Source organism: Mesoplodon densirostris, chromosome 8, assembly GCF_025265405.1.
Source record: "Mesoplodon densirostris isolate mMesDen1 chromosome 8, mMesDen1 primary haplotype, whole genome shotgun sequence".
Taxonomy (NCBI): Eukaryota; Metazoa; Chordata; class Mammalia; order Artiodactyla; family Ziphiidae; genus Mesoplodon; species Mesoplodon densirostris.
The window spans coordinates 70289719-70433897 of NC_082668.1; the positions used below are offsets into that span (position 1 = coordinate 70289719).

At 38.1% G+C, this 144179-nt stretch overlaps 1 protein-coding gene and 1 long non-coding RNA gene across 3 annotated transcripts; one reads left to right on the forward strand and one right to left on the reverse strand.

The window, feature by feature from the left end:
- Positions 1 to 6494: 6494 nt before the first annotated feature.
- Positions 6495 to 25812, reverse strand: MMADHC (metabolism of cobalamin associated D). Of its 2 annotated transcripts, none has more exons than XM_060106374.1 (8): positions 25721 to 25812; positions 25155 to 25214; positions 21398 to 21542; positions 15978 to 16195; positions 13298 to 13403; positions 12564 to 12673; positions 7942 to 8028; positions 6495 to 7013 (listed from the first exon to the last, which is right to left on the reverse strand). In XM_060106374.1, the coding sequence occupies exons 2-8, from the start codon at positions 25161 to 25163 to the stop codon at positions 6816 to 6818; spliced, it is 873 nt and encodes a 290-aa protein (XP_059962357.1). In that variant the 5' UTR covers positions 25164 to 25214; positions 25721 to 25812; the 3' UTR covers positions 6495 to 6815. The 2 variants fall into 2 exon arrangements, with proteins under 2 accessions (XP_059962357.1, XP_059962356.1); XM_060106373.1 differs by having other exon boundaries at positions 12564 to 12694.
- Positions 25813 to 25973: 161 nt separating this feature from the next.
- On the forward strand, positions 25974 to 113772 carry LOC132495442 (uncharacterized). Its single transcript, XR_009533240.1, has 3 exons — positions 25974 to 26049; positions 29143 to 29366; positions 113675 to 113772. It is a non-coding gene; the product is annotated as an uncharacterized LOC132495442 (long non-coding RNA).
- Positions 113773 to 144179: the final 30407 nt, after the last annotated feature.

The following is a 144179-nucleotide window of genomic DNA, read 5'->3' on the forward strand; positions in this document are numbered from 1 at the left end:
TAAAGTCCCTCTACTATCTCACCATTAAAAATAACTATTTTTTGATAGCAATGTTGTCATTCACATAGAGTAAAAATAGAGGATACTCAGATAAATGTGAATTTCAGAAAAAAAGCAAGTAACTTTTTAGTATAAATATGTACCATGCAATACTGGGGAGGTGGGCAGTATATTCATTAAATACACTTCCAATTGCACGGAAATTGTAAAACAGATTGAGTTAATCTGAAACTAATTGGAGGATCTCTCGATACAAGGTTTTTCAATGAAAATGGACACAGAGTTCCAGTTTGACCCCATCAAATCTGGATTACTGTTCTGAACCATCATTAAATTAGTCAGCATCTATTTTACAATATCTATTACAGAACATCTGTGTGCAACGCACTGTGCGGAAGCATTCTTCCAGTAACAAAACTGGACCTTTGGCGGGCACTTTTTCATGAAGTTTGTGACAAGGATGGTGGCATTTTACTATTCAAAAACTATTGAAAATTCAATTTACAGCAGAATGGCCTAGACTATGAGTACAAAACAGTGTTTAAAAAGCTTAATACCTATTTTTGTAACATTAAATTGCTATTCATTTTAAATATAGGAACATTGCTCCTTTAGACTAGGATGTGTTAGAAGTTGTAACTTAAATACAATCTTACACAAAACAAAATTAGCAATTAGAGCCTCTATTTTTACTTAGGACAATAAGATCAACGCAGAATATAGCATTGCAACTTTATCTGTTTAGTCTGTTTTAATTTTAAGGAAGCAAATTTAATGACTATGGCATTGCATGTAAATATACTATAGTAAAATTGTAAATATGACAGAAATTAAACATTTCATGAAATAATCAAATATGATGAAACAACTGTTAGATCAATTAATAGAGAAAATCTACAAGGATGACTCAGTGTTAGGAACTCCTAAAAGAGAATGATTAACTATCCAAGGATTAAGATGTTCTTGGAAAACTCTCTAAGCTCTTTGCAAAATTGATCATGTTATAAAAAATATAAAGTGTCTAATATAATAGTATAAGAAAGGTTAAATGGTTGAAAACGTGATTCTTTGTTTAATCTAGAAATTAATGTACAGTTGAAATTATACCTAAATATTTAAAAAGAAAACCCATAATTTTGTTTCAAAATTTCTCAGGGTTAACTATAAATTTTAATTCTTTTCTTTAAAAGTGGATTCAATTTTCAGGGTCTTTTTATGGTATCACTTTAAATAGGTTTTACCAGTACTCTACGAGTGGATTTGGTTGTATTTTAAAAAACTTTTAATTTAAGTATAATATGCATACAAAAAAGTGCACGTAACTGTACAACTCAAGTTTGTACAATTAAATTACCCATGCAGTCAGCACCCAAATTAAAAACACAAAGAATATTACCAACCCCCACAGAAGTCCCTCTTTTCTTCCTTCCTGTCACTACCCTTCCCCTCACCCTGACTTCTAGCAGCAGTTTTGCTTTTGTACTTCATATTAGTGGGATTATACAGTATATACTCTTTGGCGTCTGGCTTCTTTCACACATTATTAGTGTCATCACTTTGTTGCAAGTAGTCATAAAACATTCATTTTCATTATTGTATAGCATTTCACTATGTGAATATGCCACAATTAATATATCCATTCCAGTGCTTTTGGGCATTTGAGCAGTATCCTATATATAGGATATGCATGATTTGGGGGGAACAGACGTGTGCATTTCTGTTGGATCTATATCTCAGAGTGGAATTGCTAGGTCCTAGGTGTAGGGTATGTTAAGCTTTAGAACTACCAAACAGTTTTTTCAAGTGTTCATACTATTACATTTTCCATCAATAATAGTTGTAGTTGCTCTACGTCTCTGCCACTTGGTATCTTCCTTTTCATTTTAGCCATTCTGGGACATGTAGTGGTGTGGTATTGTGGGTTTAATTTGCATTTCTGATGCTTAATGCAGCAGAGCACCTTTTCATGTTTATAGCTCATTCGGGTGGCTTTTTTGGTGAACGTTTAAGTCTTTTATTTTTCTGTTGGTTTTTTTGCGACTGATTTTAGGAGTTCTTTATATATATTTTGGAAATAAGTCCTTTGTCGGATATAAATCTGGATTGTTGGATATATATATCTCTTCAATTCTATTGGTTGCCTTCTCCTTCACGATGTCTTTTGATGAATTAAAAAGTTCTTAATTCTAATATTCTATAATCAATTTTCTCCCCTTGTATGGTTAGTGTTGTGTCCTGTTTTAAAAAAATCCTTGCCTACTCCAACGTGACATAGATCTTTTTTGCCCCTAAAAGTTTCATTTAATCTTGCAGATTTGCAACACATTTGGAAGTGATTTTTGTGTATGGTGTAACGTAAAAGCAAAAATACATTCTTTTCCTATGTGACTATCCAATTGACCCAGCAATATTAATTGAAAAGATCACTTTTTTTTTTTTTTTTTTTGCGGTATGCGGGCCTCTCACTGCTGTGGCCTCTCCCGTTGCGGAGCACAGGCTTCGGATGCGCAGGCCCAGAGGCCATGGCTCACGGGCCCAGCCGCTCCGCGGCATGTGGGATCCTCCCAGACCGGGGCACGAACCCGTGTCCCCTGCATCGGCAGGCGGACTCTCAACCACTGCGCCACCAGGGAGGCCCAAGATCACTTTTCTTACTGCACTGCAGTGTCACCTTTGTCATAAATCAAGTGACCACTCGTGCAGGTCTGTTTCTTGGACTTCTTTTTCTCTTCATTGGTCAGTTTGTCTATCCTTGTGTCAATATCACTTTGTCTTAATGACAATAGCTTTATAGTAGCAAGATGGTTTTAAGTGATTATAACTTCCAATAATATGACTAGAAAGCAAATGCTCAAAGCCTGAATTTGAATCTTCTGGATAATGAAGTTATAGCTTACATATATCCTGTTGACACAAAGAAGGGAGGGCAAAGAAAACTTATCCAACAGTTGAAAACATCCTGGGTAGTAAAGAGATTAGAATAAAGATTATTACTGGGTGTACTGCAATGCTTATTAGGGAACTGGATGCCTACTTTCCAGGTACAGGAGGAAAAAAGACAAAAAATACAAAAGAATTATGTACAAGTAGCAAGTGCAAAATGGTGTGGTGTAAACCAAGTGCTATACAAATGAAAGGAAAAGAAAGATCAATGAGGGATGGAGTAGTTAGGAAAGGCTTCATAGAGAAAGAACCCTTGAATTTATTTGAGCCTGATTAGGTCACTCTTAATGCAGAACATTAGAGATTTCATTTGTTTCCTGTATCTCCTTAGTGCATTAAATCAGTTATCATATCCTGCCCTTATTTCTTTAGACACCTCTTTAATCTCTGAGTTTCAAAACCAACTAATGGTTTTAATCCTGACTGTACATCTGAATCATCTGGGAAACTTTTAAAAAATGATGATGCCCAAGGCTCTTCACACTAATAAAACAATCTGTGAGTGTGGAGGCCAAATTATCAATGTTTCAGTGCACTCCCACTTGATTCAAATGTACAGCTGAAGTTGAGGACTGCTGAGTTAGAAGGTACATTCAATCAGTGGTTTTCAACTGGTGATATGATACTGTCAGATAACATACAGGACACTTGGTTAAATTTTTTCAGATAAACATTTGGCTTCCCAGGGGAAATTTGGCAATTTTTGGAGATATTTTTTTGTCATGACCAGGGGTTGCTGCATCTGGAGGATGGAGGCCAAGGATGCTGCTCAACATCCTATAATGTACATGACATCCTCCAGAACAGAGAATTATCTGGTTCAAAATGTCAACAGCACAGAGGTAGATAAATTCTGCTTTGGAGCAACAAGAGAACCAGTCATAAGAACAAGAAATAGAGTTGGAACTAAAAGCAGAATTTTGTTCAAATGTAAGGATTATACTGATGTTAGGAGTGACAGAAGCCCAAGAAAGAAATGTTTTATTTACTTATTTATAATGAGGGCACTTTCTTCCTTCCTTCCTTTCTTTCCTTCTTTATGGCTGTGTTGGGTCTTCGTTGCTGTGCATGGGCTTTCTCTAGTTTCAGTGACCGGGGCTACTCTTCCTCATGGTGCGCAGGCTTCTCACTGCGGTGGCTTCTTGTTGTGCAGCAGGGACTCTAGGTGCGCGGCTTTAGTAGTTGCAGTGCGTGGGCTCAGCAGTTGTGGTGCATGGACTCAGTAGCTGTGGCGCACACGCTTAGTTGACCTGCAGCATGTGGGACCTTCCTGGACCAGGGATTGAACCCGTGTCCCCTGCGTTGGCAGGCAAATTCTTAACCACTGCGCCACCAGGGAAGTCAAAGAAATTAGTTTTAATCTTGAAGTCAGAGAATTACTGTGTGAAGTGTAGGATCTATAACTGAATTTTTAGATACGTTTCAGTAAAATTTCAAAGAAATTCAGAGCATGTAGAGTTCAATGGAATGAACTCAAGTTTATTTATGAAATGTGGTAGCACTATTAGTTAATCTGAAACAAATTCTGCAACTCTTTGGTATTTTTAATCACTATAAACTTCTTGATAATGACTATGCACTGGGTCTTAACACTAGCTGTGTGACCTGATGCATGCTCCTGTTTCCCATTTTGTCTATTGTAAAAAGAGGGAGGTGGGTCAGATGATCTGAAATACCCCTTCTAGCATTTATCTTCTATACAATAGTTCCTAAGTTCTTGTCAAAATACAAATTTTACAACAAAAAGGCGTTTTTCAGTGACAGGTCTAAAATTAATTTCAATGGCTCAGGCTTACTTTAAAAGGTAGCAAATTTATGTTTAAGATAATTTTACCAATTCTTTCTTAATGGGGTCCTAATCAAATGAATATGATGAAACTGATAACTGCAATGTTTTCTTACTGCAGTATGTAATAGTTAACTATTTTCTACTACTATTAGTAAGAATCCCTTGGATTATATATCCCAAACCTAAATCTGGCCATTCCTACTTTTCAAGGAAAAAAAAATTTAACTGGCAGTTACTGCTTCTCATACTTTGTTTCTGCAAATCCTGTTAGAAAGCGAGATGATAAAAGGAGTCCCAACATTGTGTATCCTACCCGCTAATAGAGTATGTAACCATAGCCACCTATAAGGAGGAAGTATCCTTTTCAACCAGTAGATGGCACTTCAGAATTGTTAAAGCAAATGGTGAAATTTCAAGGAACATGGCTCAAAGAATGATGCAAAGTAGGAAAGGCCTGAATAAGCAATACGCATACAAGAAATGAGTGGACCACATACTTTTTTTGTGGGAACTCTCCTTTGCATTGTAGGATGTTTAGTAGCATCTCTGGCCTGTAACTACTAGATGCCTATAGCACTCTCCCACCCCAAGTTGTATCAATCAAAAAATATCTCCACATTGCCACATTTCCTCTGAGGGGCAAAATTGTCCCAATTCACTGAGAAGGCAAATGCTATGCAAACAGGTGATCTATAATTATGCACAGTAAGGGTGAATCTCACATTGCTGAGTGAAAGAAGCCAGAGTGAACCTAGTATATATGACTTCATATATGTAAAGCATCAAAACACACAAAACCAACTTATACTGTAGGAATTCAGGATAGTGATTGCTTGTGGGAGGGGCAAGTAAGGGGAGGAAGTGCCTGAAAGGGAGTCGGATGAGCCTCTGATGTACCACTAATGTTCTGTCTTGATCTGGGTGCTCCTTACATAGATGAAAATTTATTGAGCATATATACTTCAAAAATTTTTTTTCAAAATGTTTTGGAAGTCAAGACTTCACCTTTTTCATAATGAATGAAAACACTGTAGCTCTTATTCTTTGAATCATAAGCAACACTCATTAGCAAACTATCGATACATGTTAAATAAACAAACAGTATTAAATGAAGTTGTAAACTAAATTAAAAAGCTGGTCATCTCCATGTGATCATTTAAAAAACAGGCAGTTAGTTTAAAAAATACAGAAAAATCCATTTCAATTAATTCATTTGGTAGAAGTTACTTGTTCTCCTGAGATTTATCTATATTCCTAATGACAAAAGACAAATCAAAGATGAGTCTAAGTTTAAAATGCTGTAAAAACAACTCTGTCCCACATGAGACATTTCTGTAAACTACTGCAGTTTCCATCTATTGCTAAATTTGGAGAAATATGACTTAGCGGCTGAGGCACAGTTTTGTCTGCGAATAAACTACATTTATCTGTCTCAACCCAGGAGTTAAGAATTATTTTTCATTATGTATAAAGATGAGATTCATATTCTTTTATATGTAAAGTTTTAGTATTATCCTTATTCTTCTTTTCCTGTACATACATTATTTCAAAGTAATACTCAGATGGTACCAGGACATCTAACAAGTAATACAGTAAAAAGAAATTAAAAAAAAAGTTAAATCTACACTGAATCCAGATTTCTCAACTGCATTTATTAAAAAAAAAAACCAAAAAACAAACTTAAAGAAGATTAATACTGTAGTTTCTTAGGAATCTTTAAGAATTATATTTTGAAAATACTGCAATGAAAAAACACATATCATAACCAAATGTATGATTTATTTTTGGAGAAAAATAATTAAAACTGAGGTTTTTCCAATTAAGGAGAGAAATAACAATATGAGATCATACCCTGGTTACATGTTAGTTATCACATTCTATACAATGTGGATGTGCTCAAGATGAATTTAATGATATTATGAACAAACATTTGAAATTTAAAAATCACAAACCACTTGCCAATATAGTAAATTCATAAATGTTGAAATAAATACCTACAAGGAAGTAAATTTTTAAAACTGCAGCCTTTGACAGTGTATAGATCATCCCAAATGTTACAAATAGCAGAGCAAATACGTTGACATTACTGGTTTCCACTTAATTTCTTCATAATATGGCTCTCTGGTGTTGCATTAGTGAAGATACTTCCTACAACCACATGGGTACCCCAGAGACTGTGACGAATCACTTTACAGCAACCAAGATCATCAACAGAGAATCCTAAATGTCGATAGCGTTCATCTGTCTCAAAAAGAGTGTTGTTTGTATATGGTCCAAAAAACTGGAGGAAATAAAAAAAGTCATATTTTCATTAGCCAGAAAGATAATGAAGTAATAATTTTTATGCAAATATGAACACAGATCTATATAAATACTCTGAATATTTAAAAAATCAAATAAGAAATAAAAAGGTCACATGGAACACCTAACTGCCCTAATACCTCCTCTCCCCTCAATACCTGTGTATTCTGGAAATGTGAAATGAATGATCTAGCAGACTGCATGTTACCTAGAACCAAATGCATAATATTATATGACCTTTAGAGATGAAGTAAGCCTTAGGCAATCATCTATGGTTCACCTTTGTAATTTTTAAGATAAGAAAACTATCAGAGTAAGTTTTTCATTTCTAGTACTCACTAAATCTTGACTTTGAAAAGAAACAGTATATATTCCTATTTTAAGATTGAAAAAATTACTATTTGTAGCTGAAAGATATACACAGAATTTAAAATATGACCACAATAGTGGTTCAGTTATTTTCTTTAAAGTATAGCTTTACAAATGTTAATTTCCAAAAAGTTACTTTTCTAAATATTTCTTTACCATCCATATTTTCTTAATTCTAAAAATAAGTGTTTCTTCCTTAATGAAACTATTGGATACTAAGTTTTATTAACTAATGAACAGTAAACACACTAATTCAATGTAATTCAAGTAATGTCTATTAATGAGGATGGAAAATAAATTTAAAAATTATTTTTAATGAAAAAAATTTAAAGTGATGGAGAAGCTTAACTATGAGTGTCAGAGGTCCCTCAAAGTTGTGAATTCAACAGACTCTTGGTACCTCTTTGCATAAAATTGTGAGGTTTTCAAAGTCTTAAGTGGTCTTTTACCAAGGTTATAATTATAAACAATTTTATAATAAAAATAATTCCTACTTCAAATTATATAATCTGGCTTTCAAAATGTATTTAATTACTCACTGCCAAACCAGATGATGGGTCAATAAAGTCAGCCCAATAGCCTTCAGCTCGAAGGGCGTAGCAAATTTCTTTAGCACCGCTGATGAACTGCATAGAAAAAGGCACAAATTAATATGCTCAAAGCAGCAGCAGAGTGTTTTATTTCTCAATAAATAAAACACTTTTCAAGATAAATACTTTTTGCTTCAGATAGAGAACACAATAAGATTAATAAACAATTAAAACTAATGATAAATTAAGACTGTAAAGTCCTAAGATTATTTTCACCAGTCCAAAAGATTAATGGTTCATATAACATTTTCATTTCTTTTAAAAAGTCTAAATTGTATATTTTTTTCTTCTAAATTATTTCCTATTTTAGGAACTACTTCTAATCACTTCTGTGCTATTAACTCCCAAATTTGTCATGGATTATAACCTACAGTTGCTATTTTGTATCATTACAGAGATATTAGAAATAAGGTAAGAAAGGGAAAACAAAATATTCATAATGAAAAGATATGGACCATTCATTAATTTGAATGAAAGTTGGTTAAAAACATGTACTTGTTTGTGTGTCCTTCAAAAACACATCTATCCACTCACATAGTCATGAAATATTTCTGAAAAGGCACATAAAAATAATAAGATAAATGGATAGATTGGGTACAGGGCTGGACCGCATACTTCCTTTTCACTATACACCTCTCTATCTTTTGTATTGTGTATAAACATTACAGACCACGTGCATGTATTAAAATCCTGGTCTTACCATCCTAATTTATACGATGTCTTTATTAGCTTTATCAGAAGTCTAAGCAGTAAAAAGACTAGAAGCAAATATTAGAATCAGATTGGAATATTAAAAAAAAAAAAAGACAGACCATAAGTGTTTAAAGACAAGGGCACAGTTCCGCCCACAGCCATAACAAAGTAACAGTTATCAAACTTGCCACTTGCTGAAAAATATAAAACTGACCAAAATATATGAGGCAACTGTTTTTAGACACTGAACAATAGGCAGACAAAACTGCAGCGGAGTAGGGAAACAAATAAGGTGATCCCCATATATGCTCCAGGCTTCTGTCTGGGGACACTCTCTTGTTGCAGGGCAAAGAAGTGGAGCCTAAGCAAAGTGATAGTGTCACTGAGCTAAGGATGTAGAAAGCAAGAGTTCTGAACTGTTGAAGCATCTGGAATTTCTGGCGTAGGGTACTGGAGCAGAGGGAGATGCACAAATGGGGTTCCCATGTGGTCCGCAGAGCAATTTGCCCTGGTTCAGTAGCCAAGGGTTGAGCTGTGCAGATACAAGGTGAGATTCCTCAAGGTCTAGCAGAGAGTGCCAACTGCGAGGCTGAGAGCTGAATGGTGATATCAGGGGTCATGCACTACAGGGTAATGTGAATTTCTGGCCCACCTAGAGTGATGAGACCTTACTGAGCATCTCTGGCACTCACCTGAGATGCTCAGAAGTCCAAGCCTTAGGGGTTAGCAAGTGATAGCCCGAGGGCCAAACCTGGCTGGCTGCCCGCCTGTTTGTGTAAATACAGTTTTGCTGGAACGTAGCCATGCCTGTTCATTTATATATGGTCTGTGGTTGCTTTAACAATACATGGTAGAATTGAGTAGTTGAGAACCTATAATCTACAAAACCTAAAAATTTACCATCTGGCTCTTTACAGAAAAAGTTTGCTGATCCCTGCTATAGAGATATACAACTTTAACCTATTTTCTCCAAATACAGGCATATCTCATTTTTTGGGGCTTCACTTTATTGCACTTTGCAGATAAATTTTTTACAAATTGAAGGTTTGTGGTAACCCTGTGTCCAGAAAGCCTATTGGCAACGTTTTTCCAAAAGCATTTGCTCACGTCATGTGTCTGTGTGGCATTTCGGTAATTCTCTCAATATTTTAAACTTTTTCATCTATTATTATATTTGTTATGATGATCTGTAGTCTGTGATCTTTATTGATGTTTTACTACTATGACTCACTGAAGGTTCAGATGACGGTTAGCATTTTTTAGCAATAAAGTATTTTTAAATTACGGTATGTACTTTTTTTTAGACATAGTGCTATTGCACACTTAGACTACAGTACAGTATAAACATAACTTTTATATGCACTGGGAAAACAAAAAATCTGTGTGACTCACTTTATTGCGATATTTGCTTTATTATGGTGGTCTGGAACCTAACCTGCAATACTTCCAAGGTATGCCTGTACTTTCTTGTAAACTAATGAAAAACATTTAGATAATACTGTACTCTATAGGTTATTTTCATACTTAATATTTACACTTACTGCTGTATTTCATTAATCCTCATAATTCTTAAAAATAGGAAAACTGAGTATGGTTTAGGAAAGTCATTAGAATTATGTATCAATTTAATAAAAGATGTGCCATACACAAAAACTACAAGGTGAACAAAACGATGCATTTAAATGTTTGCAAAGGTTAACTAAAAGAATCCCAAATGATCACAAAAAGAACCAGTTTAAGTATTTTTCTTAAAGATTTCTGCTTGGGACTTGCCTGGTGGCGCAGTGGTTAAGAATCCGCCTGCTAATACAGGGAACATGGGTTCGATCCCTGGTCTGGGAAGATCCCACATGCTGTGGACCAACTAAGCCTGTGTGTCACAACTACTGAGCCTGTGCTGGGAGCCCGCGAGCCACAACTACTGAAGCCAGCACACCTACAGCCCATGCTCCACAACAAGAGAAGCCACCGCAATGAGAAGCCTGCGCACCGCAACAAAGAGTAGCCCCCGCTCGCCACAACTAGGGAAAGACCGTGTGCAGCAATGAAGACCCAACGCAGCCAAAAATAAATAAATTAATTTAAAAAAAAAGATTTCTGCTCATCAATAGCAAACACTGACATCTGCTGAAAAAAACTCGAAATAGAGTTAAACCATAAAACATACAATATTTACTTGGACAGTAAGCTATGTGTGGTTCTAAAATAACCACTAACATGTCTAAAATAAAAAATATTTTATTCATAAAAAAATAAAATAGCTTCAGTCATTATAAGTTTAAAATACCCATGATAAAGCGTGTTGCCATTTCAAAAGCTGGAAATTTTTTTTTTTTTTTTGGCTGCGTTGGGTCTTTGTTGCTGACTTACATCTATACTGGGGTCAGTATCAAATGAGGCTCAGAATCTTGAATGGTTCAAAAAGTACGACTTACTAATGCAATGCACTGTCAGAGCAAACTCTCTAGTGTCTAAATGGTAGTATACATTTACTAATCATTGTCTTAATATATAAATAGAAAATGTTTATTGAGTTATTATGTATTTAAATTTCACTTCTCCAAATTCAGATCTTTTAAAGATCAGAGAGAATGTCTTATGCCTCTCTGTAACTTCTTTGTTAGCTGGCATATATAACTTGCTCATGATTATTAATTACTACATGGAATTTATTAGTAAAGCTATATGTGGGACATTTAAGTATGAAGTCATTACCATAAAATACTCTATTGAGTATGTAAATAATATTTTTATAAATGAAGAGAACCATACATCCAACCCTAAAGAAAATATAAAATAATTCCAAATATTATCCTGTATGTAAATTAATAAAGAGAATTTTTTCAACTATAGTTAGCTGAGGTGTCCAAGTGAGCTAATCCCAACATGTCATACAGGCAAAGGAATATTCCTTTCTATCTTGTAGAGAAAGAAATTGATATAACTGAACATCAAACTCTTAGATAAATAATTCTATAGTTTTTAAATATAAGGCTTTAAGTTACTACTTATCATTTCTCAGTTTGGTAAAAATGAAAAGTAATGCTAATATCCAGGGTAAAGGTGAGAGCATATATACTAGGACAGGCTTTTTGGTGGGCAAATTGGCAGTATCTTTCAAAACTTAAAATGAATATACCCTCTGATTCAGCAATTCCCTATTTAGGAATATATAAGTATGTACAAAAAATATATGTACAAATATATTCACTGCCTGTAATAGCAAAAGTTTGATTTTCAACTTATAAATGACTAAAAAAATTTTTAAATAATTTAAAAAATTTACGGTTTGCCCATGCAATGTAATATTACACAGATTTCTACAAAGAATGAAATAAAATCTATGCGTAATGTTATGGAAAGGTGTCAAAACATATCTTCTAAGTTAAAAGCAAAGGATGGGAAAAAAATGTGGGTATATACCATTATTATATTATTATTGTACTGTACACTGTTCTTGTTTACTCCTTTAAGAAGGCTGAGGTATTTTCACTTTTTACTTGACACGCTTGAGAGAGAGAGAGAGAGAGAGAGAAAGAGACATGGAGGGGGAGAGAGGATCAGAGAGAAGGAGAGAGAGATGGGGATGAAGAGTTAATTTTACATTTTTGTTGTTTACTATATTCCCAAATTTCCTAAAACAGACATAAATTTTAAAAAAACTGAGGAAGTACTGGACAGAATCTAAGTTTTTCAAAGACACTAAAAAAAAAATTGTGGTATTTTTATTCTCAGAAAACATTTAAGTTTTTTAGTACTGGAATACATTAGCAGAGAATTAATAAAGGCTAGAAAAGATAGCCATCATTTTAAAACACTGGTTCATTGGTATTTAAATAAGATCATAAAATTAAATTGTCAGCAGCTGAAAGAATTACCTTTTCTAAGAGCATTTCTCTTTCATTTTCTACCTCCTCACTCCAAACAGTCATATCATTCTTAGTTTTCTGTGTTACAGTCAGAATCATTAGTTTGTTGGTGGCTACTTCTGGAAACAGTGATTCAAAATCTATAAGTGAAATAAGAATAAAACTCCAGAAAAAAATAAAATTTTTTAAAAAAGAAACAGTTCATAAAATACTTTAGAAAAATGATGATTAAGTTAAATTATTATGGTACCAAGTTAGGTTTTTAAATGCATATTCGTTTTGAAAAGGATGAAATGAATTTAGTTTCGGTTTACTTCTGCTCTTTTTGGATGAATGAAAATATATTGCCAACGATTCTGAAGAGTAAGTTGGGTTACATGTTGTTGGTCTTGTAATTTAAAAAAAAGTTTATTATTAAGATTTTTCTCAGTAGTACTAATGTATTAGCTCATGGAAATTATGGCTGTAATAATCCCCCAGGAGTGGGATGACTTTAGGGAAAGATTCAGGAAAAAAGTTATTAAAAATTCTACTATTCCTATCTAATGGCAGCATGAGGTCAGATGTCAGGGGACACTTGAAAGCCTTATCTTGGCCAGGCAATCATCATTTCCAGCTAGACATATTAAAATACTAAGTTATAAAGCATTACTATTCCTATGGAGTACATTATTCAACACATTAAAAAATTAGTGACATTATCTAACACACACTAGTGTAAAAATGAATAAAGCACAACATACCTCTTCGCAGCAATTCCGGACATGTTTGGATTGCACACTCTACTTTGGCACTTTCAAAGTAAGTTTCCGCACTGTTAATTTCTTGCTCAACAGGTACATCATTACCCTAAGGCGGAATAAGAAATATAAGTAAACAAAATCTGGAGTTCAAGTAAAATATCTTGCCTGTTATAAACCTATTTTCCCTAGAAAGTTTTTTCAGTAATCCTAACCTAGCTGGTGATGGGGTAATAGTCAGTGTTTTCTTACATACTCAAACTTTTCTCTATGATGAATGTAATATTTGAAAATTAAAAAAAAAATGTTGAATTAAAAAAAGGAACATATAAATACCCTGATATTCTGACTTAATACGAATAGAAGTTGGCTAAAAAACTAACTAAAACATGCCATGATTGTGTCTTACAGTGTTACCTCTTCTGATATTCTGTTATATCTAATTATCCTTCCTTTTGTTCTATAATCTGTAAAATGGGGATAAGAACACTAACTTACAAAGCAACATGATTAAATATATAGCTTCTCCAACAGGAAGCGCTTAGAGGCTTTTATTCAACAGAAATTTACTGGGTGCCTATTATACACTAGACGTTATAAACAGGAACAGGCACTACAATGGTAAAAAATCCAGCCTTCACTCTTAGGTATATAAGAGTTAGTAGAAGAAAAATGCATGAACAAATAAATGCAATCCATATCAGAAGTGCTATAGAGTTATAACGGAAGTCTTCTGGAGGTATAGATGGGGAAGAAACTTGCTTTGCTGGCAGAAATCAGGAAAAGGTTGAAATCACGTTTGAGTTACATATTAATTAACGTGTGTGTCTGACAGATAAAGAATAGACAGACTATAGGTTAAGAATTCAGGAGGAAAAAAACAGTCCAGCAAGAGATAATAACAGTGCAAAGGCATGCAATGGTCAAAGAGAATGGTACAATTAAAAAAAAATGAAAATATGCTGTGACTGGAGAACAGAAGGAATAGGAAGTAGTGGGAAGTAAGGTGAGAAAGATAAGGGATCAAAATTGTGGAAAGCCATTTATGCCACATTACAAAATTTTGAAAAAGCAATGAGGAATATCAAGATGCGATATAAAAAGCTAATGACAGTATTACTGTAGAGGATATATGGTAATGAGGAAGAGCAGGTGACAGACCAGTAACAGCCAACAATTACTGATCACTTAGTGTAATAAGTATTTTACATACATTTTCACGTTTAATCCTCATAGCAACTTTGTAGACCAGGGATTATTATTATCCTCATTTTACATATAAGGAAACAGAGGCTCAGAAAGGTGAAGTAACTTTCTCAAGGTCACAAAATTAAGTAAATGGCTGAGTTAATCTCTGAATACAGATTTATCCTATCTCCACAGTCCATCATACTATAATGCCTCTAAAAACTGAGGTAAGATAAGGAGGCGCTGAACTTTGGCAGTATTAGTGAGAACTGAAGGTACGCAAATAATGTAAGAGCTACTTTCAGAGACAGAAGCAATGTAATTCTGTCACTATTTATGGGGGTATGATGAAAAGAGGAGTCAAGGTTGGCACTATAATTTTTATTTTTGGGACAGTGGGAGGATGACTAAGTCACATACTACTGACAACATGGGAATAAGGACAAGTTTTGAGAGAAAAAAGGACTAATTCAGTAATAGACGTGTAAAATCTTGGGACTTCTGAGACATCCAGATAAAGATGTTTGGCAGGCAGATAGTAATATAGAACCAGAAATGTCAGAAACAGAAATAAGAAGCTAGGAAATATGAAAACACAGCCTGTGGAGAAAGCCAAGGACTTAAGTGACCAGGGAGCGAGTCAAATGAGAAAATGAATATCAGAGACATCTGGGAAATATCATGTAACTGGTAGACAGAGGAGGAGCCAAAAAGACTGTGAAGGAATATCTGAGATAAAAAGTCAGGGGAGGTCAACTGTGTCCCAGTGTTAGGTTATCTGATATCACCCATAATTGTGAGGGGTTGCTGCTTTTAATCATATGGCTTTGATCAAAATCTCAACCTGAAGCTATACAGAAATATGAAAAATGATAAGGATCGGGGTTTGAAAGAAACTCTGAAATGCATGTAACTTTCCATTTGAGTGAGCAATGATGCAATACTAGTTTTAAAATGCATTAAAAAAATTCATATGCAATACCAGTTTAAAAAACGCATTAAAAAAACCCCTCAGGAATTGTTTTTACAAAAGCTATTTAAAAATCCTCCTCTTCAGTCTACTGTATCCAGATTTTCAGAGTTCTCAAAATTTTCTTAAGTTTTTAAATGGCTAGAGGAATATAAAACTAGTTGGAATTTGGTCCATATATAAATTATAATTGCCATTAATAAAAGTGAAAAACAGGGAATATAAATTTCCAGTTATAGAATTAAGTTATTTATATTTGAAATAAACATTTATTAAAAAAAGATATTTTTGAAGAATTATTTAATTACCTAAAAGAGACTGCAATGTAGTTAAGTGAAAAAAATTATATAGCAAAGGCTATGTACAGGACAATGCCAAGGTTTTAAAAGCTATATATGTTGCTTCTCTTTATACTGGACTTAAATAGATTTTTTTTTTTTTTACTTTTTCAATGAAAGTAATATGTTCAGTTATCAGAAATTAATATAGCATTATTAGAAAAACAGAATGACCTTAACAACTTACCTGAAATTCATTCACATATTGTGCCATAACAAACTCATGTCTTTCGCTCGATAAAGGTTCTGCTAGAACATCAGGTAAAGTTTTATAAACCTGGCTTTTCTTCTGTGATGTAGTCCCATTGAGGTGACAATCAAAACCTATGTTCCCAGGAAGCTGGAATCTCTGATCCTGAGGTCCAAATGGTCCCATAGTTTCATCAGGCCAAACTGTTCGAGAGCCTAAAGAGGAACGACAAAATGAATCATTTTCTCCTTACTAGTTAAGTACATTGGTAGACTGAAAAAATGTTCTTCTTCCAATTAGGTATTTTTTTTAGTTAACCAATAGTTCTTTGAAGTTTGCTTTCCTGTGTATTTGTTTCATGTTATTCCAGAAGACTAATCAAAGCAACCAGGTGTCAGCTCATTGGTAATTCCATTACCAGGGAAAGAATTCAATAAAGTACTGTAATCCATACTATGTAATTCTTTTTTTTTTTTTTTTTTTGGCCATGCTGTGTGGCTTGTGGGATCTCAGTTCTCTGACAAGGGACTGAACCCAGGCCATGGCAGTGAAAGCCCGGAATCCTAACCACTAGGCGACCAGGGAACTCCCATACGATGTAATTCTTGACAGTCATTAAAAAGAATATGGTAAATCTTTACTGATAGTGAACGAAGTCCAGGACATATTACATTAAAAGAAAAAGCTAAGTCAAAGAACAGCATATATGACATTTATTTTTCATCCTTATATTTGTGTTTTTAAATACAGTAAAAAAACATCTGTAAGGAAAGACATAAGACTTAATGGTGGCTACCCTTGGGGAGGGGCATTCAACTGCTGTTACCTGGTGGCACAAAACATTAATGGACTGGAAAAAAATCTTGTACGAACCAATGTGACATAATGCCCTGTTTACCAGCTACATAAGTTAATATGGATTTAATACTTACAGAAGAATAGACATTACTTTATTCCTGTAAAACTTAAAAAAATCCTAACGTGAAAAATTCAAAAAGATCCAGAAAAGAATAAATTAGAAAATCAAATGAAGAAATACTCAGAGTAGGAATTTTGTTTAGGGAAAGGAAGGGACAACTGCTGCAGACTGTAGTTGGCAATAAAAATATTTATAAGTACTCTGCCAGAACTGAGTGACTAAAAACGGCCATGTCAATATGGCTGCCCCCATGTAACACCATATCTCTCTTCCATACCTATGACAGACATCACCCATCAATCACAGAACTTTTCCCTGCTGAACACAGACATTGTCACATGATTCTCAACCTAAACACTCTAGCCCAGTATGTCTCAAACTTTTAATTATTTAAGAATCATCTAAGATATTCTCAAAGTGCAGATTCTGATTTACTAGGTCTGCAGTGGGGCTAAAAATTCTTCATTTCTAAACAGTCCCAGATGATGCTGATGCTATGCCATGCTATGCTATGCTGGTCTGCCGATCACACTGAGTAACAAGGCTCTAGACAGCCACTAATGATTGACTGGAGTCAGTTCACAAACTTAAACTCACCAGCTATTTTGAAGAACATGGGTTCTACAGATTATTCAGATCTGTTTCTTTAAATAAATAGCCCATATTAACAGTGAATTTGAGCGTATTTTCAAATGTTTACCAGTCATTTAGGTTTTCTCCTACAGAAATAGCCTGTTCAAATCCATTTTTGAAATTTTTTGTTTGGTTTTCTACTGGGTTTTCTTTTTCCTATTGATCTACAAAAATTCTTTATATAGTTGTCCCTAGTTTTTCACAGGGGATTGCTCCCTGGACCCCCACAGATACCAAAATCTGCATATGCTCAAGTCCCTTATATAAAAGGGCATAGCTCTACTGACCTTTGAACAACTGAGGGGTTAGCTGTTCAAACCCTGCATGCAGTCAAAAATCTGAGTATAATTTATAGTCAGTTCTCTGTATAGTCGGTTCCACATCCTCAGATTCAATGAACCGAGAATTGTACCGTACTTATTTATTTTTGAAAAAAATCTGCGTATAAAGTGGACCTGAGCAGCTCAAAACCATGCTGTTCAAGAGTCAACTGCACGCACATATACTGTAACCTTCGTACATCACATCCTCCTGTATACTTTAAATCATCTCTAGATTACCTACAATATCGAATACAATGTAAATGATATGTAAATAGTTGCTGGTGTGTGGCAAATTCAAGTTTTGCTTTTTGGGACTTTCTGGAATTTTTTTCCCCAAATATTTTTAATCCTTGGTTGGTTGAATCTGAGGATGCAGAACCCATGGATAGGGAGGGTTGGCTGTATATTCACAATACAAACCCTTTACATATTCTGAGTGACAAATCTTTCATTTATGATAGATGTATATTTAGCCTTCAGATCATGAAAATTGAGGAGTAATCAGAGATGGAGTTAGAAAACTGGAGCAAGAAAACCAGGGGAGGCTTTGCATGCCCAAGTGAATTTATATTACACTGTAAGTAATGTGTTGCATGAAAAAGGATTCCATGGGCAATCCCTTTAGAATACATTAGGTAAAGTTTCTAAGAGCTCTCCCTGAATATTTTAGTGTGTATTATAAACCTCTAAGATAGGACTATGGTATAAAGCATTTCTCCAAGTTAACTAATCACAGAGTTTAAAAAAATTTTTTTCATCCTTGAACAATGATTCATAGCTTGGGAATAGTTTAGGCACTGCTACTGAAAGCACTGGGAGATAATCGAGGCTTATGAAGGAAGTGACATGATTTAAAGTATTTTAGAATGATTGATAGTGGTGCACAAGATGGATAAGAAAAAGCAGACTTTGATTTAATAAACACTCAAAGTGACAGCTACATTTAAGAAATTCAGCAAAGAATGGCAAGAAGTAGTAACATAGTTTAGTATGATCAAAAGAAGATTTGTTTCAGGGAGGACTGTGTGTTCAAAGATAATTAGAAAAACACTAAAGTTCAAGAAAATAAGTTTTAGAAACCAATATTCATCTTTTTTAAAAAAAATATTGTAACTTTCTGGTATAAATATTTAGGCAAGAGCTCTGATTTTATTTTCAAAGGGATAAACTCAACTTTAGAAAATCAGTAAAACCTCAAGAAGAAATACAGTAAGTCCCCTACACACGAATGAGTTCCATTCTGAGAGCGTGTTCGTAAGTCCAATAAAGTTAGCCTAGGTACCCGACTAACATAATCGGCTAGCATATAGTACTGTACTGTAATAGGTTTATAATACTTTTCACACAAGTAATACATAGAAAACAAACACAAAAAATAAAGACCTTTAAATCTTACAGTAGAGTACCTTGAAAAGTACAGTAGTCCAGTACAACAGCTGGCGTACAGGGCTGGCATTGGTGAACAGGCAAGAAGAGTTACTGACTGGAGGAGCAAGAGGAGGTGGGAGATGACAGAGCTGAAGGATCATCAGCAAGGAGATGGAGGGCAAGCTGCAATTTCACTGACGCCCGACGTGGATGGCACAGGCTCTGCTTCCTTGCTGGACTCAATTCTATCTACCGTCTTGAAAAAACAATCCAGTGATGTCTGGGTAGTAGGTCGTTTTTTCTCATCATAGATGACATGGTAGCAGTGGATTGCATTCTGAATGGCTGCTGCGACCTTCATGTACTGTTCTACATTTTGGTCCTGTGCCTCAAAAACTAACAGTGCCTTCTCAGATAAAGAAAACCCCCTTGCCACTTCCTGAATCATGAATCTCTTCGGTTCTTCAGTTACTTCTTCTTCCTCTCGTCTCTTTTTGTCCTCTCTTGCCCTCCAACTCCATCAGGTCTTCATTAGTAAGCTCCTCGTGTTGCACAGCAAGGATTTCAATAAAGTCGTCCTCTTGCAGATCTAGCTCCAGCTTCTCGCTGAGGGTCACTAAGTTGTTGAAGACCTCTTTGGACTCCTCATCCACCTTTCAAATCCACAAAAATTGTGAACAAGCTGCGGGCAAAGGTTCTTCCAAACCCCATTCATGGGGATGGCCATAACCTCATGCCAAGCAAAGTCAATGTTTTTTATGGCCTCGTGGATATTACAGTCCTTCCAAATTGTCAAATTAGGTTGTTCCTAATTCGTCACTTGCCTTTACTGCCTGATGAAAACTGTGACGTAAATAATATTTCTTGAAAGTTGCTGTAACTCCCTGGTTCATAGGTTGGATGAGAGACATGGTATTCAGTGGCAGATGCACTACTTTGATGTCGGGATGAAAGTTGTCCATGCATGCGGGGTGGCCCGGAGCATTGTCGAGCAGCAAAAGAATGTTGAATGGGATGTCCTTCTCCAAGCAATATTTCTCTACCTCTGGGATAAAGTTGTGGAAAAACCAGTCCTGGAAAATGGCCTGTGTGACCCAGGTTTTGGGGTTACTCTTCCACACAACAGGAAGAGAGCCCTGGCTATGTTTTTAACGGCTCCTGGGTTCTTTGAGTGATAAACTAAGAGAGGCTTCAGCTTCATATCGCTGGAAAGAAGCACTGCCACCAAACAACAGAGTTAGCCTATCCTTTGCTGCTTTATAGCCTGGCATCAACTTTTCCCCCTTACTGATGTAACTTTTCCTCTGGCACCCTCTTCTAGTACAGTCCTGTCTCATCCACATCAAAAACCTGCTCGGGTGAATACGTACCTTCATCAATAATTTCTCGAAGCATTTCAGGAAATTCCCGGTCAGCTACCATATCTGCACTTACTGCCCTGACACTTACTTTTACATTGTGAAGGTTGGCTCTAGCCCTGAACCAATGAAACCAGCCATGGTTGGCATTAAAAGATGCGCCCTCTGATTCTCTGCCGTGTTTCAAGTCTTCATAAAGGCTTTTAGCTTTCTCTTGAATCAGCATTAAGCTGAGAGGGACTTGAGGCTGATGCTGATCCTGCCCCCACATAATGAGAAGTTTCTCCAACTCCTTCATCACTTTTCTACGCTTCTTCGATATTGTCAACATCATCGGAACAGTTAATGTGTTCCATGATCTTGTCCTTGTTCTTTAGAATCATGCTGATGGTTGAACGATTCATGTTATAAGAATGAGCAACGTCTACCTTCTTTTCGCCTCATTCCACTCTCTCAATTATTTTCACTTTTGTTTCCATGGTTATTGCTTGGTGCTTCTTAGCAATACCAGCTATACGCTGCTTTTACGCTTGTTTCCGGACATCCTGGGCTTGAAATAAAGATACTGTACTACTGTACTCTATACAGTACCATAAAGTACACAAAAGCACAACCACTTGTAAAGAATGCATGCATGTGACAATGTACACCAGACACGTGAACTAACCTGCGTGATTGGTCATGCAAACTCATGTTCGCATCTTTGAAAGTTCACAACTTGAAGGTTCGTATGTAGGGGACTTACTGTATTACAGGAAACACAACTCAGAATGTTATGAAACAATTATAAGTAAAGCAATAATAACTTTTACATACAGATATCTGGAGGTGCAGTGGCCACATGAGACTCATCAGAACCTGAAGATCCTGCAGTTGAAAAGGCTCTGGGATTGACAACCCTTTTAACTAAAGAGCAAAATCCTGGGAGATAGGAAACCAGTCTGGCTCTGTTACAGAGCACCTAAGAAGGACACAAAAATCAAAATTATTCTGGATATAAATGCTACACTAACACAGACAATCTCTGGCAAATCCTCACATTGCAATATATCTTTTAAAACCAATGTTTATTCTACTATTATTGAGCAGCTACCATAGGATAAACATCATGTATATTTATAATTTTAGAAATAAATACAAATATTTAAAAAACAAGTAATAAGGGCTTCCCTGGTGGCGCAGTGGTTGAGAGTCCGCCTGCCGATGCAGGGGACACGGGTTCGTGCCCCGGTCTGGGAGGATCCCGCATGCCGCGGAGCGACTGGGCCCGTAGGCCATGGCCACTGAGCCTGTGCATCCGGAGCCCGTGCTCCGCAACGGGAGAGGCCACAACAGTGAGAGGCCCGCATACCACAAAACAACAACAAAAAAACAAACAAAAAAACAAGTAATAAGTTACTTTGGGTAAAAATATATGGCTTTCCCAAGGCCAGAATTAAGAGTGCCATACAGAAAGAATGGGAACCTCTAAAAGTTGCCCTACTTAGTGATGACACTAAAAAGGTAGCACAACTAATAAGATTCTATTCTCAAAATAAAGAACTTTCAAAACCTCTCCAGAAACAACACCTATTTACTTTCTAACTCTTCTCTTCTTTTACTGCTGTAAATTGTACTAATTATTTACCATACCATCTTTCCTCTTTTTTTTTATGGCAATGTCCACTTTCCTCCATTTTAGCACACACCTTTGTGATACATTTTCTGCTCTTATGTTCATTCCCTAGACTCTGAGGTCAGTTACAATGGATGAATGTGTAAACATCTTTCACGTATAAACTTTAATCAAAATACTTAAGTCAGAATAATTTAATGCAGGGGTTGGCAAACTATAGCTGAATATAGCCTTCTGTCTGTTTTGGTGAATAAAGTTTTATTGCCATACCCATTTATGTATAGTCTGTGGCTGCTTTCATGTCATAATGGCAGAGTTAAGTAGCTTCACAGAGACTCTACAGCCTACAAAGCCTAAAATATTTGCTATATGGCTCTTTGTATTAAAAAAGAAAAATCACTGACTCTTAGATTAGTGGAAAACATTTAAGAACAAATACCATATCATCTGTGAAATGCTATTAAAAGATTTGAACAATTAAGAGACCCTTGAGGACATAGGCAAAAAGTTTCATGGAGGACATACTTAGTTGTGAAGAAACAGAAATTTGATGAGGAAAGGGCATTTTAATGAGTGACTTTCAGGAACAAAGGGATGGAGTCATAAAGGATGTAGTCAGAAGAGTGACAAGTTCACTGAAGGTGGATATAAGGCAGTGCAGTAAAAAACAAGCTTGAAAGTTAACTTGTGGGCAACTATAAAAGGCTTTATACTTGACAGAGACAGGAAAGGGCCTGTTACATCAAGATAATAAATCAGAATTTTAACCTGTAGGCAGGGAGGAATAGAGTAAACTGATAAAAATAAAGGATGTTTTAAGGAATGTACCACTAAGGGCAGTGTAGAGAATGGAATAGGATTAGAGAGGTGGTATGAAAAATAGTTACCAGGATGTTGAAATAGTCTAGATACTGTAGAATCATTCTTTTTCCCTTTCACATAATATTCTGAAATCCAGCCCTGTGTTCTTTCTGACTTTCTCATCCTAAGTACAAGAATACATCCTAACTGGTCGTTCTACTTCTCTGACATAATTTATTACTCATTTTATCCCCCCTTCTCTTACTCCACTCTTTAGTCGCATAAAAATATCTACCCAACTTTTCCCATATTTCTCTGCCTTCTTTTATACTGCCACAAGATTTCTTCTGCTAAAATGCCCTTTTCCCTCTCCTCCTAGGCCTGACAAATTCCAACTCTTTCTATAAGATCCGGATAGACAGAACCTCCTTTGTATGTCTCCAAAATGCAAGGCCTGTCTCCAGAGCATTCTGCCCACCTGAAAATTTAAGCATCCTCCCCTGGGTGTGTACCCAACCTGCTCAGAGACACAAATGGTAATTCTCAGTGGTACAAGAAATTTGAATTGTATATCAACATTGAGCAATTGTGATATTTCACACAAAAGATCCAGACTTTCACCTGTTCTTACAAAGTCCAAAGATCTGGCAGAGCTGGATGCACATTCCCAGGTGACATTAGTTGGCAACACATCACTGTAGCTAAGGAAAGCCTGCTCCCTTTATATCAGAAATGAGTATTTCAGTTTGTACAAGTCCCCACCAAGGCTTCTTAATGAACCTGTTCAGCCTCTGAAGCATAGACATACCTGACCCATGCTATGTATGCAAACTAAATTGTTGAAGACATACAAATCTACTTCATGTTTCATTAGTAACATCCATTCAGCACTTAAAATGCACATAAACAAACACAAATTTTTAAACATATATTTGAATATTGTTTTATGTAAACTTCTTTCCAACAATAAAAGGATTTATAAAAGTATCCTTCAAAATACCTACTGGATTCATTTATTCATTGAAATCAAAATAAAGCCAGGTCAAATATTAGCATACCACTCTAACTAGTATCTTTCCTTTGAGAGTAGCACATGCTTCTTTTACAACATTCCCTTCCTATGATTATGGCTACGTATAAATTCACCTTAACACATGGGATACACTAGTGGTCTACTTTTACGACTTGGCCCTATAGTCTTACCGTTAGACTATTACTTAATATATCATATTTGACTACAGGAATACTCTCCTGGCTAACTGTTGCCATATTAGTCTTCCTAACACACAGCTCTAATTAAATCACCAAAATTTAAAGAATAAAGTCCAAATTACTGGGTTTGGCATTCAAGACTCTCTATTACTTGATCCCAAATCCACAATCCAACCTTATTTCTCACTAATCTCTTTCACACATCTTACATTCAAGAAGACAGAACTGACTTCCTGATTTTTGAAAGGGGGGGTGTCTTTGAATATACCTCCTGCTCTGCCCAACCAAACCTCAGATTATCTAATCCCACCCATCTTTCAAACCTCAAATGCTTCTCTGATTAAGTGAACACAAACCCCTACTTTTCCCTCTCCACAAAGCTCTGAATCTGCACTGTACCTTTGTGTAGCTTTTAAAATTAGTTTCTACTCTTATTGTAATTGTTTTAAAATATGTCTTGTGTTCCCCATGGCAGGACGCGTTTGAGTAATCGCTGCACAGTTACAGTGAATAAATCTCTCTGGCCTGTGAGAATAATATCTCCTGCGCCCACTTTGTAGTGTTTGGAAGGTGACTTCCTATACTGAAACTGCTACAAAACCTTCAGTTTACCTAACCAAAGAAACAGAAAACGGCTTAAAAATAATTCTAAATATTTACTGAAATAATGCCTTTTAAAACTACTGAAAGGGTGCTGGCACTGAATTTATTTCTAAAAACGAATTTATATAAATAAATAGACGTGTATTGAGAAATATGTTGTGTTCAAACTACCCGCAAAGCATATCAACCTAATTCACACCCCTTGCTTCCCTTGCCATTTCTGGTACACTAATTACGAGAAACATTATGCCATCAATGCCATTATCATTAAACCCGTCCTTCCTAACGAGTTCCCAAACTATTTTATTACTATACTGCTTCTTAAGAGGCTAATTTACTCACATTGGCCATTTCTGGCGGGAAGGGCAGGCGAAAAATATCTTCCCTTTTGTAAAGTTATTCCTGGGAAAGGACAAAACAAACAGGCCGGTGACGGATTAAGCTCTAACAACAGATCACTGGGGTAACGTCCACCACCGCCTACTGTGTGTCCCTCCACCGAGACAGGACCAAAGTCCAAGCTCTCCCCGAACCCCAAAATTCGCCCCCTCCCCCACAGGGCACAGCTCGCTGCCCAGAGGAGGGCATGAGGCTCTCAGCCCGCCCGGTTCGAGTCCGCGAACCGGACTCGACTCCGACAAGATCGGGGTGGCCAATGAGAAGCTCCACCGGGATGGAGTCCTGAGGCTCGAAGTAGGTATTTTAACACCGGTCAGGGCTGCCCGACGACAGAAGCAAAGGTGCCAGCAGAGATGAAGGATGAGGAAGCGAAAAGGATCCTAAAGACAGAGTGCCAGGACGACTGGGGACAGCGATAAGGACCCTGTGCGAATAGGGGCAACACCGAGAGCTGCAGCCCGAAGATGGGCGAATTTGGAGGGGCTAACGCGGGCGGAAACCATACGTACCAGTTAACGCCGCCGCCTCCAGGTGTTGGAGACCCGGACACTTCCCGTCTTCAAAATGGCGGCGCGACGGCAGAGTGGGTAGCGCAGAAGCTGGCAGTGCCCAGACTGAAGGAGTTGCTTCTGAGCACATCGATGGGAAGGATCGTCGAGCCGATGATGCGCATGCGCACAGGAGGCCCACGTAGAGCCGCCCTTCCATTGGATAGTGACCCGCCGCGCCGTGGGCGGAGATAAAGTGACGCGCGGGTTACCTGGGAGCTTGGAGGCTTGAGCTCTGGAGGTGGGTTTAGGCAGCCGTTTAATTTCGTGCATTAACTCACTGAACTGAGGTAATTGAAAACCTCCTCTCTCCCTAAGACTTTCTTATTGCCTCCAAGAGGTACAGTTTTCTGTTCTTTGTATGTAGTTTTTTTTTATTTTTCAAGAAATCACTGTTTTGGGGGACTTCCCTGGGGGCGCAGGCCGATGCAGGGGACACGGGTTCGTGCCCCGGTCCTGGAGGGTCCCACGTGCCGCGGAGCGGCTGGGCCCGTGAGCCATGGCCGCTGGGCCTGCGCGTCCGGAGCTTGTGCTCCGCAGCGGGAGAGGCCACAGCAGTGAGAGGCCTGCGTACCGCAAAAAAAAAAAAAAAAAAAAAGGAATCACTTTTTGAGAATAGGGCACTTAACGTTTTTCTTTATGTACCAGGCCTTTAATAGGCTCAATAAATATATATCCCCTTATTTATAAAGAGTATATAATTTTCATTTGTCAGTTACATTTAAAAAAAAATAACTGAAGTCCATACTTTATTCATACTGATATATTTAGTTGGGTCATGTTGGGCAAGTTAGTCTCTTTATTTTAGTTTCCTCACTTCTAAAATGGGAATAAGTGGATAAAGAAGATGTGGCATATGTATACAATGGAATATTACTCAGCCATAAAAAGAAACGAAATAGAGTTGTTTGTAGTGAGGTGGATGGACCTAGAGTCTGTCATACAGAGTGAAGTAAGTCAGAAAGAGAAAAATACCGTATGCTAACACATATATATGGAATCTAAAAAAAAAAAAGGTTCTGATGAATCTAGGGGCAGGACAGGAATAAAGATACAGACCTACTAGAGAATGGACTTGAGGACATGGGGAGGGGGAAGGGTAAGATGGGACGCAGTGAGAGAGTGGCATGGACTTATATACACTACCGAATGTAAAGTAGATAGCTAGTGGGAAGTAGCCGCATAGCACAGGGAGATCAGCTGGGTGCTTTGTGACCACCTAGAGGGGTGGGTTGGGGAGGGTGGGAGGGAAGCACAAGAGGGAGGAGATATGGGGATATATGTATGTGTATAACTGATTCACTTTGTTATAAAGCAGAAACTAACACAACATTGTAAAACAATTATACTCCAATTAAGATGTTAAAAAATAATAAAACGGGAATAATAATAGTGGCCAACTCATAGTTTGTGAAGATTAAATCAGTTGATATGTAGCTAACACATATAGCACCACACGTGCACACGCACAGCTCATGGCTTGGGAGTCACAGAGGCTTCTGAGTGTTGAAGTTACTTACAATTTGTTATTTCTTCATGACTCATAATTTCTCCTTCAAAGCGGTGTACTTGTCTAGGTTATATAACGAGGTTGAATGATGATCCTAAGCTTTTTGAGCCTGGGAAACCATATGTTATACATCTTTGCCAGGATAGAAAATCATCTGTCAGGTAGAGGTGGGAGATAAGAGGAGGAATGGCAGGAGGCTGTCAGGAATAACTTCATAGTGGAGATGATGCTTGATCAGTGTTTTGAAAGATGAGTAGTTGTTTGCCTGAATGCCAAGAAAAGACATTACAGGGGTGAGGGCATTTCAGTCAAAGGAAGCAGTTGGGACAGAGATACAGAATCCAAAACGCTATGGGCAGTTGAGGAGATCCCCAAATAATCAAGGGATTAAGTTGGAAGTAGACAGGGGCCAAATCATAGTCAGCCTGCAGTGCAGTACTAAGGTGGATGTAACCCTGGAAGCAACGAGAAGCAACTCGGCAGATTTAAGCAGTCGTGGCATTATCAGATTTGTGTCTTGGGAAGATTCTCGGGTTTCAGTATAGAGGATAGGTTGGAAGGATGTGGAATTGGAACCACTGGATCAAGTGCTTAGGGGACTATTGCTGTGTCCATGAGAAAGAACATGCGAGCCTGAATTAAGGGCCGCAGGGTGGGGGGGAGTTGAGGAATCAGTACTGCATAGCTATCCATTGGTTGCAGATGAGGAAAAGGATGAGTTGAAGGTAACTCCTAAATTTTCGACTTAGAATACTTGGTGAATGGAGTTGCTTTTTCTGAGATTTGGAATCCATTAATATTAATTTGTGGAATGTATGCTATGTGATGGCACCTGTCTAGAGATTTTCCCATTATTTATTTTAATTCTCATAACAATCCAGAAACTGGACGTATTATTATTCTCATGTTAATATGAAGAAATTAAAGCACATAGCTTACATATATTTATGAAGCTTCCAGGGCTGGAGTTAAATCTATGTCTGTTAGGTTTAAGAATAGTGTTTTCTTTCCCATAGGTGTTGTCTCCTAGGAGGAAAACAGACTTTAGGGGAAAGATAATGAATTTGATTTGGGATGTTTGAATTTTAAGATGTCAAGGGGCATTTGAAAGCAGGCCTGTTGCTCAGGAAAGTGATTTATGCTGGAGACAGAGATTTGAGGTCATTGACATATGAGTAACAGTTAAAGCCATAGGAACCCCTTAACCTGGAACTCAACAATGGGCTTTTAGGGAGGAAGGTCTGTGAGACTCCTGAAAATGTATGCAAATTTTTGTATATTTGTAAGCAGATCCATTCTTCCCCCGCTAGGGAGAGGGCACATAGCTTCTTCAGATTCTTAAAGGAGTTCATGACTCTGAAAAGATCAAGATCTACTAGTGTAGAGTATAAAAGAAAAAGAGCAAAAGTCAGAAGAGTAGGAAATATTAATTAAAGGGGTAACAGAAGAAGAAAAATCTAGCAATGGAGACTGAGAAATTTCAGTCAGAGGGTAAAAGGAAATCAGGAGAGAGTATTCTAGGCATGAAGAAGATAACTGCTTAGTTTTACTGGATGCTACAAAAAGGTGTTATTGAGGACCAAAACCAATCCATTGTATTTGATAACTAGGGCAATGGTGACTTTGCCAGAGGAGTTTCGGTGGAGTGGGGGTGGGAGGATGGAATTTTGATAACTGTGGATTCGAAGGATGAAACACAGCCTCTTAAGGGAAGAGACTTCACCTGTTTGTTCACTGTATTCCTGGGACTTCACTGTATTCCCGCCACAGCGAGGTGATCAATAGTATTTGTTGAAAGTTGAACAGATGAAGCAGTGGTGACCATTAATAACCAGGTACCATTAGTAACAGCTGCTTTTTCTTCTGTTTCCAGGCTCCATCCTTCAATAGCACTTATCTACCCAACAACCGGGCTGGGGGAGCAGTAGTGTCTCCATGGCATAAATGAAGAAGCTGTGACTCAGAGAGGCTGAGTAAACTGCTTGATGCTGTACAACTACATACAGTGATGAATGTGAGATTCAGACTTGGATTTGTCTGGCTCCAAAATCTCTGTTCCTTCCATGACAATAAAACAAAGGAGAAGAAGAGCGAGAGGTGAGTATGTGTCTCTCAACTGTTATTAAATTTTCCCTTATCTATTCGCCTTCTTCCTTTCACTCTCTCTTGGATTGTTCTTATTCTTCATAGACAAAGCAATGCCTTCACAGAACTATAAAGATTGATCAAAGTACCAGATTATGAGATTATTCAGAGGCCAATATGTAATCCTTGGGGCTTTCATTCTCATCTCACTCTCACAGCTGCCTGCATTAATACTCTCTGATAAACACATGGCTTCCTTTTTATTCTGGAAACCATAGATTCTCAATAACAAAGGATGCGTATTTAAGCAAACTGAGGAATATATAGTCATCACTGAATGCTCAACTTGGAAAGACTATTGTATTGCAGCTAGATCTTTCTGTAAAGAGAGTAGGATTATAAAACCAAAAGAGACAAGAGGGAATATTTTCTGCTCAACCAAGCATATCTAAAGCATATTAGAAGTTTGGAGACAATATTCTGTGTTATTTAAAAAAAAAAAAAATGTTGCGGGCTTCCCTGGTGGCGCAGTGGTTGAGAGTCCGCCTGCCAAGTTCGTGCCCCGGTCTGGGAAGATCCCACGTGCCGCGGAGCAGCTGGGCCCGTGAGCCATGGCCGCTGAGCCTGCGCGTCCGGAGCCTGTGCTCCACAACGGGAGAGGCCACAGCAGTAAGAGGCCCACATAACGCAAAAAAAAAAAAAATGTTGCATGGAACTATTACCTGGTTGTAAGAAAATAACATGTAAAAAAGGATAATGTTATGAATAAAAAGGGTATGGATAAAAGAAAAGATGTGTGTTGGGGGGCTTCCCTGGTGGCACAGTGGTTGAGAGTCTGCCTGCCAATGCAGGGGACACAGGTTCGTGCCCCGGTCCAGGAGGATTCCACATGCCGCGGAGCGGCTGGGCCCGTGAGCCATGGCCGCTGGGCCTGCACGTCCGGAGCCTGTGCTCCGCAACGGGAGAGGCCACAACAGTGAGAGGCCCGCATATCGCAAAAAAAAAAAAAAAAAAAAAGAAAAAAGAAAAGATGTGTGAACACTTGGTTTTTATTCTTTGACTTGGTCAGAGAACTCAGCCATTGAGAACACATCTTTTTAAGTTGCCTGCATCAGTGCTGTGATAGCTCTTTAGTGTTTGATACATTAAGCCAGGTATATGTTTTGGCCATTTCTAAAAACTCAAGATTTTCCTGGAAACCCCTTGTATGTTCTAGCCATCCATTGCTAGGTAGCAATATGTGGATGTTATAGAGAAATGTTACAGAGTGAATGTTATTTGCCTCTAGGACATAATGGAGGAGGAGGAGCCCACGATTTAATATTTTGATTTTTAGTTTGAATGTGATTCATACAGTCTGTCACTGGACTGTAATTGTGATATTAGATATAGCAGTTGCCTATCTGCTCTTCTTTCTGTCTTTCTCCTCGTTGTTATGATGAAGACAATGATATTACCTACTTCATAGATATATGAAGAAAATCCATGTAAAGAATTTAGCGCAGTGCGTGGCACTCAGCAAGTATGCAATAAATGTTAGCTGATATCGCCTTCCTCCTCTTCCTCCTCATCAGCTACATTATTGTCATCATCACTGAACTCCATTCTCATAGGGAAGTGATAATGTGGTAAGGAGCTTTGGTTCCCTTATATGTGCACAAGGCTTATCAGAGGTGATAATACTGCCACGACCTTCCTATCTCTTTGTTACTGGGACATTGTTTGGTCTAGAAAGGAACAGGCATGGGTTTATGTGGGACTCCCCTCAGGATGTTGGCCTGCTTTGTTTTGAGCTACTTTACCTTAAGGTGATTATGCCTGTATTTTAGAACGCAAAGCATGTAGACAGAGCAGAGAACAAGGATGAGGAGATTTAAGCAAAAACTGATTAACCACTGAGTGAGAAGCATCTATAAGTCACATTTGGTAAACTTAGCATTCAGGCTGTGGTGATCTGGCTCCATAAAGAAGTGGAAATACTTAGACTTGAAAGGAGGGTATAAAGCTACCTGGGAGCTTGTTAAAAATGCAAAATCTCTGGCTCCAATCCAAAACTACTGCCCCAGAATCTGTATTTTAAAAAAATCCATAGTGATTCATATGTACAATTAAATTCTCTTGAATGAGATTGACTAGGAAGTGAAAGAGAGATGGTAGCATTGGGCCTTGCATAATGTAAATTGCCCCATATATATATAGAATCAGAATATGTAAGGGGGGCTTCCCTGCTGGCGCCGTGGTTGAGAATCTGCCTGCCAATGCAGGGGACACGGGTTTGAGTCCTGGTCTGGGAAGATCCCACATGCCACGGAGCAACTGGGCCCGTGAGCCACAACTACTGAGCCTGCGCGTCTGGAGCTTGTGCTCTGCAACAAGAGAGGCCGTGACAGTGAGAGGCTCACGCACCACGATGAAGAGTGGCCCCCGCTCGCCGCAACTAGAGAAAGCGCTCGCACAGAAACGAAGACCCAACGCAGCCAAAAATATAAATAAATAAATAAATTAAAAAAAAAAGAATATGTAAGGGGCTAAGGAAGCTGCATTTTAAGAAACCCTTCAGGGAATTTTTATGAACACTAGAGTTCGAGGACCACAAGTAAAAGATAAATACTTTCCTGGGGAGAAGTGCAATATACACTATGAGCAGTAGATGTCACTGCTGTACAATTTGAAAATGACACCGTTAGCAGCCAAAAGAATTATTACAAGAACATTCTCTAAATTTGCAATGTAAAGATCTAGGGAAAATGAACTCTAATTTAAACAGAGTTGGATTTTCCTGTGATTTTATTAAAGATCTCTAGGACATATGAACAGTTTACAAAGAGTGGTTGGAGATTTAGAAATTTTGGGTACATGTAAGTAAACCTATTCTAAGGAATAACATCTCAGTGTACTTGGGGAAATAAAGTGAATGTTTTGTGGTTTAAAAAACAAAACTAGGGCCTCCCTGGTGGCGCAAGTGGTTAAGAGTCCGCCTGCCGATGCAGGGGATGCGGGTTCGTGCCCTGGTCTGGGAGGATCCCATATGCCGCGGAGCGGCTGGGCCCGTGAGCCATGGCCGCTGGGCCTGCGCATCTGGAGCCTGTGCTCCGCAACGGGAGAGGCCACAGCAGTGAGAGGCCCACATACCGCAAAAAGAAAAAAAAAACAAACAAACAAAAAAAAAAAACTAGATTCCACAGTCAAAGTATATAAGGCACTCAGTGACTCTTAGAATATCTTTTCCTCTTCCTGGCCTTATATCACACTGTTAATTTTATACTGGGTTTGCCAGATATTTAATTTTCATCTGCAGCTCAGGGGTTGAAGCCTTGTGTGCTGTCTATGTGAACATTGTCTTTATCTGTAGACACTGCAACATGCTGGGGGACTTGGATTCAAGTTCTGGCTTTTCTGTAAAGCTCCATGTGGATCACCACGACAATTCCTTAACGTCTTTGAGCCTTGAAACAGGCATAAAAAATGCCCACATAAGGGGTATCATGAGGAGAACCCAGATAATAAATGTGAAATACTTTATAAATTTTGAAGTGTTAAATAAATGCGAAGTATTATTTGAATGCTTATAGTGTTGGACCTTTGCTTTGATATTGGTCTTTGAAACCTCACCAAAGCACCCTTTCCATAAAAATGACTCTGGTTCTGCTAAGAACCTGGTTATTTTCCCCGACTACATCTTTTGTTCCGCATGTAAGGTTGACTGATAAAATGTAGGATACTCAGTTACAGTTGAGTTTCAGATAAACAATGAATAATTTTTTAGTGTAAGTATGGCTTAGATATTGCGTGGCAATCTGGCAAATCTAACTCAAAGGCAAACTAAGGAAGCTGTTCCGTGTTTATATTTCTGTACCCGAAGGTCATCTAATTGATCAAATCTTCTATTCTGCCTTGTATGGAAAAAGTCTGGCTCAAAAAATGCAGGTCTAAAAATGCTTTTGGAGAGTTATTGCTAACTGAAAGCTCACATCTTCAAAAATGTTTATACTTCCTGTCTAGAAATGGCTTGCTTGGGCTTATACACTAAAGACTGCTTGGAGGGAAATAGGGCCACTTAATCCTTGGAATTATTTTTCATTTCTATTATAGTCTGTTATTCTTTTGATTTTTGATTATTCATTAGCATGTCTTTCTCTCTCCCACTGTGTGGTTGTGGGACTAGAAGGAGGGAAAGCGTGAATCTCCAAAATGAAAGCCACTCAAATGTTGGTGTTATAAAAAAATCTGATGCATTTCTGGCACAGCCCTCTCTTCCCAATTATATTTCATGCAGCAAATGATGCTATTAAAGTGTATAGACTCTACATAGAGAGTCCACATCCCAATAATGGACAAGAGTAAGGAGAAGGAAAGGTGGGAGTGAGGTATATGCTAAGTGTTGAGAAAGAGTTATCCTGGGGAACAATTTGCAATTTCAAAGTACTTGAGGATAATACACAAAATGGGGGTTAACAAAATAAAATAAATCCAGAATTACACTTTCATGGGTATGCCCTGAAGTAGAATGAGGAATAACCCTAGGAATCCTGATGTACTGAACTGCCAAGTCTAACCGGAAGCCCTTGGAGGGGGACTGCAGAAAAATGGCACCTTTTGGCTCAGCTAATAGTAACATTAGCCTCTGGACACTAGGTGGCGATACAGGGCAACGTGAGGATTTTCGAATTGGTGGTGGAGATGCTGAACTAGCTGGGGAAGAGCTGTGAGATGAGCTTTGCTTTCCTGCTGTTAATACAGAGCCCTTCAATTTACGGTAGAATGTTCCTTCAACTGTGATCTTATGAAACTTCAATGGGGCAGGGATCGGGTCGGATCCACCTCTAGTGTTTTCCTTCCTTTTATTTTCTTCCATTTTAAGACTGGTTACTTCACACTTCTGCAAAGTACTTAGTCTCATCGGGCATCCAAACTTGATACCTGTGTCTAAATTTAGATACAGAGATGGCAAAGCTGTTTAATTGGTATTTGGGGCAATTAGAGGGAGCCAGGAGAGGAGAGCGACATTGCACTGAGGTGATTTGAGCCACCAATGAGGGTTCCTGGGCTGTGTGTTCCTGTCACTAAGAATATTTGCTAATCTGCTGACAAATTGCAATGGGAATATTTCCTGGACATGCTGAAAGCCCAGTGCCCTGTCATTTGAGTAGAGTAGGCTCTTCACCAGCCCACGGGAGTATCAATGATTAGCCTACGCTTTGGCATAAGGTTCCCGTTTTCTTTACAGTTTGATGATGTTGGTGGCATCAGTGATGCATGTTTGTTCATTGCTTAAAGAAGCTTTTGTCTTTAAAAAAATCTGTAAAAGCTTGGATCAAGTAAGCTTTTCTCTATTTTAATTTGTATTGATATTTCTGAGTTCCAAGGAAATTACATGCGTATCAAATGATCATTGAAACCTTTTTATCCATTGTTTTGGGAATTCCCTCTTGTATTTATGCCCTTTCTCCTGCCTAAGTAAAACAGAAGGGTTTAGTTAGAATTTGGGGATGAAATTTACAAAGCCTATATTCTCAACGAAAATTTGGGATTTAAGTTAATTTTCACGCACCAGTTTGTATCCCTCTTGCCCCCTTTACATGGTCAGTTTTGTCTTCAGCTATCTTCTAGCATTACCTATGGTTAGCTAAGCAAACTATACTTATTCCTACCTGAGTCTTTGTCATCCTGTTAATACCTGCTGGTATGCCCCTTCTCCCTCCTTTTCAGTATTCAGCTCCAAGGCGTCTCCTTTAAGAAGTTATTTCTGGGTAATTCATACTAATCTGCTTTCCTGAACTCATATAATATTACTAAGGTTAGCTCATGATTATAACCTAGGCTCAGTTCCTTTCTGATTGGTTTACACATGCACATGTGCACACACACACACACACACACACACACACACATAGCTAACTAGATTACAAGCTTTTTGAAGGTGAGGACTGCACCCCAGTGCCATCTGGCAGTATGGTATGTATTGAATATACATACTCAATAGATATCCATCTTTTATCCGTCTCTGTGATCCCAAAGCCTGAAACATAGTAGGTGTTCAATAAATGTTTGTTGAAAGAGCTGAAAAATTGATTTAAACTACTCTGCTGAAGCACTAGATCTCTGATAATATTAGATTGTGACATCTATTGTGAAAAACTTAGTAATCATCAGTGTAGACCTTACAAGAGCTAGTTCAAGCCTTATCTCCTCCATGAGAAATTTCCAAGGCCAGCACAATCCTGATTTCTCCTCCTGATTTCTCCTACTGATTCTAAAGTACTAAATTATCTTATCTACCGTCATCATATCTATGTTGGGCAAGTGCCTAAGGTTCATATCTGTAGTGTAGGGTTAATACTGGTGTCTACCTGTTACGGTTGTGATGATTAAATGACTTAATATATATAAAGTACTTAGAATTTTTCCTGGCATATAATAAGTGATTGATTGGTATTGTTTATTATTGTTACTGATATAAGATTGTTCTTTGTTTTATGTACTTAGAGCTTGTACTACCAACTAGATTATAAACTTTCAGGGGCAGGCATCTTCATTTTAATATCTTAGAGAATATAATTATGTCCCTTTTTCTTTTCCTTGTTAGTCTGACTAGAGATTTATCAATTTCATTGACTTTTCTCCTAGTAATAGTTTTTGGTTTCATTGTTTTTGTACAGCTTTTCTGTTTTCAATACCATTGATTTCTGCTCTTTATTATTTTCTTTCCCCTGCTTACTTTGGGTTTAGTTTTTCATTCTTTTTCTAGTTTCTTATGGTAGAAGCTTAGATAATTGATTTGAGAACTTTCTTGTTTTCTAATATAAGCATTTGTTATAATTTCCTATAATTGCTGCATTCCTTAAACTTTGATATGTTTTTATTTTTATTCAGTTAAAACTTTTTCTATTTTTCCTTATTTCTTCTTTATTCATGAGTTATTTAGAAGTGTGTTGTATAATTTTCAAATACTTGGGGATTTCCCATACTATATCTCCTGATGATTTCTAGTTTAACTCTTTGGTAGACATAGAACATACTTTAAATGTTTTCAGTTCTCCTAAATTTATTGAGACATTTTATGGTCCTGAATATGATCTAATTTGGTGAATATGCAGCAGTGTGTGCTTGGAAAGTTTGTGCATTCTGCTGTTGTTGAGTATAGTGTTTTATAAATGTTATTTAGGTCAAGTTAGTTGATAGCCTTGTTCAAATTTTCTGTGTCCTTCAGACTTTCTGAATGCTTATTCTATTAATTTCTGAAAGAAAGGTGGCAATCTCCAAGTATAACTAAGATTTGCTTGTCTCCTTTCAGATTTACATTTTGTAGTTTAAAATTGTTAGTAGGTATGTAAACATTTAGGACTGGTATGTCTTCTTGATGAATTAACCTCTCTATCATTATGGAATGTCCTTCTTTATTCATGGTAATATTTCTTGTTCTAAACTATTTTTTTGTCTCATATTGCCACTCAAATTTTCTTTTGATTAGTGTTAGCATGTTATATATTTTTCCATCCTTCTACTTTTAATCTACCTATGCCTTTATATTTAATGAGTCTTGCAGTCATTTTTGGAGGGGTTTGATATGGCAATCTCTGCTTTTTAATTGGAATGTTTAAACTATTTATATTTAATGTCATTATTCATATGGTTGGATTTAAATCCACCTTCTTGCTGTTTGCTTTCTATTTTTCCCACCTGTTCTTTGTTCCTTTTTCCTGTTGCCCTTCCTTTTATTGAGATTAATTGACTATTTTTTATGATTATATTTTATTTACATTGTTGGATTATACCTCCTTCTTTTGTTTTTTATTAGTTTCTCTTGGGTTGACAATATGTACATTCAACTTATCACAGTCTGCCTTCAAATGATATTGTACCTTTTCACATGTAGTATAAAAACCTTACAACAGTATACTTCCATCTCTTTATCCTTTGTGCTAGCATTGTTATATATTTTACATCCACAAATGCTATAAATCCCAAACTATAATGTTATCAATTGTTCTTTAAACAGTCAATTATATTGTGAAGATAGTATAAAAGTGAGAAATTTATCTTTTACATTCCTCCACATATTTATCATTTCTGACTTTTTTCTATCTTTTGTGAAGATTTCACTTTCTATCTTGTGTTATTTTAGGGCTGCCTAGGAAACTGCCTTTAAGATTTTTGGAGTGCTGCTCTACTGGTGATGAAGTCTCTTAGTTTTGTTCATCTAGAAATGTGTATTTAGTCGTTGTTTTTGAAAGGTATTTTCCCTTGGGAAAGAGCTGTAGGTATACAGTGTTTTGTTTTGTTTTTTGTTCTAATACATTTGGCTTCCATAGTTTCTGATGAAGAGTCTGCTGTTATTCTTTTCTTTATTACCCGGTAGGTAATGTGTCAGTGTATCTTGTTTTTCCTGGATAAATTTAAGATTTTCTTTTTATCATTAGTTTTCAGCAATTTGATTACATTGTGTCTTGACATACAATACCCTTCTGAGGATTCTACTTGATGCTCTGTGTATATGTGTGTGTGTGTGTGTGTGTGTGTGTGTGTGTGTGTGTATATTCCAGTTTGGCTTGAGGGGAGACAAACTATTTCTAGTCCTCTGTGACTCACAGGGGTTTATCTGACTCCTCCTTTCTTGTGGTTCTTTCTCTAGCCTTGGACCATTTTGTCTAATGCATGCACTGATAAGTAGCCACAGTCTCAAGTGGATCTCACTGCAGATCTCTGGAGTTCTTTCTTTGTGCAGCTAATTTCTCTGTAGTGCTATGTTCCAAAAATTCTAACTTTCTTGGTTTACCTGCATTCTGATCTCTGCTTCTTCAACTCAGGAAGACTGTTTGACTCTGTGTTATTGCCTTAAAACTGCCCCCAAGAAGTGATCTGGTGCATGTTGAGGTTCCACTGTGTGTTTTCTAGCTCTCAGGTCTCTTCTCTAATGTCTGTAAGCCGTTGTTTCTTATATTTTTGTCTGATTTTCTAGTTGTTTTTAACACAGGGGGTGATTGTGGTGCTAAATCCATTCTTTTTTTTACTCCATTTTGGCTTGAAGACAAAGTGTCTGTGGATATACTGATGGAGCTGGAAGGTGAGTCTTACTTCTTGACACACTGCTATTAAAGACCAAATGAACACCCCAAAATTTATGATAGAAGAGAATAGCCAGCAAATTACTGATCAGACCAGAGCATGTATGAGTAGTCTAGTAATTCTCAAGCAATGATAAGTAAAAGAATCACAAAGATCCTCTGAATTAGATTGTTCTTTAAACTGTACATCAACTGTGGTGGAACAATGGCATGAAATGTGGAGTCCTTTTCTTCTACGATCTCTGAAAAGTCTTAGAATTTTAAAATGTATTGCTTTCCTTATTTTAGATGGAATGCCTGCAGTTCAAACAGGTCATTACCTTTCTATCTGGCCGAGAGTTGGCAGGAAGGGCCACCAAGTAGATCTAATATACCAACTGCCTTGATAATGTGTGCATAGGTATAGGTAAATGAAAAGCAACTTTAGTCTTCTGACTTCACATTAGACAATTATATGTTTAACTTCCTAATAGATAAACAATTTATTGCCTTTCAATTCCTCTTGCTTAAAAACAGCTCCTGCTGGAATTTTGCTTTTGTATGTTGCTTTAGCTTTGGCATAAATCCCCAGTGATTCAGTGTAAAACTTTGTATCTAAATCTCCCTGAAAGAGAGTACAGTATTTTTATGAGCATAGTAGTACCATTCAAAATCATGTAAATGTACACATGCGTGAATATGTATATATAGCTTTAAAATTCTAGAAAGGATTATACTTTTAACATTTTTTTTGATTTGTCTTTCAAAATGTCATGAATTTTCAAATAAAACTGCTCTCTAGTATTGTTCAGTTAGAGATATTTTTCTAGGGAATAATATGTAAATTCTTTGGTTCTTCAGAAGTTGTTATGGTTTCCCAATGTTATATGGAATAATATATTGGGAGAATTTTTCTGTTTTGTGGCAGCTTTTACTATCTTTAAAAAATGGTTCAAATCCCAAGTCACAATATCTTAGTGTCAAATAATATTAAAAATGTTCTGTAAAAGAAAAATCTTAGGAATAATAGAAAAATTTTCTCATATTGGCCAATTGCAAATTTTAACCATGATTCTTAAATTTCTCTTTGACATGAATTTCTAAATACCAATCTGACTTTCTAAATCAAAGGAGTTGTTAAAACCAAATGATCCAATTACAGGTTTATTTAAAAAATGAATAAATAAAGAAAGCTTTCTAGCTGCTTAAGATGCTATTGCACTTTTAACAGAATGTCAAAAAAGTAATCAGTCTTCCTTTGATTAGGCTTATACCTTATCTTTCTCTCAAACTTCTAGAGACTTTTCTTTTTAAAATCTTTATTGGAATATAATTGCTTTACAATGTTATGTTAGTTTCTGCTGTATAACAAAGTGAATCAGCTATGTGTATACATATATCTCCATATCCCCTCTCTCTTGTGCCTCCCACCCATGCTCCCTATCCCACCCCTCTAGGTGGTCACAAAGCACCAAGCTGATCTCCCTGTGCTATGCAGCTGCTTCCCACCAGCTATCTATTTTACATCTGGTAGTGTATATATGTCAGTGCTACTCTCTCACTTTGTCCCAGCTTCCCCTTCCCCTTCCCCATGTCCTCAAGTTCACTCTCTATGTCTGCGTCTTTATTCCTGTACTGCCCCTAGGTTCTTCAGAACCATTTTCTTTTGTTTTTTAGATTCCAAATATATGTGTTAGCATACGGTATTTGTTTCTCTCTTTCTGACTTAACGTCTTCACTCTGTATGACAGACTCTAGGTCCATCTACCTCACTACAAATAACTCAATTTCGTTTCTTTTTATGGTTGAGTAATATTCCATTGTATATATGTGCCACATCTTCTTTATCCATTCATCTGTCGGTGGACACTTAGGTTGTTTCCATGTCCTGGCTATTGTAAACAGTGCTGCAGTGAACATTGTGATACATGACTCTTTTTGAATTACGGTTTTCTCAGGGTATATGCCCAGTAGTGGGATTGCTGGGTCATATGGTAGTTCTATTTTTAGTTTTTTAAGGAACCTCCATAATGTTCTCCATAGTGGCTGTATCAATTTACATTCCCACCAACAGTGCAAGAGAGTTCCCTTTTCTCCACACCCTCTCCGGCATTTATTGTTTGTAGATTATTTGATGATGGCCATTCTGACCAGTGTGAGGGGATACCTCATTGTAGTTTTGATTTGCATTTCTCTAATGATTAGTGATGTTGAGCATCCTTTCATGTGTTTGTTGGCAATCTGTATGTCTTCTTTGGAGAAATGTCTATTTAGGTCTTCCACCCATTTTTGGATTGGGGTGTTCTTTTTTTTTGATATTGAGCTGCACGAGCTGCTTGTATATTTTGGAGATTAATCCTTTGTCAGTTGCTTCATTTGCAAATATTTTGGGCCGTTCTGAGTGTTGTCTTTTCTTCTTGTTTATGGTTTCCTTTGCTGTGCAAAAGCTTTTAAGTTTCATTAGGTCTCATTTGTTAATTTTTGTTAATTTATTTCCATTTCTCTAGGTGGTGGGGTCAAAAGGGATCTTGCTGTGATTTATGTCATAGAGTATTCTGCGTATGTTTTCCTCTAAGAGTTTTATGGTGTCTGCCCTTACATTTAGGTCTTTAATCCATTTTGAGTTTATTTTTGGGTATGGTGTTAGAGAGTGTTCTAATTTCATTCTTTTACATGTAGCTCTCCAGTTTCCCCAGCAACACTTATTGAAGAGGCTGGCTTTTCTCCATTGTATATTCTTGCCTGCATTATCAAAGATAAGGTGGCCATATGTGCATGGGTTTAATTCTGGGCTTTCTATCCTGTTCCATTGACCTATATTTCTGTTTTTGTGCCAGTACCATACTGTCTTGATTACTGTAGCTTTGTAGTATAGTCTGAAGTCAGGGAGCCAGATTCCTCAAGCTTCATTTTTCTTTCCCAAGATTGCTTTGGTTATTTGGGGTCTTTTGTGTTTCCATGCAAATTGTGAAATTTTTTGCTCTAGTTCTGTGAAAAATGCCATTGGTATTTGATAGGGATTGCATTGAATCTGTAGATTGCTTTGGGTAGTATAGTCATTTTCACGATGTTGGTTTTTCCAATCCAAGAACATGATATATCTCTCCATCTGTTTGTATCATCTTTAATTTTTTTCATCAGGGTCTTATAGTTTTTGGCATATAGGTCTTTTGTCTCCCTAAGTAGGTTTATTCTTAGGTATTTTATTCTTCTTGTTGCAGTGGTGAATGGGAGTGTTTCCTTTATTTCTCTTTCATATTTTTTGTCATTAGTGTATAGGAATGCAAGAGATTTCTGTGCATTAATTTTGTATCCTGCTACTTTACCAAATTCATTGATTAGCCATAGACGTTTTCTGGTAGCATCTTTAGGAATTTCTATATATAGTATCATGTTATCTGCAAAGAGTTACAGTTTTACTTCTTTTCTGATTTGGATTCCTTTTATTTCTTTTTCTTCTCTTGTTGCCGTGGGTAAAACTTCCAACTATTCAACTATGTTGAATAATAGTGCTGCGAGTGTGCAACCTTGTCTTGTTCCTGATCTTAGGGGAAATGGTTTCAGTTTTTGACCACTGAGAATGATGTGGGCTGTGGGTTTGTCATATATGGCCTTTATTATGTTGAGGTAGGTTCTCTTTATGCCTACTTTCTGGAGGGTTTTTATCATAAATGCGTGTTGAATTTTCTTGAAAGCTTTTTCTGCATCTACTGAGATTATCATATGGTTTTATCCTTCAGTTTGTTAATATGGTGTTTCACATTGATTGATTTGCGTATATTGAAGAATCCTTGCGTTTCTGGGATAAACCCCACTTGATCATGGTTTATGATCCTTTTAATATACTGTTGGATTCTGTTTGCTAGTATTTTGTTGAGGATTTTTGCATCTATGTTCATCAGTGATATTCGCCTGTAGTTTTTTTCTCTGTGTGGTTTTGGTATCAGGGTGATGGTGGCCTCATAGAATGAGTTTGGGAGTGTTCCTCCCTCTGCTATATTTTGGAAGAGTTTGAGAAGGATAGGTGTTAGCTCTTCTCTAAATGTTTGACAGAATTCGCCTGTGAAGCCATCTGGTCCTGGCCTTTTGTTTGTTGGAAGATTTTTAATGACAGTCTCAATTTCAGTGCTTGAGATTGGACTCTTTATATTTTCTCTTTCTTCCTGGTTCAGTTCGGAAGGTTGTGCTTTTCTAAGAATGTGTCCATTTCTTCCAGGTTGTCCGTTTTATTGGCATAGAGTTGCTTCTAGTAATATCTCATGATCCTTTGTATTTCTATAGTGTCAGTTGTTACTTCTCCTTTTTCATTTCTAAGTCTGTTGATTTGAGTCTTCTCTCTTATTTTCTTGATGAGTCTGGCTACTGGTTTATCAGTTTTGTTTATCTTCTCAAAGAACCAGCTTTTAGTTTTATTGATCTTTGAGATAGTTTCCTTCATTTCTTTTTCATTTATTTCTGATCTGATCTTTATGATTCCTTTCCTTCTGCTAACTTTTTTTTTTGTTCTTCTTTCTCTAATTGCTTTAGGGGTAAGGTTAGGTTATTTATTTGAGATGTTTCTTGTTTCTTGAGCTAGTATTGTATTGCTGTAAACTTCCCTCTTAGAACTGCTTTTGCTGCATCCCATAGGTTTTGGGTCATCGTGTTTTCATTGTCATTTGTTTCTAGGTATTTTTTGATTTCCTCTTTGATTTCTTCAGTGATCTCTTGGTTATTTAGTAATGTATTGTTTAACCTCCATGTGTTTGTATTTCTACAGTTTTTTTTTCCTGTAATTGATAGGTAGTCTCATAGTGTTGTGGTAAGAAAAGATACTTGATGTGATTTCAATATTCTTAACTTTACCAAGGCTTGATTTGTGACCCAAGATATGATCTATTTGGAGAATGATCCATGAGCATTTGAGAAGAAAGTGTATTCTGTTGTTTTTGGATGGAATGTTATATAAATATCAATTAAATCCATCTAATCTAATGTGTCATTTAAAGCTGTGTTTCCTTTTTTATTTTCATTTTGGATACTTTGTCCATTGGTGAAAATGGGCTGTTGAAAGTCCCCTACTATTATTGTATTACTGTCAGTTTCCCCTTTTATGGCTGTTAACATTTGCCTTATGTATTGAGGTGCTGCTATGTTGGGTGCATAAATATTTACAAATGTTATATGTTCTTCTTGGATTCATCCTTTGATCATTATGTAGTGTCCTTCTTTGTCTCTTCTAATAGTCTTTATTTTAAAGTCTATTTTGTCTGATATAAGAATTGCTACACCAGCTTTCTTTTGATTTGCATTTGCATGGAATATCTTTTTCCATCCCTTCACTTTCAGTCTGTATGTGTTCCTAGGTCTGAAGTGGGTCTCTTGTAGACAGCATATATATGGATATTGTTTTTGTATCCATTCAGCCAGTCTATGTCTTTTGGTTGGAACATTTAGTACATTTACATTTAAGGTAATTATCAATATGTATGTTCCTGTCACCATTTTCCTAATTGTTTTAGGTTTGTTTTTGTAGGTCTTTCCCTTCTCTTATGTTTCTTGCCTAGAGAAGTTCTTTTAACATTTGCTGTAAAGCTGGTTTGGTGGTGTTGAATTCTCTTAACTTTTGCTTGTCTATAAAGGTTTTAATTTCTCCATCAGATCTGAATGAGATCCTTGCTGGGTCGAGTAATCTTGGTTGTAGGTTTTTACCTTTCATCACTTTAAATATGTCCTGACACTCCCTTCTGGCTTGCAGAGTTTCTGCTGAAACATCCGCTGTTAACTTTATGGGGATTCCCTTGTATGTTATTTGTTTCTTTTCCCTTGCTTCTTTTAATATTTTTTATTTGTATTTAATTTTTGATAGTTTGATTCATACGTGTCTTGGCGTGTTTCTCCTTGGATTTATCTGTGTGGGACTCTGTGCTTCCTGGACTTGATCGACTATTTCCTTTCCCATGTTAAGGAAGTTTTCAAGTATAATCTCTTCAAATATTTTCTCAGACCCTTTCTTTTTCTCTTCTTCTTCTGGGACCCCTATTATTAAAATATTTTTGTGTTTGATGTTGTTTCAGAGGTGTCTGAGAGTGTCCTCAATTCTTTTCATTCTTTTTTCTTTATTCTGCTCCGTGGCAGTGATTTCCACTATTTTATCTTCCAGGTCACTTATGTGTTCTTCTACCTCAGTTATTCTGCTATGGATTCCTTGTAGAGAATTTTTAATTTCATTTACTGTGTTGTTCATCACTGTTTGTTTGCTGTTTAGTTCTAGGTCCTTATTAAATGTTTCTTGTATTTTCTCCATTCTATTTCCAAGATTCTGTGTCATCTTTACTATCATTACTCTGAATTCTTTTTCAGGTAGACTGCCTATTTCTTCTTCATTTGTTTGGTCTGGTGGGTTTTTACCTTGATCCTTCATCTGCTGCGTATTTCTCTGTCTTCTCATTTTGCTTAACTTAATGTGTTTGGGGTCTCCTTTTTGCAGGCTGCACGTTCATATTTCCCATTGTTTTTGGTGTCTGCCCCCAGTGGGTGAAGTTGGTTCAGTGGATTGTGTAGGCTTCCTGGTGGAGGGAACTGGTGACTGTGTTCTGGTAGGTGGGGCTGGATCTTGTCTTTCTGGTGGGCAGGGCCGCATCCAGTAGTGTGTTTTGGGTTGTCTGTGAACTTAGTGTGACTTTAGGCAGCCTCTCTGCTAATGGGTGGGGTTGTGTTCCTGTCTTGTTGATTGTTTGGCATGGGGCATTGAGGACTGGAGCTTGCTGGCTGTTGGGTGGAGCTGGGTCTTAGTTTTGAGATGGAGATCTCTGGGAGAGCTCTTGCTGATTGATATTATGTGGGCCTGGGAGGTCTCTGGTGGCCCAGTGTCCTGGAATCGGCTCTCCCACCTCGGAGGTTCGGGCCTGACACCCGGCCGGAGCATCAAGACCCTGCCAGCCGCACAGCTTAGAAGAAAAGGAAGAAAAAAAAGGAAAAGCAAAAAAACCCCCAGAAAAATGAACAGATAGAACCCAAAACCAAATGGTAAAAGTAAAAGTAATCAGACACAATCACCCAAACATACACACACACACTCATAAAAAGGAAAACATAAACATCCCCCAAAAAACCAACAGTCAGAACCCTAGGACAAATGGTAAAAACAAACCTAAACAGACAAAATCACACAAAGGATCATACATATACACACTGACAAAAAGAGAAAAAAGGAAAAAAAATTTTTTTAATTAAAAAAAGAAGAGAGCAACCAAACTAATGAACAAATCTACCATTGATAACAAGCACTAAAAACTAAACTAAGATAAACATAAAAAGCAGAAACAAATTGATGCAGAAAAGAAACCCCAAGTCGACATTTGCTCCCAAAGTCCACCGCCTCAGTTTTGGGAATATTCATTGTCTATTCAGGTATTCCACAGATGCAGGGTATGTCAAATTGATTGTGGGGATTTAATCCGCTGCTCCTGAGGCTCCTGGGAGAGATTTCCCTTTCTCTTCTTTGTTTGCATAGCTCCTGGGGTTCAGCTTTGGATTTGGCCCCACCTCTGCATGTAGGCCAGCCTCAGGCATCTGTTCCCCACCTAGACAGGAGGGGGTTAAAGGATCGGCTGTTTAGGGCTCTCTTGCTCACTCAGGCCAGGGAGAGGCAAGGGTATAGTAGTCATAATTTGAATGCGGGCCGAGCCTGAGGTGGCAGAGGCTGACGTGACGTTGCAACAACCTGAGGCCTGCCGTGTGTTCTCCCAGGGAAGTTATCCCTGAATATCAGGACCCTGGCAGTGGCGGGCTGCACAGGCTCCTGGTGGGGGTCTGGGTGGTTACCTGTGCTTGCACACAGGATTCTTGGTGGCAGTGGCGGCAGTGTTGGCATTTCATGACAGTCTCTGGGGTCTGAGCTGATAGCCACAGCTAATGCCCGTCTCTGGAGTTCTCTTAGGTGGTGCTCTGCCTTCTGTAGGCACACGGAGCAGGAATCCCCTGTCCTCACACACTCGGAAACAATGGTCTCTTGCCTCTTCGGGAGGTCCAGACTTTTTCTTGGACTCCCTCCTGGCTAGCTGTGGTGCACTAGCCCCCTTCAGGCTGTGTTCACACAGCCATCCCCAGGCCTCTCCCTGCAGTCTGACTCCTGAAGCCCGAGCCTCAGCTCCTAGCCCCCACCCGCCCCGGCGGGTGAGCAGATGAGCGTCTCAGGTTGGTGAGTGCTGGTCAGCACCGATCCTCTGTGTGGGAACCTCTCTGTTTTGCCCTCTGCACCCCTGTTGCTGTGCTCTCCTCTGTGGCTCTGAAGCTTCCCCCCCACTCACCCTGCCCCCAGTCCCTGCCAGTGAAGGGGCTTCCTAGTGTGTGGAAACTTTTCCTCCTTCACGGCTCCCTCCCAGAGGTGCAGGTCCATCCCTATTCTTTTGTCTCTGTTTATTCTTTTTTCTTTTGCCCTCCCCAGGTATGTGGGGATTTTCTTGCCTTTTCGGAAGTCTGAGGTCTTCTGCCAGTGTTCAGTAGGTGTCCTGTAGGAGCTGTTCCACATGTAGATGTACTTTTGATGTATTTGTGGACAGGAAGGTGATCTCCACGTCTTACTCCTCTGCCATCTTGAATGTCTCCGAGACTTTTTACTTATAAGGGAAAGAAATTAGAAAGCTAAGGGGGCAGTGAGAGGTAACAGCTAAGGATTTCCAAAGGATTTAATGATAGAAAAACAGGAATAACTCAGATAGCCATTGCACTCAGAATTCTAGTGTGTGGGCTGTGCTTCTACAGTCTTACCATGGTCCTGATGATTAAAGTGTTGGATTCTGGGCTTGCACATAGGGAAAGGTTGAAGATGCAAATGTACTTGATAAAAACAAATGCTCATAAATAGAAAGAACAGTGAGATTTTCAATAGCTTTCATACTGACTTATTTCTCTTTATTTTACTTGACCATCCACTAGAAAACATGGTCAGATGATATCTTTTAGTTATATTTAAAGCTTATGTTTTCTTATGTATTATAATTCTTCTGTGAAGAGAATACCATAAGCGGAATTGCAAAAGGTATTTCTAAATTTTAACATGTACTTTCAAAATATTTTCTTCAATCCATAACTACTTCTGAGGAAACTTTTACATAAAGTTAAGGTCAAACATTTTCATTTTCCCTGACTGTCAGTGTATAATTCCTCTTCAAATAAACAATTAGCTAATGATTTACTGTAAAATGTTTTCCATAGCATCTATTATATACTCAACATTGTGCTGCAACTATTGGAACACAGAGAAAGTATGAGCACTTACAAAGTCAAGGGAAAGAGACATTTAAGTGGAAAATATTTTTGGCATTATATTTTGACTTAACACTCTGGAGGATGAAGATTTAATGCTTTTCAGTTACTTGCCTTGACTGTACTTAGGCCACTTCTGGTCCTCCCCACCTCCCAAGATAACTGTTGCTTATTATTGCTCATGGATGATCTAAGTAGTGTACCACGATCACTTTCATTTTCCTGAACAACATTTTGTTTTCCCTGAAATCTGGTTTTATTGTTTTTATTCTTTTAGTTTTCTATGATTTTATCCCTATCTTAGACCAAACTCTCCCCCAGTTGTGGAAATATCATCTCAAAACTTTCAGACCTGTTGGGGTTCTATCAGATTCATCTTCTTGAGTAAATCTCTCCTGATACCTTTCACCTGCTCCAGTCTTAGACCAGTTGCTCTCTAGCTCTGTAGCACAGCTATGATCCTGGGATTTTCCTTCATGGGCCTTGTCTTTCCTATATTATATCCCTTGTTTTCTATCTTTCTCTTTTTTAGTTCACTCTCTTTTATTGGAGGAACACATCTTCCAGTATCTTCTTGAGAAGGCTTAAATGCCAAATAAATTTGATATTTTTGATAAACAAATGGGACTTAATTAAACTTAAAAGCTTTTGCATAGCAAAGGAAATCATAAACAAAATAAAATGACAACCTACAGAATGGTAGAACATATTTGCAATGATGCAACCAACAAAGGATTACTTTCCAAAATATACAAACAGCTCACACAGCTTAATATAAAAACAAACAAACAAACAACCTAATCAAAAAGTGGGCAGAAGGGCCTCCCTGGTGGCGCAAGTGGTTGAGAGTCCGCCTGCCGATGCAGGGGATACGGGTTCGTGCCCCGGTCTGGGAGGATCCCATATGCCGCGGAGCGGCTGGGCCCGTGAGCCATGGCCGCTGAGCCTGCGCGTCCGGAGCCTGCGCGTCCGGAGCCTGTGCTCCGCAACGGGGGAGGCCACAACAGTGAGAGGCCCGCATACCGCAAAAAAAAAAAAAAAAAAAAAAAAAAAAAAAGTGGGCAGAAGACCTAAATAGGCATTTCTTCAAAGAAGACATACAGATGGCCAAAAAGCACATGAAAAGATGCTCAATATCACCAATTATTAGAGAAATGCAAATCAAAACTACAATGAGGGGGACGTCCTTGGTGGTCCAGTGACTAAGACTCCATGCTCCCAATGCAGGGGGCCCAGGTTTGATCCCTGGTCAGGAAACTAGATCCCACATGCTGCAACCAAGATTTCACATGCCGCAACTAAAGATCCCACATGCTCCAACTAAAGATTCTGCATGCTGCAACTAAAGGTTCCGCATGCCACAACTAAAAGATCTCACATGCTGCAATTAAAGATCCTGCATGCTGCAACTAAAGATCCTGCATGCTGCAACTAAAAGATCCCACACGCTGCAACGAAGATCCCCACACAACAACGAAGATCCCTCGTTCTGCAACTAAGACCCAGTGCAGCCAAATAAATAAATTAAATAAATAAATATTAAAAAAAAAACCTACAATGAGGTATCACGTCACACTGGTCAGAATGGCCATCATTAAAAAGTCTACAACAGGGCTTCCCTGGTGGCACAGTGGTTGAGAGTCTGCCTGCCGATGCAGGGGACACAGGTTCGTGCCCCAGTCCGGGAAGATCCTGCATGCCGCAGAGCGGCTGGGCCTGTGAGCCATGGCCGCTGAGCCTGTGTGTCCGGAGCCTGTGCTCCGCAACGGGAGAGGCCACAGCAGTGAGAGGCCCACGTACCGCAAAAAAAAAAAAAAAAAAAGTCTACAACTAGCCCCATTCATGAGGGTCCATACTCATAAACTAATCACCTCCCCAAAGCCCCACCTCCTAATACATCACACTGGGGATTAGGATTCCAACATGTGAATTTTGAGGGGACACAAACATTCAAACCATAACACCTGTCTTGAGAAGTGACACTCCCATGGCCATTGTTTCTAACTAAATTGTGTGAACGCTGTGTACTGAAACAATCTCAGGGTGTTTGGTAGAAAAGGCAGGTTTCCTGAGGCCCCACCTCATACCTATTAAAGCAGAGTCTTTGGTTGTGAGGCTCAGAAAATCACGTTTTACCCTATTTTCATGTTGGGATGATCAGTATAGTCTGAAAATTGGTATACCCAGACTATCCAGAGACAAGAGTAAAACCCCAGGTCCTGTTATCACCCCCCTCCATCACACACATACACACAAACATATACTAATGTCTATCCTCCCTCAATGTATTACTCAGGGTTCTCCAGAAAAACAAAACCAATAGGATGTGTGTATAGAGACAAAGAGGAAGAGAAAAATAGAGAGATTTATTTTAAGGAATTCGCTCATGCAATTGTAGGGGCTGGCAAGTCCAAAATCTACAGGATAAGCCAGGAGGCTGGAGACCAAGGGAAGGGGGAAAAAAAAGTCTACAAATAATAAATGCTGGAGAGGAAAAAGGAACTCTCTTATACTGTTGGTGGGAATGTAAATTGGTGCAGCCTCTGTGGAAAACAGTTTGGAGGTTCCTTAAAAAACTAAAAATAGAACTACCATATGACTCAGCAATCCCACTCTTGGGCATATATCCAGAGAAAACTCTAATTCAAAAAGATACATGCAACCCAGTGTTCATAGCAGCATTATTTACAATAGCCAAGACATGGAAGCAAACTAAATGTCCATTGACAGATGAATGGATAAAGAAGATACGGCATATATATACACAATGGAATATTAGTCATAAACAAGAATGAAATAATGCCATTTGCAGCAACATGGATGGACCTAGAGATTATCATACTAAGTGAAATAAGCCAGACAAAGACAAATATCATATGATATCACTTATATGTAGAATCTAAAAAATGATACAAATGAACTTACTTACCAAACATAAATAGACTCACAGACATAGAAAACAAACTTATGGTTACCAAAGGGGAAAGACAGGGAGGGACAAATTGGGAGTTTGTGATTAAAATTTATAGACTACTATATATGAAATAGATAAACAACAAGGACCTACTGTATAGCATGGAGAACTATATTCAATATCTTGTAATAACCTATAATGGAAAAGAATCTGAAAACGAAGATATATATATATATATATATATATATATATATATATATATATTGCTGTACACCTGAAACACTACATTGTATGTCAACTATACTTCAATTAAAAAATAACTTTTTTGATATTTTTGTACCTCTAAAAATGCCCTTATTCTACTTCACATATGATTGTTAGTTTTTTACTACATATAGAATTCTAGGTTGCAAATAATTTCCCCTCAAAATTTTGAAGACAAATTCCCACCATCCTGTGATTTCAGTGTTGGAAATTGAAAATATCTCTTTAATTGTGATTCTTGAAACTTTGTATGAAATTCCTTTCTCCTCCCTTTCTGGTCCCGTATTAGATTGTCTGTTTTTTTCCTCCCATGTTCTGAAATTTCACAGTGATGGTGTTTGGTGCGTGACCTGATTTCATTCATTATGGTTAGCACTCACTGGGCCCTTTTAATCTAGAAACTCATGCCCTTCAACTCTGGAAAATTTTCTTGACTTTTTATATGATGATTTTCTCCTCTCCATTTTTCTTTTTTATCTTTTTATGACTGCCGATTAATCAAATGTTTGACCCCTTGTATTGTTCTTCTAATTTTATTATTTTTCTTTCCTATTTTCCGTATTTTTCTTTTTGTCTGAGTTTTGGAATATATCCTTGATCTTTCTTCTAACCCTTTATTAAGTTTCATTATGAATGAATATTTATATAAGTTAAGAAAATTGCAAATTTTAAAAAGCTGCCAAATTCTATAAATGCAATTTTTTTTGCCATTTTCCAATAATGTATGTTGGTAGTTTGAAATAATAGACTAAATTAATGAAGATCATAAAGATAAGTCAGGTATATTGTTTTATTGACATTGCTTGTGAAATCCAATGGTCACTTTATTTTCTTCTTACTCCATTGCCCAGCAGCATTTGACATAATTGACCATTCCCTAATTCTTGAAACACTTTCTTCTCTCAACCTCAATGACCTCATGTTGTTCTTTCTTTTACTTCACTGGTCGATCCTGCTCAGTATCTTTTGCTGTCTTTTCCTTCTCTGTTAAGTTTCTAGAAAATACAGTGCCCCAGCAATTTAATCCTGGACCTCCTTCTCTTTTATTACTAACTCCTTGGGGGATTTTAAAATTTAATAGCAGCTTTATTGAGCTATAATCCACATACCATGAAGTTCACCCTCCTAAACTGTAAAATTCAGTGTTTATTGTGTGTACGCAAAGTTGTGCAACCATCACTATCTAATTTTAGAACATTTTCATCACCCCCAAAACAAACCACCTACCATTAGCAGTCACTCCCCATTACTCTTTCTACTGCAAACCCTGACAGCTACTAATGTACTTTTTCTCTCTATGAGTTTGCCTATTCTGGACACTTCAAGTAAATTAATCACATAATGTAGTCTCTTTGTGTCTGCTCTTTCACTTAGCTTAATATTTTCAGAGTTCATTCGCGTTGTAGCATGTATTAGTATTTGTTTCTTTTTTTTTTTTTTTGAAGGATATCTGGTGCATCTTTTTTTTTCATTTTTTTAATAATAATTATTTTTTATTAGTTTCTGCTTTATAACAAAGTGAATCAGTCATACATATACATCTGTTCCCACATCCCTTCCCTCATGCATCTCCCTCCCTCCCACCCTCCCCATCCCACCCCTCCAGGCGGTCACAAAGCACCGAGCTGATATCCCTGTGCTCTGCAGCTGCTTCCCACTATCTATCTACCTTACGTTTGGTAGTGTATATATGTCCATGCCTCTCTTTCGCTTTGTCACAGCTTACCCTTCCCCCTCCCCATATCCTCAAGTCCATTCTCAAGTAGGTCTGTGTCTTTATTTCCATTTTACCCCTAGGTTCTTCATGACATTTTTAAAAAAATTCCATATATATGTGTTAGCATACGGTATTTGTCTTTCTCTTTCTGACTTACTTCACTCTGTATGACAGACTCTAGGTCTATCTACCTCATTACGAATAGCTCAGTTTCATTTCTTTTTATGGCTGAGTAATATTCCATTGTATATATGTGCCACATCTTCTTTATCCATTCATCCGATGATGGACACTTAGGTTGTTTCCAGCTCTGGGCTATTGTGAATAGAGCTGCAATGAACATTTTGGTACATGTCTCTTTTTGAATTATGGTTTTCTCAGGGTATATGCCTAGTAGTGGGATTGCTGGGTCATATGGTAGTTCTATTTTTAGTTTTTTAAGTTTCTTTTTACAGTCAAATAATATTCCATTTTATGGATATACATTTTGTGTATCCATTCATCAGTTGATAGACATTTGTGTTGTTTGCACATTTTAGCTATTATGAATAGTGCTGCTGTAAGTATTTATGTGAAAGTTTTTGTATAGTTTTGTTTCTATTGGGTGTATACCTATCAGTGGAATTGCTGGGTCATGTGTTTACTCTATGTTTAACTTTTTGAGGAACTGCCAAACTATTTTCTAAAGTAGCTGCACCATTTTATGTGCCCATCAGCAATGTGTGAGGGTTCAAATTTATCCATATCTTTACCAATACTTGTTATTATCTGTATTTTTTGTTATAGCCATCCTACTAGCTGTGAAGAGGTATCTTATTGTGGTTTTGATATACATTTCCCTAATGAATAATCATATCAAGCATCTTTTTATATACTTATTGGCCATTTGCATATTTTCTTTGGAAAAATGTTTATTCAATTCCTTTGCCCATTGCTTTATTTGTCTTTTTATTGTTGAGTTGTAAGAGTTCTTCATGTGTTCTGGATATAAATCTCTTAAGAGATGTATGATGTGCAATTTTTTTGTCACTTCTGGAATTGTCTTTTCACTTTCTTGATGGTGTCCTTTGATGTATAAAAGTTTTTTTAAAATTGAAGTATAGTTGATTTACAGTGTTTTGGGTGTACAGCAAAGTGTTTCACTTGTACATGCATATATATATGTATATATTCTTTTTCAGGTTCTTTTCCTTATAAGTTATTACAAGGTATTGAATATAGTTCCCTGTGTTATATAGTATAGGTCCTTGTTGTTTATTTTATATGTATGTACAAAAGTTTTAATTCTGATGATCTGCATTTATTTATTTATTTATTTATTTATTTATGTCACTTGTGCTTTTGATGTCAAATCTGAGAAACCATTTTCTGATCCAAGGTCATGAAGATTACCTGTTATGTTCTCTTCTAAGAGTTGTTTAGTTGTAGCTCTTACATTTAGGTTCCTGATCCATTTTGAGTTAATTTTTGTATACGGTGTGTATAGGATTCATTCTTGTGCATCAGGATATACAGTTGTTCCAGCACTATTTGTCGAAAAGGCTACTCTTTTCTTCATTGAATTGTCTTGATCTATGAAGTTTTAATTATGCTATCACTTTTAATTTCCAAGAGCTTTGTTTTAGCTTCTGAATGTTCCTATATAGTAGTATCCTGTTCTTATTTTTCTCTGATTTTTCTTAGGATATCAGTGTTAGCTTTTTTTTTTTTTTTTTTAAGTCTCTCTCTGCAGAGACTTTATCCTCATTGTAGAATCTCTCAGCGTGACATCAGCAAGATAGTGGAATAGAACCCCACTGTATCCCCCCTCAGCAACAATAATTTGACAGCCATCCATAGACAAAAGTACCTTTGTGGGAACTTTGGGATCCAAGCACAGGCCAGGAGCAGTCCTGCCCTCCCAGAGACCTGCTAGTCATACCCGTTGGAGCCCTGGAGGCAGGCCCACCAATCTCAGTCTGTTAGCAGATCCTAAGACAGCTCTGTAACTTGGCTTTAGGCCCTGTCAGCCTCAGACTGGGAGCAGTTCTGTCTATCCACAGACCAGGTGGAATACATGCCTTTCCCTAACCCAAGGCTGGACCGTCCACCTCGGTCTGACTGCAGATCCTGAAACAGCCTTGTAACGGCTCCGCCCTACTCAGCTGTAGGCCGGGAGCTGTCCTATGCATCCAAGTACCCATCTGGAGACATGCTTGTCAATTCCCCCAAGGCAGGCCCACCAATTTTACTCAGACTACAGATCTTGGAGGAGCCCTTTTGCCTGGCTTCAACCACTACAAGCTATGATCTGGGAGTGGTCCTCCCTCTCAGGGACACAGAAGGAGACTTGCCCATCCATGCCCCTGTAGGAAGACCTGCTGACATTGGTCTATGAATCCTGAGTGACCCTGTGACTTAGCTCTATCCCCACCCAACTATGTTCAGGGAGTTCTTCCCACCCGGAGACCTGGCAGGAGACATGCCTGTCAGATCCACTGACCTTGGCCATCGTGGAGCCTGAAGTGGTCCTGTGACTCGGCTCAGTCCCCTCTCAGCAGCAATCCAGGAACAGTCCTGTCCACCCAGGGACTAGGTGAAAGACACACTCCTCATGTCTCTGAGGTCAGGCCCGTTGACCTCTGTCAGACTGCAGATATTGAAGCAGCCCTCTAACCTTGCTCCAGCCCTGCTCTCCTATGGTCCTGGATAGTCTTGCCCACACAGGAACCCAGCAGCAAGCATGCTCATTGATGCCCCTGGAGGTAAGCCTGCAGTCCTGAGTTCCAGCTCTGGATCCTGGAGCAGTCCTGCATCTTGATTTTAGCCTCTCTTAGCTGTAGTCCAGGGCCAATTCTGGGAGTCCTTTCAGGGGCTCAATGCGAGCCACACCTGTCTGTGCACCTGGTAAGAAGCCTGCCATCTGTGGATCCAGCTGCAGACCCTGAAGTGGACCCTTGTCCTGATACTAGCTCTAATGACTATGGTCCTGTAAACAGTCTTGTCCACTCAGGGACCAAACAGGACCTGTGTCCACCTGAGTCCCTGGGAACAGGTCTGAAAACCATGGACCCCACTGTGGACCTAGCAGCAGCAATGTGATCTGGCTCGAACCCTACTGAACTGAAATTCTAGAGGCAATACCATCAGCCCAGGGACCCAACAGAAGAAGGTCTTTACTTGCTAAAACAAGTTTGTAAAGACTGGAAGAGGGTTTGCACCTCCCAATGCATAGACACTAACACTAGGCTACATGGATCATGAAGAATCAGGCAAACATGATACCACCAAAGGAAACTAATAAAACTCCAGTAACCAATCCCCAAGAAATGGAAATCTATAAATTGTCTGACAAAGAATTAAAAATAATCATCTTAAAGAAGCTTAATGATATGTAAGAGAACACAGATAGACAAATAAAATCAGGAAAACAATGAAGCAGCAGATTTGAACAACATTATAGACCAAATGGAGCTAACAGACATTTGTAGAACATTTCATCCAACAGCAGCAGAATATACATTCTCCTTAAGCATACATAGAAAATTCTCCAGGATATTTCATGTTAGCTTACAAAACAAGTCTTAACAAATTTAATAAGATTGAAATTATAATAAGTACATTTTCTGACCACAGTGGAATAAAACTAGAAATCAATAGCAGATAGAAAACTGGAAAATTCACAAATACATGGAAATTAAACAACATACTCCTGAACCACTGCCAAAGGGTCAAAGAAAAAAAAATCTAAAGGGAAATTAGAAAATATCTTGAGACACATGAAAATACAGCATACCAAAACCTATGGGATGCAGCAAAATCAATACTAAGGGAAATTATTAGCGATGAATGCCTACATTAAAGAAAGAAAGATCTCAAATAAACAACTTAACTTTACATCTCAAGGAACTAGAAAAAAAAGAACAAACTAATCCCAAAGTTAGCAGAAAGAAGGAAATAATAAAGATTCAAGCAGAAATAAATAGAAGAGAGAATAGAAAAACAATAGAAAAATTAATGAAAATAAGAGTTTTTTTTAAAGAGAAACAAAATTGACAAAGTTTAGACTAAGAAAAAAAGAGAGAAGACTCAAGTAAAATCAGAAATGAAAGAGCAGACATTACAACTGATGCCACAGAAATAAAAAAAACCTTAGGAGACTATTGTGAACACCAAAAAATTGGACAACCTAAAAGAAATGGATAAATTCCTGGAAACATACATCTTACCAAGACTGAATCATGAAGAAATAGAAAGTCTGAACAGATCAATAATGAGTATGGAGATTGAAACAATAGTCAAAAACCTCCCAAAAGAGAAAAGCTTAGGACCTGGTGGCTTCACTGGTGAATTCTACCAAACATTTAAAGAAGAATGTATGCCAGTCCTTCTCAAACTCTTTGAGAAATTGAAGAGAAGGGAACACTCCAAACTTATTTTATGTGACCAGCATTACTCTGCTACCAAAGTCTGATAAAGACATCATTAGAAAACTAGGGGCCTATACTCCTAATGAATATATTCAATAAATGTAAAAATCCTCAACAAAATACTATCAAAATGAATTCAAAAGCAAATTAAAAGTTTGAACCTCATGATCAAGTGGAATTTATCCCTGGGATGGAAGGATATTTCAACGTACTACAATCAATTACTGTGATACACTGTGCTAACAGAATAAAGGGTAAAAGTCACATGATCATCTCAATAGATGCAGAAAATGTGTTTGACCAAGTTTAACACCTCTTCATGATAAAAACGCTCAATGAACAAGGAATAGAAGGAAATTACCTCAACATAATAGAGGCCATATATGAAAAGCCCACAGCTAACATCATATTCAATAACAAAAAGCTGAAAGTTTTTCCTCTAAGACTAGGGGCAAAGCAAGGGTGCCCACTCTCACCACTTCTATTCAACAAAGTATGGAAGTCATAGCAAGAGCAATCAGGTAAGAAAAAGAAATGGCATCTTTTTTTTTTTTTTTTTTTTTTGCTGTACGCGGGCCTCTCACTGTTGTGGCCTCCCCCATTGCGGAGCACAGGCTCCGGACGCACAGGCCCAGCGGCCATGGCTCACGGGCCCAGCCTCTCCGCGGCATGTGGGATCTTCCCAGACCGGGGCACGAACCTGTATCCCCTGCATCGGCAGGCGGACTCTCAACCACTGCGCCACCAGGGAAGCCCAGAAATGGCATCTAAATTAGAAAGGAACAAGTTAAATTGTCCCTGTTTGCAAGTGACATGATCTTACATATATAGAAAACTCTAAAGACTCCATTAGAAAAACTGTTAGAACTGATAAACACATTCAGTAAAGAGTCAGGAAACAAAATCAACATATAAAGATAGTTGCATTTCTACACACTAACAACAAACTATCTGAAAAGGAAATTAGGAAAACAACCCCTTTGCAATAGCAACAAAAAAGAATAAAATACTTAGGGATAAACCTAACTAGGGAGGCGAAAGACTTGTACACTGCTATAAAACATTGATGAAAGAAATTTAAAAAGACACAAACAAATGGAAAGCTCATGATTATGATTTGGAAGACTTAGTAATGCTAAAATTTCATGCTACCCAAAGCAATCTACAGATTTAATGTGATCCTTATCAAGATCCTAATGGCATTTTTGTATATATATAAAAAACAATTTTAAAATCCATATGGAATCACTTAGAACCCTGAATAGCCAAATCAATCTTGAGGAAGAAGAACAAAGCTGGAGGCATCACACTTCCTGATTTCAAAATATAATACCAAGTTCCAGTAATTAAAAACAGTATGGTACTCCCATAAATATCAGTGGAACAGAGTAGAGAGCCCAGAAATTAATCCATGCATATATGTTCAACTAATTTTCGACGACGGCACCAAGTATACACACTGAGGAAAGGACAGTCTCTTCAACAAATGATACTGGCAAAGCTGGATATTCATATGCAAAAGAATGAAATTGGACCCTTGTCTTATACCATACATAAAAATAAACTCAAAATGGATTAAAGACTTAAAAGTAAGACCTGAAACTGTAAAACTAGAAGAAAATATAAGGGAAAAGCTTCATGACATTGGCTTTGGCAATGATTTTTTTGGACATGACACCAAAAACACAGACAACAAAAGCAAAAATAGACAAGTGGAACTACAAAAATCTAAAAAGTTTTTGCACAGCAAAGGATACAATCAATAGAGTGAATAGGCAATCTATGGGATGGGAGAAAGTATTTGCAGACCATATATCAGGTAAGGGGTTAATTTCCAAAATATGTAAGGAACTCCTACAAGTCAATAGCAAAAACAAAACAAAACAAAACAAAAACCAGTGCTGGAAGAGTGGTTCCCTGAGATTGAGAGCAGGGCAGGGCAGGGCAGGGAAGAGCACAAAGTGGGAGGAAATGGGCATATATAATAAGGTTTTGAAAATTGAGATTGTGTGAAATAATTTATTCTCTCCATCCCTCTGACATGTTCTGTAACACACATGCTCAGTATCTAGCATTTTCAGCTTGTGTGTGTACATGCGTTTGTGTATGAGTATTTTATATCTTTGTTAGGTTTGTGTCCCAGTCATGAGAACAGTGCAAGGTGGATCATTTTAAGATTGTATGTAAAATGACAGCTAACACTCCTGTTCTCAGTGGTCACTTAACATTTATGTGATGCCAAAACATCTGGTCTTGTCCATCATTCCAGGCAAGAAGTTAGTCCAGTTGATTGCTTGGTGTCAGGTACAGAAAGCAGCTGGCTGGTTAACTGGAGTTTTGATTATGGCTGAACTGGCTGGATGTTGATGTCATGTAGACTGATGTTATGACTGGATACAGAGGTGGAACAGAGCCAAGTTACAGGGAAAAGCAATAACAAATAAATATGTGTGTGGAATTTCATTGGAAAAGGTAATTATTTGTTTCTAAGACTGACTCTCAGAAACACTGAGACCTGATACTGTTTATCTCTGGTGTCCCTCCATTCCCATTTTAGCTCCTTGCACCCAGGTGTCTCCCACTGTGTACCCAATATCCTCAGGCTGCCCATGGTCATTCACCCCTAAAGCACCTCACTCCTGGGATGTATCTCTCTTGGCAGGACCTCCAGCTTCTCAAATTTTTTAGCCTTTTTGTCCCTCTCCCCTTTTACCCTTCTCATCAAATCTCATTTGTCCTGTGTTTCAGAGATCTGCTCTCTGTTGAAGAGTCAACTGGTCTCAGAATCTGGAGGACCTTATGCTTAGTGAAAATAAGCCAGACACAGAAAGATAAATACTGTATAATCTCACTTATATATGGAATAAAAAAAATCCAACTCATAGAAGCAGAGAATAGAATGATGGTTGACAGAGGCTGGGGAGTGGGGAAAATGGGAAGATGTTGGTCAGTTGGCCATTTTATAACAAACTTTCTGTTATAAGATGAATAAGTTCTGGGGATCTAATGTACAGCATGGTGACTATAGTTAATGATACTGTATTGCATAATTGAAATTTGCTGAGAGTAGGTCTTAAGTGTTCTCATTACACACACACACACACACACACACACACACACAAATAGTAAGTATGTGAGGTTGTGGGTGTGTTAATTAGCTTGATTGTGGTAATCATTTCATAATGTTTATGTGGATCAAATCATCATATTGTGTACCTTAAAATGTATACAATTTTTATTTGTCAATTACATCTCAGTAAAGCTGGGAAAAAAGGAATCTAATTTTTCATGAAGATGTTTGTAGATGTTATTGTGTTAATATATATATATATATATATATTTTTTTTTTAGAAGATGTTGGGGGTAGGAGTTTATTAATTAATTTATTTTTGCTGTGTTGGGTCTTCGTTTCTGTGCGAGGGCTTTCTCTAGTTGTGGCAAGCGGGTGCCACTCTTCATTGCGGTGCGTGGGCCTCTCACTATTGCGGCCTCTCTTGCTGCAGAGCACAGGCTCCAGACGCTCAGGCTCAGTAGTTGTGGCTCACAGGCCCAGTTGCTCTGCGGCATGTGGGATCCTCCCAGACCAGGGCTCAAACCCATGTCCCCTGCATTAGCAGGCAGATTCTCAACCACTGCGCCACCAGGGAAACCCTATTGTGTTAATATTTATTACTTCATTCTTCCATATGTGGATGTGGTCTCAAGTGAGACTGAAATTCAGGCATATCTGGCAAGTTTTATCTTGTGTTTACCAGGACCACGTTACATGAACGCTGAGGAATATCTTGGGAGAAGAAGGAGACAGGCTAGATGAGCTCTCAGTAAAGAGCCTTGGCTGTCAGGGGTGGGCTGGTCAGCATGCACTATGGGTTTAGTCACCTAGAACTGTCCCCCAGGCCTACTGGAAGCATATGTGAGCTCTGTGGAAAGCACAGAGACTCTAAGGTTTTCAGGAAGTTAGAGAGGGAGGAAACAGAGAGACAGAGAGAAAGAGAGAGAAAAAAAATTATATAAGTCCCCTGGGATCAAAATGGACGTGAGTTGTTCTTTGCTGTGACAGTCCCTGGCATAGATTTGGTTTCTGGATGGCTCTGTCAGGGAGTGAGGTACTTGCAGGAATGGGGGCTGAACCCAACCAAGCTCACTGCAGGAGCCAGGGGCAATAGGGCTATTTAAAGAACAGGTCTGGGATGACCTATGCAGACCAGAAACATTGGAAAGGAGTTTTCACGTGGTGGGTTGGAGCAGTGGGGATGGGGTTGCTGAAGGCCTAAGGGCCTGTGTGTCACAAGTGGATATACAAGCCTGGAACATTTAAATTATTCTTTTAAATAGAAATTCATGGGACTTCCCTGGTGGTGCAGTGGTTAAGAATCCGCCTGCCAATGCAGGGGACACGAGTTAGATCCCACATGCTGCGGAGCAGCTAAGCCTGTGCACCACAACTACTGAGCCTACACTCTAGAGCCCGCAAGCCACAACTACTGAGCCCGCGAGCCACAACTACTGAGCCTGCGTGCCACAACTACTGAAGCCCGTGTGCCTAGAGCCTGTGCTCTACAACAAGAGAAGCCACCACAATGAGAAGGCTGCACACTGCAACAAAGTGGTCCTATTAAAAAATAGAACTTCATTTTTAAGCCATGTTAAGGTATGAGAAAATTCAGGTTATATCTGTAACATGCTTGCCTTCTAACAGAGCCTTTGAATGCTTTGAGTCCAATAAGTAGATTGATAGTGGCAATTTTAGATCATACCGATGGTAAAATGGTGAAGGAAAAATACTTTTAGGCAATCCTTTAAGTATTCTTCAAATAATATTTAATAAATTTTCTTCTTATCCTGCTTGTTTTATTTGTTAGCTTAAGACATGAGGATTTGAAATATCACTGTGCAATTATTGATTGAGGCTTGGCTGCTGCTGGGAAGAAAAGGGTGTTGAAATCCTTACACTTATGAAGCCTAAGTGCTCTTTCTTTATTAGCTCACAACTAGCAATATTACAGCAGGAATTATTTTAGTTTATACAAATGATTAAGGTAAAACTTCAATTAAATAATGGGTTTGCTGGTAACTTCACTTAACGAAAATGTACCCAGTGCCTACTATGTATCATACACTCTGCTGGGCTCAGGGTAAACTGGTGAATTCAGTAGATTTAAAATCTAATGAAGGTCAATCATGCTTAACTTCCCTTGTTGTCTAGCTGAAATACCAACTGAAATATATAAGACATTTTGACCAGACTATGCCATATTTATAAACACCCCAAAAAATTATCCTTAAGAAGGATTATACTTTGTATTATCAGAGAGTATGTTTCCTGCTCCCAAGATCTGGATATGGGGAGTATATATCAATGTTTAGTGTGTGTGCGTGTGTGTGTAGTATTATTTATATCTGTATCTACCAGAACCTTATGTGGCTAAAGAAAGATTTCAGAAATGCAAACATCAAATATATAGGTTTCATCTGTAGAAAAAAATTCCAGCTTTCATTTAAATTACCAAAATTGCAGTCAGCTGCTGGGAGAAAAATAAAGGCAAAGATCCTGTTTACAAGGCATCTAGAGTTCAGCCATCAGATGGTTTTGGTTAAGATATATTTTCTCTTTATGCTGATGTTTCTGTAAGACATTTTCTATAAGTTGGTGATTCCCCGAACGTTATGTGTCTTCCTCTTTCTTGTGTTTTTATGGTAACTTCATAGTGATACTGTTGATTTTTAACAGTCTTTACTGAAAAGTTGTTCCTCTGCAGCTTTTCTGTCAATGTGTAGAACTGCATTCTATAATGGGCAAAATTCTAATTTTTTTTTGGTGTGTGGTTTTCCCATTGCTTCTCAGGGGCTCTTTCTGCCCTTCTCTTACTTCTGCCATCAAGGAGCTGGTATTACATCTTTACCCTACTAAGTTATTAAGTACTTAAGCTTATAATGGACTTGCCCTCTCTACCTTGTCTATGCTTTCCTGGAAGGAGAGTGCATTAGAATGTTTACTTATTGAAGCTACCCTGCCATGCCTACAGTAACTGGGTGATAAATCCCCCCATGCCAAGGTTAATATTCTGCTCAATGGGAAGTGTGCTATTTGGATGAGGTTGGTCCCACCACATCAAAGGTGGGGAGTCAAGTTGTCTGTTTGCAAAAGGGTCACGGCATTCCCATGTGTATGTGCCAGCACTTGGAGAGAGAAGCTGGCCTCGATGAGCTGCAGTGCACTCCCCATGCCTCTGGAGCTTGAACATCCAGTGACAGTCTTTTTGGCTAACTCCTCCCACAGAGGCACTTTTGTGTGTTTGCTGTGACAATGAATTAAACCCACTGCCCTCATTGTCTAAAAATAAGAATCTCTAGGCCCTTGTTGCCATAAGGAACCCAGCTGACCCATCTGTGAGTTATTTTTTGCATATACCCTCTATTAAAAATATATTTTCTACCTAGGGGTAAAGCTATTCCAAATATTCAGACTCATTTATGTTTTGGATGTGGAAACAAATTTCTCTGTGTGACTACCATTGTTTGTCCACTGTATATTTAGTTGCTTTTAATCATCCTCTCTGAAGCTGAAAGTGATCATTCTGGATCAGAGCTGAAGATGTACATGCCCCCTTTTCAGTTGGAAAAAATACAGTTGAATTATGGGAGAATGCAAAAGAAACCTCCTGCTCACAATTCTTCTTGGCTCCTTTCCTTGGGTGGAGAGGTGGGGGAGAGAGGGGAAAAAAGACACCAAAAACAAACATCATGGGCTATCCCTCTAACTTCTTTCCCTGGAGTCACTGAAATAAATTTATTTGTTCATGAAAGAAAACCATATTCATCTATAAAAATCCTGTTTGTCCTATTTCTCTTATTTTTCTTTAATTACAAAACGTATTAGGTGGAAAATATGTATATTCTTTTTCTTACATAGTTTGTGATTAATTCAAATAAAACTGTGCAAAGCATTATGTTCTAGCTTGTAACCTTGTGCAGAATTCAGTATCTTACGGTCTTCAGGATGCAGTGTGTAAATGTTTTACAATCACCACTTCTCTGTTTTGGCTTTCATCTCTGACAGCAGGTATTTTTTCTTAGACTTGAATTTGTTTAACAAGTAGAATGCTAACTCTTAAGTATTTTTTGCTACAAGTGTTTTATAGTATTTGTAATTAAATGCTTTATTTACGTAGTGCTTTATAAAACTTTAAGTCTTAGCTCCGTACACAGTAAGTGTTAAAACAGGTGCCACTGTCTCCATTTTGCAGATGGCAAATTGAAGGCCAGAAAGTATTCATGACTTGTTTTAGATTACACATTAGGTTAGTGGCAGAGCCAAGATGAGAAGTCTTGCTTTGCACAAAGTTTGGCTGACTCGACCAAGTATGTCAGAGAGTAGGCCCTGGACTTTGCTTCAGAGTTGCCCAAAGTACAACTGTCCTCTCTCTTCTGCCTCTTCATGAAGACAGGAGTCTGGTCTAACTTGTTCACAATTTCAGCCCTAACAACTTGCATAGTACCTGGAACGAAATAGTTATTCAGTACATATTTGTGAATGAATGAATAATTGAATGGATGAAGTACAGAAAGATGCTGAAGGTCTACTTTGAATAAGAATACAATGTACCTCCTGTCCCTTCCCCCATGTTTCTCTCATTATGCCTAGCAACAGTTTGTACTTTGAAACAATGGCGTTTGACAATGACCTACTATTGAAGCACTTCATATGGTTGTGAGGCAAAAGTAATTTCATTTAAAACCCTATTTCTTGACTTTGTTACCCTGGAAAATGAATCTTCCTGGGTCTTGATATACATCTAGAACTTGGCTGTAATCTGAGAATGATTTGTGACCTGATTCTCTGCATTTGGGGTCTGCTTTAGAGGGCTGGGAGTATATCTTTATTACATTGTTTCCAGTTTCACACACTGTGAGTCTTCTCAGACTTAGATTCTTCTCCTGAAAAAGCTACCCCTGGGAAGATGCTGGGCACTTTTGGATATTACTTTTTAGGCCCCCCAGGGAACCAGTTAGTGGACATCTACTATCACACTCAAATCCCTGCTCAGCTGTGGTATGTGCCTTTGGCAAGACAGCCCATTCACAAAAGCTGCACTCTGTCACAAGGTTTTTGTCTGGAGTTTTCCCTATTCCAATCCCATGTCTTTGGATGGGATGTCCCAAGATCCCATGTCTCAGGCAGGAGATCTGTTTTGGAGGTTTTAATGATGATTAGTATGTGCTTGAAGGAGGGGAAGCAGCCAAGGTCATGGTCTGCTAGCTCCTGAGATACCATGGAAACAAGTAGATACTGGATTATTATTTCCATCATTTCATTCTCCCACTCTGAATGTGGTAGATACTGTGATAAATAAGACCTCTCAGAGAAGGGAGGACCGTTATCCTCTTTTTCCCCTACCTCACCTTTCTACCCTATAAAAGTTTTGCAGACTCAAGCCAAACTTGTTGGCTGAGAGCCCGCTGGGATTCCTCATCATGTGGCAGGCTGTGGTAGCATTTTTATGATAGAAAGTGTTTCTTTTGGACAGAAACCCAGATGCGTAAAATATAAGTCAGGGGTTAGAAATTAATGCCTACTTGCCATCCTGGCAGCATTGGGTCCTTTTTTTGCTATTGGTTTTGGCTGCTATTCCCAGGAAAATAATGGGCAGGTTCAAAATTCTTAGAGTATATTTTTGTTAACTCTGTCAACTTATGGTGTCGCGGGGCCCTAAGAGACTGTCAGCCTGGTGGTCTCCACTGGTGCCATTTCTGTGTGGGGTATGTGACTGTAAACACCATGACAAATTAATACAGATAGAATAATGTTTCTCTTATCCCCATGCCGGACCTTCAGAGCAAACATCTACATCCTCTGAGATATTTGAGAGCCATATACAAGTTCTATGTAGAGGTTATTGTTTTGAATAAAGATTTAAATTTTACCCTTACATGGACAGTCCCCCTTGGAGTATGCACATATTGCAGGAAAACAATCTTCAAGTGTGTTGGGTCCTAACCATTGATTTTGGAATGATGCACGTATTTTCCTTTATAAAGAATGTTATAAGCAGTGTTTGAGATCCTAGTACTAGCCCACTTAAAAATCTACAGTGGAGGGCTTCCCTGGTGACGCAGTGGTTGAGAGTCCGCCTGCAGATGCAGGGGACATGGGTTCATGCCCCGGTCCGGGAGGATCCCACATGCCGCGGAGCAGCTGGGCCCATGGGCCTGCGCGTCTGGAGCCTGTGCTCCGCAACGGGAGAGGCCACAACAGTGAGAGGCCCGCGTACCGAAAAAAAAAAAAAAAAAAAAAAAAAAAAAAATCTACAGGGGAGTAGAAATACATTGTGTACTTTTAATTAAAAGCAATAGGAAAAGCACAGTTTTAATACTAGCAATTAGGCAGAATAGAGGAACATCACAATTGAAGAAGAAATAGCTTCTGCTTTTCTCAGAAAGCAGGTGCTTATGGCTTGGTTAGGAGCAGGTGAGCCGATGCCTCCAGGTGTCCTAGAGTGGCTTTGGAAACATGCAAGGGTTTAAGAGTGGGAGGCCAGTTTTTTTTTTCTCCTTTTTTTTCTTTTAAGTCTGCCACCTTTATAGTAAAAAACTGGACTTATTAGAAAAAAACATCAAAAGCAACGTTATTTTTTTCTCGCTGTCTCTTTAACAAATTCTGTTGAATAGCTTTTCCCCCAGTTCTTAGATGAAATTTTGAGCAGAACTCACAAGCTTTTTTTTTTTTTTTTTTTTTTTTTGCGGTACGCGGGCCTTTCACTGCTGCGGCCTCTACCGTTGCGGAGCACAGGCTCCGGACGCGCAGGCTCAGCGGCCATGGCTCACGGGCCTAGCCGCTCCGCGGCATGTGGGATCTTCCTGGACCGGGGCACGAACCCGTGTCCCCTGCATCGGCAGGCGGCCTCTCAACCACTGCGCCACCAGGAAAGCCCGGAACTCATAGCTTTTAAGTTACTCTCGGATAATTAATAGTCTTCTGGTAAGTCTAAAGCTTCAAAGAGTACAGTTTATTATAATAATATGAGCCTCCTGTCTTCTTTAAATTTTCTCCTGTCCCTTGGAGCTGACCAAGGTCTGGAAGCCTGGAAAGAGGGAGGGAGGGAGGAAGGGGGTTGGGGAGGGGAGAGAGAGAGAGAGAGGTGTGTGTGTGTGTGTGGTTCCTGGCCCCTCCAGAACTGGAGCAGGATGAATGAGGAGAGGTCTTAACTGTTGCTATTCAGATTTGACTTCATAAATGTTCAGAGCTGACTCATTCATGGAGTGTTTTAGAGTGATCCCCATCTGGAACTCTCAAGTACAGTTCTAATTCCTGTGAGTTAAGGGATGCTTCACTCATGTGATTTTGACCCTGTGTTCTCTGTTCCTGGACTTCTGGTGGCTGCCCATCTCTTGAGTCACCTTGTTCTTCCAGGCAGGTTTTTCAAGATGGCTATAGGTTTTCCCCCTCCTGTGTGACATCTGGTCTACAGAAAACTTGGGTCTTCTCTTTCTCTCTGCACTGCTCCTTCATTCCAGTCTGGCCACAGCCTCTTATGCCAGCACTTAAACTCCCTTTCACTCTGAGAGATACTTATCAAACTCTCCAAGTATCCACTTGAATTTGCTCTCACTTGACTTAAAGCAAAGAAGTTGTCTTTCTCCCTTGGGAGAAAGACGTATAACCCTCCAAAGAATTCTTCTCCAACTCTTCCAATTCAAAAATTTTTATTAGTTGGAGATGCTGGCAGAAGTGGTTTTGCAGTCTTAGCAATTCTGCACAAGGCTCTTCTTACCTCATTATTATATAATAACTTTGGAGTCTTGGCCAAAGCTTGTATAGAAAGAATCCCATTTATCATTCTGTTGAATGTCTAATTTTACTTTAATACATAGAGTTTTCTTGTACTTTGCTATATAGGTATTAATAATAGTGCTCTAATCAGCCACAGTTCAAGTTCTTTATGCTCAAAAGTAATATTATAAGATAAATGGAAAGAAAGAAATTGGTAAAAAAGATACTCTTTTCTCTGAGGTAAATCTGGCAGACATATATGACGGGGAAATGCAAATGGCAAAAAAATGCTAAAAACATAGACTAGTATGATCTTGAGAGTAGAAAAATGATGGTAGGGAGGGGAAGTTTCTAGTAAGAGGCATGGTCAAAGGAGGACAGCTTGGTGCTTATTTAGGGTGGCCCCTGAAGGGGAAGGAAGGAGCAGACATGGTGGGCAACTAAATATGGCACTTCCCATCCATCTACTGCCAACCTGGAAAATATCTATATTCATAGAGAAAATTATTCCTCAATCACCTGATTCTTGTCTCCTTGTGCCAACACATCTCATAACCCATTCTTTTCCATTAACCTATCATATACTCAGGCTACCTCCAATGTTATCCAGGAAAATCAGTTATTCTAAAACTATTTACAAAGCACCTGTTAAAGGCAAGACACTGTGATTGGTGGGTTGAAGTTATATGTTATGATGTATCTTATTCTCAAAGATGTTTCAGTTGAGGTAAGTGATAAAAGACATGATCATATGAAAGATTACATAGAATCATAGATCTGTTAGTGTTATAACATTATTTAGTGTGTGCTTATTATTTTATAGGTAAGAAAAATGAGACCCAGAGTGGTTAAGTGGCTTTAGAGTCATCTAGTTAAATAATGGCAGAGGTAGAGCCAGAACCCAGTTCTCACTACTTCTACTCAGTGCTGCTTCTACTACAGATTCTCACATCTCTTAAAAAATACAACACCTTGATATACCATTACAAAGTATCTGGACAGTTAGTCTGATTAAAAAAAAATTATGTGCTGCAGCCTGTTCTCATCACTTCTCAAGAGCTGATTGTGGGCACCTTTCCAACTCCAAATTTTGAAATTGGTCATGGTAGGAGAATTTACCCCATAGAAATTGGCAAACAATACAAATGAAGCATCCTGCTCTTTTCCAGGGAGAGCCAGTTATTAAACATTTACCAGTGCACTCCTGCTTATAAATAATAAATGTGATAACTTCTTCATGAAGAGGTTGTCATACGAATGGATTTTATGGAGACATAGGATTTCGATAGAGAGAAAATGAGGGAGGCTCTTTGAGAGTGGAATTACGGAGTGAATAGTTTCCTGGGACAGCGAATAGAATAGTTTGGTTTGGTGGGGGAAATGTTGGATGGGAGTTCCAAATCACATGCCTGCAGAGACCAGGCTGAATACATGAAGGTTTAAATCAGGATGGGGTTATGAATAATAGGGGATGTTGGAATCTATGGTAAAGTGGAAAGTAAAGTCGCCTAAATGTATTAAAAAAAAATCTTGCTGTATTCTACCTACTTGGAATTTCCTATAAGGAACCAACAGAGTAAACCTAGAAAGCAGTGTGAGTCAGTAAGGTCCTGAGAAGGGACTAGCATTTGCCTTCTTTATATAGCACTAGTTTTCTCGACATAATGAAGGCAAAGTTGACCATCCTAAACTTGTTTCCCTCTTCCTTCTTACCTTGTTTCCATGTCCTCACTTGGAAATATCTGGAAATTATTATTTTTTGTTTGCTTGGTTAAAAAATTATTCAATCGGTATTTTCCTTCATTAGTGTGGATAGTGTAGGATTGAGTTTTTGTTAGTAAAACCATTCTCAGCTTTATCATCGTATTTCAAGGGTAATGATACCCCAAAGAGATAAAGATTCAGTAATATTTCCAAAAGATGTTCATTCATATATCTAGTTTTTGATGAAAAGAATCCTACTATACCAAACAGAAAGTTTATATATTTTGGGGAAGAATCTAGAAACGTACTATTGAATTGATTTTCTTTTCAGAATGTCTCCAGGTTAACTTCACATAGGCTTTTAAACATGTTTCTTTTTTATGCTAATCTGTAAGGATTGCTCCACATTGATCAGCAAGTCATTTTTTCTAAAGTGAGATTTGCTCCCTTCAGAGATATCTTTATTCCAATACAACAAATCCACAGGGGTTTATTAAAAATGGAAGATCAGTAGAATAATTATCATGACTCATAAGGAAAAGTTTTTCTTTATAAAGCAAATCATAATTCTTACATGAAAAAGTCTAAAAAGTTCTTAAAATTCCCTAAGTGTAATCATATCTCCAAGAAGCCCAACAAAAACTATTGAATAGCTCTTTGCAAGTGTTTCACAAGCCCCTCTGATGATAATAACGTTCCTTGTGTCTGAGAAGGACCCCACTGATGTTTGCTGCCAGTAGTACACATCATCTCTTGTGTCAGAGATGGATTTGACTGAACTTCCCCCCTCACCCCCCAACTCCCATGATAAGCTGGTCAGGAATGGAGCAGGGGTGGGGTAGAGATAGATTGTGGCATTCAGACACTGGAAAATAAGTGACAATCTAACTGTGAGAATTTAATCTATGACTTGGACCTCCTTAGCACAGATGGGCTAATTGACAGAACTTATAAGAGGGGTTTCAGCTCCTGGCTTGCTTGTCACTGTAACTCTGCCAGGGATGTGAGAGGAAAGTAGGTGCTTAATACATGTTTGCTGAAGAAGTCAGGAAAGGGGAGGGAAGGTGTTGCAGGCTTTCCCACAATTTTAGGTCTGCTTCCACCTAGACTCTGGGCCTCAGCCCCCATGGCCCCAGGCTTCTCTCAGTATCTCCACTGCAGAGCAGGACAGCACTCAACAGATTCTCTGCAGCAGGCCGGGAAAATGCAGGAAATGCTATGCCAGTGAGCCAAGTTTCACCAAAGGACTTCTCAGGCTACAGATATCTGAATTTCCTCAGAGAGGAAAGATCAGGTCTCAGAGGGAGTTCCAAAATGGGTTCCCCTTTCAGAGGCTCTGAAAAGTATGGCTGGAAGTGCCTTGGCTGGAAGTGCCTTGGGAAGTACCATATGCTCTATACAATAGCCAGACAGATAAAAAAAACATGTACCCAGAGGCCCAGATGTGCCCATAGAGCCAGGAAAAGGACTTATAGCACCATGAGTTTCTTACTAGGAATGCACCAAAATAAAATTGTTTGGACTGAGATGTGTACCATGCCCACAAAGCTAAAATTCCAGCTTTATTTTGGGTTGCCAGCATTTCCATCCCACAAAAATGTCAGCCTTTTGCTTCTTCTTCTCAGATTCCTTTCGTGTAATATTTTTACCCCTGGTATTTATCCTGTTGTAAGACGTGACTTGGTGTTAGCTCTTGTTCCTCTGGTTTGATTTGGTGCTTGGTGCCCTGAAGCACGCACCGTCAGTGCCCCCTTCCTCCAGTCCTCCTGATCATTCACTGGGCTCCTTCTGGCTTCTGTCTCCCAGTATTTGCATCTCAGTATCTGATTTCTTTTTCCCCAGCACTACAGAAAACTGCCGCGCCTATGATCCATGATCAGTAGGCCAAAAATGCCAGGGAATGAACAATCCCTGGAGCAGTCCTCAGCTAATGTTCTCAGGAGTTGGGGTGTAAATACCTTAGCTCCTTTGCCCCTTGGTTGCCATAATTTGAAGGTGTATGTTTTGCACTGGCTCCCAGAGTTTCCTGAGTGAGATTAAGCTCACTTAATTGGATTGATAAGGCATCCTTCTTTGTTTCTTTTCCTTACTTTCATACCATTATTCCCAGTATTTCCCAAAAAAGCTATTTGCACTCAAATCCTTGTTTCAGGGTATTTTCCTGGGAAAACACAAACTTAGGCATCCCTCTAATGTTAGGGGGCTCTATCTCTACCTCTTTACCATTTCTGTCTTTTTAAAATCTCTCTCCAAACCACATAAGTTCTATTTCTATGGAAGGATGGGCAGTGGTTCAGAGATTTAAAAACTGAAGCTATATAAATATGAAAATAATTTATACTCATGCTAGATATTCCATGATTTTGAATCATTCCAGCAAATCAAAAGAAAGAATTTAGGAAAATCAAACCCTAAGGGATACCAAAGGGATACCAAGGGATACCAAAGGGTACCAATAATTATTTTAGGAATGATAATAGCAAAGCATTTATTGAACACTTAATGTGCTGGTGATGATGCTAAACCATATATACATGTGGTGTACATACCCACACACAAACACACACACATATCTTAGATTTATCTCCATAATAAACCAATGAGGTAGGTTTAATTATTCTCTTTTTACTGATGATGAGTATAAGTGGGGTTAAGTAATTTGCCCCAAATCAATCAGTTCATAAGGGGCAAAATCCAAGTTCAAAAGTAAGGTCTTACTTTTACCGAAGTTTATTCTCATAACTGCTGTACTATCATCCTTAGAAGTTTTCTTTGAAGTTGATGGGAGATATATGATCAGTCCTGTGACTGATCCAGAAATGGAATTGATAAAAATCAACATTTTATAAAATACAATTATAGTCTTTCTTAAAAAGGATTGGGTTGGATGTGAATTATGGGAAGAGTTAAGATTTTTTAATTCCTGTAAGAGACTACTTACATTAATTATTTTATAGCATTATTGGTAATATGTATTAAGTAAAGCTAGAAAAATGGGTCAAAGTTTTAGACATATTTCTTCTGGGGCATTTTGCTATTAGTCTAAAAAGATTATAGCAGATCAGTATCTCTAAATCACATTTCAACTTGAGGCTCAAATTTGATGATCCTGGGAAAGCTGAAATTCAGTGTTTCTTTTTGAGATTAAGCTATGGCTGCAAGTAATTTGCAGAAAATTGACATTCCTGATAGACTTGAAAAAAAAAGAAAAAACAAATTGGATCATTCTATCAGTCTTTTCCAGGGTTTAGAAATCTTAATTTAATGTGAACTTGGAGGTTAGGTAAGATAGGAATAGAAAGAGAAGGTAGAAAAGAGAAGGAATTGACCAAGAACAATGAATCAGTTGCTTACAGTGGTCTTCCATCAGAATTCAAAGGTCCCTAACTTCCATTTACTAAGTTCTCTTACTTTTGGCTGTACTCTAACTAATAGTTTTAAATTATTGTAATATTATACTACATTCTAGATTGTTGATGATTGAGTGAAAGTATATCCAATCTGTCTGGCTGAATTATTAATTAAAATATTTTCTCTCTGTTAATATACAGGGTGTTATCAAGTGGAATAAGTATTTGACCTTTCAGTGTGATCATATGGTATGTGTGCTAAATAGGGTTATCTTCAGGTGCAGGCATCAGAAACCCTGAGTTAAAATCCGTCAGGCTTGAAGGTAGGTGGCTGCTAGTGTTCAGTGGTACAGGAATGTGAGGGCCGGTGTCTGTGATTCCTGGTTGCAAGTAGCAATTATGGCTTACCAAGTTTATGCTCAGGGCAGAAAGAAGAGGGAATGGATGAAAAAAGCATTTCCAGAACTCCCATGTAAACTGTTATGTCTCATTAGCTATAGCTGAGTTCCGGTGGCAAGCTTTAGTTGCAATGGAGACCAGAAAAAGTGAGTATTTAGTTTTTTCACCTGTATGGTAGAAGGTGAAAGGAAGAGGGGGTTGGGAACGGATGTAGAATTAGCCAACCAAGAGTTCCCATGTAATGCCATTGTGTAAGTGGGATCATTAAACATTAAGTATAAGAAGTATAAGAAGATTTCAGCAGGACATACCAAGAAGGACTTACTAATCTGCCCAGAGGTTAGATGGGCTGGGCTAGTAGGTAATGCATTCTCCATCATTGCATGTATTTAAACATTGAGTGAATGAACATTTGACCAATCTCCCTTGGAGATTTAAGCATTAGATGGATAAGTGGTTGAACTAGCTATCTTTTAAAGTTGCCTTCAAATCCTCAAGACTTGATACTATGTAAGCACTACAGTTTCTTTGCAATCTGAAAATTTTCTCTTTGTAGCTCACTCTCCTGTTATGTCCACTGGCACAAATCTGCTTTTACTTTTATCTTAACATTAATATCCAACAATGAGATTTTTAGATAGTCTCTATAAAGAAAATATCTTTATCCCCAACTGTGTTTATATCTTAAAAAAACCCATCTTCTTCCCCCTGGGAGTTGTTAACAGAATTAATGTCAGAGAGTTTTTTTTTAATGGATGTGGTTTTTAATTTGATGCATTTTAAAACTTCAAAGGCTCTACTAAAGCTCTCACATGTTGTCCTTAAGATGCACGGTAGGAATGTCAATTTCCATGGCAGTCTTGAAGCACTTCTCTTGTTTTTTGTTTGTTTCCCTTTGAAGTATAAATTTACGAAACTAATCTCTCTTTGGGTTTGAGTCTATGTTCATGAAAGACAGCACCTGTTTGAAGAGAAAATCACATAAATAGTGAGCTGAAATTTTAAATTGGATAATATTGAAAGTTTTGAATTTTTGCTGAATACAGACCAAATTAAAATGTTTCTTATTCCTAGGGAACATTATATAGAATAAGACTGATTTCTGCTTTGATGAAAGGCTAAACCAAAGATGTTAGAAAAATGCAGGAATTCATAGTATATTCAGCACTGAATTATATTTGTCAATTCCTAGAATCAGATGAATGTTTCCAAATATACCCTGTAAGTCTCAAGACAGAGAACTTTACTATTATTATTCTCTTTTTTAACAGATGGCATTGGGAAAGACCAATTAAACAAGAGGGTGGAGAATACAAGATAAACCTAAAAAGAGAAAAAAAACCTCTCAATTTTGATTTGTTAAAAAAATCCAAATGGAATCAAAATTGAGATGTGTTCTTCCTCTCCTGTCAGGTGTGATTAAAACAATTATTAATACTTAGTGTTGGTGAGGGTATGGGGATACAGGCCCTCTCATTTATTTCTGGTGGGAATGTTAATTGGCCCAAGTGGTTTAGAAAGTAATTTTTGTGATATCTGCAAAAAGCCCCCAAAATGTAATAATGTTCAGCTCAGAAATCCCACCTCTAGGAACTTTTTCATCTGAAATCCTTATATAAGTTGCAGAGTATAAGCCAAGGAATAGTACTGTAGTATTGTTTGTAATAATGAAAAATTATATATAACTTAAATAAATAGCCACTGATACGGTGGTGGTTGAGGAAACTATGACACATTCATAGAGTAGCAAACTCTGTAGATTAAAAAAATAAAGTCCTGAGAAGGATATGTCTATGATATATCCCTTTTGATTTTTTAAAAACTATATGGTTGTATACATTTTATAGAATGTTTTAAAGGATGTATCATTATTATTTAATAGTCACCGTTTGGGGGAAGAGTTTAGCATGATTTTGTGGAACAATGTTTTAAAAGTTGAACTTGTCTCAAGGACCATCTATATAGTGAACTCTCGATTGTTTCCTTCATGTTAGGTCTCTTAAAAGCCATTCATATTGTCCTAAAAACAGCGGTTTTACAGTCAGGATGTGGGGAGAAAGAACTGCCTGAGAAATTAGTTTAAAAAAATCAATTGGAAATTAATTTACTTTCACAGGCTATTTTTAATTTTGGCAAATAGACTAAATTCAGTGCTTTGGTTTGTCTATCTGGAAAATGGGAAGCTTAAAAATGAACTAAGAATAATACTAAATGTTTCTGTACCTAAATGATGAGTAGTCTTTAGTTATCTCTTCATTTCCTTCTTTGTGAGATTTTTTTAACATGGGTATCTTTAAAGATTAACATAATTCTAAGTTCACTATGTTTACATTATTAAATCCATTGAATGATTTCTTGTTATTAAATTTCTTGTTGTTAGAAGCTGTTGTGTTGGAGAGAAATAATTTTCTCCCATTTTGAACATCCTGTCACAGCTATAGAATACACTTCCTTAGTGAAGGGTAGGCAAATTATACAGAACAATTTTCTTAATACAGCTTATTTTTTTGTGTCTTTATCAGCTCTCTCTGTCTCTTGCGTGTTCTCTGTCATTCTGCAGCCTCCTATATCCTCCACACAAATGGCTCATCTTAGGCCTGTACTTCCTTTGGACTCAGTGATATTTAATAAAGCCCTTGCTATACATTCTAGGTCAGAAGGACGTTGCTATTTTCTTTTTTGTTTGTTTGTTTTTTTTTTGTTTGTTTTTTGCGGTACGCGGGCCTCTCACTGTTGTGGCCTCTCCCGTTGCGGAGCACAGGCTCCGGACGCACAGGCTCAGCGGCCATGGCTCACGGGCCCAGCCACTCCGCGGCATGTGGGATCTTCCCAGACCGGGGCACGAAACTGTGTCCCCTGCATCGGCAGGCAGACTCTCAACCACTGCGCCACCAGGGAAGCCCCATTGCTATTTTCTTATGTTGAGATGTTTTCTTATGATTCTTGCTTTTCTATTCAATGGTGAAACTAGTGGCACCAAGTGGTGATTGGTGAACTTTTTTTTTTATGCTACACCTTTTCATCTCTTATTATATCTCTTAGTTTCCTTAAGAAAAGTTTTTATAGGCCACAAATACAGTGGTCACCCATTTTAAAAATACCTCTGATATCTGAATAGGTGGTCAAACATCATGCATACGTTACATTACATACATATTGAAAGCTGAGTGGGAATAAATCACAATAAAGTACTAGGAACAAATCTACTTTTCTAGTGTCTTATATTTCAGGATGTTTAGGAAAAAACACTGTGACATTTGCACAACACATATATCAGTGCATGGGCTATTATGTGTCATTCCTGTTTATTATGCTCAGTGGAGCTCCAGGTTGAGGAAGTCACCTCTAGGCAAGAACAGCATTAGAATATTTCTGGTTCAGCACTTGGTATCACTTGGCATGACACAAAGCTATTAATGCAGGTGTTTAAAGGACTTCCCAAGCTCTTGGAAGGTCAAGGTCAGTGCCATTTAAACATGATTAATGGTCATTAATTATTTTTATATATCTTTTATATTCTTGTCAACTCTAGAGTAAGGTAATAAACAATTTTAAACAAGACTGTAAGAAACAGTGAATTCAAATTAATTAAATTAACAAGACAGTTCAGGATCAATGAGAATGAAAATCTCTAGAAAGACTCTTTGAGCATCTAGATCAAAGCTGTCCAGTAGAAGTAAACCACATATATAATTTAAAATTTTCCAGTCACCACACTAAAAAATAAAAGGAAACAGTTGGCTTTAATTTTAAGAATATATTTTATTTTACTCAATATAATAAAAATATTACCATTTCAACACATAATCAATTTTAAAAATTATTGAGATTCAAAATTCTCCTTTTGTACTAAATCTCTGAAATCTGGTGTGCATTTTATACTTACAGAACATCTCAAGTTCAGACTAGTCATATTTCAAGTGCTCAATAGCCATATGTGTCTAGAGGCTACCATATTGGATAGCGCAGGTCTAGATTTTTAGAGCTGAAGCTAAAACATTAGTTTATTTTTATTTTATCTTAGCTAATATGTTATTATAATTAGAGTAATTAATAAATGTTTAGAATGACAACCAAGTCTAAGGACATACAGTGAACCATCCCTTAATCTTTATAAAGAAACTGTAATGGATACATTGCTGATTCGTTGCCAAGGGATAAAGAAAAATACAAGCTGCTAGTGTGTTCTATTATGCAACAAATAAAACTCTAACCCACAAATCTAAAGGGAAAAGTAAAACTAATGAGCTTTGGTTGGAATGAGACCAGTGGCAGAATCAGTTTGACCACACAAGCATTTCCGGTAGTCTCTTGGGGAGATGGATTTAAGGGCCACACTGTGGGCCTGAGGGCAGGATGCCAAAGGGGAAAGACCAAGATCTTCCAATGTCAGTTTTTTTACATTGCCTATCTGTTAGTTTCTTAATGAAGCTTGATGAATTGACAAGCAGACTGCCTGGTGGGATGTACAGTAGAGCTGTTATGGTATCATATTCCAGTAAATAGTAGGAATATCTTGCATTTGTGCAATATTCGATTTTTTTCAAAGGCCATTTTTTTTATTCTTCCACAAATTTTTAAATCAGGTTTTACTAACTATGGCATACCAAGCAAACTAAGGCCAAAAGTTTCATTTCAGCAAATGATTATTGAGTGATTAATAAGCAAAGAATTACATTGGCCTTCAAGAGGTCACAGTGTTACTTGAGAACTTAGATGTACAAGGCCTCACATATCTAAATCTTGAAAATAACCATTGGAATGATTTGATTTCAAGGTAGTATGCTTGGATCTGCTCCAGGCAAATGACCAAATCTTGCTGTTTTAGCCAAGTCTATCTGCTTCTTTATCCTGGTAAACTGGATTGGACCATGCAGGATCCTCAAGGAATTCTTCCCCCAGACTAAAGTAGAGCCCACTAAGCCACTCTCTTTATTCTTCTTATGGGTTTCTGTTAGCTTTCCCACTCAGTTTTCCAAGGAGGACATAAAAGATAAAGAGTTACTTTTACTCTCTTCATTCCCCACCCAGAGATTTTTTACTTGCTCCTCAGTACTCTTGGACACATGCTTGAGCTCTACTTGCTGGATGTGAAATTGTTTATACATGTGTTGAGGTTGATGGTGACGATGGTGGTGGAAAAGGGGGTAAGATCTTGAAATCCCCCTGGGTGCCAGCGTGAGATGGGGAAGAGTATGTAACTAAAACATTCCCAGTCTTATATCTTTCTTCTTTTAAGTTCATTCAAGTCTAGTGAAGCAGAGATATTGCTACCTCTTTCAAGAGAGATGAGTGTGAGATCCTTCAAGAGAGATTTCTGTGAGATCCTTACTCCAGTCCTTGGAGTTACTCCTATTTACTTTGAACCAATATGATTGGCATTTTTACCCATTTGGCTGTTTGTAAGAGTGTCATTTTTATTGTCCCCAGAAACTACTGAAATGTATCATGTAATTACTTTCATTACCAGTAAATTCATTCTAAAGTCATATTATACAATGACCAGTAATTCAATTCTTATCTTATTTACTCTTTCAATTGTGCCTAGCTACTGTTGAACCAAATTTACAAGCATGGACTACATATATATAATATATATATATATTATATATATATATATAATATATATATATATATATATTATATATATATATATTATATATATATATATATATTATATATATATATTATATATATATATACTTTTTGGCCATGCCTTGTGTCATGTGGGATCTTAGTTCTCCAACCAGGGATTGAACCCGCACCCCCTGCAGTGGAAGTCTTAACCACTGGGCCACCATGGAAGTCTTTTTTATTGAAGTATAGTTGACCTACAGTGTTGTTAGGACTACATATTTTGCATCAGAGTTATAACAAAAGTTTTACTAAATAATACAGTATTAGTAGTGTGAAAATGCCTGAAACTTGCTTTCCTATCTTTTATAGTTTTATATTACAAAAATTTATATACTTTTCAGACTAATTCTTTGTCCTTATGTAATACATGAAAGTCCTTCCTTTTGTACAAAAAATGCTGGATTTCTGCCTCTGATTCTGCTTAGTACAAATTAGAGGGCTCTTATTCTGGGACCTGAGTAGAGTTTCTGGAGCAGAATATTTCTCTTCAGATTTTCCCACTTCTCTAGTCGTTAGAAATGATCAGGAATCACCACGTCAATCCTGGTCCTACAGAGACCTTATCATCAGAGTTTGGCTTTGAAGGGAAGGAAAAAAATGGAGAGTTGTCTCAAGAGTTAACAAAGTTTTGCAGAGGTTGTTTTATTTTTCATTTTTGAAGTGAGAGAGATTTCACATGGTTGTGATCTGGAGAAGGGGAGATAGTTTTATTATCTTTATCTTCAGTAACCAAATGAGGTGGTGGTGAGATTAAGATGATAGACTTTTCTTGATCAAAATCCAAGGGATGGAAGAGAAGAAGAAGAGAAAAGATGATGGAGACTATGTTAGACTTTCATAGTCTAAGTTAGATAAAAGATGTGGTTATAGTTAAGGGTGGGTTTGGGGGAAGTTGTTTTGAAAAAAGTGGGGAAAATATAAAATCTCTCTGCTTTGGAGAATTGGCAGTGGTTTTGAACTCTGGATTCAGGTTAGAATCACCTGAGAGCGTTTAAAAACACCTCATGTCAGGGCCTCACCCCAGAAATTAATCAGAATTTATGAGAAATTGGACCTAGGCACGGTCTTTTTCAAAAGCTCCAGAAGACGCCCTCCAGCAACCTACACGCAGAGGCGGGGCCAAATCCAAAGCTGAGCCCTGGGAGCTGTGAGAACAAAGGAGAGAAAGGGAAATCTCTCCCAGCAGCCTCAGAAGCAGCGGATTAAAGCTCCACAGTCAACTAGATGTACCCTGCATCTGTGGAATACATGAATAGAAAACAAACCATCCCAAATTGAGGAGCCAGGAGTCAGTGCTGTGCCTCTGAGGTGGGAGAGCCAACTTCAGGACACTGGTCCACAAGAGACCTCCCAGCTCCACATAATATCAAACGGCGAAAATCTTCCAGAGATCTCCATCTCAACACCAGCACCCAGCTTCACTCAACGACCAGCAAGCTACAGTGCTGGACACCCTATGCCAAACAACTAGCAAGACAGGAACACAACGCCACCCATTAGCAGAGAGGCTGCCTAAAATCATAAAAAGTCCACAGACACCCCAAAACACACCACCAGACATGGAACTGCCCACCAGAAAGACAAGATCCAGCCTCATCCACCAGAACACAGGCACTAGTCCCCTCCACCAGGAAGCCTACAAAACCCACTAAACTAACCTTAGCCACTGGGGTCAGACACCAAAAAGAACGGGAACTACGAACCTGCAGCCTGCAAAAAGGAGACCCCAAACACAGTAACATAAGCAAAATGAGAAGACAGAAAAACACACAGCAGGAGAAGGAGCAAGATAAAAACCCACCAGACCTAACAAATGAAGAGGTAATAGGCAGTCTACCTGAAAAAGAATTCAGAATAATGATAGTAAAGATGATCCAAGATTCTATTTCCAAGATCCAAGATCTTGGAAATAGAATAGACAAAATGCAAGAAACAGTTAACAAGGACCTAGAAGAACTAAAGATGAATCAAGCATCGATTAAAAACACAATACATGAAATGAAAAATACTCTAGATGGGATCAATAGCAGAATAACTGAGGCAGAAGAACGGATAAGTGAGGTGGAAGATAAAATAGTGGAAATAACTGCTGCAGAGCAAAATAAAGAAAAAAGAATGCAAAGAACAGAGGACAGTCTCAGAGACCTCTGGGACAACATTAAATGCACCAACATTCGAATTATAGGGGTTCCAGAAGAAGAAGAGAAAAAGAAAGGGACTGAGAAAATATTTGAAGAGATTATAGTTGAAAACTTCCCGAATATGGGAAAGGAAGTACTTACTCAAGTCCAGGAGGCACAGAGAGTCCCATACAGAATAAATCCAAGGAGAAGTACGCCAAGACACATATTAATCAAACTGTCAAAAATTAAACACAAAGAAATCATATTAAAAGCAGCAAGGCAAAAACAACAAATAACACACAAGGGAATCCCCATCAGGATAACAGCTGATCTCTCAGCAGAAACTCTACAAGCCAGAAGGGAGTGGCAGGACATAATTAAAGTGATGAAGGCGAAAAACCTGCAACCAAGATTACTCTACCCAGCAAGGATCTCATTCAGATTTGATGGAGAAATTAAAACGTTTACAGAGAAGCAAAAGCTGAGAGAGTTCAGCACCACCAAACCAGCTTTACAACAAATGCTAAAGGAACTTCTCTAGGCAAGAAACACAACAGAAGGAATATACCTACAATAACGAACCCAAAACAATTAAGAAAATGGGAATAGGAACATACATATCGATAATTACCTTAAATGTAAATGGACTAAATGCTCCCACCAAAAGACACAGATTGGCTGAATGGATACAAAAACAAGACCCATATATATGCTGTCTATAAGAGACCCACTTCAGACCTAGAGACACATACAGACTGAAAGTAAGGGGATGGAAAAAGATATTCCATGCAAATGGAAACCAAAAGAAAGCTGGAGTAGCAATTCTCATATCAGACAAAATAGACTTTAAAATAAAGACTACTAGAAGAGACAAAGAAGGACACTACATAATGATCAAGGGATCGAACCAAGAAGAAGATATAACAATTGTCAATATTTATGCACCCAACATAGGACCACCTCAATACATAAGGCAAATACTAACAGCCATAAAAGGAGAAATCGACAGTAACACAATCATAGTAGGGGACTTTAACACCCCACTTTCACCAATGGACAGATCATCCAAAATGAAAATAAATAAGGAAACACAAGCTTTAAATGATACATTAAACAAGATGGACTTAATTGATATTTATGACATTCCATCCAAAAACAACAGAATACACATTTTTCTCAAGTGCTCATGGAACATTCTCCAGGATAGATCATATCTTGGGTCACAAATCAAGCCTTGGTAAATTTAAGAAAATTGAAATTGTATCAAGTATCTTTTCTGACCACAATGCTATGAGACTAGATATCAATTACAGGAAAAGAGCTGTAAAAAATACAAACACATGGAGGCTAAACAATACACTACTTAATAATGAAGTGACCACTGAAGAAATCAAAGAGGAAATTAAAAAATACCTAGAAACAAATGACAATGGAGACACGATGACCCAAAACCTATGGGATGCAGCAAAAGCAGTTCTAAGAGGGAAGTTTATGGCAATACAATCCCACCTTAAGAAACAGGAAACATCTCGAACAAACAACCTAACCTTGCACCTAAAGCAATTAGAGAAAGAAGAACAAAAACATCCCAAAGTTAGCAGAAGGAAAGAAATCATAAAAATCAGATCAGAAATAAATGAAAAAGAAATGAAGGAAACGATAGCAAAGATCAATAAAACTAAAAGCTGGTTCTTTGAGAAGATAAACAAAATTGATAAACCATTAGCCAGACTCATGAAGAAAAAAAGGGAGAAGACTCAAATCAATAGAATTAGAAATGAAAAAGGAGAAGTAACAACTGACACTGCAGAAATACAAAAGATCATGAAAGATTACTACAAGCAACTCTATGCCAATAAAATGGACAACCTGGAAGAAATGGACAAATTCTTAGAAATGCACAACCTGCCAAGACTGAATCAGGAAGAAATAGAAAATATGAACAGACCAATCACAAGCACTGAAATTGAAACTGTGACAAAAAATCTTCCAACAAACAAAAGCCCAGGACCAGATGGCTTCACAGGTGAATTCTATCAAGCATTTAGAGAAGAGCTAACACCTATCCTTCTCAAACTCTTCCAAAATATAGCAGAGGGAGGAACACTCCCAAACTCATTCTACGAGGCCACCATCACCTTGATACCAAAACCAGACAAGGATGTCACAAAGAAAGAAAACTGCAGGCCAGTATCACTGATGAACATAGATGCAAAAATCCTCAACAAAATACTAGCAAACAGAATCCAACAGCACAGTAAAAGGATCATACACCATGATCAAGTGGGGTTTATTCCAGGAATGCAAGGATTCTTCAATATACGCAAATCACTCAACGTGATACACCATATTAACAAATTGAAGGAGAAAAACCATATGATCATCTCAATAGATGCAGAGAAAGCTTTCGACAAAATTCAACACCCATTTATGATAAAAACCCTGCAGAAAGTAGGCATAGAGGGAAATTTCCTCAACATAATAAAGGCCATATGTGACAAACCCACAGCCAGCATCATCCTCAATGGTGAAAAACTGAAACCATTTCCATTAAGATCAGGAACAAGACAAGGTTGCCCACTCTCACCACTCTTATTCAACATAGTTTTGGAAGTTTTAGCCACAGCAATCAGAGAAGAAAAGGAAATAAAAGGAATCCAAATGGGAAAAGAAGAAGTAAAGCTGTCACTGTTTGCAGATGACATGATACTATACATAGAGAATCCTAAAGATGCTACCAGAAAACTACTAGAGCTAATCAATGAATTTGATAAAGTAGCAGGATACAAAATTAATGCACAGAAATCTCTGGCATTCCTATATACTAATGATGAAAAATCTGAAAGTGAAATCAAGGAAACACTCCCATTTACCATTGCAACAAAAAGAATAAAATATCTAGGAATAAACCTACCTAAGGAGACAAAAGACCTGTATGCAGAAAATTATAAGACACTGATGAAAGAAATTAAAGATGATACAAATAGATGGAGAGATGTACCATGTTCTTGGATTGGAAGAATCAACATTGTGAAAATGACTCTACTACCCAAAGCAATCTACAGATTCAATGCAATCCCTATCAAACTACCACTGGCATTTTTCACAGAACTAGAGCAAAAAATTTCACAATTTGTATGGAAACACAAAAGACCCCGAATAGCCAAAGCAATCTTGAGAACGAAAAACGGAGCTGGAGGAATCAGGCTCCCTGACTTCAGACTATACTACAAAGCTACAGTAATCAAGACAGTATGGTACTGGCAGAAAAACAGAAAGATAGATCAATGGAGCAGGATAGAAAGCCCAGAGATAAACCCACGGACATATGGTCACCTTATCTTTGATAAAGGAGGCAGGAATGTACAGTGGAGAAAGGACAGTCTCTTCAATAAGTGGTGCTGGGAAAACTGGACAGGGACATGTAAAAGTATGAGATTAGATCACTCCCTAACACCATACACAAAAATAAGCTCAAAATGGATTAAAGAACTAAATGTAAGGCCAGACACTATCAAACTCTTAGAGGAAAACATAGGCAGAACACTCTATGACATAAATCACAGCAAGATCCTTTTGGACCCACCTCCTAGAGAAATGGAAATAAAGACAAAAATAAACACATGGGACCTAATGAAACTTCAAAGCTTTTGCACAGCAAAGGAAACCATAAACAAGACGAAAAGACAACCCTCAGAATGGGAGAAAATATTTGCAAATGAAGCAACTGACAAAGGATTAATCTCCAAAATTTATAAGCAGCTCATGCAGCTCAATAACAAAAAAACAAACAACCCAGTCCAAAAATGGGCAGAAAACCTAAATAGACATTTCTCCACAGAAGATATACAGACTGCCAACAAACACATGAAAGGATGCTCAACATCTTTGCTCATTAGAGAAATGCAAATCAAAACTACAATGAGATATCATCTCACACCAGTCAGAATGGCCATCATCAAAAAATCTAGAAACAATAAATGCTGGAGAGGGTGTGGAAAAAAGGGAACACTCTTGCACTGCTGGTGGGAATGTGAATTGGTACAGCCACTATGGAGAACGGTATGGAGGTTCCTTAGAAAACTACAAATAGAACTACCATATGACCCAGCAATCCCACTACTGGGCATATACCCTGAGAAAACCATAATTCAAAAAGAGACATGTACCAAAATGTTCATAGCAGCCCTATTTACAACAGCCCGGAGATGGAAACAACCTAAGTGTCCATCATCGGATGAATGGATAAAGAAGATGTGGCACATATATACAATGGAATATTACTCAGCCATAAAAAGAAACGAAATTGAGCTATTTGTAATGAGGTGGTTGGACCTAGAGTCTGTCATACAGAGTGAAGTAAGTCAGAAAGAGAAAGACAAATATCATATGCTGACACATATATATGGAATTTAAGAAAAAAAATATCATGAAGAACATAGGGGTAAGACAGGAATAAAGACACAGACCTACTATAGAATGCACTTGAGGATATGGGGAGGGGAAGGATAAGCTGTGACAAAGCGAAAGAGCGGCATGGACATATATACACTACCAAATGTAAGGTAGATAGCTAGTGGGAAGCAGCCGCATAGCACAGGGAGATCAGCTCGGTGCTTTGTGACCGCCTGGAGGGGTGGGATAGGGAGGGTGGGATGGAGACGCAAAAGGGAGGGGATATGGGAACATATGTATATGTATAACTGATTAAATTTGTTATAAAGCAAAAAAAAAAAAATTAAAAAACAAAAAAAGCTCCAGAAGTTCTAACATGCAGCCAGGATTGAGAATCTACTAGGGTCGTATTGTACTAGGATGGTATTTTCCCACTTGCGACCAATTAAATGTAAGTTTTCAATGTGAAGACAGGATCAGTATTTTTTTTAACATCTTTATTGGAGTATAATTGCTTTACAATGGTGTGTTAGTTTCTGCTTTATAACAGGGTGAATCAGCTATACATATATTTGCATATCTCCTCCCTCTTGCATCTCCCTTCCACCCTCCCTATCCAACCCCTCTAGGTGATCACAAATCACCGAGCTGAGGATCAGTATTTTTGAAAAGCTCTCAAGGTTGATCTAGTGGGTAGCCAGTTTGGAGAATCATTGCATCAGGGCCCCAATGTTAGAGACTGAAAAAGCATAAATGGGAAGAGATGAAAGAATTGGCCTCCAAAACTCAGAATATTCTGTTTCATTTTTTGGGCTTTTCTCTTACTTGATCTATGCTTCTTTTGGTGTTGATTTTTAATCTCTTCCCTGGTTTCCATGTCTGAACTCAGACACAAGTATATTCTGTGCTATAACACACGTATAGATCTGGGCCAGCCCCACACAATCCCTTGAAACCCCAGGTTAGACCAGCCTTTGTTTCCACTGGTCTCCCACAAACCTGGCGGGGGGAGATTATACCATTATTATCTGTTATTATTATCCGTGATCTTGTGATTTCCACAACAGTTTATTCTTGGTGAGCTCATGTTGGACAGCAGAGTCCCAGTTTGCTTTGATTAGGACTTGACTCAAAATTACAACTGACTCTCAGTTTGAAAGGAAATCAGACACTATTAGATGAGCCACTGGCAGTTCAAGGTCAACATTCCCTCAACTGTATAAGTGGTGCTCCTCATCCTGTATTCCTTATCTTAGAGGATGGCACCGCTATCCAACCTTATGCCTAAGTCTAAACCTATCAGTTTCATCCTTATATTACAAAACTTGTTTGTATCGGGACATTGAGTATACATACTAAAACTGAAAATGAATTCACTTCTCTTGACGGTTAGAAAACCATCAGATTCAGTCAGTTTCCAAATTCAATTAATTATATCTCTTAAATTTGTTTCATCCTCTTTTCTCCATTCTGACTATCACTGACTCAGTTCAAGCCACCATATCAGCTAATGCGTTAATTTCTGTACCTGTCTGCCAATCTCTAGTCTCATTCTGTGTGCCCATTCCTCTTCTCTCCCCCAATCCATCAGACTCACTTCTGCCAAATTGGCCAGTCCCAAATGAAAGTGTGATCATATTAATTTCCGTACTCAAATTCTTTTAATGACTCAAAAGTAAAATTCATGTGTGGCATGAAAAGCAATCATGATATTGTCCCTGTTTTCTTCCTGCTACTGTCCTTCTTTACACTCCAGAAATACTGAGGTAGTTGGTGGCTCCCTGAACAGGCTGCATTCTCTCCTCTTCCATGTGGTACCCTATCCCCATTAGTCCACCTGTCACACTGCTCATCCTTCAGGTCTTAGCTCAGCCTCTTCTCTCTGAAGCCTTTCAGCAGCCTGGGGCAGCTCCTTTGTTGCTTCCACCATCATTCTTTAGAACATCCTGCCTTAAGACATTTTCTTCATTCTAACTGCTAATTACGTACGTCTCTAACCTCACTAGACTATGCTTCTTGAGAGTATGGAAGAATGAAGCTTTGAACTATGTTTGGACTTCAATCTTTAGATGAACTCATTAACTCACTACATAATTTGAGTCTTTCAATAGAAATCTAGTGTTGTAACTAATAACAGAATCTCCACAGTACATTTGGTACTGAATTAAATTAACACAAGGTTAGTGAGGTCATTATGAGTGATAAATCTAAGTTCCTATGACATACATTTCATAACTTAAGTTTCACCATTCTTAATTCTTTAACAGTGAAAAGATCTTGTAACTAAATGAGTATGCACATTTTAATCTGAAAAGTGCTCCCCTGTTTCAGCATATTTTGTCTACAGACCTAACCCCATGGTCACATAGTCATCCATTTCAAAGTGTACTTGATAGTATCTGAAAGCCTCTTGACCCATGTGTTAATTCATTTATTTAACACATTTTTATTGAATATGGAAAATGTATAGAACAATTATGCTAAGGGCAAAGGATATAGAGATGAAAAAAACACAGTTTTTCCCTTGTGGGATTAGAAAGTATAGGTTTTATATATGTTTATTTTAACCCTCATAACAGTCCTGTGGAGCAAATATTACCATCTCCATCTTATAAACGAGGACACTCCACAATGATATTTATCTGCTTGAAAGTAGTTTAAAACACTGGTGTTTTTCTAAATATAAAACATATAAGCCTCATCGTTTTGGTGATCTACTTGTGGTTTACAACTGTGTTTCTTAAACTTTAATGTACATACAAATCACCCCAGGATCTTGTTAAAATATAGATTTTGGTTTAGTAGGTCTGGGGTGGGATCCCAGCTTCTGCATATCTAGCAAACTCTGAAATGCCATGCAGTTAATTGGTCTATGAACCATACTTTGAATAGCAAAAGTTTAGAACATCATGTGTAGAATTCCACTGTGTCAAACATTATTCCTTTATTTATTGAGTCTTTTGTTTTGAAGATGCAGTCACCATTGCCCCTTAAAGTTTGTTTGAAAACGAGAGTAGAGTATTAAGTTCTCACATCCTTGATCTTCCTTAGCCTTCTGGGCCTAGTCAGCATATGCATCCATCGTGAATCCGCTCCAACTACTCTACCTTACAACCATATGTTCCCATTCCAAGTTCTACTTTTATCACTTTTTATGGTGGGAATCTCTGTATTAGGAATAAACTGGAGAATTTCAGGAAAGGATTCTGATCCAACTACAGGCTCCCTTCCAGCCTTTTTCAGTGAAGGCAAACAGTAAGAGTTTTGCATACCCAGTGGAAGTTTATCTATACAAAAATACTCGAACTTTGTTAGGTCTTTTCTGATAAATCTTATAATCCCCAAGCCAGAATGTTTCTTAAAATAGCTGCTGTCCTGGAAGAATCCTATAGAATGAAACTGCTCCCAATGGTGGCAGTCAAGGGTAGTGATTCTGAGCCTGGGCTCTGGAGAAGAAAGACTGGGTCCATAGTTTACTATCTGAATGGACTTGGAGAGTTCACTTAAATATCCCAAGCCTTTTTTCCATCATCAGCAATGGTTTTGATAATAGTTCTTATGAGGATGAAATTAGATAACTCGGATAAAGCACTTAGCATTTAGCAAAAACTCAATAAATTTTAACTTTTATTATTTCATTTTTCTCTTGACTCACTTCCAGAAATAAAATTCTAGAAGAGTATAGGTGCTGCAGTGCAGATTGATTTGCTTAATTGTTAGAGTTTGTTAAAAGAGGTTATTTGGAAAAAATGCTTAATATTTTGGAGCTAGGATCTGATTTGTGGCTGTATATGTATTTTCTTTTTTTTTTTTTTCTTTTTTTGCGGTATGCGGGCCTCTCACTGTTGTGGCCTCTCCCGTTGCGGAGCACAGGCTCCGGATGCGCAGGCCCAGCGGCCATGGCTCACGGGCCCAGCCGCTCCGCGGCATATGGGATCCTCCCAGACCGGGGCACGAACCCGTATCCCCTGCATCGGCAGGCGGACTCTCAACCACTGCGCCACCAGGGAGGCCCTATGTATTTTCTTTTTCAATTTTGGTATCTGTTTTTAATATGAGTCATTGTGGTTTGGCTATACTTTTCCCTCATGAACAGTTATTTAATTATGGCCACAGAACCAACTTTATTGCATTCTGACTTTTGGAATATTTTAGGATTTGATTTTCTCACTGGGGAGAAGATTGTGAACTATTTAACTGCTTTCTTTTTGAGCTTCCCATCCACAGATAGGTGCAGTTAAAATAAACTAGGAATACACTAGCATGAAGGGGCTAGAATAATGACATTATGTTTAAGAAACTAGCAGTAATACTTGGTAGTATTTTATACTTTTCTTCTGAATAGATTTGGAGTGTCTTATGCTATACTTGGAAGCTTAATAAATAACCACCTCAAGAAATTTATATCTTTTCAGCATATATATTTTTTCTTGGACCCAAGATTACATATATAGCACTTAAGTTAAACCCTATTCTCTTTATGTGCATACTTAGACATTGAAGCATAGACCATTTATTCTTATGGGTCAAGACCCTGTAAAAATTAATGAGATGTGTCAGAATAGTGCCGTTGGGGATGACAAAACTGGTGATGCTATTCCAGGTGGAAGACAAGGCAGGCTTTACCAGTGGGGGGGCATTACCTTCCTGGTTCAGTAGGAAAAGCTTCTCAGTTCTGGAGAGCTCTTGTTATGTATGGTCTATTCGTAAGAGCAAACTCAGTACATTTAAAACTGTAAGCTGGAATAGATAATGATAAAAGATTATGTTAAAAATATTTTTACACCCTTTCTACATTGTTTTAAGCCCCTTTCCTAGGTGGATTCTACTTTTAGGAGTATCAAACTACAAAATTTAAATATAGAGAATGAGTGATTTGATTTACCAAAGGAGTTTTGTTCACTGAAATACTTGATGTAGGAATCTTTTCAATCAAGGCTCACAAAATGAAGTGCTTACAGGGATCAGGTGGGATCTATAAAAGAGTAAAGTGGGCTGGATGGAGATCTAGAGAGTTCAGTCCACTGGCTAGAACTAGTTTCTTAAATTCATTCACCCAGGTCTTTAGCTGGTGTGGTAAAAATAACAATGGGCTTAGAGCCTGCAAATATGAGTTTTCTTCTGGGGTTCTCCGCTTATTGGTTCTATAACCTTGGACATCAGTATCTTTACCAACAAAACAGGGGCTTGAAATGAATAATCTCTAAGGTGAGTTCTGGCTTTGAGTGGTGGAAGTTTGTGGATACCAGTCACTTTAGCCCTTCATCCCATAAAGTTCTAAGTCATTCAGAAGAGTCACAAGGAACCAAATGGACAGAAGTCTCCTATAAAGGCTAGATTGGACAGCACTGAAGGGCTTTCTACCTCTCTCTCCTAATAAAGGTCTTAAGAACCCCAACCCCTTCCTCCCCTTACCTCCCCAAAAAACAGGCTAAGGGTGATAAGGGAGGAGGCCCTGCATGGAGACTGTAAGTACAAATTCTGTAAAAGTTGAATAGAGGCAGGTAGAAGAAAAAGCCAGAAAAAATGAAATTACACTATGCTTGAAGAAAGATCTTTTATTTGTAACCTTATCCAGAAGTGGAATATCAGTCACCCAATACATGTTGGGCTCCCATTAGGCTCTTAAATTAGACATGATGGGGGGCGATATTTTCCAATATTAAATGGAAACATTTCAACCCTCTCCCCCCATTCACACACACATACTAGTCAGAATTCTTAGTTGCATAAAATAGAATCTAGTCTACCTAGTGTAAGGACAAATCATTTAAGTGTGAAGATAGCTTAAAGAATTGTTGGGAAGGGTGAATCAGCTTCCAAGAATAATTTCAAAAGCCCCAGGCTGCTGAGCGAACTGCATCCCTTCTTGGTTAGGAAGTTCTCACCAGCCTGGCTGCCTGCTTCAGAACTTTACCACTTCTGGTAATTTAGCATCAACAAATGGCCAAATCAGAGAGCTACTTCAACAACTGCCAGCTCCAGAACATGCTTTCCTTGCCACGGTTCCTGCCAGCCTTGCACTCAACCTCTTTCCCCATAGAGCTCAATGTGAAACAAAGTGTGTGCCAGTGCATTCGATGGGCAGAACCTAGATCTCACCCAGAACCCTAGCTACAAGGGAGTCTGGGAAATGTAGATTTTAATTTTTGAACACCTAATGTTGTTAGAAGGCAGTTGGAATGGGTTGCGTGAGTCGTCCATCATCCAGTAAATCATGTTGTCTTACAGCCTTCTGCCTCAGAAGGATACAGGAAACACCACCACAGACAGGTCAGGAAGGAGCTGGTACTTGATGTGTTTAGCAAAGCAGTAGGCTGAAAGCCAGCCTTAGAGGTTCTCTAAAATTTGAGCATATAAAGAACCAAGACAAGAAGACATATGATACAGTTTCTCTGAAAGTCTGGAGAAGATTAAAGTCTATTAAAGCGTGGCCAAAATCCTTGCTGCCCAATAGGGAAGGCGGTTACATTGGAAAGACGAGGAGAGAGAAGGAGTGAGACAGAGGTAGAGGAAGGCAGATGTCCAAATTCTTATTTTTTTCCTCTACCATTAGAACCATCCAGGTAAATAAGAGGAAGCCTAAGGATATAAGGGGTCTTTTGCCCCCCTTCTTGATTAGGAATCTGGCTTTCAGTTCCCTGGAAGGCTCCTCTATCACCCACTACACTCAGTGGGGCAGCATGGACGAACAGAGTGACTGCTGGAGTTAAGCGTTTCTAAGACGCTGAGTTTCTGAGACCCTGAGTGGAAAGGATATGGAATGCAGGTGAGTTGAATATCAGCAGACATGCCACGTTGACCAGGGTTATAGGGATGAGTGACCCTTCAGCAGAGCTGAGGGCTGACAACCCAGTTTATGGTGGAAAATGTGGAGGCATTCAGAAGGGTCCAGATCAGATAGGCCCTCCTCTACTAATTCTTCCCCAACCACCTCCTCCTCCCCCATCATCACCTGGCACTTCAAGGAGAACTAATTTCTCCCTCTGTCAGGTTTCCATAGCCCATTGTGCATACTTCTGTAATGCTACCTCATGATATTGTATTTGTTTGCATATCTATCTTTTTCACTAGATGGTGAACTCTCCAAGAGATGGGGCTTTTAATATCTGTATCTCTAGTTCTCTGCATATTTCCTTTCAGTAGGGGCTCAATTAACATGTTTTAATGCATTAAGACATATTCTTTATCCTATGTGTAGTTATACTTAGCCTAAATGTGCCACAATTCAGATTGGGTGAGATTTTCAGGGGAGGATATGAAATGTGATTATGAACCTTGTAATATGGGTATGGAATCTTGTAATATAGGTACAGAACCAGGAAATAAGAGTGTAGAAGGGGAAAGAATAGGAATTTGGAGGGGCAAGAAAAAATAAAAAGAGAAGAACTAAATATCTGGAGGAGGTGTGACCTTTTTCTTCTTTTCTAGCTACCTCAGACATTTTTAAAAGTGAGAAATGAAATTATCTTTCTTGTTTTTATTTTAAATTATGTAAATTATATAATTAATATATAAACGCATTCTAATTGTACAATTTAAACCCTATGCAAAAAAGCTAAGTCCTTTTTGGTCTCTATGGTAGGCTGAGTAACAGCCTCCCCAGAGATGTCCATGTTCTGATCCTGGGGCCCATGGATAGTCACCTTTCATGAAAAGGAACTTGGTTGAAGATTTTGGGATGGGGAGATAATCCTGGATTATCCAGATGGGCCCAAGGTAATGACAAGGGTCCTTATGGGAGGGAGGCAGGAGGATCAAAGTCAGTAATAGATGTGATGATAGAAGCAAGAGGTTGGATTGATTCAAGGATGGGGCCACAAGCCCAGGAATGCAGGTGGCCTCTAGAAGCTGAAAAAGGCAAGGAAATAGTTTCTCCCCTCAGAGCCCCCAGAAGGAACCAGCCCTTCCAACACCTTGACTTTACTCCAGTGAGACTGATTTTGGACTTCTGACCTCTAGAATTGTAAGATATAAATTCATGTTTTCTTTTTTCTTAAAGCCATTATGTTTGTGGTACTTTGTTACAGTGGCAATAGGAAATGAATCTAGCCTCTTAATCTCACTCTCTATACCAGAGGTAACCAAAGTTACCAATATAATGTGTATCCTTCCAGACCTTCTTTTACATATGTATCAATATATATATATAACTGTGCATGTGTAAATAGCATGGGTTTGAGTGCTATTAAAATTTTACTGAGTATATTATTCTGCAGTTTGCTTTTTTTACTTATCAGTGTGTCTTGGAACTCTTTTTTTTATCAATATAGATTAATGTATACCGAGTCCCTTTTTTCAACTACTCTGATTTTTCCATTCTATGTCTTTCATAATTTATATTACCATTCCACTAAATTATTTTATACACTAAAATGTTGAAATTTACTTTTCTGGCATATAAAAGGGGAAACATAGCTGGTTGAAAAGCGTAGTCAAGTTCTTGCTTCAGGATATTAAAAAACACTCACATTTTACTGTATGTGATCATCACTGGAAATACTTTATTTCTCCCAAGTAAATTATTATAGCTGTATGTGCCTTGGAGAAAGTGATGTTAACAAATCCTGTCTGGTCCAATATTCTTATTTGTGATTTTTTCTTTCTAAGTCTCAGAGTTTTGTGAACAACTGTGTGTTTAGTTCTTAGATAGATTATAGCTTTAACAGATTAAAAAATGATAGCGAAAAATAATCCCACCTTGCAAAGCAGTCTTTTTTGATGTGGACTTGTCAGAGCAGTTTACAACACATAATGAGGTGTCACAGCCTGGTGAGACGTGCAAAGCAGGTTAAAAAACTGCCAATACTGTATAGTGACTTTAATACTGAGGATGGTAAATATGTGGAAGAAGAAATCCATTTGCTGCCATTCTATTTAAATGCCTGGAAATATGTAGTTATCAGAGCACCAATAAATGTCTCCTGTAAGTCAAGTTCTTCTTTTAAAAAAAAAGCACTACAGTTTTATTGAATCTCTTTGGAAACTAAAGACAGTTTGCTACCCAAGACCTGTTCAAAGCACTTGCTGTCAGTCAGTAGAAAAGATTTGGCTACCACCTCGGTGTTAAATATAAATGTAGTCTAAAGGTTTAATGGATTAAAACTGTGCTATTTAATTTGAAATGGAATTTCCCACCCTCCTAGCTTAGGTAGTTAGGATTCTGTGGGTTTGCTTTTCATTCCAGCCTGGTTTATAGGTCTAATAAAGAAAAGGCAGCTGTGGGTTCAGAATGCAAGTGTATCGAATTGAGGAGACAGCTCTCCTTTTGGTGGAAGGAGAGGGGACAAAACACCCTATTAACTCCAACTTGTTAAAATTTACTAAAATTTACTAAGTCTCTAGTTCATTAGCCTTTCCCCCCCTCTTTACACCAAAAGCGTAGATAAAAGGTAAGCAGCAACATTAAGAGACATTATATGCAGAGGTGAACACAATATGACAAGGTGTTTTTAAAATAACAAACAGTGTAAGCTCTCTAGGAGGTAGACAGTATGAAGTGCAACAAAAACTGTAATTATTCTCTCAGCAGGAAACCTGTATTTATAGTGACAGTAGAGTGTCTCTAAAAACCTGTTAGGTTAAGGCTGCTGGTCTTAATTATATATATTAAGAGTTTGTATCTTCACTCTTTTCTTTTTAAAATTCAAAGAAGAAACCTAATTATAACTTGGACTCTAGTAAATTGGGCCATATTTAAACAATGAGCATTTGGCAATCTCATCATGCACCATGATGTGTCCTACTTGGTGCAGTTGCTATGCAAGCCAAACTGGCCCCCCCCCCAAATAATTTGTTTTTGCTGCCTCCATGACAGAGGAAAAACAAACAAAAGCCAAACAAGGGAAATAATGAAATTATGCTTTTTTTTCAGTCAATGACACCCAAGCCTTCTGGAGGGGGCGATCATTCCTTGGGTAGATTCTTTTTTTTTTTTTTTTTTTTTTGTGGTATGCGGGCCTCTCACTGTTGTGGCCTCCCCCGTTGCGGAGCACAGGCTCCGGAAGCGCAGGCTCAGCGGCCATGGCTCACGGGCCCAGCCACTCCGCGGCATGTGGAATCTTCCCAGACCGGGGCACGAACCCGTGTCCCCTGCATCGGCAGGCGGACTCTCAACCACTGCGCCACCAGGGAAGCCCTAGATTCTTACTTATAGAATTACAGGTTGTTTGTGTGTTGTTAACATGTAAATATTTTAGCTAGATCATGGTTGGATAAATCTTGTTGGTTTGATTTTTGCCTCTGTCTTGGTCCCAGAGGCCCTAGAAGGTTACAACTGCTTCTAGTTGACTTCTGTTAAATTGTATGAGGCTCAAAAGTTTAGGTTCTGCCTGGCGTGCAGCCGAAGGTGTTGCAGCTGAACAACACACTTCTGAGTTACAGGGACTGGTCCTGCTGTATTCATCATAAGATGGCCCCCAAACAGGTATCTGACTACATTTGACTTTTCCATATATGATTTACACTTCACTTAGTATATTCCACACCAATTTCCCAGGTGCTTGTTCTTCCGCATAATATTTGCTGAACTTCAAGAAAGAAAGAGCTTAATTATTTGGTTAGGATTAGATTATAATCATATGAATAAATATATGAATATGGGGATTGTGACCTACTATTGTTGGGATCACCTGTCATTAAGATACACTTTATAATTTTGTTCACATTACAAAGTTATGGGGTGAACTGAACAAAATTAATTTTTTGAGTTTAATGGCAAAAGTCATGCTGATATGACTGAGCTAATAAATCAAGCTGTATGAAAGTGAACTTACTGTACTTGATCCTCTTCTTCTCTGTGGCTCTAATTCCTTGAAGTTCTCATGGGTTCTATGGTCCAAACAATTTTAAGGTGGTCTGCGCAAAATAATGATGACTGAATGATTTGATCACGCATCATTTGTTTCTCTTTATGGTCTCAGGCAGAAAAGGAACTCAGAGCTACTATATTTTCTTCTCTTTGGAATGTATAATCTAACTAAATTGAATTTCTATCATCTGCCCTCAAATAACTACCAAAGTAAAATTAGAGTGGTTCTAAATGGATTTAAATAAATGCTGAAAAATTTGGAAACCATTTGCGTATTTATTGGTAGCCCCATTGAAGTTGTATCTTGGGCAACCCAACTTTCAATTTTATTGAAATACTGATTTAGTTTTCATTATTGTTAGATTGAAGAAAGCAGTCACTGGGTCTAAAGTTAATAATAGTTTTATGTAAAGTCTCATGGATTTTTATAGTGATAGGGATCTGTAGTATGAATAATGGCATTTCTCTAATTAAGCAGCAATTGAATTAAAACAATAAAAATCAAGGGTGAACTATTTAATAATTTTGATGTGTTTAGCACAATGTGGATTATACTTCATAGAGTTTTTGTTATTTCTGTGTTGAATAATTTATTAAAGTAATGAGTAACATGAATCACTGGGACAGTTTTCTATATTTTATCAAAATAAATTATTGGTTGAAAAATGGAGCAAGGTTTAGAGAGGAGGTATGAATATTAGTGAATGTTACTAAGAACAAACATTAGGTAGTGAGCAATAATCTTTCCTATGCTCCATCCCTCAAGTGTGATCGGTTCAAGCAAAACCCAGTTCGAGTATCATTAGATGACCAGTTGACATGATAGTAGAGATGGTAGCAAAAATACAAGAAAACAGGGTCCCACTGCATTAAACACGACTTTTAAAAATGTCACTAAAAGGAGTTAGAATCTTTGAGCAAATAGTAGCCGCACAAAGTACTAAATTATCTTAATTATTCCAGAATTGGGCCATGAAATTGTGAAAGTAAATCTTCAAGTCTGGATAGCAGATTTCCCCCTTTTTATATAAATGAAATGGTAGAAAACATAGTATTTGGAAAACGTAAATAAACAATTTGCATAGTAGTATCAAGGGTATTTTAGAAGTGAAATTCAATGCATTTGTTTTCTACTTCCTATATATATCCATTGTGGTTTTTTTCTTTTTTTAATTAATTTTTATTGGAGTAGAGTTGCTTTACAATGTTGTGTTAGTTTCTACTGTACAGCAAAGTGAATCAGCTATACATATACATATGGCCCCTCTTTTTCGGATTTTCTTCCCATTTAGGTCACCACAGAGCAATAAGTAGAGTTCCCTGTGCTATACAGTAGGTTCTCGATAGTTATCTATTTTATACATATTATAAATAGTGTATATAGGTCAATCACAATCTCCTAATTCATCCCACACCCCTTTTCCCCTTGGTATCCATATATTTGTTCTCTACATTTGTGTCTCTGTTTCTGCTTTGCAAATAAGATCATCTATACCATTTTTCTAGATTCCGTATGTATGCGTTAATACACAATATTTGTTTTTCTCTTTCTGACTTCACTCCTTATGACAGTCTGTAGGTCCATCCACATCTCTATCACCCTATATACATATACATATATATATATATTTTTTTAACATTTAACATCTTTATTGGAGTATAATTGCTTTAGAATGTTGTGTTAGTTTCTGCTGTATAAAAAAGTGACTCAGCTATACGTATACATATATCCCCATATCCCCTCCCTCTTGAGTCTCCCTCCCACCCTCCCTATCCCACTCCTCTAGGTGGTCACAAAGCACTGAGCTGAGCTCTCTGTGCTATGCGGCTGCTTCCCACTAGCTAGCTATTTTACATTTGATAGTGTGTATCTCTCCAGGCCACTATCTCACTTCGCCCCAGCTTACCCTTTCCCTTCCCCGTGTCCTCAAGTCCATTCTCTATGTCTGCGTTTTTATTCCTGTCCTGCCCCTAGGTTCTTCAGAACCATTTTTTTCTTTTAGATTCCATATATATGTGTTAGCATAGGGTATTTGTTTTTCTCTTTCTGACTTACTTCACTGTGTACGACAGACTCTAGGTCCATCCACCTCACTACAAATAACTCAGTTTCATTTCTTTTTATGGCTGAGTAATATTCCATTGTATATATGTGCCATATCTTCTTTATCCATTCATCTGTCGATGGACACTTAGTTTACTTCCATGTCCTGGCTATTGTAAATAGTGCTGCAATGAACATTGTGGTACATGACTCTTTTGAATTAAGGTTTTCTCAGGGTATATGCCCAGTAGTGGGATTGCTGTGTTGTATGGTAGTTCTATTTTTCGTTTTTTAAGGAATCTCCATACTGTTCTCCATAGTGGCTGTATTAATTTACATTCCCAACAGTGCAAGAGGGTTCCCTTTTCCCCACACCCTCTCCAGCATTTATTGTTTGTAGATTTTTTGATGATGGCCATTCTGACCGGTGTGAGGGCATACCTCATTGTAGTTTTGATTTGCATTTTTCTAATGATTAGTGATGTCAAGCATCCTTTCATGTGTTTGTTGGCAGTCTGTATATCTTCTCCGGAGAAATGTCCATTTAGATCTTCTGCCCATTTCTGGATTGGGTTGTTTGCTTTTTTGATATTGAGCTGCATAAGCTGCTTTTATATTTTGGAGATTAACCCTTGGTCAGTTGCTTCGTTTGCAAATATTTTCTCCCATTCTGAGGGTTGACTTTTCATCTTGTTTATGGTTTCCTTTGCTGTGCAGAAGCTTTTAAGTTTCATTAGTTCCCATTTGTTAATTTTTCTTTTTATTTCCATTTCTCTAGGAGGTGGATCAAAAAGGATCTTTCTGTGATTTATGTCATAGAGTGTTCTGCCTATGTTTTCCACTAAGAGTTTGATAGTGTCTGCCCTTACATTTAGGTCTTTAATCCATTTTGAGTTTATTTTTGTGTATGATGTTAGGGAGTGTTCTAATTTCATTCTTTTACATGTAGCTCTCTAGTTTCCCCAGCAACACTTATTGAAGAGGCTGGCTTTTCTCCATTGTATATTCCTGCCTGCATTATCAAAGATAAGGTGGCCATATGTGCATGGGTTTAACTCTGGGCTTTCTATCCTGTTCCATTGACCTATATTTCTGTTTTTGTGCCAGTACCATACTGTCTTGATTACTGTAGCTTTGTAGTATAGTCTGAAATCAGGGAGCCTGATTCTTCCAGCACCATTTTTCTTTCTCAAGATCGCTTTGGCTATTTGGGATCTTCTGTGTTTCCATGCAAATTGTGAAATTTTTGTTCTAGTTCTGTGAAAAATGCCATTGGTAGTTTGATAGGGATTGCATTGAATCTGTAGATGGCTTTGGGTAGTGTAGTCATTTTCACAATGTTGATTCTTCCAATCCAAGAACATGGTATATCTCTCCATCTGTTTATATCATCTTTAATTTCTTTCATCAGTGTCTTATAGTTTTCTGCATACAGGTCTTTTGTCTCCTTAGATAGGTTTATACCTAGGTATTTTATTCATTTTGTTGCAGTGGTAAATGGGAGTGTTTCCTTAATTACTCTTCCAGATTTTTCACCATTAGTGTATAGGAATGCAAGAGATTTCTGTGCATTAATGTTGTATCCTGGTACTTTACCAAATTCATTGATTAGTTCTAGTAGTTTTCTGGTAGCATCTTTAGGATTCTCTATGTATAGTATCACGTCATCTGCAAACAATGATAGTTTAACTTCCTCTTTTCCAATTTGGATTCCTTTTATTTCTTTTTCTTCTCTGACTGCTGTGGCTAGCACTTCCAAAACTATGTTGAATAATAGCTGTGAGAGTGGGTAACCTTGTCTTGTTCCTGATGTTAGTGGAAATGGTTTCAGTTTTTCACCATTGAGAATGATGTTGGCTGTGGATTTTTCATATATGGCCTTTATTATGTTGAGGTAAGTTCCCTCTATGCCTACTTTCTGGAGGGTTTTTATCATAAATGGGTGTTGAATTTTGTCAAAAGCTTTTTCTGCATCTACTGAGATGATCATATGGTTTTTCTCCTTCAATTTGTTAATATGGTTTATCACATAGATTGGTTTGCATATACTGAAGAATCCTTGCATTCCTGGGCTAAACCCCACTAGATCATAGTGTATGATCCTTTTAATGTGCTGTTGGATTCTGTTTGCTAGTATTATGTTGAGGATTTTTGCATCTATGTTCATCAGTGATATTCACCTGTAGTTTTTTTTCTTTGTGACATCTTCGTCTGGTTTTGGTATCAGGGTGATGGTGGCCTCATAGAGTGAGTTTGGGAGTGTTCCTCCCTCTGCTATATTTTGGAAGAGTTTGAGAAGGATAGGTGTTGGCTCTTCTCTAAATGTTTGATAGAATTCGCCTGTGAAGCCATCTGGTCCTGGGCATGCGTTTGTTGGAAGATTTTTTTTTTTTTTTTTTTTGTGGTGTGCGGGCCTATCACTGTTGTGGCCTCTCCCATTGCAGAGCACAGGCTCCGGATGCACAGGCTGAGCAGCCCTGGCTCACGGGCCTACCTGCTCCATGGCATGTGGGATCCTCCCGGACCGGGGCACGAACCCGTGTCTCCTGCATTGGCAGGTGGACTCTCAACCAATGCGCCACCAGAGGAGCCCTGTTGGAAGATTTTTAATCACAGTTTCCATTTCAGTGCTTGTGATTGGTCTGTTTATACTTTCTATTTCTTCCTGATTCAGTCTCAGAAGGTTGTGCTTTTCCAAGAGCTTGTCCATTTCTTCCAGGTTGTCCATTTTATTGGCATATAGTTGCTTGTAGTAATATCTCATGATCCTCTGTATTTCTTCAGTGTCAGTTGTTACTTGTCCTTTTTCATTTTTAATTCTGTTGGTTTGAGTATTCTCCCTTTTTTTCTTGATGAGTCTGGCTAATGGTTTATCAATTTTGTTTATCTTCTCAAAGAACCAGCTTTTAGTTTTATTGATCTTTGATATTATTTTCCTTCATTTATTTTTCATTTATTTCTGATCTGACTTTTATTATTTCTTTCCTTCTGCTAACTTTTGGTTTCTTTGTTTTTCTTTCTCTAATTTCTTTAGGTGTAAGTTTAGTTTGTTTATTTGAGTTGTTTCTTGTTTCTTGAGGTAGGATTGTATTGCTATAAACTTCCCTCTTAGAACTGCTTTTGCTGCATCCCATAGGTTTTGGGTCATTGTGTTTTCATTGTCATTTGTTTCTAGGTATTTTTTGATATCCTCTTTTATTTATTCAGTCATCTCTTGGTTATTTAGTAGCATATTGTTTAGCCTCCACATATTTGTATTTTTTACAGTTTTTTTCCTGTAATTGATATCTAGTCTCATAGTGTTGTGGTCAGAAAAGATACTTGATACAGTTTCAATTCTCTTAAATTTACTAAGGCTTGATTTGTGGCCCAAGATAAGACGTATCCTGGAAAATGTTCCATGAGCACTTAAGAAGGAAGTGTATTCTGTAATTTTTGGATGGAATATCCTATAAATATCAGTTAAGTCCATCTTGTTTAATATGTCATCTAAAGCTTGTATTTCTTTATTTATTGTCATTTTGGATGCTCTGTGCATTGGTGAAAGTGGGGTGTTAAAGTCCCCTACTATTATTGTGTTACTGTCAATTTCCCCTTTTATGGTTGTTTGCATTTGCCTTATGTATTGAGGTGGTCCTATGTTGGGTGCATAAATGTTTACAATTATTATATCTTCTTCTTGGATTGAATCCTTGATCATTATGTAGTGTCCTTTGTCTCTTGTAACAGTCTTTATTTTAAAGTCTATTTTGTCTGATATGAGTATTGCTACTCCAGCTTTCTTTTGATTTCCATTGGCATGGAATATCTTTTTTCATCCCCTCACTTTCAGTCTTATGTGTCCCTAGGTGTGAGGTGGGTCTGTTGTAGACAGCATATATACGGGTGTTGTTTTTGTATCCATTCAGCCAGTCTATGTCTTTTGGTTGGAGCATTTAATCCATTTACATTTAAAGGTAATTATCGATATGTGTGTTCCTAATTCCATTTTCCTAAGAGTTTTGGGTTTATTTTTGTAAGTCTTTTCCCTCTCTTGTGTTTCCTTCCTAGAGAAGTTCCTTTAGCATCTGTTGTAAAGCTGGTTTGGTGGTGCTGAATTTTCCTAGCTTTTGCTTGTCTGTAAAGGTTTTTAATTTCTTTGTCGAATCTGAATAAGATCCTTGCTCTGTAGAGTAATCTTGGTTGTAGGTTTTTCCCTTTCATCACTTTAAATATGTCCTGCCAGTCCTTTCTGGCTTGCAGAGTTTCAGCTGAAAGATCAGCTGTTAAACTCATGGGGATTCCCTTGTATGTTATTTGTTGCTTTTCCCTTGCTGCTTTTGATATTTTTTTCTTTGTATTTAATTTTTTTTTTTTTTTGCAGTACACGGTCCTCTCACTGTTGTGGCCTCTCCCATTGCGGACCACAGGCTCCAGATGCGCAGGCTCAGTGACAATGGCTCACGGGCCTAGCCACTCCGTGGCATGTGGGATCTTCCCAAACCAGGGCTCGAACCTGTGTCTCCTGCATTGGCAAGCAGATTCTTAACCACTGCACCACCAGGGAAACCCGGAATCAAACTTTTTAAAAAAATTATTATACTGTGTCCCACATCTAATAGGATTTTGTTTATTTTATTATTATTTTTTATAAGGGCATAACATTTTGCCATAAAATGGAATTGTTTGGACTGGTTCTTTTTTTTTTTTTTTTTTTTTGCGGTATGCGGGCCTCTCACTGTTGTGGCCTCTCGTGTTGCGGAGCACAGGCTCCGGATGCGCAGGCTCAGCGGCCATGGCTCACGGGCCCAGCCGCTCTGTGGCATGTGGGATCCTCCTAGACTGGGGCATGAACCTGTGTCCCCTGCATCGGCAGGCGGACTCTCAACCACCGCACCACCAGAGAAGCCCCTGGAGTGGTTCTTTGGTTTAGAATGATAGGTAATACTATTTCTCTCTCTCTCTCTTTTTTTTTTCTCTCTTTACTGTGAGAAGCTGTATCTGATGTTTTATCTGTTTTATCTTTATCTGTTTTATCTTGCTATAAAAAGATTCAGTCTTTCCAATTAGTTAATTTTTTGAAGCTGGTATTATGGCAGCCCATTCATTTGAGTCTCACCCTGTAGCTTAAGCAATCAATTCAGTTTGCATGGAAAGGGCATAAGGACAGAGAAGTTTGTGAAAATTCTCACTGAAGGAAGAATAGTGAAGCTGGAATCATCATTTGTCCTGATTTATCTCAGTTTCCTTTAATATGGGAATATTAATGCTCTCTTTCTGTGTTCACTCCAAAATTATGTTTTAAGTTTAAATCCAAATCTAGATTTAGGATTATTTTTTAGTTTTGAAGAGCAGGTCAGCATTTTCCATCTCAGACATCATGTTTATTAGAAATCTAGGCTGTGCCACTTGAGTAGAGGAATTTCTTAACTCCAAAATTTATGAGACTTCTGTCTATTAGGAGAAAAATATGGGATTTTCTTTCCTTAAAGCATGTTTTTATTGGGACAGCCTGTTTGCCGTTGCAGCTTAAAACTGATCCCCAAAGAGTAAAACCTCAATGAATCATTGGGTTGCTTGCCTTGGAGCAAGGCCAGGAGCAGTACGTTTTCAAGATAAACAGTGCTCAGGCTGAAAGAATGGCACAGATTTCTCAGGTGGAGTGTTCTCACTCCCCTTCCGACATGTACTATATTACAGTGTCTTACAGATAAGCCTTGAGGGAAAGCCAGCCTGAAATAACTTTATTTCATGATAGTTATTTCCTGGATGTTTTAGCCAAATGTTTCTTGAATAGTCCAGAGAACATGGCTTTGAATTCATTGACACTCACTGGTTGACGCCTGTTTTTTTTTTTTTTTTTTTTGCGGTATGCGGGCCTCTCACTGTTGTGGCCTCCCCCGTTGCGGAGCACAGGCTCCGGACGCGCAGGCTCCGGACGCGCAGGCTCAGCGGCCATGGCTCACGGGCCCAGCCGCTCCGCGGCATATGGGATCCTCCCAGACCGGGGCACGAACCCGTATCCCCTGCATCGGCAGGCGGACTCTCAACCACTTGCGCCACCAGGGAGGCCCTGACGCCTGTTTTTATGTTCATCTCCACATTTTAATAAAGCAAGGGCCCTGATACCTGTTTTATTCATTGCTGTATCCTGACTCCTAGCACAGAGCCTTGCCCAGACCAGGTGCTCAGTACACGTTGACTGAATGCATGTTGAATGAATGAATTCAGGTTCACATCAATTGAAATTTGATTATAAACATAAGTCTAGGATGCTGTAAGTGCAGCCAAATTATACCAGACTGGAACTTTTGGTCTTTATAATTGACCATGTTTATGCCTTCTGAATAACTATACTATGGTAGTTATGAGTCAACTCATTCTTGTTTATTTGTCCCTTCATTCATCCAAAAGATATTTATTTATTACTTTGTCCATGGTTGGCATTTTGCTAGCAGTTAAGATATAGCAATGAGATATATCAGGCCTCTCGGATATATCAGGATACATGAGGCATTTGCCTGCTCTCCTTGGTCTTGCCATTCTGTATTTGGTTTGTTTAAGGTAAGCACAAAAATATTTACAAAATAAGGTCAATAAGGTGGAGACTGAAATGGTCAGAGTAGGGGGAAATCATGCATTGCTAAGGGATAGAAGAGGTTTACTGAAGAAGCTAGGACTCAAGGATACATAGGATTTCAGAAGGTAAAATTGGTGACAGAGAGCTTCCCAGTGCTGCATGAGTAGTGTGCATGAGTGTGTGTGTGTGTGTGTGTGTGTGTGTACATATGAACATTTCACTGGAGAGAAGAGGAATGGGGCAGAAAAAGAGGAATATGTTCCAAGACAAATTAATTATTTTACCTATGTTAGTACGCTCTCTTACTCTATTCCTGTATCTGAGGAGATTGGAGACCCCTGGGGTTAGTGCTTTCGTCTTTGCATTCTCCATGATCCTTTGTCAGTACGTGCTCATGGTCAGGTTTCTGGAACTTACAGCGGCTTGTTTGGATTGAGAGTGCCGCTGACTGGTATAATAATGCATTGTTTGGGAGACCAAGATTAGAGACATTTAGTTGTTTCTGCTTGCTCATCTCACCAAAATCAACTATTAATCACAACCTAGTTCAGTTTTTCTAAGTAAGAATGTTACACCTGGGGATTATTTGTGGACATTTTCTTAGAGTACAGAAGTATCTCTTTAAAGCATTGAGCAGATTTTAACAGAAGATAATGCTTGTGATACAGCATTATCAGTACAGTAACAAGCAAACCTCATACATTCCCTGAACTTTCATATGAATAAAGTTTAATTTATTTGCTCATTTTATTTTTTCAAATCAATTTTACTAATGTGTATTCATGGAATCTTGTTGACATTTTCTTTATTATCCAAAACTATACCTTGTTTTCATGCTAAAGTGTTCTCCCCATATTCAGGGACCGATATGTACAGTGAGTTGTTCTAGATCAGGCATTTATAAAAAGATGATGTGTGTACTTGGTGCAGTCCTATATCCTGTGGAATTATATGAAATCCTACATGCACACAGTCAATCCTCATTATTCATGGATTCTGTATATGAAAATTTGCCTACTTAATAAAATTTTTTGTAACCTCCAAGTCAATACTCATAGTGCTTCTGCAGTCATTAGCAGACATGCACAGAGCAGCAAAAATTTGAAGTTGCCCAGCATACACTCCCAGCTGAGGTCCATCAAGGCAACCCTTACCTTCCTGTTTCAGTGCTCAGACTGTAAACGTGTCTTTTTCATAGTCTGTTTGGTGCCATGTTTTTCATAATTTTGTGCTTTCTATGGGTGATTTTCCTGTTTGAAATGACCCCCAAGCATACTGCTAAAGTGTTGTCTCATGTTTCTAAGAGCAAGAAGGCTATGCTGTGCCTTATGGAGAAAATATATGTGCCAGATAAGCTTCATTCTGGCATGAGTTATGGTGCTCTGACTGTGGGTTCAATGTTAATGAATCAACAGTATATATTAAGTAAGGTGTCTTTAAACAGAAACACACATAAAACAAAGTTATGTATTGATTGGTTGATGAAAATGTTGTGTCCAGACGCTCATAGGAACCTAACCCTGTGTTTCCCCTAGTGATGGTTTAGTATTCGCTAATTCAGTGTTCCTGGTGACTGTATAGGACATAACTCCAGTGAATAACAGGAATTGAGGTGCACATGTCTTTCTGAGGCGAGAGACCGTAATACTCATCAGATTCTCCACGGGGACTGTGACTCCCTCGAAGCCTAAGAACCTTTGTTTCTCTTTGGGAGTTTTTCCCATTCTGGTATTCTCGGACTACTAGGCCTGCTATGTAGAAACTGGAGCTAGTGTGCTGGTACTGAAGTGTTAAAGAAAGAGAGCAACACAGAGATCCGGAAACTATAGATCCACATCTCCACGTCTCCACTGACTGAGTAATCTCACCATTACTGACTTTTGCAGTCAGATGGAGCTGGTTTGAATCCTAATTTTTCAGCTTACTAGCTTTGTGATCCTTGGCAAAAATGTTTAACCGCTTTGAGTTTTCTTCTATGTCAAGTAGACACAATAATACCTACCTTGGAAGGTTATTTTAAAGATTAAATTAGAGGATGAGTTTAAAGAACCATGTAAAGTCCCTGGGAACAGTCAAAACCATTATTATAAATGTCATTATGGTACAGTATACACTTAATAGATCATTGTTAGTATCTCTGTTTTTCTCCTTCCCACTTGGGAATAGTATGAGATCCATTTTCTAATAACCTGGATGAATTAAATTAACTCTGGAATTGCCTCTTTCCCGCAATAACTAGTGGAGAAAGCAGGACGTGCTCTCAGGGCTCTGGTTTTCTTCCTGCTGATTTCTCTGGTCCGGAGAGCCACTGCAGTGATGATGGATGACTGGAGCTCTGAGTGGCACTGATGGGGAGCACTGTTTTGGTTACAAGGGGGATAACCATCCCCAACTCCTGACCAAGAATGGAGGGCTCATGCTTCAGTGTTCTCCCAGGTGCCTGTCTCCCAAAGGGAAGATGGGGTGACTGTAGCAGTTCAGAGGCCTGTGAATGACACTCAGATGCCCTCTTCACATCCACCTGAAGGGGACTCTTAGGATTTCACTTTCCTAATTTGAGAACCTGAAACCCCATTTCTCCTTAAGAATGTCTTAGGCTAATTATTTCCCTTAGCATTTCAGAATTCCCCTGCCATCTTAAATATGTAAGACAACGTAAGTATGATGACACATCATTGAAGAATGAGGTTTTCTACATTAATGGATTTTCCAGGTGAAACTGGTCCCTTGCTGTGTTTTGCTTTAATAATTTCATAGAACTGGTCATAAGTTGTATTACACACTTTTTTGACATCTTATATGTGATTAATTAAAGTGGATAATTTAAACTTTTCTTGATTACTTATGAGTGAACTGCTGTACTATGTTATAGAACATAGCAACTCCCTCAGAGCCTGCTAAAGCTAGTAGATGAATTGTCCACATATATTAATAACCTTAGTTTGCTTACTTTGAGTTTTTTTTTAAATGTTGTTGGATTTTTGTTACTAGGTGACATAAGTAGGTGAGGAATGCCAATGTAGTTCACATTCTTGAATGAGTTATGGTAAAAATGATAAAGTAAGTTCTGATTATTTGCATATCAACACAATCCCAACCATTTGCATCCATATTTATTTACTAAATATATTGACATTATCATTTATGAATATAAAGTACTGTAGCATTATAGTAATACATTTGATATTTATATTTAATATATTAATATAACATATTTGAATGGATTAAAATATACACAGGACTTTAATATATATTTTTCCCTCATTCCTATGAATTCTTGCTCCACATAAGCCAATGAAATAGGCCTAGGATATTTTGTGGCCCGGGATGAAGCTGGTTACTGAGGAGTTTGAAACCTCAAGATAGCCCCACAATATTACTATGAATTGGATGCGTTAGTCATAAATATGTTTCCTCAGAGTGCAGTGTTTATACACCAATTCCTGTCTAGTTCTAGGCCTCTGAAGTTGACCCTTAGGCACCACCATTTTCTGTCTAGAGGTGACATTATACCCAAGGGCTCATAGAATGACCTCACTCCTTTTAGGTCTGGCAAAATTAACCTTTTGTCTGCAATATAATCTCACTCAATTAAAAAAAAAACAATGGCCAGAATATAAATAAAGCCAACAGCAGGCTTTACTCTCCGGTGTGTCTCTTTTGCCCTGGATGGAAATGACCCAACTCAAAGCCCCTGTGCCGATTTACTTACTTTGGTGCTAGCTGAGTGATGCTGGACCTGGCAGGCAAACTTTCAGTTTCTCTCTGTCCACAACAGCCAAAATGGCCGTCTCTGCATAATTTGAAAACTACATAGTCAGTGAAATACAGACAAAGAAATGTGGTTGCTGTGAAATAAAATGCCTATCACAAAGGGAGAGATCAAATGTGAGAGAAGGTGCATTTAATGTAAAAAACACAACTGGGTGTCATTCTATTTCAAAGCAACCTAAGTGGAGAGTACAAATATAATGCATGATAATGAGGGTGCCCAATTTTGGAAAGTGGTTTTTAAAATGCTGCCGCAGAATGCTATCTAGAGTCTCTTAGGAAAAAGCAAAATCTCATCGGGGACCTTTTCAAGCATCATTTTCTCCTGTTTTAAATGATCTCACGTGAACTGGCTATTAGTCGACTTGGCATAACACTCTATTATTCATTATTTTGACCACTTGCAAAAGGAACAAAAGGCCTGTTATTAGTAATTTGCCGATTGTTGGGAGACTTAATCTAGGTACTTACAGAGCTCTTTGCCTCATGCTTATTTTGTTGTATGAAGTTGTATGATCTGAGGGTATTCACGGCCCCCTTGTGCTCAGCTCATATAATCTCTTCTCAAGTGATTAGTGTGGAAGAAATGATTGACTCTGGATACCAGGCCTCTGAGCATATTGAAGAAGCCTTTTCTCCTAATGCAGGAGATTCTGGCTTTGGGGTAAAGAAGGCTTTTCCCTTTATTTGTGTACAGATTTCTTTCTTCTTCTAAGGGTACAATGAAGATGATTGCATTATTAACAAGGTCATTTGTGACCCACTGAGCACCTCACTGCTTGCTGAATGTGCTGTGTCATATATGGTCCATGCTATGGTATTACTTTTCAGAAGTCCTCAAATTTCCCTCTAAGGGATTGTAGTCCTATAGGGCAAGTACAGTGCAAGTGACACAAGAGATAAGTTGCTACATGGGTGCAGAGGAGGAAGAAATCTCTTTCACAAGGCAACAGGACAGGTTCCATGAAAGAAATGCCATGTGCAAAGATGATGAGTATAATTTCAATATGCGGAAATTGTAAGGGACTTTAGGATGGGGTTTATAGATAACATAAAGAATGTGAGTAAAGTAGCAGAAGAATAGAACATATTTCTCCAGAAGCCTAGCTATCAGAAGCAACCTAATACAGAGTGTCCTAAAAGGATTTTAATTGCTCCTTTTTATGATAATGCATATTGCTGTGGTTCGTGTGATGGTGGGGCTTGCGGTCTGGGAACTGTTTGATAGCATCATGTTGACTGATGAATTCTTATAGGTCTTATGCAATGGCTTTGATCTTAATGTACTACCACAGTAATGTCACAGCTGTATTTCATGGTACATGCTAGCTGTGATTGTGCTTGGCCATTTGTCTGATACGTAACAACCCTTTTGAAGCTCTGAATCATGATTATGCATATACTTATTTACATACAGTTTATAATGAAAATAAAAAATTGATAGACTACATACAGAATATTTGGGTCTGAATCAAATCTTTTATTTTAATTCATGTTATTTTGGAGTTAAGATTTCTATATTCTAGAAGTAGCATTATTTTTGAACAGATTGGAGATAAAAAAAAGTATTCCACTGTAAAAAAGCACAGGCTGAGTTGAAAAAGAAAACGACACAAGAAAAACCAGAAAGTTATCCTTTTGGACTGTATTAGAGAATATTTGTAGGGAAATACAGTAGGTATTTGGGTATCAGGATCAGATTAAATTTGCAATGAAAAATAAAACACATAAAAAATTAACTTCAGAAAGGGAAGTTTATACAGACTATATAAGAAACAGCATGTATTGTCTTTCAGCTATCTTTCCTCTGGGCTTGAATGTTTTCAAGACTAGCTTGTAGGATGAAATGAGTTTTATGAAGAATTTGAACAACTCAACATTTTTAAGGATACAAATTTGAGTTTAAGTGATCTGCTTTTCTCTTTTTTGGCGAGAGGGCGTGTGGGAGTAGGAGAGGAAGAGGGGGATGGGTGGAGGGACTGAGGACCTGGTTTTTTACTATCTAATATGGAGCTTCCATTTTGGGCAGTTTCATGCCAATCCCCATCTCTCTTTCCAGCTCTCTGGCTTTGGGCAAGTTTCTTAAATTCCCTACAACTCTATTTCCTCATCTGCAAAATGGAGATAAAATGCCTGTGTGATAGGGTTGTTGTGACATATTATTACAAACGTAATAATGTACATAAAGTATGTAACTCTGTGTCCAGTATATATTACCCACTCACTCTAGGTATTTATCACATACCCTTTTTGAGCAAGACACTTTGATTTATACCTCTTACTTAATCCTCATAACAGTCCTGTGAATATTATTGACTCTCAATTTACAGATAAAAATCTTGAAACTTAAGGGACTAAAGTGGTTTTTACAAGTTTAAACAAACCTAAGGGTAATAGCCAGGAGTTCAATTTAGATCTGACAGTTTAAAGCCTGCAAAAGCACCATTGTATTAAATTCAATCATTCCCTCCCCATCTCTCTCTCCTCTCCTCTCCATTCCCTTTTCTTCTCTCTGTAGTTCTGATTTCTCCAAGTAGAGTCTTTTTAAAAAAATGTTCCTCATGATAACACGCAAATCATATGGAATGAAACAATATTTTCATTCCAGTAAGTTGAAATAAATATGATGACATCATTATATCTCCAAACACCATTAATTCCCTTCAAAAATATATCCCATTCTTTATTTTTTATACTCAAGTAATGCATATTAATTGTAGAGACATTAGGAAATATAAATGAAAAATAAATACTCAATATCCAAAGACAATCATAGATAACATTTTAGTGCATATCTTCAATTCATACCTATCCCTATACTACTTTTCCCTCTTATAGCAGTATCATATTAGAGTTTGGTTTATAATGGGCTGTTTTTACTTAATGATCATTCAAAACTATCTTTCCAAATTGGTAAATGTATGTCTACGTAATCATGTCCATCAGCTACATAGCATTCCATCGTATAAAGGTACCTGTTTAAATAATCCTTGTTATTGGATACTCTTTTTTTCCCGGTTTTCTACTTTTATAAGCTGTAGACTCTTGCATATACATTTTTGTGCCATTGGCCAATTATATCCTTAGGATAATTCCCTAGAAGTGGGACATATGGGTTGGTGTTTATACGCTTCTCTGGCTCTTAATGTATATTGCCAAGTTCCTTCCCTTAAAGAAAGGATCAAATTATACTCCTCCTAGCAATGTATGAGAATGACCATTTTACATGCCCACACTAATGGTTATCAGGCCTTTTAATCTTTGAGAACTCCATTAGGCAAAAAAATAATGTGACTTTATTGCTTTTCTTTGCATTCCAGTGTCTATCTATTCTATAACAATCACATTTCTAAGACTACTATCTAAACAAAATGTAAATTCATTAGGTCAAAGACAAAATCTCTATATACTTAAATATTTTTATCTGACATCCTTCTAAAGTAGAATAAATCCCTAAAGAGGTATTTGAGACACTACTTGGCAGAAAACCATGGATTAACAGTATACAACCTTATTAAGAACATCCTTGAATTTTATTTTAAACCTCAAGCTCATTGTTCTTAGAGCTCATTTGCTAAAGTAATCTCCTCCTCAAAATGACAAACCCTCCCCTAGGAAGAATCTCAAATGAGAGGAAAGGAGAAGGTTATAGAAGCTAAGCCTTGGCATCACCTGACTTTTGTGACCAGGTGGGACTTCAGTCTCCTTCAGTCTTTGTCCCTCTGTGGTCAGTGCCAGAGTGGCCAGGGGTATAATGCCGATGTCTCCTCAGGCCTCAGTGGGAAAAAGGGAAAACTATGCAAAATATGCTTGATAGGTTTGTTTCGGGGAATATTGAACAGAATTGATAGTCTGACCCTCCATGAATGTGTGTCCCCATTCAAAAAAAGAAAGAAAAAACTTACTAAACAATACATACCTACTGCTTTGTTTTAAACAAAATTCTTATATTGCCCCACAAAGAAAACACTGGAGTAGTATTGTCTTTCCATATACTCTACATCAGTTTGCCAAATGATTATTTATGCTGTGCAGTTGGGTTACACCATTTAAACACACACACACACACTCACACACATCTTACTAGGTGCCGAAAAATAATGGCCAGCTACCACTAAGAAGATAATGTCTTTAGGGTCCTTAAACAATTAACCTCAATTTGAAAACTGAGCAAGTCTAAGCTATGTTTTGCTAAACATGATTTTTCCACTTAATTTTACCCTTCCTCCATATTATTTAAACCATCATGTAATTTCAAATTTCATACCAAAAATTAATTTATATTTGAATCAGCAGCACTTTATTTATTAAGAGGCACATATCGTTTAAAGAGACTTCCTTAGAATAGGAAGTTTCATTTAGCTAAATCTAAGGAAACAAAGATAGTCAACTCTTTGTTTGATTATAGCCTGGGATCTCATATTATCCATGCGCATTCCTTGACCAGACACATTTAATGATTGGTCAAACCAGGTTCAAGAGAAAAGTACTGCTCTGTTATTAAAAGGAAACTTAATGATTGCATCTCCATTGGGAACATCATAAAATCCATAATAAAGTTTACTTTGTGCACTGACCACAGGGTACTTGATCTTGGCATTCCATGGTGCTTCTCACACTTCAAAGGTTGAAAGCACAGTGAAATTTCAGTCAGCAACCATTTCCTGGGAATGAGATAGCTTAAGTCTGTGAATTACTCAAAAAGAATCAAAATGTGAGTGCAATGATAGATGTTGGTGTTTTTTTTTTTTCCAATGTATATAAAAAGGCACCTTTTCCAAATGCCCCCTGTTTGTGTTCAAAATGAGCTAGAGGAACTCTACAGTATATTCACTATGAAGGAATCAAGAACTATAAAACAGAGAATTTATGAAGGAACAAAATATCACAAAACTGTGGAGTGATACCCCAGATTCACTGAATAATCTGAGAAAGGAATGGAAGGGATAATATGAGCTAACACTTATGTGGTGCTTATTATGTGCTAGATACTGTTTTTAGTGCTTAGTAGGTATTAATTCTTTCAACCCTCCAGACAGCCCTGTGAGGTATTTTATTTGTCCAAGAGATGAGTAAGACACAGAGAGGTTAAATATCTTGCCAAAGATCACAGAGCTGGTAAATGGCAGTACTGTAATATGAATTTTCTTCTGATTTAAGATGGTACGTCTAGATGGCCAGGTGAAAACCGAGCACTGCTGAGCAAGCCCCAAGGAAAAGTGCAGCCTCCACACGAAGTTTTATTATTGGCTTCTGAGGAAGTGGTAAGTTTGCAAATATCATCACACATTTAAATGCTTTAAGAACGAATGTGACAACTTGACATTTGGGGAAGAAACTGTGCTGGTTTCTAAGGTCTGAGTCTACCACTAAATATCTGGGGAATCTGGGTTAAAACATGTCATTGTCTGGGACTCAGTTTCTTTTGTGTAAAACAAAAGGGATGGATGATGTGCAAAAAGAGATTCTACAGTTCTTTTATGAGACAGGCACTTAAGCACATTGTGGTCTGGTGGGGAAATCTTTCTGTCTACAGAGACCTCACAGAGGACACAACAGTAGTGTTCTCTGCCATGAAGTGGATTCAGTGAAAGGACTTGATCGTATTCTGAGATACTTCTCGGTCTTTGCCTTCTCTATAAATTCTTCACCTATGAAACAGGTTAAAGCAGAAAGGATAGTGGCAATTGTAGGTTCAGGACATAGTGGAGCAAACCCTTCTTGTTTCTCTCTTGGGGATAAGCTTCAGTGATGGGGTATTGATACTGGCAACAGACACATATTCTTATCTGAAATTCAGATCAAATGATTCCACCCTTGAGAGCATTCCCTAACAATGGCCTTTCCAGCAGCATGAATCTGCCAACAGAGGCCAGTAGTTAATTTTAATCAGCCGGCTTTGCTGGTATTGCTGCTCCTATTTTAGATTTACAAAGCCATTCTTGATGAAGACAAAAAAGCTCCCTTTTCCTCTTGTGCTGTGTTATGCTCTGACACTTTATCAAAGCACACAGACAGAGGGTTGTTCTTAACCATATATAAAACAGAGCAAGCTCACAAATCATGCTTTGATATTGCACTGTGGAAACACCAAGGTTAAAAGGTAAATCTGTGGTGAAACAGTATTGATTAATTGATGTAAGAAAGGTCAGGCTCATCTTTATCTTGCTTGAAAGACTAGTTCTACATGGCAGGTCTGTTGAAATGGTTCCTATGTAAAAAGATTAAAAAAAAGGAAACCTAATGCAAAGACAATGGGGAAATCTCATCAAACAATCACTCAGGAAGTTAAAGCACTAAAACAGGAACTGGAAGGTGGATGTTATTTAGATTTCTGTGTATTTTGAATAGGCTTTCTTGGAAATACCTTCACCAGTGAAGCAGTTGTAGGAGAAGTAAAGGCAGTGATGTAAAGCCTTAGCCCTGCCCCAAGAAGACCGGAAAAGGGGGCTTCATACTCCTCTTTCCAACAAGGCTGAAATCTGTTGAAGCAGAAGACCTAACTTGTCTGACCTTCAGGTCCTGCCTAGGTTAAAGACTGTTGCATAGTGTTTCTCACAAGAAGGCTTCCGTATCGTATCGTATCACCAGGGTCTGGTGGGAAGAGGAAGAGGAAGAGGGAATTATCCCCTCCATACCTTGAGATGCACAGGCAACTAAGAACAGCTTGCCCAACCCACTTCTGGCCCAAGAGAGAGAATGAGGTTTCAGAGGTAAAATTTAGGATTCGGAGAAAACAAAGAAACAAAGGAGGAAGGACTAGTGGCTGGGGGGAGAAAGAAAAATATAGGGACCACGAGGACAGGATGCCAATCCTGAATTACAACACTGTTGAATGAAAAGAAGGGCCAGGGGATGGTAGTGGGAGGGGTTGGAAATGGGAATGAATGCTGGAAGTTTTGTCTCATTATGCTCGAATCTGAAAAGATCTTCAGTAAGTGTCTGAACCTGAATAGGCTAGCCTATGATGTAATCTTAAGCAAACCCAGAAACCTCAGAGGCTCACTATAAGTTTATTTTTGGCCCTGGGTGATAGTCCTGCCTCTTACAGCTATGGCATTTGGAACATGTAGCCTTACCACAGCAATGAGGAGATGCCTGAGATTTTTTTCCCAGTGTTATTGAAAAATAATTGACATACATCACTATATAAGTTTAAGGCATACAGCATGATGATTTGATTTACATATATTGTGAAATGATGACCACAGTAGGTTCAGCTAACATCCATCTTCACATGAAATGTTTTGGAGGACAGATCTGGAAGTAGATTACATCATCTTTCTTACATCCTACTGTCCTGGATACAGTCACAAAACCTTCAGCTAACTGCAAGGGAGAATGGGAAATATGCCATAAAATGTTACTTGTCTAGGTTTACCTTAGAACACCAGGGATTTAGGTTTTCATAAAGAAAAGTTTCCAAAGACTGCATTGTTAAATTTTGGAAGGAGCTACCATGGGATGTTTAGAGAACTTTGTTGCTGTTCTCTCAGATACTCAAGGTAGGAGATTGGACTCATTTTTCTATAAGTTCTATTCTTTATACAATTTTATGCTCCTATAACTATATAGGCTTTTTGTTTGCAAGGGAAAACATGAGAAGTAAGCTAGATATTTGGAATTATTTTCTTATCAAACTGATTTAATTATCCATGGCTACTTCCTACAAGTATGTAGGGAAATTTTATGTTAAGAAAGCAGAGACACACACACACAAAAATGGAATCAGAAATTAAATGTGTTTTATTCACAGATTTACCCATTTTGTGGCTTAAGGCCAGCATTTTTAATAATAAACACTTAAAGACATAAATCATAATTTGGTACAAATCCATATGTAAAATATAAGATCTAACCTTAGCATCATAGTCACTGGAATTCTGATAGTCTGTATGTGACACATTTTGCATTTTTGTGTTATTTGCTTCAATATATGTTAATAGATGGTAATTATATGCTTTTCATTTGGACAGCCCTTATCCAAAAACGATTTATTATTCGTTCATCTAATGGGTCGTGCACAGCTATTGATCATTTGGATCAGAGTTCAGTTTGAACTGCTGCTGGTTAGATTAGAAATTGTAATCATGGTAAAAGGTAAATTACAAGGTCTCTGAAGATCAGTTCTGTTTTCAGGTTAGATGTACTTTTAGATATGAAACATCAAATAGGGGAAGTTAGAGAAGGTCTGTGATGGTGTCATTTTGTGGGTTTTCTAAGGAATATATCCAGAGATCCTTGCTACCCTTTCCCCCACTGTATCAGGAATGTGAAATTTATAGGGAATGACACTTTATTACAATAAAGATGATGAAAAAATACATAAATTATTTGTGAATTAGAAAAGGATGCTTATTTATATTTTGTAAATATAAATTTTGGTATAATAAATCAAATGCTCTACAATTAAAGTTATGAAATTTTTAATATATAGAGATTTGGTTTGGATTAGAGGAATCTAAATGAAGATTAATTTAGATGAAGCAAACCTCTGGTGACTTCAATATTAAAAGGATTTTATCTTTGCTTTAAAATATTTTTGTCTAATTATAAAAAAAAATACATTCTCATTGTAGAAAATTTGGAAAATTCAGAAAAATCTATTCCAGAAAACAAAGAACATTCACATTCAAAAACCCAAATGTGTTGCAATTAACATCTTGAAACATCTCGTTCCAATCCTTTTCTTTGAAATTTTTAATGAAATATTTCAAACATATACAAATATAGAAAATGATATAACAAAGCCAGACACACATCTACCTCCTAGATTTAAATATGTTACCTTTTTGCTATATTTACTTCAGATATCTCTTACTGATAAATACATATATTATAGATATAGATAGAGATACTCCACTTCTTTCTCCTCCCTCCTTTTTCCAGACTTAACTATTATTGTGATATTTCCATTTTGTAATTTTGCTATTATCATCCATAAGCAACATATAAAATTGTTTTTACACTTAGAAAGTATATGTCTTAGCAGCAGCAGCAGCATCACAGTGAACACTTATGAAGTACTTATTGTCTTTCAGGCACTGTCCTGAGGCATAGTACACGAACTAACTATAGAAGGTGGGTGCTATTATTATCCTCATTTTATAAATAAGGAAACTGAGTTACAGAGAGGTTAATTAACTTGCTCAAGATCATACCCCTACTCTTTTCTAACTTGCTTTTTTATGCAACACTGTGTTTTTAGATCTATCCAGGTTGATACATATGACCCTAGTTCATTTATTGTAACTGCTGTATAGTATTCTATTATATGAATGTCACAGTCGATTCCCCTACTGATAGAACTTTGAAAATCCTTTATGTATCCCTTATGCATATCTGTGAGAGTTTCTTTAGGGGAGTTATATAGAAGTTGAATTACTAGGTTATAAATAATGTACTTTTTAGATTCTACATAATTATAGAAAAATTTATATATTGATCTTATAGCCATCTCATTGCTTTGCTAAACTTTGTTATTAATTCTAGTTATCTGTGTTTTTTCCATGCTGACAGTTATATTTTCTGTGAATAGTGACAGTTTTTTCCTTCTGTTTCAGTTTTACATATTTTCTTCTTTCCTTCTTCCTCCCTCCCTCCCCTGCCCACCCCTCCCCTCCCTCCCTCCCTCCCTCCCTTCCTTCCTTCCTTCCTTCCTCTCTGTCTCTGTCTCTGTCTCTCTTTTCTTTCTTCTCTTACTAGACCAAGGCACCTAGTTCAATGTGGAGGAGGGGTGGTGACAGAGATAATAGTTGTCTGTTTCCTAATTGTAAAGAGAATGCCTTATTAAGAGTGTGTTTGTTGCTGGTTTGCAGTAAGTACTCCTTAGATCGAGGAAGCTTCCTCTGTTTTTAGCTTGTTAAGAGATTGGTTAGATTTTATTGAATGCTTCTCTGTGCCTTTTGAGAGGATTATATGGTTTTTCTCCTTTAATCTCTTAGTGTGGAAATTATATTAGTACAATTTCTAAATTTTAATAATCTATGTGTTCCTAGAACAATATTTAGTCATGATATATTACTTGTCATGACATTGTTGATATCATTTTCTAACATTCCATTTAGGGTTTTTACATCTGTATTAAAAATGAGATTTGTCTATGATTTACCTTTTATGAATTATCTTATACATTGTTGATATCAAGGTTTTTAGCTTTATAAAATGAGTTGGAACTTTGTTATTTTTAAAAAATTTCTTCGGAACAGTGTGCGTAATGTTAAAATTATATGTCCCTTTAAGTTGTGGTAGAACTTGCCTATAAAACTGTTAGGGTAAGGTTTTGAGGGAGATAATAGTGGAGATTTTTAATTACTGATTCTATTTGTTAAATGGTTATAAAGTTATTAAGTTTTTCTATTTATTTTTGAGTTCACCATGGTAAGTTATATAGTTTTCTAGTTAATTTGCTATTTTGTCTGAGTTTTACAGTTTATTGGCAGGAAATTTTTCATAGCATCCCCTTTGTGATTTGAAAAAGCTTTACCATACTTTTCCTCCCTTTTTATTCCTAACGTTGATATGTCTTTTTTCTTTTATTCTTAATTAATTTTGCCAAAGGATTGTCTGTTTTTTTTATTCTTAGATATGGCAATCCTCTAAGAACCTCTTTGTAGGATTAAAAAACCTCTTTAGATATGGTGAACAGAAGCTTGACTTAAGCTTCCAAAAGAGTCATAGCTGCTGTCCATTCACATTACTGAGGAAGTTCACAAACCTAGAGCCCTTAGAGTGAAGGAGGGGCTTCATACTACAAACATCTCAGGGTGGCAGATCTCCCAATCCGCATACCCTCTGCAATGTGGCCTCCCCCATCTAAGGGACACTCCCTCATCAAGAAATGTAGTTTATTTCTTGGTTCCCTTGAACCTGGGTGGGCTCTGTGAATGCTTTAACCAATAGAATATGCTAGAAGTGTCCTTGTGCCAGTTCTGGGTATACCTTTTAACTAGCCTAGCAGCTTCTTTCTGGCTTCTTGGAAGCTAGTGAAGGGGTGAGAAATGTGACTATCCTAAGACCACCATACTATGAAAACTAAAAAACAGAAAGAGAGAGGAAGACCAAGGAGTACCACGGTGCCACGCCTGTGAATGAAAAGCCATCGTGGATGTCCAACCCAGTCAAGCTTTTAGATGACTCCAGCCCTAGCTCTATCTGACTACAAAGCATGGTAGACTCTAAGCAAGAACTACCCATTGGAGCCCATTCAGTTATAGAAATGTGAGCGATAATAATTATGTGTTCTTTTAAACTTCTTAATTTAGGGCTTGTTTGTTACATAGCCATAGATACCTGGAAAAAGTATCAATTGTGAGAATCTTCTCTCTCAGCCTTCCATCAAAAAATCTCCCATCTTTAACAGGATAAATATGCATATAATAAATAGAGATACACAAATCGTTAAGAGATTATTGTATATCAGCTCCGAGGTAATACTGTTCTCCAAAGGGCCCAGAATGCCACTGTGGTACCCTTCTCAAAGTTGGACCATATGGACATTGGGTGATAAATGGAGTGTCCACCTCACAGTGGGCCCAGTGAGTCTGAAATTATCCCATACATATTTTCTGAGTTTCTTTTGTATCTGAAGTCAATATGTATTGTTTAAAGCTGATAAATCAACTAATAGATGTAAATATATTACCTAGTGCTATAAAAGTGTCTTATTTAAAGGTGTAAAGAATGTAGTAACTAAGATCAAAGGGAAAAGAGGGCGGCTGCAAGGAAATAGAATGATAGGAATTTCTTCATCATTTACAACAGGAAGTAAATAATAATTAAAGAAAGAGAAGATTAAGCTAGTTATATGTTGTTAGATTAAGAATAAGAGCTAATATTCTCATAGTGCTTACCTGGCTCTGTTATAACTGCCTTGTGAAAATTAACTCATTTAATCTTTACAACAGTCCTTTGATGTAGGTATTATTACTTGTCCTCATTTTATAGATGAGGAAACAGTCAGAGAAAGGTTAAATATAATTAGCCCAAAGTCACATAGAAAGGATACAAATAGTTGTAATGGTAGCCACTAAAAGAAGCCAAAACAGACTACAAATCTCAAATCAGGTTGTTGGTTTCTGGGTGCAGTAATTCTGGCAGTCAGACAGTTTCGTCTGTAGACTCTTGAGTCTGCATAGTCTCCAGCCTTACTCTTCCTTTCCTGATAATTTGAAGCCAACATCTGAGACGTAACGCACAGATTACTGTTCATTTCTTATGGGAGAGGACATGTGTCTCTCTCTGCATTTTCAGACTGCTCCATGTTGTAGGATGGACAATTCGTTAGGGCTGAAGAGCGGGAGTCCTGATGTCCATTCTGGAAGAGGAGACTGGAGAAATAACTCCTTTGGTGTGTGGGGCAGCAAAATAAAGCAATGATGATATCAAACTGTGTTGAATTTGTAGCCACAGATTCATCACCACCCTGTGGGGAATTTTTCTCTTTCCTCCTAGAGTTTAAAAAAAAAACTTTATAGTTATAGTGAAGTAAATTCTTTGATCCCTGTCCCTGACATTAAAACAGTAAAAAATAATATGCTCAGGTGCTAATCCATGAGTTGATCTTTTAAATGTCTCTCTAATTGAAGTAAGAAGGATATTAACCCTGGGAAAAGTGTCATGGGCAGCAAAACATTCTTGGCTTTGCAGCTCACAGGATGAGTTGTACCAATCGTAGCTTTTTTTTTTTTTCTCAATATTGTTTAATGTAACGGAAACCAAAGGAACCTACCAACTCAGTGTGCTTTTTCAACACATTAACTCAGCCAGTAGAATTAATTTCAAGTTCATTTCTGCATGGATCATTTACAGTGTTAATTTGTGAGTTTGCACGGTGACTGCTTTTTTTTTCCTTTTTTTGCATAACAGGTGTTGGTCACAAAGTGAGTTAATTAATTTTGCCAATTAATTGTTGCTATACTTCTCTTTCTCTCTTTTTTTTTTCTAAAGCAGTGGCTGTTTTTTGTCATCACTTGTTGGACTAGATCAGGTGCTCCTCTGTGGTTTTTTAAACACCTCTGTGCACACAGCTACTTTGGCAAGTCAGGAATCAAACTGACAGCCTGTTGGAAAGGCATATCCTATCAAAAGTCTAAAGAGACACAGAGTGACAGTTCCCAGGCTCAACTGCAAGGCCTGCCTCTCAGTCTTCTTTGGCTGGCTAGGAGCTTGGCTGATGCAGGGCTCCAGTGCCAGATAGCAGAGGGCCTGAAGTAACAAAAACAAGGCCCAGCGAGGTAATTGGGACTGACAGCACATTTACTTATCCCACAGGCATCTCTGCAAGCTGCAGCCACATTTAATACCTATGAGAGTCTGAGCACACACACACTTTTTGCTCTCTCCCTGCTACTTTCATTATTCTTATTTTGTGTTTTTGGCATAGGTTTCTTAATCCACTCTTTCTCTAGATTATCTAATGTAATCTGAAGAGTGGTATAGAAATTTTCTTCCCTCTTGTGTTATAACTCATCATGAACCATCAAGGCAGGAAACACACCTAGAAATCCAAATTCAGTTAGATCTGAAGAAGTGAAAGTCCTACTGTGTATCTTTGGGGATCATTCACAATCCATGTTTTCAGCTGCTGTTATTGGTGTACCTGCTGCTAAATGAGAAGGGCAGACTTGAAACTTTGGTTCAGGTTCTTCAAACTTTGGAGTTAACTGAGGACTTATAATCTCCTCAAAGGTGAAGATATCAGATCTCAAAATAAAAGGTAAGAATGATCTTTCAGAGGGAGTGGTCTGGATAAAGAACAGTGTTATTTATACCAGTAGTAGCAAGTAGGTCACACAGGATTGACTCTCCATATACTCCCCCTAAACCCTTCTCTGTGGAGGTAGTTTAGAATTCAGTAAATTTCCAGAAAGACAGATGTATTAGTCCATTCTGGCTGCTATAACAAAATACCACAGGCTGAGTAACTTATAAACAACAGAAATTTATTTCTCACTTTGCTGGTGGCTGGGAAGTCCAAGATCAAGGCTTTGGCAGATTCAGTGTCTGGTGAGAGCCTGCTTCTTTAGACAGCTGCCTTTTCTTTTTTTAATTTATTTTAATTTATTTATTTTTGGCTGTGTTGGGTCTTCGTTTCTGCGCGAGGGCCTTCTCTAGATGCAGCGAGCGGGGGCCATTCCTCATCGCGGTGGGCGGGCCTCTCACTGTCGCGGCCTCTCTTGTTGCGGAGCACAGGCTCTGGACGCGCAGGCTGAGTAGTTGTGGCTCACGGGCCCAGTTGCCCCGCGGCATGTGAGATCTTCCCGGACCAGGGCTCGAACCCGTGTCCCCTGCATTGGCAGGTGGATTCCCAACCACTGCACCACCAGGGAAGCCCCAGACAGCTGCCTTTTTAATGTAACCTCACATGGGAGAGAAGGGAAGGATCTCTCTGGGGTTTCTTTTATAAGGATACTAATTTCATCCATTAAGGCTCTGCCTAATACCTAATACCATCATTTTGTGGGTTAGGATTTCAGCATATGAATTATGGGGTGACGTAAACATTCAGTCCATTGCAACAGGTTTCCTGGATCACCCAGATTTGTTTTGGTAAGTTAAGGCTTATTTTTACCCATCAAAATATATGATGAGTCAGAATCCAGGACGGGGTCTTAAACAGAAATATGGAGCCCCAGGAATGTTGGAATCTGATTTTTTTAAAAGGAGAGTAGCCTAGAGTAGTGGGAATCACAGATTCCTAGTTCTGTTGAGGACAAAATTAATGCCAGAAAAAAGAAGCTATCTGCCACAAACATGGCTTCTGACCTTTAGAATGGTGAAGGAAAATTTGGGGAATCTACTTGGCATTTAGATGCCTATGCCAAAAGAGGGCCATCTAGACTTTTTCTTACCTGAATCTGGAACTCTTGTAGCAATTTATTCAACAGCCATTTCCTTTACTTCTTCCTTGCCACAGTAAGTTTATTTGGCTTAGTAACCAGATGACTGTGGCCAGTAGGAGAGTCTGAGCCCTTTCCAGTTCTCAGGGAGTGAATCTTGATAAGTCTAATTTTTGTCATGGTAAGTCCAGCCACCTTGATGGTGATTAGCTTCAGAATGAGACATGCAATGTAATTCTGGCCACTGAGGGTACTTCAGTTGATAGCACTTGAGAGAAAGATTTTTTTGATCCTTAGAATAGATGCAAAAGAAAGTTCAGTTGCTTATTGTCTCTGGTTGAAGCTGGGTGAGGAGGTGACACTGGATCTTCTGAATCTATCCTATAATTATGAGAGGAGCTAGCCAAAGGACTGGGCAGCATGTTGAAGATGGCATAGGGCACAAGCAGAAAGAAGCCGTTACCTTGAGAATTTCACTGAAGAGCCAAATAACCAGCTCCTTAACCGCTCTGCCTCCCAGCCTATGGTGACAGCAGATAAAAATTTTTTTGACTTTTACTGGGATTTTCTTTATCTTTTGATCAAAACTGATACAGTATCATTGTAGATAAATTTTATGTTCCATTGTTAGAATCAAATCAGAAACCTACACATGTAATCACTGGTCTGTTGTCTTGCTAATTAATCCTCTGGATACTGGTCTAGAGATAATTCACTCATTTATGGATTCATTTAGTAAATGGTTATTGAGCCTTTGCCCTGGACCAAGCACTGGGGATGAAGCCACGGACCAAATCAATATTGTTCCTACTTTCATGGAATTTATAATAGAGCAGGAAGTAGAGATGCTGAATGCGTATAGTTAGAACAAAATTGTAGATTCAATGATGCCTTTACCTGAAGATCAGCATCTACCTTTGCAGGACGTATGTATGCTTAGTCACATCTGGAGGCCATGACAACCTGGTCTCCCTGTGATCAAACTGCAGTGGTTACGGGGCTTCACAGACAGAGCTGCAGGATTATAAGGGGAGACTGGCCAGTAGGCACTCTGTGCTGTACACTTTTTCCTAGATATTTTAGTAAGTCACATCATGTTCCATCTTTGCCCTTTATTTTTTATTATTTTTATTTTTTTAATTTTTTTTGCTGTACGCAGGCTTCTCACTGTTGTGGCCTCTCCCATTGCGGAGCACAGGCTCCAGACGCGCAGACTCAGCGGCCATGGCTCAAGGGCCCAGCCGCTCCGCGGCATGTGGGATCTTCCCAGACCGGGGCACGAACCCGTGTCCCCTGCATCGGCAGGCGGACTCTCGACCACTGCGCCACCAGGGAAGCCCATCTTTGCCCTTTAGATTGGTTCATTGGTAGTAAAAAATGAAAATTAGAATATATTAATATAGCATATAAATGTAGTTCCCAGTAAATAGTATGTAAGTATGGGAATATTTACCTCTCATTATTCCTATTTAGTATTTGGGAGAGATGGTGAGCCAGATTTTAAGGAGGTGGTATCCTTAACGAGTCAGACTTTTCTTTGTGAGATTTTCCCACTCATGGTCTCTTTTCTTCCATTCTGCAAATATTTATTCTTTACTTTGCCCTGGGGATGCAGTGAATAAACCAATGAATAAACATTGGTTTCATTTCATCCTTGAAGAGCTTTGTTGTAAGTTAAGAGTACAGGCTTGGGAGACAAACAGCAGGTCTTGAATACTGGCTGTGCCACTTATTAATTGTGAGGCCTTCAGTAAGTTGTGAGATCTGTTTGACTTCAGACCCTTTGTATACAAAATTGTCAATAATTATAGTACCCATCACATAGGCATTTATGGGGATTAAATGAGATAATGCAGGTAAATCATCTGGTTGAATGTCTGACACAGGGTATTATTCAGTAAATCATAACCACACTCAGAGATTAGGCATATGCATAAGCAACTCTAACACAAGCTGGAAAGCAGTAAGGCCATAAGAGCTAGAGGGAAAATGCTGCATGAACTCAGAGGAAGGAGTCTCTGGGAAGAGGAAAGGGAGCCACTTCAAAGAGGAGGTGCCATTTAACCTGGGTTATCTCAGTGCTGCCTTAAAATTTGGCCTGAAATTTCCCTCTCTGTTTTAATTAACCTTCAGTTAGAGTGCACTCTAGCTTTTCCAGGGGCAGACTCCATCTCATTGAGGGCCGGATAACTTTCCTTTATTCTCTGATAGTATGACTGACTCCAAGCAGTTACTCCCTGAAAGCAGGAGCAGAGACAGGAATAAGACAGGGCAGTCCATTCCCACTGCTAGAAAAATATCACTTATTTGTCTCAGAGATTGCTCTACCAATAGTGCCAGAACAAAATCCTGTGATTTCAAAGAGCTGTATGACACTAAACAGATATTTTTGTTTTCCTGACCTTAATTCACTGATATTTAAAAAGAGACAGTTGGACTACACAATCTACAGAGGAGATCCAGTGGTGAGGGCTGAATTGGATACGGTTCATAATGTACTCAGCACAGTGCTTTGAATAGAGGGGACACTCAAAAGGCATCATTTAAATATTTATAATCATAGATCCTGTAAGTCTTACTTATTAGTTTGCTGTTGCTGCTATAACAAATTACCATAAACTTAGTGGCCTTAAACAACTCAAATTTAACATCCTGCATTTCTGAAGATCAGAAGTCCTACATGGGTCTCACCAGGCTGAAATCACTGTGTTGACAGGCTGCTGTGTTCCTTTCTGGAGATTCTAGAGGTGGATCTGTTTTCTCCTCATTCAAGTTATTGGCAGGATTCAGTCCCTTGTGGTTGTGGGAGTGAAATCCCCTTGTCCTGTTGGCTGTCAGTTGAGGGCTGTTCACAGCTTCCAGAGGCCACCCGTATTCCTTGACTCTTGGCTCCCCTCCTGTGTCTTCAAAGCCAGCAGTGGTGGGTTGAGTCCTTCCCCTGCTTGGAATCTCTCTGCCTTCTGTCTCATCTTCAACTCAGCCTAGAAAAGTTCTCAGTTTGTGAGTACTGATGAGATTATATTGGAGCCACCCAGATAATCCAGGTTATTCTCTCTATCTCAAGGTGTGTACTCTTAATGATACTTACAAGGTCCCTTGGTCACAAAGGTAACATTCACAGGTTTTGAGTGATTAGGGAGTGGATATCTTTGTGGGGGGGCATTATTCTGGCTCCCACACTTATCTTTCACATTCAGGAAAATACATTATAATCAGGCCTTTTAATTTTTTATCTTAGAGTTCTTATTCTCTGATTCATTTTCTATCCCCAACTCATCCAACATTTCAACAGATCTCTGTTTCCATGAAGCAATCTTGAGAGCCACTCCTCTTTTCATGCATGAATACTTTCTTTATTGTAATTTTTTTCTCTCCTCTCCCTTCAAACCAATGATTTTCACACTTACCCAATCTGTTATTACAACCATCATTTTCATATGTTATGTTTAGTTTTTGTCCCTACTTTTCTATCAATTGACTTTGTTACCATCCAAATTTTCTCTCTTTTCGTCAGTGTATGGCTTCTGCATCCTGGGTTCTTAGAGACAATGATAACTTTAAGGTTTTAGAGAAGTGGATTGAAAGGAAGAAGAGAAATGCAATAATTTGGGAAAATTTCTGTTTTCCAGCAATATATTTTATTACTGAAGTTTTCATTTTAATTTTTATTAGATTTTTAATTATAAAATTAATACCTGGGACTTCCCTGGTGGCGCAGTGGTTAAGAATCCACCTGCCAACGCAGGGGACATGGGTTTGAGCTCTGGTCCGGAAAGATCCCACATGCCACGGAGGAACTAAGCCCGCGTGCCACAACTACTGAAGCCCACACACTCCCAGAACCTGTGCTCCTCAACAAGAGAAGCCACCGCAATGAGAAGTTCGCACACCGCAACGAAGAGTAGCCCCCGTTCTCTGCAACTAGAGGAAGCCTGCGTGCAGCAACAAAGACCCAACACAGCCAAAAATAAATTTAAATTTTTTTAAAAATAAATACCTATTCATTCTAACAGTTGATACAATATTAAATGTATAATAAGATAGGTAATAACTAGTCCTTAACCCCAGTAATCCCATGCCTGGTTAATGAAAGTTAACAGTTTGTGTATCCCATGTATCTTTCCATCCCTTTCTCTATGCTTATATTACATGTACAAATAAATAGAAACTTTTCATTTTCATTTGCTGTAATGGGTTGAATTGTATCCCTTCAAAATCTATATGTTGAAGTCCTAACCCATAGTACCTCAGAATGTGACCTTATTTGGAAATAGAGTCATTGCAGATGTAAGTAGTTAAGATGAGGTCATTAGAGAGGGCCCTAATCCGATATGACTGGTGTCCTTATAAAAAGGGGAAATTTGAACACAGAAACATGCATACAGAGAGAATGCCACGTGAAGTTCAAGGCAGAGAGTAGGGTGTTGCTTCTACAAGCCAAGGAACACCAAAGATTGCCAGGAAAGAACCAGAAGCTAGGGAAGAGGCCTAGAACAGATTTTCTCTCACACAGTTCACAGAAGGAACCAACCCTGCCAATACGCTGCTCTTGGACTTGCAGTCTCCAGAGCAATGAGACAATACATTTCTGTTGTTTAAGCTACTCTGTTTGTGATACTTGGTTACAGCAGCCCTAGCAAACTAATACATCTGCTTCATGAATGTGGGATCATATTTTACAAGTAATTTTGTGATGTGCTTTGTTCACTTAACAACACATCATGAACATCTCTTTAGGTGGCATATTTTAAAACAAGGATATTTTCATGCTCTGGACAGGAATGTCGAATGGGCCTGGAGCTGCTCAAGGCTCCTTTTCTCAATCAGGATTGGATCTGGTAAGCAGTATAAGTCATGGAATAGTTTCATTTGTGGGAAATGGACCAACCTGGGTGCTGGCATAGCAGGCGGGGACTCAGAGTAGCCCCTTACAATCTTAACTCCTGCAGTCCCCTCATGCACCAGCACAGAACTGGACTCAAAAAGGAAAAAAAAAATTTCCCTCATACTCGTTGTGCATATGTGATACCACAACATAAGCACTGGCTGAACCGATAGGTCCCTGTTAAATTTTTAGGGAAAACAATATCAAACAAATAATGAAACACATGTGACGACTTTAGTAGCTTTGATACTCTTAGGAATTCCTCTGACTTTTTGCTACTTCAAGTAAAACCAACCCACCATGCTGAGATTGCAGGACTCCAATGGTGAAGATGCAGTAGTCTCTTTAGCTGAGGGATTCTTAACCTGGGGGAATTAAAACCTCATGTAAGTAAGTGGCTGAGGAATTTATCCTTACGTATGTTTTTAAGATGAGTGCGGGTGTGCAGGGAGTGTAGTGAGGATGGTTTGTATTCCCAGGGGAAACGGTAATGTCTATAGCCAGTTTCTACTAAACATAATTTCCATGGTGTCTAAATAATGATCAAATTTTGAGTGAATTCTAGGCCACAGCAAATAGAACACTGCTCTCAGGGCATTTTATATGCCTTCTAGGGCCAGCCTTCCAGAAATTTTAAAAGTGTGTATGGCAAGTAGCATGCCAGGAATTCTCTACATATTCATGCCATTCTTGGAGTGATTTATCCATGAAATGAAGCAGCAATGGAAAGTTAGGCAGATATTGCTTCCTTTTAAGGTCACTGGTTCGTAGCAAAGCACACTGTGTATGGAGATTGAAATAGGAGGGTTTATTTAGGGAGAAGACATTATGCTTATTTTGCTAATCTATCAGGTAATATTTTGTTTTGCCCAAAAATGGTAGGAATTTTGTCCTACTGAGTTGTCAGCAAAATATGAGAATATCTAAGAATATTCTCACCTTGAGTTATATTTCTTAAGTTGATGTTTAATTATTTTGACATTTCTGTTTACATTTCAGCTTTAAATTTATTTTATCTTTCAGACTTTTCTAAATCCCAAGTATAGCTTTAGGCCATAATAATCACTTCATTAACAGAATGGAGTCATTACTGGTCAATGTTTTGTTTAAGATATTAAAGGATATCTTTTAAATAGTAGCATACAGCTCCTGTGATAATACATACTTGGCCACATGAGCAGAATAAAATGAAATTAGATGATTATATTTAATTAAATCAAGCTGTAGGCCCAAACCAAACAAACAAAAAGTGATAACTTTATTTCTCTATTTTAATTTCCTTGAGGTCTTGTATGTGGGAGATACTTTATTATATGGGGCCTTCAGACTGATGCTTGTGGCTTCTGAACCATAGTTCTGGTTTCCTATAGGGAAAGGGAGAAGGGTGATTACCTTATAAGGAGAATAGTGCCAAGGGGCTAAGAGAACACAGGTGCATCTATGCCTGAGCCAAACTGAATCTTTTTCAGCCTGAAGATTTTCAAAATCTGGGTTTATGTTGATTTTCTTTCTTATATCATCAACCTATAATGATGGGCAAACAAAAGATACATAATAATTTGTGCAGTGGTAGTCCTTATTTGTCTCCAAAATTATATAACTGTATAATTTTTACTTCTTAGCTCACTTAGCCTATGGAGATATTATTTCACGAACAGTGCTAAGAAAATTTAAGAGAAATTTTGGCATAAGGGCAATTACAAGGAACCAGTTCAACTATTTTGCATGGTGCTTAGAATTCGAGAGTGGCACATGAGCCACAAATGCAACTTTGGGTTGATTAAAAATTTGCCAAACCCTGAAAGAAAAGAAAATTCTTTCCATAGATAACTATAGATATGAAGGCATGTATATGAATGCAGTGGTATGAAAGAAACTTTTAAGGAAAGGAATTCTATTTTGCCTTAGAAGATAATGAGAGAACCCAGTGGTATAAATCTGTAGTCAGAAAATTTGAGACTGTCGCATTATTCATCTTTCCATTTCCCAGAATATTTTATTCCCTTTACTTATTCCTTAAAAGTAGAATGAGGATGAAATAGGGGCAAGTGCCAAGGAAGAGAGGTACTTGGATTTCATCTTTTCCAAGATTACTTATAATATTCTCTGCTTTCTGCTTTATACTAAAATAATTAATTTTAAAAAATAATATTTGGGAGACTGTAACATCCCAGTAAATAATAACTTTCTCTTCCTAATCCATGAATATTAGTTAATATAAGCTAATGGCTATACAATATATATAAAATATATAATAGAAGTTTATTTTTCTCTTGTTTCATAGTCTGGTATGGTTCAACGTGGGGCTCTGCTCCATGTGGTCACTCAGGAAACCAGGCTCGTTCCCTTGTGTGGCTCCGCTATCTTCTAGGACCTTGTTGTCCTCTGCATTCAGCTACACATGTGGGGAAAGGAAGAGAATGTGGAGAAAGCATATCCACTCTCAACTGCATTGCCCCAGTGGTGATGCATGTCACTTCTACCTCCATTTCATTGTCTGGAATCAGTCCAGTGATGCTGTCTAATTACAGGGGGGCTGGGAAATATAGTCTGGTGGTGGAGCCAGAAGAAGAAGAAGAGAACTCTCTGCCACAATATGCAATAATTTTCAAATAAATATAAGGAAATAAGATAGGTTTGATGCTAAAAGCAGTATAAAACATATTAATATTTACATTTGTACAGTGCTTATTATCATGCATACCTAGTTTCTTTGTACCATAGATTCATTTATTTATTTATGCAACAAATGTTTATTGAGTGCCTACTATGTGCCACTTTGCTAGACACTCGTAGTATGGTGGTGAGCCAGATAGCCATAGTCCCTGAATTTATCAAGTTACCGGTTTAGTGGTAGAGACATATATGCTAATTAATGTTTCATTTCAAAATATCCAGAGGCAATTTTGCAGTACTTCTGGGTAGTACAATGCCACATAAAGAATGTTTATTGTTTCCCTTCAAGTCTGTCTTCGTCATGTCTCATAATAATTTCTTAGTTATTTAATTAACATGCCTTTATCTGTCAGGTATAATAATTTTCAGAGTATCTAGTGAATCCTAGTATCTATTCCCTAGAGATAGTTAGTGGAAATGGAGGGATGTCTTTATTCAGATTTGGGTTTGAGCCAATTCTATCATTTTATAACCCTTGATAAATGTTTTTAAATGAAAATCCTTTTATTCCATTCCTTTTGTACTTTTACCATGAAGATATTTTTTAAAAATTCCTATTTTGCAACTTGGGCCTCTCCTCCAACAGAACTACCTCGAGAGGTGAGTAACTTGAATTGCTGGAACAGCCCAGTATAAGTTCTGGCAGAGAGGTGGTGAGAACAGAGTCTGTCTGGGAATGGGCTGACTAGCCTCTCACCCCAGGACAGGCTCTCAGAAACCTCACGTTGCTGACTCTGCCCCGGACACAACCAGCCATAACCCCCTTAGGTAAGATCTTCTCAAGGAATGCCCCAGCATGAGAAGGGATTCAGTGCATTTTTCCACAGCCTTTGATTATTCTACATTTCACTGATTACACTATCAGAACAGGGAAGGCTATATTAGGCCAGTTAGAAACACAAGTTCGGGAATGTCCTAGTGGTTCAAGTATCTGGTGCCTCTTATTTTTGGAGGCACACAGATACGAAAAGGCATCCTTATGTAACTATGCCATATGAGAAAGATTGCAGTTTCTCACAGACTCTTCCTGAATGTGTCCTGGCTCCCCAGGGCTGAGAGGCTTGGGGATGGCAGTGGGGGCAGCTGTAATCTTGAGTTCAAGATTAATTGAAGAGCCACTGGTCTCATTTGAGGCTACTTGATCTCCCTGGAGGCCCCAGCAACCTGGGGGCGAAATTGAAATCTATGGAGATTGCTAGAGAATGTTCTCTCCAGGACCAAAAAGGAATCTAAATTTACAGTAATTCTTTCAGAAGAAAAATAATCCCAAGGGCCTTTGATCTTTCCCTGTGTACAATTGTAACCCCCATGAAATTTAAAAAAATCTTGACTATTAAGAATTCAGTGACCCCAGACTTTGCTGATGTTCACAGCTGACACTGAGTTCAAGCAAAATAACCAAACCTTAGAAAAAAGAAGGGACAAATGACCTCAGCACGGAGCTGACCCCCCTTTTTCCAGAAAAGAAGCCAGAAATGATTGAAACTCTAGTCTAACTATTAACATTTCATTATGAGCTTTCCTCTCTGACATATGGGAAATATCATTTATGAGTAGATGCCAGTCCATAAGGAATGAAACAGACTGTCTGTGGAATATTAAAGGGATAAGACTATGTCTGGTATTAATTGACATATTTTTGAGATACATCTCAGCTCCAGAGAAATAATTTCTTTCTGTAGCTTCTAGAGTTGCAGTCACTTTTATTATGCTATGGGTATATGGGTATACACACACACACACACACACACACACACAACAATTTATTTAAATTATGGAAATGGAAAATTCAGTATTTGGGTGTTTGAAAGGTGCTTCTGGTGAAAAAGTTAAATTTCTTAGATATTTCTTAGGTATTTTGGGGAAAATCAATCACATGATAAATTGTTTCATACAGCTTGCCAACTTGCAACTACTTCTGTCAGAAATTAATTGATAAAACTTTTCAATTGGAATTTTTGTCTTGCTGAAAAGGATTCCCCATTTTCTATTTGTGAACAGCAGCCCTTTTTCAAATCTAAAGTAAAATTCAGAATAAAGCCCTCTGAGAGTGAAGAGACTAAATATTATTTGGCATAAATATAGTTGCTGTTCTTGTTCAAATATAGAATATTAAAACAAATATTTGTCCAATATTTCTGGGCCCCTAAAGTTGTGAGTTTTTCTCAGGCTATAGATTATCACAATCATCAGCAGCAATTGGGGCATAAAGGAGAAAAAATAGAGGGGGCAAACAGATGGTTTGTTATTTTTTGTGTTCTTAACTTTAGCAGAATTGACTATTCTTTGACTTCTTGAGTGATTTCTCTTTTTTGGAGGCACACATTACATGATTCTAATCTTAGAAATTTTATTACTTAAGATAGTTTTTAGGAATTTGTTTGCTGTAACCATTCTTCTTAGTAGATGAGTACTATACATGGTTCTTTAGAAGATACTTCATAGAAAAATAATTCTGATATGTTCTATGGTGTGTGATGTATGTATGTGAAGTGTGTGTGTGTATTGCATGTGTGTGCAGTTTCCATGGGCTGAAACCCAGAAATGGAACATATAATTTTTATTTACTGATGTTTAATGTCTGCCAGGGGGATGACCAAATCTTCTAAATTATGAACTCTTGTCTGTAAGTTGAAAACATTTGTCAAAGACTGTAGAGCTTTTTATCAAATGCTCCAGTGTGTAGGCTCTTTGCTTAGCTGATTAGTCATCTGAAAATCTAGTCAGGAAGGTCATCTATCATAATCTCTGCTGGTGGGCCTGAATATGAAACTTGTCCCTCCATTTGGCACTCTCTTGCCCCCAGATTCAGGTAGGGTTATCCATTTTCAACAAGCTTCTTGAAGGAGGCAGTGGAGTAGGGTCTGGATTTAGAGCTGAAGACTTGGTTTTGAGAATTGCAACAACATTTTTATTATTTGTATATTTTAAAAAGCATATTTACTTTTTGTCATTTAACAGCTTCTAATCTTTTTATAAATCATGGATAATGATAACCTACTATACACAATTTTATCAGGAGTAAATAAAAAAAGGGGCAAACTACTTTCTTATAAAGTTCTCAAGAGATACTAGGTGTTATTTTTTGTTTCAGAATTTAAAATCACATGTTCCACTTGCCCTGTTCTTCAGTTCCTATTTATCCAGTGAACAGAGATATATTGAATCTCTACTAAGTGTCAGATCCTGGGCAGGTACTAGGGTGGGGTGATCACACCTGGAGGTCCTACCTGGAGCTAATAGCTCAATGGGAAATCTGACTTTAAAGAAATACATTAACAACTGTGTAATCATGCCTGGTGATAAAAGCTGAGGTGGAAGAGTACTCATTTCTAGAATAAAGTATAATGGAGATTGAATTTGGATTATAGGTCAGGCAGGGCCTGCTTGAAGAATTGACAGCCACTTGATGTTGGATTTTAAGGAAAAGCTGTGTAGGTGAAGAGGGGGTCAATATGTCTTCTCAGCAGGGAGTAGCTGTAGGGCTGGAGTAGGGCTGTTACTCTGGGGTGGGAAACAAGGCAAGTGTGCTGAAGGAGTGGAGTGATGGCCAGTGTGACTGGAGGGTAGAGAACTGGGGATGGGGGTGGGATGAATGATGGAGGATAAGGCTGGAAAGGCAGGCATGGGCTACACCTTATAAAGATTTGTGTTTTATTGTGAATTTGGTTGGATGCCATTAAAGTGTTTGGAGCAGGTGAGTGGCATGAGTTGATTTATGTTTTAAAGAGTGTAAACCCAAAGTAATAAGCCATATCATCAGCCATGCCTTTAATAACTCTTGATGACTTATAAAAATATACTCATCGGGCTTCCCTGGTGGCGCAGTGGTTGAGAGTCTGCCTGCCAATGCAGGGGACATGGGTTCGTGCCCCGGTCTGGGAAGATCCCACATGCCACAGAGTGGCTGGGCCCGTGAGCCATGGCCGCTGAGCCTGCACGTCCGGAGCCTGTGCTCCGCAACGGGAGAGGCCACGGCAGTGAGAGGCCCGCGTACCGCAAAAAAGAAAAATACTCATCATAAACATTCAAACAATTTACAAAAGTACATAAAGGAAGGCAAAATTCATTGTAGTCAGTTACACTAATTGGCTCAATCAGTTCCCTATTATGACTTTTAGCTGTTTCTGATTTTTTACTAACATACTGATGTGGTAGGTGCCCTTGTACATAGATATATTTCATATATGTGATTATCTCATTAAAGCAAATGTTGAAAAGGGAAAATGCTGGATTAAAGAATTTGCACATTTTATATTTTCATGCATATTGCCAGTCATTTGGAATTCACTTTAGAGAATCATGTGAAGAAGAATCAGAATTTTTTTTTTTCTAAATGAATAGCCAGTTGTCTTATTCACTGCAAAAACAGGCTGGGATTTTAAAGCAGCACAAACACTAATTTTACTCTTTGCAAACTTAAGGCTGGTTTCTCTCATTCCTTTGTTTTATTTGTGTACATGTCAGTTTCTCTTACTGGACCGTAAACTCCTTTTAGTGATAGAAATGGTTGTATTGGGCCACACGAAGCTTCTGTTCCAGCTGGGCTGTTTACTAGCTGCAGGACCAAAGACAATGGGCAATTACAGTGGCTGTAATTTAGCTTTAAAATACTCCAGCGTGGATGATAATATGTGTGAGCGAGTGAGTGTAAATTAGTTTTAATTCATGCCTAGTTAATATTTGAAGTAACTTAATCCAGAGTACACATCAGAAGGCTGCTTAGTTAGCATTTGGAAGACTAATCAGGACTTCACTTCCTGAGGCCATAGGTATAAACCTTCAACTACTGCTATCTCTATCTACATTAGAGGGTTTTCAATGAACATAAGAACTGCTGGAGATTTTATTTCATTGGTGAAGCATGTAGTGTGCCAGATATGTGGGTTAGTTAGAAAACTTGTGTAGACGCTTGGCATCTCCACCCTTGCTGCACAATTAGAGGCACCGTGGCTCCAAATATCTTCTGTCTTCTGTTCAAACCTGGTGCACCTGATCCAAACAGAAACTCAGCTGAATTCTGCTTCTGTGTGATTGTGTCACCACTTGCTCCACGTGGCTGTTTATTTGGTGGGTGTAAGTTGCATGGAGCTGGGACAGGACCAAGCTTCCAAGGATAGGTTTACATTGCTGAATTCGGTCTGAGATTTGCTTTCTTTGTACCATACAGTAACCTGGAACAAGACTATGGGGGAGAAGCCCTGCTGTCTTCCAGATATCCACCGAAGGGAATTTGCTAGATGTGCGGGCCAGTTCACATCACTAGGAATGCCTCGGAAGTCACTTTTTTCCCCTCTTTTTACAAAAATGTTCAGCCAAGGGACTTTCAGTGATTCCTCCTAACTGCTGGGTCCCCTTGAGCAGCCTCTGGGCTGAATTGAGGTTGGTCACAAACTTTCCCCATGCTCATACCTTTCTCAAGATAAAAAGCTCATACCCAAAATAGTGGCAGATAGTGCAAATATTACTACAGTTTTTCATGGGGAGATGAGGAGACTGTCAAATTACAGGCAAAGCTTAAGAAAACCTCCCTTTAGATTTCTTTGTTCTCTCTCCCCAGTCTCATCTCTCCTCCCCCACCTTCCAGTTTTCCATGTACTGTTTCTTTTCTTTCCATTTCCCCACTTTTATAAAGCCTCTAGAATCTCATTTGTTTATAGTCCACGCCCTTGCAGCAAAACAAAATTGTTGTTCATCTATGCTCTTGGCACTACTGAGGTCTCCGAGTTATACACAAGGAGGGCTGGATCCATTCCCTTTATAAACCCTCCAGCAAGAAGTCTCCAGCAAGAAGGACGGTGCATTCCTCAATCAGGGCATGTTTTCCCCAGAATCCTGCTTCATGACTGCTTGGCCCTCCACGATGCACTCATGTTGCCTCTATCCATCTTAGGGTAGCTAATGTCTTTTAAACAATGTTGAAACAGAATAAGGCAAATACTGCAGGGGTGTGTCCAGGGGAAAGGAAGCGTTCCCCAGAGCACATTCAGTCTGCATTCCATTTCCTTCAGAGTGGTGTCAGCAAACGATACCGAGTGTGAAAAAGACATTTTGGACCATGTTTACAGGGCCCTTGGATGCACTTCTTGTTTTAGAGGTATGAGCTTAAGTGTTGTTAAAATCTTACGATTAGCACATGGAGGACATGGTGCTTCAGGCCTGCCCTAGTGTAGGTCTGTAAGGGAATGACCCAGCTCTGAATCTTCTCTCCTTGAAAACTGTGTGATGTGCTTTCAACACTTTAACCCCCCAAGCCTCAGACACTCACTGTTCACAGAAAGATCTTATGCTTCTCATGAAGTGCTTTAAGGTTTGCACTTTGATTATGGGTGCTACCTTTCTTGACCACTTCGGTTACTTTTGATCCTCTTAACCCTGTAAGGTGGATAGTATGTAATATGGAAAGGGAATATGGTCTAGTGGTTAAGGGAAAAGGGTTATAGTCCTTATTCTGTTACTAGCCAGCTCTGTACCTTTTGGTAATTATAAACTTCTCTAGATCTTAGTTGCTCATCTGGTAAATGGGTATAATAACAACACTTACCTTATAGCATGTTAGTGAAATACAAATGAGATAACATACATAAACTGTCTGGTATATAGTTTAATAAATATTAGTTATCATCCTCCCCATCATCCAAGATTATAGAGTTTGAAAGTGGGGCGGCTGGGATTCAAACCCAGACTTAACCTTCCAAGCTCCTGAATGATCATGTTTTATAACAAAGATAACAGGTAACCAGAGTTAACATTCTATATTGACCTCTAAAAGTACTTGCTAGAGGGACTTCCCTGTCCGTCCAGTTGTTAAAGACTTTGCCTTCCAATACGGGGGGTGCAGGTTCGATCGCCGGTTGGGGAGATGAGATCCCACATGCCGCATGGCCAAAAACAAAACATAGAACAGAAACAATATTGTAACAAGTTCAATAAAGACTTTAAAAATGGTCCACATCAAAAAAAAATCTTAAAAAAAATACTTGCTAGGAACTATTCTAAGCACTCTACATATTAACCTCTTTTATAGTCATGCCAACCCTATGGGATTGGTACAGTTATTACCATTATCCACATTTGAAGATGGAGAAACTGAGAGGTTAAGTGACTTGCTCAAGATTCCTGGTGACAGTAGTGAGCCTGCCATCTGACCCAAGAGTGCAGGCTCTTAACCACTATGCAGTGCTCTCAATCACTGTGTGCATATGACCTGACACTATTTTTCAGAAGTCCTTCCTAAGTATTTATGGCCTCAATCAGTGTATTGAGGGTTCCAGTGCCTGAGCCAAGTAAGCACACCTGCAAAGCTGGCTGGCAGGGTGCACCAGAGTTCTATTAGCAAACAGAATGAATTTATCCTCCTATTGAAAGAAGGAATGCTGGGAAATTAATAGAACATAAGTTCAGTCCAGAGGTGGTGACTGTCAGGGAAGGACAATTTTGAGTAAAGTTACTGAGTCAAGTAACCAGATTGCTCCCTGACTCAGCTGCTTCATGGCTGATGCCTGACTGGAGGCCATAAAAAACAATGATATTAATAGTTTTTATTTATCACAGCTCCATATGAATTATCTATCATGACAGTCATTTGAAGTAGGTATTATGTGAATATCCATTTTTCAGATGAGAAATCTGAGGTACAAAAAAGCTTAAAAATGTGCCTATGACCATCACAATGCTGGTAATGATGAAGTGATGGTATAAATCTCAGCACACAGACTCCAGGGCCTACCCCACTTCTGTGGATGTGACTTTGTCACAGTGAAGCCACACAGACTGGCAGGAGGCATCGGAGAGGCCACGCCACAAGGGATGCTGCTTTTCCTAGCAGGGGCCCCAGGGAATTTTCTGAGAGAACCAGGATTTGACATGGAGGTTGGGAAGATTTGTATACTCTGAGGTCTTATCAGTAAGAGAAGTAACTAAATAGGGCTGAATAAAGTGATCCCGTTGGTCCTCTTCTGTCCCAAGAAGGTGTGGCTTGAGGAAACTCTCAGAGAACAATTGAGTCAGAGGCTCTGCAAGAAAGGTTACTGTTGTCTTCCTGGAGAAGACTATGCCATTAGTAAATGAAGCGCTTTAAAGAAGTGTTTTGTAATTGGTTTTGTAATTTGCTCTAGTTTGAGTGAAAACAGTTTTCTGAGAATAGAAGAGTCATAATGGAGGTTCTGATATCTTTTGTAAGTGGGAAATGGTAATAATTGAGTGATGGGGCTGGATGGTTATGTTTCTTTTCTCTGGGTCTTCATTCTGACTTAAGCGAGGGTTGTTTTTAATTATTAAGATAATGCCAGGCCAAGTGGGCTAGCCCTAGCATGGTCATTAATAATTCTATCAGAAAAACTTGGAATCATTTGCTCCTTGTGATTTCATGTCAAATAAACCTTTACCCACAGGTGTTTTAAATAATATAGTTTAGCTCCAAGACCTACATATAGTGTTTTCTTTATGCTAAATTAGTTTGCTTAAGAAAGGCCTCTAAGATAGGTAAAGTGAAAAGCATTGCTCCCAAGAATCAAACCAACACAGCCATTTAAAACCTAATAAAAGTGTATTTGGCTAAAAGAATGAACAGGATCTCATTATTCCAGCGAAAATATAGTTTGTGTTTTATTTCACTTAGCTCTGCCTTTCTATGAGTCATAAATAAGAAATGCCAAGTAATAAATACAGTGTACAAAATGCGTTTTAATAATCCTAAAGTGTTTCATTACTGTGGCTATAATCTGGAAATGTAAATTATAGCTGATACTCTAGCCCTCATTTATCGACTTCAGAGGTTCTGGTTTTGCTGCTAAAATACTATAGGATCATGCTAACTGTTTACAGAATAAATTAACTTAGTATGCCTAAATGGAATTTCCTTTTTGAATATCTAAAAGATAATATTGAAATCTTCAAGGAATATATCATGATATCTAATGTTGTGTGGTTTTGAATTTTCTTTTTTTTTGGAAAATGAAAACAATCTGTACTTCAAGGTATTAAATTGGAAATTTACCCAAGAGAAACCAAACAGCTGTTTTCAATAATGCAGGTAAATTCCAGTCATGGGAAAATCTCTGTGACTGCCTGAGCTGTTGGAAAAGTCTTGTGCATTCAACAGGCCTTGGGACTAACAGAAAAACCTCTTTTACAACCTGTACCCAACCCATTGTTCTTATTTTGTTTTGTTTTCTGTTCTGCATATTTACCTTCAATTCCAATGAGTCTGGAATTTAGGATATTTAGTGCTCCGGGAATAAACTATATTGCCCTGTGTGTTTGTACTACTGCCTTGCTGTTGATCTGCAATACCCTTTCTAAAACTCCATGCAGCCATCCCCTCCTTCAAGTCCTAGACCAAAGGCCACCTTTTCCATGAAGTACTTTAGCTCAGTGGTTGACCCCTTCTCTGAAAGTCCTTTCTAAGTGGTTTACTTATATTTACATGTAACAGACATTACATCAATCTTTATTTTTGATTTATGAAATTTTATTTTTGATTTATGATTTATTTTTGATTTATCACACAATTCTGATCTTTCAAACTAGACTGTAATTTCTGTGAAGACAAGGATCTTAAACTTATATACGTGTCCCAAATTGCTTAGCAAGTGCTTTATGTGCACTTGGGATTCAATGAATATTTGAATAAATTAACATTGAATATATAAATGAGTGGGTTTCTAACAAACTGGTCTAGTCCAGTAGATCATTTGTTCACACCTGAGCAGCTTCTTGTTTTGCTGCTATAAATGACCTAGGTTTCTGCCAGCTGTTAATGGAATTAAATTAACATGAGAAATGGATTGTTTTACTTTTGAAAGGACATCATATAATTTTCTTGGAATTTGCTTAATAATGTTTGTGCCTTATGTTTTCAGTATATGTTTCACTCCTATCATTAAAAAGGTTATGAATGTATATGTATGTGTATTTTTTTTTCCAGGGCAGATTAGTAACTTTTATTATTCCTCATCCTCATCCCACAGTACTCTGCTTTAACTCAAGAGGACTAGAGCCTCATTTTCCCTCTTACTGGGAAAAAAGTGGGGATAACTGTAAATCCATAGCTACATCCTTGGATCATGGTGGCCAATGCTTTTTCTAATAATACTGCTCTTCTCTCCTAGAATCATGATCCACATTGATCCAAGTCTACCATTTTATCTATGAACCAGCTCAAAAGTTACCTCTACCTAAATGCCTTTCCTGACCAGTTCAACTCCAACCTGTTTACCTGTTTACACAAAGTTCCTTCACTATTTATGTGTGATGTGTACTATGTTATTTCAACATTCAGAAATTTACTTATTCATTCAGCAAATACTTACTACATTCAAGCCCAGTGTTATGCAATGTGAAGTTGCAAAGATGCCTCAGACACATCATGTCTTCAAGAAATGTATAGTATTCAGAAGGAAAGCATACACATATCTGGTAGTATTAGTGAGTACCACAGGTAGTAGTAGTAAGTACCACAAAAAAGGTACAGACAGAATAATACAGGAGCTCAGAGGAAAGAGAACCTATTTTAAGCTGAGGCTTCTTGGATTAGGTTGCCGTTTGATTGGGGCCTTAATGGGCAGATAGAATTTGAACACCTGTTAACTTATTGCTTTGTGATATTTCCATTGTAGACTACATAGCATATCTACACGAATAGCATCGGCTTCTTCCTCACTGAAGACTTCAGTGAGGAATCAGCAAGGCTTTGCAGTGCCCTCAAAGAAAATATACTCCACAGAGCATGTCTGAGAAATAAAGATTATACCTGCAGTCACATAGGGAAGAAGAAGGTGGGTTTTACATCACACATTCAAAGAGCATCTTTTAACCCCTCCACTCCCCCACTCCATTTATCTGTTTCCCCTGTCTCCCTCCTCAGCCTGGAGATGGGAGGTCCCTTCTCTGAAAGTGCTCCCCTCTGATGTGAGAGCTTTGCCCGCTCTAGCCTCCCACCCCTGCATCTGCTGGGTGGTTTTCCCCGCTGCTTTCCCGTCTCCCCTTCTCATGAAGCACTGTTGATCTCCTTTGAATGCTCCCACCCACTACTTAATGCTAATAAACAAAGGCCATTATTATAAGGACAGGATTTTACTGCTCTCAGTGTTTATCAACATACACCCTCCTTCAAGTTCAATGAGACATTATAAATGACAAAATTTTTGGTCATACTCTAATTACTTTATGTGCCTGTTCCATCTCTCGGTTGCATTCTAACTCCCTCAGGGGTGGGACACATCTTCTGATTCTTTGACTGCCCTCTCTTCCTTCTTTCCTGCACCTGGTATGGTGCTGTCTGCACCGTAGGCTAAGCAGGAGAAGCAAAGTTTCTTCCCTCACCGGGCAGGGCCCTGGGCTCAGCCACCACCCTGCCAAGTGAAGCAGAAGCTGCAACTAAGTGGTGTTTCTGCCACTGACATAATAGCTGAGGCCTCAGTCCTCAGGAGTAGGGTTTGCTTCTGTTGACACAAGAGACCATTGGAAGCAGAAGCTTTTTCTGGCACCTCAGAGAGTGGAACAAGGCTTGAGTGTGATGTGACCCTCTGCATCCCCTGGGAATTATCATGAAAGGACTAAAGACTAAGGAAGGTGAGATAAGGACACATTCTTCTCTGTCCCTACGGTGTCATCCAGTGTTAGCCACAGCTAACATTTATTATGGCAATTTGACCCTGCCAGATCCAAAAAGAAAGCATTGTGACAAATCTTATTCATTAATTCCAGTGGTACACGCTGACACGTGACATGCAAATGGTTCCACCACCACTGTCAAAATTTATTTCTATATGTTATATTTTATGGACATAATAAATGTACATATGGTTTGTTTCCCTCTTTATGGTCTAATTGCTATAAATAGCCTGGAGCTCTTTTAACTGTATTGAACCATCATGTATTACAAGATTGTTTATTCCTGTCTTCTGAAGAAACACATGGAATTAAAAAAATTCTGGACATGAGAGTCCAGCGTTTGATGAAATGAATACTGTAAATATATCCTAGGCACAACATTAGCAACATATAAAAAACATATATCTTGGACTCTAGCCACATAGGGAAAAGAAAATGTTTACCAGTTGATGATTACTCCTGGATTAAAACGTATTTGAATGTTAAGGACGAAATTAAAACCATTGAAACTAGTTTTACCATGCAGCGTTAGAGAAAACTATAGGAAATACTCTTTAAAAACTGTTTATTGTTACACTTTTTTAAGAATACAGATATGGGAGGGCCAAGGGCAGCTCTAGACCTTTAGCTCCCATCAACAAACAAACAAACAAACAAAAGAAAAGTGAGCAAGGGGACAGTGGTTTGAGGGTAGAAGTATTTAGGAGTCTAGTTTTTCACAAAACAAGCAAAAACAAAATGAAAAATCCTACTCCTGGGGACTGAGGCCTCAGCTATTATGTCAGTTAGTTAAAAGTCTGACTGAGCTGTGTGTCAGGCGCATCTTAGATGCACAGCAATGCAATACAGAGCCAAAGGGTTCTCAGTGGTCATAGAGCATAAGGGCCACCAAACACTAGACATGATATGATTTACAAAGCTAATTCTTGGCAAAGTGACAGCTAATATTTATGCCTTCCAGCTATTAACCTGGTGCTCTGTTGGTCCTTGTTCGCTAACATCCATTTGAGCATTTCTGTTATTCAGAAGCCATTTTTAGAATGATCATTTTTGGAATAAAAGTTGTGACTTTTGGAAAGTTTTGCTTCATTGTTAGTAAATTTTACCTGCCTATGAGAACTCAAATATTGTCTTTCTGCCTGTAAAAGAATTATACTATGTTTTCTCCCTCTTTTATACAATTAGCATTCAGATATTTGTGTTGAAAGCAACGACAGGATTGAGGTATCATTAGGTAGACTTTGGCTTGGGGATTCAGAAATACCCAGATTCAGTCAGCGCTCCTCCTGTGTGTGGAGTCTCTGAGGAGATAAACATACAGGAAGAGAGAGCAGAGAACTACTTTATTATTAGCTTTTGGCTTTTTGCCAAAACGCTATTGCAAGCCCTAATAATTTGGTCCAAAGGCCTAATAGGAACTTCATTGTCTCTCAAGCCCTAAATCCAAATTCTACAACTGGTGAACAAGAGATGGAGGAGATGAGGGCACCAGAGTGTAAAAAGGAAGGAGAATTGGCGTGGGGCAGTGCTGGGGAGCAAGATGGCGCTGTTTCTTCTTACCACTCAGACTGCTCTGGAAATACCGTGTTGCTAAGTTGTGTTATGTCGCTGTCTTTACTCCTTCTCTTTCCTCTTCCTGGAATGCACT

What these genes read in the sequence shown, in the direction of transcription:
- MMADHC (XM_060106373.1), bottom strand. An exon ending in AATATGTGAATGAATTTCAG is followed by an intron (nt 13,404 to 15,977) that starts GTAAGTTGTTAA and finishes ATTCCGCCTTAG; the next exon opens with GGTAATGATGTACCTGTTGA. An exon ending in GAGAAATGCTCTTAGAAAAG is followed by an intron (nt 8,029 to 12,563) that starts GTAATTCTTTCA and finishes TTTTCTATGCAG; the next exon opens with TTCATCAGCGGTGCTAAAGA.